This window comes from Cyclopterus lumpus, chromosome 23, assembly GCF_009769545.1.
Source record: "Cyclopterus lumpus isolate fCycLum1 chromosome 23, fCycLum1.pri, whole genome shotgun sequence".
Lineage (NCBI taxonomy): Eukaryota > Metazoa > Chordata > Actinopteri > Perciformes > Cyclopteridae > Cyclopterus > Cyclopterus lumpus.
In genome coordinates, this window is record NC_046988.1 from 4,453,967 (window position 1) to 4,575,966 (window position 122,000).

Genomic DNA, 122,000 nt, shown 5'->3' on the forward strand with positions numbered 1-122,000 from the left:
CCTAAAAACAATTGTGTGCATCGGTGAAGATTATCTTGCTGAACAAAACTCGTTCCCCGCATTAGTTTTCTCCAGTCGGTGGTCATTTTATTGGCCTCTGTGTCGACAGACACTAAACTACAGCGCCAAAAAACATGGCCTTCTCGTGTCGGTCCCATCTATGATCTGAGCACTTCGACTCTACTCCAGGACTTAGTCTGGACCGATTGCTTTGGTCCGCACCCACGATTACGATTAATGCGCTCACAACTGCCCGGAACAAACCGCATCAGGGACTGAACTGCGTCGAGTCGGATTAAAATGGACAATGTGTTGGCTTGTGAAACCGCCCTTAATGTAGTTTTAGTGAATAAAACGTCATGTTATAGTGAACATTTCAGTCAGTCGATCTAGTCCCTTTCTTTCTCCCGAGCCCTGCTGTCCACATTGTTTAATTAGGTACTGCGAGTCCTCCTCCTGACTGTGTTCAAGGTGTGCTGCCAACGTGTCGTTCTGATATGACATGCACAGCACAAAAAAACTAAAGAAGAAAAGTCAATAATATTGTGTGAGTAAAAATTAAAAGAGATTTTGGTAAAGATTTTATTTTTTAAACCACCCAACAGGGACGTCAAAGGGTCGGGACACGCCCTTGAGTAAACATCAACATCACTTCAGCGAGACTCGAAGTTAACTCATAAACTTAACTTGCTAACTTAAATTGAATAATAAATATGAACTTCTACTTCTTCTTCTTCTACGTATAAACCCAGTCGTTTTGTATTTCCAGTTGTTTTGTATTTATGTGGTGATCAATACTGTTTGCAGATTTTTGATATGTTTGATTGGGGTATTTTTAAGTAGTTAAACGTTTTTAAAATATCGCTGACTTTCTTGTGACATTCATCAGCGTATGGACCGAACTGCCCTAAACTTATAGTGTTATTAGATAGATTGTTAAAATACAATTCTGCATGTTCTTCTGACATGTATTTATTAACTGACCTTTGTTTACCAATAGAAAAGTAAAACCTCTATAGATCCTAACCAGGCACGTGTTGAAGTATCCGACAATCCAATGTGCTCATATGAGAAATGTGAACGATATTTACAAATAAAAAAAATAAATAAATAAATAAATAATAATAATAATACTTCCTCTATGATTCCGTTTTAACTCCACACTTCAATATAGACCACATGTGATTTAAATAATCCGCGTGATATAATTGGCAGCTTTTTGACCAATAGCTGCAGTGATTTATCGACACACTTTTTCCCCCAATCATCAAAAACAGAAGCAGCGACCTTGTTATGAGTGTAATTATTAGCAGTAATCCTCGTGCGCACAGCAGCGAGCGGATTCATGGCACCGTTTCCAGAATGTTCCTCTCCGCAGTTAAAGGCAGAGCTCATCACCTGGTCGCGTGTTTTCTGCGGATGCTGCAACTGTTGGTGTGATACATTCATCATGACGATGGATAACGTTTCGTTAATGCTGATCAAATCCGAACTGAATGCTGCAGCAAGCCGCTCCACCGTCATGTTTCTAGACACACTAACTCCTGTGTGTAGTTATTCAATGTGGGTCATTATCGGAACACAATGACAGTGAACAGTCATGTTTAATCTGGAATCAGGTAGAATATCGTTACGACGATAGAGATGTTTGTCCGTAGAACATAAAACATAATCGATGTGAGAAAGCACAGTGTTGTGTCACAAGTTCATCTGAGCGGATCAGTTTCCCACAGCGGCGGAGGAGCTGGGTGTAAACTACGGTCTGCGTGTTTCATTTACACACTGTATGAAGCGGAAAGTGGTCTCAAATCGACTTGACGTCAGATAACGAAGTACGACATACATATCAGACTGACAACAAGAGCGTTTTGTCAAGTATTTATTGAAGTTGGTAGTATATTGAACAGGCATCAACAGAGCCACCTACTTTGTCCTTTACTCCCGTCCTCGCTCCGTGTCTTCGGCGTATCAACCAACCACAGCCTCCCGAACAGGTCGTGCATTTTACAGCAAAGTCATCCGTGTTTAGTCTTTAACAACATACCATAAAAAGAACGTGACAGAGGCTAAACGATAGAAATGTGTATTTCCTAGATGTAGCTCCTCCCCCACACCTCACATATGACGTCAGTTTCCATAGTAACAATTATTTGAGTCTTTGATTTCTTGATGGTTCATTCTGCGACAAAAAAAGGAAATTAGCTCCTCCCCCACACGTCAGAATAGATGACGTCACAGTTACCATAGTAGCAGTTATTAGAGCCTTTGGTCTCTCTCAGTGACATCACGGAGCACACAACCAGAGTTTATAAATAGAAGTGACTTTCACCAGGCTGGTTTGAGAGGCACCAGTCTCTGCTCCCTACAGCCTCTCTGCTGCGCCCAGTAGAGAGGGTCTGGGTGGGCAGAGGTGCTCCTGCCTCTCCCCCAGAGCTATCCCAGGAGTCTGGTGTTTGTGTGTGTGTGTATATATATATATATATATATATACAGTAATTATTCCTGTGCAAATAATATATATATATATATATATATAATTGGTATGCGGGACATTTTGTCCTCAGGGAGTTTAACGCCCCTGCCATGCATAGTTTAAAACCACTGCCTTGCGGTACAGATTCTTGATATAATCAAAGGCTAAGGGAGTAAACATTGAGCCATATAGCCAGTAAAGTAAAGAACCCCTACCAATACTAGGCGTTTTAATCTGATACTCCCTGATGTTGATATTTAAGACAAAAACAAATTGGATAACCATAATATCCAATAACCTTATGAATATCTTTATAAGGATCCCTTAAATAATTACAAGATGTGCACTGAGAAGGACACTACAAAGAAAAAACAAACTTGCTCTGTTGTGGACAAACTATGTTTCTAAACATTGCAGATATTGTGTATTTCTGTACTGCATATTTTTTTTTAACTTATTGGCTGATGTTTACAGCAATAATGACACATTTCTAATCTGAATTAATTTCAGGCACTGTCTTCTTTCTGTGATATATTAATATCAGCTGGACAATTTCGTTCCTGCTAAAGATAAAATGGCTAAATCAGATAAAAAATGCTTTTGCTCTATCATGGAGCAATAGTATATTTACAAAAGAGAAAGTAAGATTGGTTCTAATTGGCTTCCTGTGGTGTTGAGTTGGAAGGTGTTTTCAAAGTTATACAGACAGAACTTCCTCGTTGAGTGTATCTAACCCTTAAAGTTAGGCAAAGCGGGTGGGGAGGGGGGCTAAAAACCAAAAAGAGAATAATTAAATAACTATGTACTACTATATATATAATTCAATCATTAAAACAACAGCGTCATGAACTCATATCTATAACATCTGTTAAATGTCCTTTTCAAAATCCAGAGGGTTTTCTGAGTTATCACTTTTAAATGTCTCACTCCTTTATCTTACATTATTGGAATTGGTTTTATGCGTTTCATCATACAATCTGGTCAATTTTAATTTGCTGCCTTCTGTGAAGCACTTTGTAACTTGGGTTTAGAAAAATACTCTAAAGATTATTATTATTTAGAATAACAGCTTAGTTGCAGTACCTTTTATTATTAATATGACTTTTTGTTAGTAACTACGTGAGAAAACATTCAGTAATTATTCCTGTGCAAATAATATTATATATATTATAATAAAAAAAGGCTGTGCTGGCCGTGCCTTTCAATGTGTGTTAATGCATGCGAGCGTGCCCCACTGGCTAGCTCATGACCCCCACTGCGGTCTAACTGATGACGTTGTCACAGAAGCGTAGCGCCCGCCCCCCGGTTCCCCTTCAAGTAAACACTGTTAGCTCTCCGCAGTAGTAACCAGAAGAGAATGGGTGAACAGGAACAATAATTATTCACGTTACATTCAGTGTCTACGAACTGTAGTACATAATATTAGGCCTAACAACTGCAGACTTTACCAAACCTTTTGTTTGGATTTCATAAGGCAGCAATGATCGTGTGCGTTTCCCTTCAGACTCCTCTGGGTAACCTTGTTGCTTTTTGGCTGGATGGTCACCAGGTCCCGGGACACCGCGGGCTTCTTGTCAGCGATAGACTTACATTTCCCTCCGTAAACGTGTATCAAGTCGGAGGATTTATGTACACGGCAACAACAAAAACTACCTACAACAGTCATAATTCATAACAGTGTTTGATGGCAACACCAACATGATGAGTCACACCGATAGGTATTTTATGTTATCATGGTTTTGTCTAACTTAAAACCAACAAACAGGATTTAGGATAGTTTAGGATAGCTCACCCTTATCAGCACTGTTGCCTTTGTTAACGCCGTTAGCGGCCGGCTTATGTGTTGCTATGTGCCGTGTGGAGACAATCCACAAGTCTCTGAATTTCACATTTGGCATTATACAGTTTCTTGATTTGTTTTAGATCACTTACATTGATTTGATCTGTTATTTTAAAAAACAATCACTTTGATCTGATTTTGCTTTTTTGTATAAGTTGCTTACTTGTGTGAACCGCTTGTTAAACTTGGGATTGAAAAGTGCTCAATAAATGAAGATACATGTTAATATTTGTACAGTTCTAGGGTAAAGGAAAGCCAACCAAATCAAATAGAGGGAAAACATCCCTGCACTGTACACAGAGGTCCAAGTCAAGCCTTCAGTCACTAGACGTAGGATCCCATGATGACTTATTCATTACATACGAATAGGACATAAGAGCCTTCTTTTCACTGACGGACTGAAACTGCAGTTACATCAACTTTGAGACATCAAGTCAATTAATCAATCTGCCGAATTAATTAGAATTTGGGTTCAACGGTAACTCCTATCTCCAGAATTCATATGGTAATTCTGTCACTTTCACACAAATGTGTAATAGGTTAAAATGATGAAGTGATGACATTTTGGACAGACGTGGATGTAAACAGCAACATGATTGGCTGGTGGAGGAATACAACCGCGAGGCGGTAACTCTAGATTCATGTAGTTTGCCCCTCTGTCCACTAGATGGCGTCACAGTTCCTGGTCTGCCTGCAGGCCTGCCAGACTTCCACTTACCAATTACTGGTGATGGGTGTCACGTTACTGTAGCTAATTTAAAATATATATTAATATTTATTTTCTATTTTCAGAAAAAATTATATTTTACAGTTTGTTGTTGCAATATTACTGGTTTGTTATTGTACTACAGGGTGCTATAACAACTGCATAGAGATGCACTGATACAAGTGACTGCTACAAGATATCAAATATCAACTCTAAAATCTAAAGATAATTCTGAAATGTGACGTTTATTGTCAATAAAGGCAACACTGCTTGAATTTTCTTGCTTTTGAAAGCAAATGGTGAAAAGTAAATGTCAATCGTCCAAACACATTTTCTGGATCTGCATTATATATTAAAGTAAATGATGTATACAGTTGTGTATCGTGTATCTCTAGCAGAGAATGTTAAGAATACCTACTGAGTCCGTACACTGTGAAAACTGATGTATGAGCAACGTCCTCAAGCAGTGCAGATGGGCAATGACATTTGGGAATATCAGACTCAGTGATGCAAAGATGAATACATTTACCATATAACACCAAAAAGGTTAAAAAGAATATAACATTAGGGTTGCGTTGCACCAACAAGGATTAATGAATCTACGATTAGTACTAATCAGAGTTTAGCCAAACTAGATATTAGGAAATACATACATTACATTACTCATGATGGCTCTGCAGAGGTCTAATTTCTCCTCCGAGAAAAACTTAGACTGCCTGTTGGCCCAATATTCCTGTTCAGCTCCACAACAGTTTCCTTGATGAACCAATAATATCTTGAATGAAAATCAGCAGCAGCATTATAAAATCTGTCCCTTAACTTTCTTCGAGGAACTTGATTATTTTTGCTCAATCCCTCTCAAAAGTTTTGGTGCAACGGAATTGAATATTATCAAGGTTTAGAGTAAAAACTAAACTGATGTTAAAAGAGAGGTTTGAATATATCTCTTTAAGCTGGTCTACATGATTGTTACATGATTTTGAAGGTACATTTACCATGCCTAGTTAATACATCAGTTATCAAAGGATGATCACATAGCCTAAATGTGATGTACAGATAGTTCAAACATACAGTAGTTTAGTATATGGGAATTTTACTTATTTTTTATATTTTTAAAAGCTCTTGAATCGGCTAGAAAATGCATCACAGTGAAGTTAACAGCGCTTTTTTCTAATTTCGCTCATGAAAAGTAGACTTTTTAGAGATATGTGGTTCTCACAAGAGCGAACTCTACAAATATGACCTTATAGAATAGGCATTGCTACAAAAACAGTATATAAGAGTTAAAATATCTAAAGCAGTAATATAATACATTACTTTGACTTGCAATGGAATATTTTCACTGTGTGGTATTAGTACTTGTACTTCACTAAAGGATCTGAATATTTCCACCACTGGTATTTACACACAAAATACTATAAAAAAAATACCTTGTTGATAATGCTGCATTCAAGTCACATTTCCGACTTGTGAATGGTGTTCATGTCAACATCCAAATTATAACAAATTATTTCTGAATATATATGTATTATATATATATATATATATATATATATAATATAGTATATATAATTATATGCTGAAATTGTCCAGCTGATATTAATATATCACAGAAAGAAGACAATGCCTGAAATTAATTCAGATTAGAAATGTGTCATTATTGCTGTAATCATCAGCCAATAAGTTTAAAAAAAATACGCAGTACAGAAATACACAATATCTGCAATGTTTAGAAACATAGTTTGTCCACAACAGAGCAAGTTTGTTTTTTCTTTGTAGTGTCCTTCTCAGTGCACATCTTGTAATTATTTAAGGGATCCTTATAAAGATATTCATAAGGATATTGGATATTATAGTTATCCAATTTTTCTTTTGTCTTAAATATCAACATCAGGGAGTATCAGATAAAAACGCCTAGTATGGTAGGGGTTCTTTACTTTACTGGCTATATGGCTCAATGTTTGCTCCCTTAGCCTTTGATTATATCAAGAATCTGTACCGCAAGGCAGTGGTTTTCAACTATGCATGGCGGGGGCGTCAAACTCCCTGAGGTAAAATGTCATACCCGCATACCAATTATATATATATATATATATATCTATATATCTCTATATATATATATATATATGTGTGTGTGTGTGTATATATATATATATATATATATATATATTATGTGTGTGTAGATATATATACACACACACACACACACACACCTCAGAGTCCCGGGATAACTCTGGGGGAGAGGCAGGAGCACCTCTGCCCACCAAGACCCTCTCTACTGGGTGCAGCAGAGAGGCTGTAGGGAGCAGAGACTGGTGCCTCTCAAACCAGCCTGGTGAAAGTCACTTCTATTTATAGCTCTGGTTGTGTTTTCCGTGATGTCACTGAGAGAGATCAAAGGCTCTAATAACTGCTACTATGGTAACTGTGACGTCATCTGTTCTGACGTGTGGGGGAGGAGCTAATTTTCTTTTTGAACTGATCAAGAAATCAAAGACTCAAATAATTGTTACTATGGAAACTGACGTCATCTGTGAGGTGTGGGGGAGGAGCTACATCTTTTTTTTTGTTTACATCCGTGAGGCAGATGTGTTGTAGGAGTGGCCTCTCAGGACCCACGTCGACTAATTAGGAAATACACATTTCTATCGTTTAGCCTCTGTCACGTTCTTTTTATGGTATGTTGTTAAAAACTAAACACGGATGACTTTGCTGTAAAATGCACGACCTGTTCGGGAGGCTGTGGTTGCTTGATACGCCGAGGACACGGAGCGAGGACGGGAGTAAAGGACAAAGTAGGTGGCTCTGTTGATGCCTGTTCAATATACTACCAACTTCAATAAATACTTGACAAAACGCTCTTGTTGTCAGTCTGATATGTATGTCGTACTTCGTTATCTGACGTCAAGTCGATTTGAGACCACTTTCCGCTTCATACAGTGTGTAAATGAAACACGCAGACCGTAGTTTACACCCAGCTCCTCCGCCGCTGTGGGAAACTGATCCGCTCAGATGAACTTGTGACACAACACTGTGCTTTCTCACATCGATTATGTTTTATGTTCTACGGACAAACATCTCTATCGTCGTAACGATATTCTACCTGATTCCAGATTAAACATGACTGTTCACTGTCATTGTGTTCCGATAATGACCCACATTGAATAACTACACACAGGAGTTAGTGTGTCTAGAAACATGACGGTGGAGCGGCTTGCTGCAGCATTCAGTTCGGATTTGATCAGCATTAACGAAACGTTATCCATCGTCATGATGAATGTATCACACCAACAGTTGCAGCATCCGCAGAAAACACGCGACCAGGTGATGAGCTCTACCTTTAACTGCGGAGAGGAACATTCTGGAAACAGTGCCATGAATCCGCTCGCTGCTGTGCGCACGAGGATTACTGCTAATAATTACACTCATAACAAGGTCGCTGCTTCTGTTTTTGATGATTGGGGGAAAAAGTGTGTCGATAAATCACTGTAGCTATTGGTCAAAAAGCTGCCAATTATATCACGCGGATTATTTAAATCACATGTGGTCTATATTGAAGTGTGGAGTTAAAACGGAATCATAGAGGAAGTATTATTATTATTATTTATTTTTTATTTATTTATTTTTCTTTGTAAATATCGTTCACATTTCTCATATGAGCACATTGGATTGTCGGATACTTCAACACGTGCCTGGTTAGGATCTATAGAGGTTTTACTTTTCTATTGGTAAACAAAGGTCAGTTAATCAATACATGTCAGAAGAACATGCAGAATTGTATTTGAACAATCTATCTAATAACACTATAAGTTTAGGGCAGTTCGGTCCATACGCTGATGAATGTCACAAGAAAGTCTGCGATATTTAAAAAACTACTTAAAAATACCCCAATCAAACGTATCAAAAGTCTGCAAACAGTATTGATCACCACATAAATACAAAACAACTGGAAATACAAAACGACTGGGTTTATACGAAACTAAAACTGATCATATATTCAAAGTTTCATGAGCTGCATCACCACTGAGGCCACATCCAGCATACAGGCCAAATCATATCAGGGTTTATGAAAAGCAAAATGTCCCACAAACGACAGTTCATCTGAATGGTATCATCATGGTTAGAACATTTGGTAGAGGTGTTCACTCCAGAATGAAAAGTGTTTTTGCAGATACTGTTAGATACAATTAAAATCAACATATATTTAAGTGCATATTTTTATTTGCTGCATTTTGAAGTCAGTATTACGTTTTATCAAAGGATCTTGATATGCCCATATCATAATGTTTATTCAACAGCTAGCAGTGGTTTTAGACGGGAGGTTTTTAGGGCTGGGTATTGCGCCAAAATTCAAACTAACCATATTACAGGTGGTATCGAAACTTGTTTCCTATTTGGTACCATATCCCTTTTATTCCCATATCTATACAGGACGGAGCTCTCGACCTGCTGAGGGAACTAAAGAACATCAAGATGTCTCTGGAGACCCTGCAGGTAATTAACTCCGCCCCTCTGCCGTGTCACTGCCACCGCCAGGTGCACGTAAAGCCACGAAACAACTGACGCAAGATTAATTATTGCCGCACAAGTCTGTTTAAGTAAGTACGGTATGGACATCCACCACGGCCGGCCCATCAGAATCGCTCTGTGAAGTAGAAGTTCATATTTATTATTCAATTTAAGTTAGCAAGTTAAGTTTATGAGTTAACTTCGAGTCTCGCTGAAGTGATGTTGATGTTTACTCAAGGGCGTGGCCCGACCCTTTGACGTCCCTGTTGGGTGAGGTCACAGGAAGCATCCTTCTGACCACAAGCAGTGAAACATCCTCTTGTTAGTCTGGTATTAAGTTGACTTTAAGTAGACCCATCGCTATTCCTTCACAAATGTAAACATGTACCAAACATGAGTGTGTGTGAAACTTCTGTTCACAGTTCTTCTGTTCACGGAATCATCCAACGTTCACTTGATCAGTCAGAAAAGCAGTTATTTCTACTTTCACTCGACGACATGGCTGAAAAAACCTTCAAACGGGGGAGTTTTTCTACTTGGACCCTCCCCTTGACAACTTGTTGGAAGAACATGTGAGATTTGTACACTTTGTAGACCACTCTGTTCAATGTATTTCAACAGAGAGACTTTCTGAACCTCCAAAATACACGACCGTTATGCTAACATTGCTAATATATTTTAGCATTAGTGTATATTGATCCACTAGGACTGACTTTTGACTGTTGTGGCCACATTTAACAGGTTTGTCTCAACCAAAGCTGCTTTCTGTGTCGGTTTTATAGAACAGCATTATCCAGCATTAGTAAATAATGAGAAATACTAATAAAACATATCGTTGGTTTGTATTAAATATAACTTCCAGGTGATACAGATCACACATGCTGCAGGCGTGACAATATATGTAACGTTAATCCTTATTGTTTGAACGTTTTCATAATTCACACGTTACCAACAATCGTGTAATGTTTTTCATTTTTGACAATTTCGCTATTTTACACAAAAAGACATTCATAAATGTGTCCCAAACATAACGACGAGCAGCAGAATGAAACAACCGCAAAAATATTTTTTTTTATAGAAAAGCGCCGATATGTTTCCGACTTTTAGTCAATCTGAAAGACGGCTTTAAATTGACTATTTTTTTTAATGTAGTATAGTGTGAAATTCACTATGTAAAAAGTATCTGATTGGTACTCTGTGTAAACTGTAATAAAGCTTCCAGACTGATAATAATAGTAATTCTCATGTTTGTTGTTTGTTTTTACCCTAAGATACCCAGAAGGTGTTATCTACTTCCCCCCCCCCCCCCCCCCCCCCCCCCCCCCCCATGAGAGCGGGAGAGGAAGTCTGCCACGACCATCTGCGTCGACCGCCCACCGGATGGCCAGGCACTCCTTCTCTACTGTGCTGTACCTGGCCTCTCTCTCTGACAGCTTCCGGCTGATGTACACGACCGGGCGGTCAACCCCCTCTACCTGCTGGGACAAAACGGCCCCCAGCCCTCTGTTCGACGCATCAGTCTGCAGAGTAAAAAGGAGAGAAAAGTTAGGTGTGTGAAGGAGTGGTTCCCCACAGAGAGCCTGTTTTACCTTCTCAAACGTCAACCGGCACTGCGCCGTCCACTGGACCGAATCTGAGGCACCTTTCCGGTTCAAGTCAGTCAAGGGGCTGGTCAGTTCTGCAAAATTCGGAATGAACCGCCTGTAATAACCCGCCAGCCCCCAAAACTGCCTCACCTCTTTTTTCCTCTTGGGCGGCGGGCAGGCGGCGATGGCAGCCGTCTTGTCCACCTGAGGGCGCACCTGCCCGGCGCCCAAGTGGTACCCCAGATACCGTACCTCCCTCCGTCCAACTGCACACTTCCCCGGGTTGGCAGTCAGCCCCGCCTGCCTCAGGGACTCCAGCACCGCGCCCACCCGCTGCATATGCTCCGCCCAGGTTGTGCTGTGGATGATCACATCATCCAAGTAGGCGGCAGCATATGCAGCCTGCGGACGAAGCACCCGGTCCATGAGGCGTTGAAAGGTGGCTGGGGCCCCGAACAACCCAAAAGGAAGCGTTGTGAATTGGTACAAACCAAACAGAGTGGAGAAGGCCATTTTTTCCTTGGACTCTAGCGACAGAGGAATCTGCCAGTAGCCCTTGGTTAAATCCAGGGTCTTAAAGAAACGCGCAGTGCCCAGTCGGTCCAGGAGTTCGTCGACCCGGGGCATTGGGTAAGCATCGAACTGTGACACATCGTTCACCCTGCGATAGTCCACACAGAACCGAATAGAACCATCCTTCTTGACCACAAGAACAATGGGGCTACACCAGGCACTGTGTGACTCTTCTATTACCCCCATCTCCAGCATAGCAGCCAATTCCCTCTGAACCACTTTTCTCTTGTGTTCAGGTAACCTGTAGGGCCGTAACTGCACCGTCACGCCCGGAGGAGTCTCAATCTGGTGCATGATGAGATTTGTGCGTCCTGGCAGGAGAGAAAACACGTCAGAAAACCGCTCTTGCAACTGGGCAATGTCTGTTCTCTGGGTCCCGGAGAGATTTGTCTTCACAAAGGAGCGAGGCCGGATTGGTGGATTTTGGGACCTCAGGCCCCAGCTCCTCTCTCAGATACCGCGGACACCAGAGAAACAGACTCCGCCTCCCTCCACGCTTTCAGAAGGTTGAGGTGATAAATCTGTGTAGCTCCACCCCTGTCAGAACGCACCACCTCATAGTCGACATCCCCTACTCGCCGTGTGACCACAAAGGGCCCTTGCCACTTGGCGAGGAGTTTAGAGCTGGAAGAAGGAAGCAATACAAGTACCTTCTCTCCCGGTGTGAATTGTCTCAGCCTGGCCCCTCTGTCGTACAGGCGTTGTTGATGCTCTTGGGCCTGGAGCAAATTCTCACTTGACATCCTACCCAGCGTGTGGAGCTTTGCTCGCAGGTCCAGGACGTACTGGATCTCGTTTTTGCTGGTGTTCGGCCCCTACTCCCAGTTTTCCTTAAACTACAGGTCCCACCGAGATTTGAACTCGGATCGCTGGATTCAAAGTCCAGAGTGCTGGGGAATGTTTGAGGATACACTGAGCACCTATCTCCTCTTCTCTCTCTCCTTATGGATGAATTTACATCTCTCCATTGCACCTTATTAACTCTGCTTCCTCCCCGGAGTCGTTGTGACTTCACGTCTCATAGGGTCCATTGGACATGGAGGTGTCTGATGCCTGGTGAGCGGGCCTCCCACCTTGGCCCTGCTGATGCCCCGCCCCCCCTCCTCTCTACCTCCTTCTGTTTCATGGATTGGAGTTCCATTCATACATTGTCATATTCATGTAATGTGTTTATGTAACTTTGTAAATGCTGTTCATTCTGTACACATGACATCTATTGCTTCTGTCCATCCGGGGAGAGGGATCCTCCTCTGTTGCTCTCCTGAAGGTTTCTTCCCTTTTTTCCCTGTCAAAGGTTATTTTTGGGGAGTTTTTCCTGATTCGATGTGAGGTCCTGGGACAGGGATGTCGTTTGTGTACAGATTGTAAAGCCCTCTGAGGCAAATTTGTAATTTGTGATATTGGGCTATACAAAATAAACTGAATTGAATTGAATTAACCATTACACCATGGCACCTTTTATGAAATTTGAGCGTTCATAGTAAAACCACAGTTTTAAATTGGGTGCCTGTTTTCTGCGTCACACTCCTCTCTCTGTTCTTCTTCTGACAAACCGAAATGAAGTCCAGACAAAATCAAAACAATATAAAATCATATCATATTTTGTAATCTCTGTTATCAGGATATTTACTTGAACCACATGGAGGGAGGGAGAGATTTGTTTACAAACATTTTTGTGTACCAGCATCTCACAATACATGTTTTTAGACTATTTTACATGCCACACAAAGTGGATAATGTCCTGTAACCACAAGGTAGCCGGTTCGATTCCCTTTACTTTGATTAGTTTTGCGTCTTGTTGTTTTATGTATTTTCCAGAATAGAACATAGTTTGTTTGATATGTACATGATGAAGCAGTCTAGTATGTCAATCTTTGTTTTCATTGGGTTTTCCTGAAACTAACAGCCAACCCAATCCAATTGGTGAGAATATCGAATTAAACTACAGGTCCCACCGAGATTTGAACTCGGATCGCTGGATTCAAAGTCCAGAGTGCTAACCATTACACCATGGCACCGTTTATGAATTTTGACCTTTTATAGTAAAACCAAAGTTTTAAATTGGGCGCCTGTTTTCTGCGTCACACTCCTCTCTCTGTTCTTCTTCTGACAAACCGAAATGAAGTCCAGACAGATCAAAACAATATAATACAATACAATATAAAATCATATCATATTTTGTAATCTCTGTTATTAGGATATTTACTTGAACCACATGGAGGGAGGGAGAGATTTGTTTACAAACATTTTTGTGTACCAGCATCTCACAATACATGTTATTAGACTATTTTACATGCCACACAAAGTGGATAATGTCCTGTAACCACAAGGTAGCCGGTTCGATTCCCGCACTCCCCATAGTTTGCAGTATTTACTTTGCTGTGATTAGTTTTGCGTCTTGTTGTTTTATGTATTTTCCAGAATAGAACATAGTTTGTTTGATATGTACATGATGAAGCAGTCTAGCAGCTTAATATGTCAATCTTTGTTTTCATTGGGTTTTCCTGAAACTAACAGCCAACCCAATGAAAAAACAGCCAATCAAATCCAATTGGTGAGAATATCAAATTAAAATACAGGTCCCACCGAGATTTGAACTCGGATCGCTGGATTCAGAGTCCAGAGTGCTAACCATTACACCATGGCACCGTATGTTGAAAACTGACACCTTAAAGTGAAACCAAATGTTTTAATGTGGGCGCTTGTTTTCTGCGTCACACTCCTCTCTCTGTTCTTCTTCTGACAAACCGAAAAGAAGTCCAGACAAAATCAAAACAATATAATATAATACAATATAGAATCATGTCATATTTTGTAATCTCTTTTATTAGGATACTTACTTGAACCACAGGGAGAGAGGGAGAGATTTTTTTACAAACATTTTTGTGGACCAACGTCTCACAATAATGTTTTGACAAAGCGACATTTAGCTGGCCACGGTTAGTGTAACTAACGTAGCTTACGTTAGCTGAATCTGACTTTAACTCGCATTTCTTTATGGCCTGATAATCAATATTTTACCCCAAGTTATCAATAAAATAATAAATTGCTCTTTGTGTACAAACACATTTCTGAATTGTAATGAGGTAAATCCTGACAATTAGAGAGGAATATATGTATTTTAACATTTATAATTGTATTGTGTATTCCTACTTTATTCATACATGACTCATTTTCGTCGGTAGCAATGGTAACAGTTTCCTACTTTAGAGATAACAGACTGCTTTACTTCTGTCTTCAGCTGTGAAAAGATTTGATGTCAGAAGTGGGATTCGAACCCACGCCTCCAGGGGAGACTGCGACCTGAACGCAGCGCCTTAGACCGCTCGGCCATCCTGACTACACTGATCCTGTTCATAACACTTTTTGGAATAATCGATATTTACCACAAGAGGCCATTGTTTGCTCACCAGAACCAAACCTAAGAAAGTATTTCTGTTTCTTTTGCTGTGATCAGTTTTGCGTCTTGTTGTTTTATGTATTTTCAACTCACTCATACATATTGCACTGTAATTTAGCCTTAACCTTTCATGCTTGATAGTATATAATATATAATAAAATACAATATAATAATATAATATAATATAATACACTATAATATTTGTCTTCTATGTTATTTCGGACAGTTCATTTGAGTGTTACATAGAAATGTCATTGTGTTTTGCTTTTTTTGTCCCATAATCTGCCTTGAGACAGCAGTGTCCTATTGCTGTTGTTGTTGTTGTTGTTGTTGTTGTTGTTGTAGAATTCCAACAACACATTTATGTTAAATAATGCACTGTAAATAAGCCTTAAGCTTTATTGCTTGATAATATAATATGTTGTTTTCTGTTACTTACTTCAGCCACAGGGGGAGAGAGAGAGAGAGAGCGAGAGAGAGAGAGAGAGAGAGAGAGAGAGAGAGAGTTTGAGAGTAAGAGTGAAGCTGTTGATTTTTCACCAGAGACTCTAGATATCAATTAGACTAGACTGTTATGGAGAAGGGAAACACCACTAATTCCTCAGTGAATTAAAGCTTTACAAATCTAAAATAAATAAATGATTGGAACGAATATTATTCAAAATAAATAGATAAATAAAAATACAAGCAGAAGCAGACAGATCATCCCAATATCATGTATTTAGTGTTTCATTTACTTTTGAATTGCTACAATCTAACAGCAGAACCTGTTCAGTGTCTACAACATGCTAATTCACAAACTTAGAACAGATGTTAAGCTGTTTGATGTCATGTTGGGTTTTATAAATGTACTTTTCACATTTACGATACAAGGACAAGTTCACATTATTATTTTTTGGGCTAGAACCGCATGGATATTCTCACATGTAAATAAGGTTTTGTCTAATAAGTCCTGCAGTGAAGGGAACCGTTTTAAAGTCATTAACGTTCAGGTTTTAATTGGTCCCATTATGTCATGACGAATGCTCCTTTTCCCCCTCTTTTTGTTCAGTTGGGCTGCCGAGGCCCCGATCAGTTCTTCAAATGCTTGTTACCAACTTGAGGAACCGCCCACTGAGTGGCACCAATACTGACTTCATGGAGAACACCGTCCTCAGCCTGTAGCACAGCCTGTCACAGGTTACAAGGACTTCCCTTTGATTGCATTCAGAGCTCCTCTCCTCCGAACATGCTGACACTGGTTCTTCCAGACAGGGCGGAGCTCGGGGCCCTGAGGGCCGACCCCGGGAACTGTGTCTGGGACATGGAGCTGGACGGCAGCGTCGCCACCAGAGTCATCTCCACTGTCTGAGAGCACCGAGTTGACCGACCGCTGGAGAGTGACCGACTACGGTGCTGATGGACGCGTTCTCATGTCGGCCCACTGTCAGTTCATCAAAAGGTCGGCGAGCTATGCAAAGACTCCGAGACCCGAGAAGAGGGAGGACACCGAGGAGGAGGAGGAGGAGGAGGAGGAGGAGGAGGACGTCAGCAGCAAGTCTCCACCAAAGAAACGCTTGAGACTGTGATGGACATTTGTCCTGCTCCAGCTCTCGGTCGGCCCCTTGTGGATTAAACCTCGGGATGGATTATTTTGACCCCTGAGGTCTCCCATTGTATAGCGCCTTGCAACGGGGCCCTTGAGGACATGCCCCGTATAAATAATATGGTTGACTGAGGGAGTAACATTGTACATATGTTTGCGTCCTGCACCTTTCTTTATGTCTTGGTGCTGGCCTGTGTGCCCGGCATTAACTACGTGGGAGTTGGGAACTCTAAATGCCACCCTGGGCCATAAGGTTTACCCCACCTGCCCAGTGTGTGTTGGGACAGACACCTGTCCTCCTGCAGCTGGAACATCGTTAGCTGTTCAAATGGATCTTTTTAAGTACTGCTGAATCGGACTCATCACTATAGCATCACAAGTTTAAGACTTCAGTTGGAGATATGAGAAGACGAGAGTCAGAGCCAACCACACTGCTGATCCACCAAAGACAGGCAGGTCGACGAGGAACAACATGGCTGATAGAAGAAGCATCAGAGGACCAGAACAAACAAGACCGACGCCAGAGAAGACATTCACCCCACCAGCGCTTCTCTCTCTGCTAACCGGAGCAGCAGCTGTGGACAGAAAAGAGAACAGGAAGAGTTAACCAAACCAATGGAATTAGACTTTGACAGACCATCTGTAGTGTTCATGGGGAAGTAGCGACGTCTTAATACAAGTGTCTGCAGCATCTGTTATCACCCTCATCTGCAATGTGTCTTTCAGAGAGAGAAGAGGAGTCCAGACGAGACGAGGAGACGAGACGAGGAGACGAGGAGACGAGACAAGGAGACGAGACGGCATACTCACTGTGAACCCTGTCACTCAGGAAAGAGAAGAACACATTTTGATCCATCTCATCATGTCCAGGTGGATTGTTCCAAAGAGGAGACATGGGGGCAAGGAGCCAGCATGCTTTGGGAAACCCCCCCCCTTCACAAAAGGTAAACAAATATTTATTTAATTATCTCGATTTTCAAATACAGATTTCTTTTGGTTGCTGTTTAATAACAATACCTCTCCTTTTCTGCCATTTGTCTTTTACAGAGACGCAAGGAAGACGATGAGACAAGCAGAGAGGACAAAGCACGATGCAGAACAGAACCATCAGACAGATTTGTCATATTCATACATCCTACTGGTTACGGGTTAAACAACACAATGTAACATTTAAATAATTCAAGTAGAATATAATTTTGTATTTTACAATAGCCATATAATTACTTTCTTTTATTTTTTAATGCTTTTAGAAATGACGTTTAAACATCAGCATACTATGAACTCACAGTAAATATATGTTCTCACATTCACTGTTTGTCCTAAACTAAGGCTTCCACGTCATTCGGGTAGGTCAATCCTTCAATAAATAAAATAATTAATTAATTGTGAAATAAATACAATAGTAAATAAAGGTATTAATGAATAACATTATAAGTAAATGCTGAAATACAAGAATAAGTCCACAAATAATAAAAGTTGATAATTAAACAGGACATAAATAAATATTGCAATTTTTTTTTCTAAATCTTCATTCACTTAGATTCATGTATACATTTCTGAATAATAATTGTAATGAGGTCAATTCTGACGCTTAGAGAGGAATATATGTATTTCAACATTTATAATTATATTCTGTATTTATACTTTATTCGTACATTACATATTCATTTCATCTGTCACATTGGACTCGACCAATCACGCTCTCCATGTCTCACAGGTACACGTCCTATATCACGCCGCCACATGACATCAGACATCCAGGTGTCAGGCTCAGCACCAGCACCTCTTGGTTCTGCTCCACAGGTCGTGGTCTGGACTCCGCGCGGACTTCTCTACGCCCCGTTCTAAATGTGTCAATGGTGAATTTTTTGTAATTCATGTTTTGTATGAATTATTTTGTATGTGTTGCATCTCCAAATGAACTCTGGTTCTCCTTTCAGTTCGCTAAATCACGCTTGAAGCAGCGCCTTGGACCGCTCGGCCCTCCTGCCTATATAAATCATTACGTCATCTGAAGACAGCATGTGAGACTTCTTACTTACATTAGTCCTCGTTGGTAAATTAAATACTTTATATTGGTGCTGCTCTTGACACCGCTCGCACTAGCAGGTGTTTACCACCAGGTGGCATTATTTGCTCGCCGGTTCCGAATTTAAAAAAGTATTTCAGTTTCTTCTTACGTGATTAGTTTCGGGTCTTGTTGTTGTTGTTGTTGTGTATTTCCAGAATATAATTTCAATTGGTAGCTCACAAAAACACAGAAGACCTGCTAGAAACTGAGCGTCTATGCTGCCAGGAACAGTCATCCCTCACAGCACTACTGGAAACAGCCCAGAGCAACTATCTTGCAAAGCTGGAGATGCAGGACAAAGACCACAAGAACCTCATGACTCCCCTTAAGAACAATTGTAAAGATCAGCTGGAGAGTGAACATTTTCTATGGCAGCAGGAGAAAGCTCACAGGCAGTCAGAAGTGAGATTTGACCCACGCACTTATACAAATAAACACTTAGTAACTTGATACAGGTTGAGGTGATTATATGTGCATGACTACTAATACTAATAATAATAATCAAATGGGATACGGTGACGGTAAGGTAACTTTTGACCTACCTGACTCAGTATTAGCGAGAATATAAAATTTATAATTCAGGTCCCACCGAGATTTGAACTCGGATCGCTGGATTCAGAGTCCAGAGTGCTAACCATTACACCATGGCACCTCATGTCGAAATGTGGTCATAACAATGCGTACTAATATTCGCTTTAACAGACCAGACACCTTATCGTGAAGGGAAACGTTTTAATGTGTTCTCAGCGCGTCCTCGTGCACCTGGATTTGCAAACAGAAACGCCCGGCCCGCTCCTTATGCAACTGAAGACAGACTCCACAGGCAAGAAGAAAGCAGCTTCAGACTGATTATAATCAGGTCAGAGCGGAAAGCGAGCACCGGTCGAGTAAGCAGAGGTGCAGAGACAGAGACTGTTGCACAATGTAGATGTGTCCATTCTATTCCACTGCGGCTATATAGTGCTTATTTACGATACCACCAACGGTCAAAATTCAGAAAATCACCAAATCAAAGTCCAGGAGCCGGATTACTGACAGACAGCTCACAGACTGTCTGTCTGTGTTTATGAGCCCAACGACAAGCTCAGTCACATGACTTATGATGGCATTGTGATGGGACACAGAACTTACATTAGTTGCACTGACTGAGAATTTTGTCAGTGTTGTGTTGTAACTTCAGTTGATAAATACAACATTAGTATTGGTAGTTCATCCAGCCTGCTCATTGCAAATGTGTTTTTTCTTCTTCATATTGTGTGCGGTTCCTTTTTATGTTGCACTGAAGTTATGTCATTTAGTGTGTTCTTGGTGACATCAATTTGAAAGCTGGACCAAAGTGGTTCATTAAATTACAATTAGGGATAACAGACTGCTTTATTTCTTCAGCTGTGAACATATTTACATGTCGGAAGTGGGATTGGAAACCACGCCTCCAGGGGAGCCTGCGACTACCTGGATCAGGCGAGGCCAGCAAAAATCCATTGTCAGCGGCCAATCGCTGTGCTCGCTCAACAAGGATTTGGGCAAATGGCGCTGCGGCGTCACATTGGACTCGGCCAATCGTGACTGCGCAGCGCAACATTGGACAATTAATTTTTGTCTTCAAAAAGTTTTGATGTCAGAAGTGGGATTCGAACCCACGCCTCCAGGGGAGACTGCGACCTGAACGCAGCGCCTTAGACCGCTCGGCCATCCTGACTATACGGATACGGATTTACATAACACGTTTAGGTGTCATAGATACAGATACAGTTTATTTTGCTGTGATTAGTTTCGTGTCTTGTTGTTTTGTGTATTTACAGAATATAATGTCAACAACTCACTCATGTTACATAATGCACTGTAAAGTCTTAAGCTTGAATAATATAATATGTTGTTATCTCTGTTACTTACTTCAACCACACAGAGAGAGAGAGAGAGAGAGAGAGCGAGCGAGAGAGAGAGAGAGAGAGAGAGAGAGAGAGAGAGACAGACAGAGAGAGAGAAAGAAAGAGAGACTGTGTGAACAACAGCAGCTCCGCTCAGGCAGCAGACGGCGGCCCGCACCTCCGGTCCTTTCTGCCGTTATTCCCCCCGCCTTCATTTCCATTCTTCCTCTTCCTGTTCGGGCTCACTCCTTTCCTTTCCGTAGCCGGCGCGGAGAAATGTCTGCCAGACCGGGATTCTACCAGCAGGAGCTGAACAAGACTGTGTGGGAGGTTCCGGAGCGGTACCAGAACCTGACGCCGGTGGGCTCCGGAGCCTACGGCTCGGTGTGGTGAGTGTGTGCAGGTCGGGCGGAGGGGCGAGGCTGTTCAGCCACAACATTGACCGTACATCGGGCGTTTGCATCAGCATAGCGATGCGTAACGTCGGTTCTATGGGGATTATACTGTGTGTGTGTATATATATATATATATATATACACGTATTATATATATATTTATATATATATATTAAAAATATATATATATATATACGTATTTATATATATATATATATATATATATATATATATATATATATATATATATATATATATATATATATGGAGGATATGAAGCAGCTTATGGGAACTGATTGTTTATTTTATTTTATTGTTAATTGTTGTTATTACCAGCGTATTATTATTATTATTATTATTATCATCCCATTTTCTTTGTTGCTTCGTGATCAACATTATAGAAAAATATAAAATAATATTATTATTTCTGTGTTTCAGTATGCAAATGAACATGACTTCTTTATGTGAAGCCTTCTGCTGTCAGCCATATATTAAGACACACACACACACCTCTGAATATGAGCCTGCAGAGGCTGCTGTCCTGGGACTCTAAAGATGTATGCCACATCTGGAAAGGGAAGACCCGGGCCCAGCTGCTCTCAGTGCATCATGCATTCATCACCATGGTTTCACACATATCAAACACATGTCTCCTCTTTGCGTGACACCGTGCGTGGATGCAGACATTTCCACTCTTGCAACATGCAACGGCTTCAATTCTGTATCAGCTAGTGGGATCGCGTTGCCATGGCGATGTGTCATGGTGATAACCTCCTCCGACAGTCAATACTAATTAAGCTATAATAGCAGGCAGATGGGTTACCTGTAAGGAAATGTGGAGAGAGTGGGATAATCACATTTTTAAAAACGATGAGTTTGTCAGTGAGCGGTAACCAAAGTGGTCTGAAACTCTTTAAGGGAGAAGTGATCGAGACAGCCAAACATTTTATAAGATGCTTCGTGTCGATGTAAAACGAAGAATCCTTCTTCTCCTGTCAGCTGCGCAGTAAATTCTTTTGACGACACCCCTGACTCAATATGCCCAACTGAGCCTTTCCAGGCGATCAGAGAGGGGAAAAGAAATGTGGGCCAGCTTTGCTACGCTTGTATGAAGTCCAAATCCTGTGGTGCTTTGAACCAGCAGGATGAGACACGAGATTTAATGCCGGCGAGTCCAAATTTCTCCAGATGGAGCATGGAGATGTTTAGCAGACACTCGGTCATAGTTTGTGAAGTTTAAATGTGTCCTTTTGTGTGTGTGTGTGTGTGGGGGGAGTGGGGCTTCCTCTGTGTCGGCGAAGAGACATTGCGGACTGACTCTTAAAATGTGAGATGAATTCACATTATTCTCACTTTGGCAGGACAGGATTGCTCCGCTTCCCCTTCAAATCACAAACACCACAGCGAGGGCATGAAGCGTGGAGGCTGGCCTGCTGTATCCTCAGAAAGGAGCTTTTATCCTCGCAGCTGACTTCCTGTCTAGTCAGATGTCAATTAAGACACTTTCTGCCCGCTGGGGCCCCACTTTACGATTCAGGCTCCCAAGGGAGGGTTTTGTGGGTAAACATCTTGCCGATATTGCAGCTTCAAAGCTCAAAATAGCACATAAGTCAAATCTAAAAAAGAAAAGGTAGGCAGCGCGATGACGACTTTGCTTTCAGCTATTTCACTCGCCCCTCGGGATGATTATTTGCCCCTGGGCATTTTCGGAAAAATCAACTGCCACGGTTGAGGTTTGATTCCCATTTACGGCTTCCATGAAGGCGCGTGCAGTGTCATCAAAGCCTCCGTTCAGTGGTGTGCTGTGTCCCGCCACACAGGAAGTGATGTGTTTTCTCTGTCTGGTGTCTTTGGAATCGCCAGAAGACCTTGAAGCTGTAGACGCAGCCTGACAGGTGTTTCTCTCCTCCCGTAGTAGGCCGTCACACACACACACACACACACACACACACACACACACACACACACAAAGGGCATTCCTCCACACCCACACCCATTGTCAAGAACCTTCCTCAAGCGGCCGAGGGATGGGGGTTCACAACGCGACATATGTAGGCATGTGGCGTTATGGGGGGGGGTTAGGGTCGTCCCACAGTCTACTACCCCTTGAGACGCACAGTAAACCGACTCTCATAATTTATCGCACGGTGAACCCTCTTGAGACCGCGGGCCTGAGGCCAAGGATCTGAGACGGGGAACCCGAAAGACGTAGAGTTTAGAACGAGGGCAGCGCAGCCGGTGCGAGGGAGTATATTAGGGAGTAAGGTTTTAGAGTTGCTAAGCGCAGACCCAAGGGAGAGAGGAGTCGGAAATACAAAGCCAGTTTAATAATTTAACACGCAGTGCCTCTGGAATTTTGATAAGTCATGAGACAAAAAGTTTGGAGTACTGAGCGCTGTGATATCCCCAGCCTAATCCAGACTGATTGTCTTCTCAGCTCTCCGCCTCCAAACCCTAATCCCATCCCAAATATTCTCTTTTCCGCTTCTGGACACGAAAAGTGGGCCACCAATTTTGGACCGGTCGAGACCAAGGCTGCTTTCATCTCATGTCACCATATGTAACATCTGTTCAGCAAACCAAAACATTGGCATCTCATTTGGACAGCTGTGAATAAAACATGACTGCTTCATTTTGTCCAGACAAAACTGCTGTCTGTGCTTGTCATATTGTCGCAGAGAACTGGATCAGGGTTTCCATTAAATCCACAGATTGATGCTGGCTATAATGATGAGGTTTATATATGTGATGGGGGGGGGGGGGGGGGGGGGCGGTGTATACTTGGCAGCATATAGGACTTAAAGATATTGTTTCACCCATTTTGGAAATTACGATCATTTGTTTTCTTGCAGAGAGATCGATGAACAGATTGATACCAATCTCATGTCTGTCCATTCAGTAAACCCACAAATTGTCATTTTTTAATTTCTTTTTTGTATGAATTAAACGCACAATATATAATGTGTGAGCTTTAGAAGTGCTGAATGTGGACTTTTGGACTCTTCTTTTGGACTGAGCAATGCTACCTGCGCCCCAATTTCCAGTCTTCATGCTAAGATAAGCTAACGGCTGCTGGCCCGTAGCTTAATATTAAGCATCCAGACATGTGAGATGTATCTCGTCTTGGCTCCTGGATGAATGGGTAATGCATGCAACAAACCCTGTGGACAATAATTTATAGAATAAATTATGATTTCCTCTCGGTACTTACCAGATTCAACACCCTCCCCCCATTCAGATAGATGCAACCATGTACTCTTGATTTAATCAGAACAAATCACATGAACTGCTAAGACCAGAACATGTACATGAAAACCGTTAAACAATGTACTTGAATCACCTCACATTGGATATTAGCTGCCACTTTCCCCTCTTGAAACTGTCAGTGCGTTAAGAGCTCGGATATCATTTTTTATATCGATTTCACTCATCTTCTTTTGTCTTTTTAAAAAAAAGACAAAAGAAGATGAGTGAAATCGATGCCTCGGCTGAGCCGCGTGCGCTGGCAGCAGTGCAGTCAGACCCATGTACGGATGATGGCAGGGAGGAAGGTATGTGCGAGGCACAGAGGCCTGGTTCATGTCAGAGAAGGAGGAAACTGGCTGCCGTCCCGGCTTTAGCCCGACGGTGACATACGGACCGGCAGCAGGCGATTGCAAAAGACACATGGATGCAAGAGTGTTGTTTACTCGTGCATGTGGGCATTGTAGGTCACCGTGAAATGATGCTGCGATATTTACAGGGAGTGCAGGAGACACGCATCATTTGGTGGCCACTGTCTAACGAAGACCACATCCTGTTCCCGCTGTGAACTGAGGTTCTTTTTCTTTAGGAATAAAAGAGTTTCTGGCTTCTTTTTCTCGTAGCACTGTCACTGGGCCATTGCTGAAAAGTCAGAAATCGCAACTGCAATAGATTAAAAGTGATGTGCAACAAGACGGGGTGGGTTTTAAGGAAGCAGTTGTTGCTTACAGGTTGTTTTTTTCCACACCAACAAAAAAAAGTGTCACTGTCTCAACGGTCCGGCCTCAACTAAAACTGACAGCTGAATACTACATGTCAAGCATTTAACTGCAGATCTTTCTGACAAAAAGCTGTCAAACAAGGTAGTCGAGGGTTTTGGGAAACTTAAGTTTAGGATGATCGTTTGGGTTTTGGTCTCTCCAAAAGCACAACTTACTGCTGAGAAATACCTGAAGCCCTCACACATTCAGATGGACTTGAAGTGAAAGGAGGAGGTTGTTTTCCTTTGTGATCAAAGTGATCAAAGATAACATAAACTATTGGTATATTCCAAATAATAGAGTTTATACCCACGCATTGCGTCAGTGCTACATACAAATGTTCTTTTCAATGTCTTCTCAGTCCACTTTCCAGTCAGCGTTTCACTTCTTGCTCTATTTCTGCAGTGTTGCGCAGTATTTCACAATTATCGCCCCTGTTTCCTTCCTGTTTGTCTGTCTGACGGGTTTCTCTGCCGGCTGTGTTATTATTCTACTGAGAGTGTTGAAAAGGCGTTGGCACCACAAAGGCAGCGGCATCAGAAGCAGCAACGGGGCTGAGCGCTCGATGTGTGGAAAGACATTTACATTTCAAAAGAGCCAGATGAAATAAAACCACCGCACTTTTACAATATCTGACATCCGCATCCCTCTTGTTTCCACCACATCCTCTTTCACCTAATCCCTCTCTTTCTGCATTCACCGTTCGGTCTGTCTCATTCCCTCAATCTTTTATCACTGACATATAGCATCAGCTGATTCCAGGTTTGAAGAAAAGTCTGGTATTTTGGGAATAATAGGGAATAAAGACTGGAGACCGAGAGGAAAACAACTATGTCCAAAAGAAGCAAAATCACTATTCTAATTAACATATTATATCTCATTTGTTTAGTTCCTGTGTGAAAACAGCAAATTGACAATGTGCAGGACTTAGCCTAGCTCCTTTCTTAATTAAAGGTACAAAATCTAAGGAGGAAGACAGCAAGAAATTAGCCCTTAACTTCATATATTTACCATACCGTGGTGTCAAACCTAATATCTAACTCTTCCTTTCTCCCTGTTTTCTCTCGCCAGCTCGGCGTATGACGTCGTCTCGCGGCAGAAGGTGGCGGTGAAGAAGCTGTCCAGGCCTTTTCAGTCCCTGATCCACAGCCGCCGCTCATACCGGGAACTCAGGCTGCTCAAGCACATGAAACACGAGAATGTCAGTCGCTGCTCCTCGTGAAAATACCCGGAGACGGGCAGTTGCTCTGCATGTTTCCCCTCTGTTATTGATCAGCTTTCTCTCTGTCTCCGCAGGTAATAGGACTGCTGGATGTCTTCACGCCTGCTGCAGCATTAGAGGACTTCAATGAACTGTAAATCATGTTTACTGCAAGCCATACACAGTTGTACACCTTTCACCAACAGAAATGCAATTATTTCCGTTATAAGAGGGCAGGTCGGCGTTGGTGGAGGCCATCCCGGGGGATTATAGGCTTGCGGAGATGTCTTGCGGTTGCCATGGCAGCATCACTGTGTTCTCCTCCCAAGCCCCCATTCACTCATGCGCTCTTCTCGTTTCCAGCTACCTGGTGACTAACCTGATGGGCGCAGACCTCAACAACATCGTTAAATTTCAGAGGCTGTCAGACGAGCATGTGCAGTTCCTAATTTACCAGCTTCTGCGCGGCCTCAAGGTAATTTGCAGCATCATGAGGCACCTGATGTGTGCCAGACGTGCATGGAACGCTAGTTAGCATGCAGATAGTGCGCCAGGGATTCCTGACCTTTAGTCTGATGAACCACACAAGAAGAGGTACCCCTCTATAGGCTTTACTCGTCATGTTCCAATTAACTCATTTCAAACTGGATGCTTTTTTGCACTATTGATTATATAAAAGTAAAAAATATTTTTTTAAAATTAAACTGCCAATAGATATATGCATAGGAAGTCAGAATTGGTAGGTAACGGGACAAGAGTTTTGTATGAAAGGCGTTCTGATTTCCGCATTATGTATTGGCCGAAAAGGCAATCTCGTAACCCATCATCTATCGTCCATTTTTTAGCTTTGTATTGGTTCAAAATGAGGTGTAAACTGGCTACTTATGATTCAGTCTGGCCTCTCAACGCCAGTCTCAAGTCGCTAATCGGACTGTAAGCGATGGGCTGTGCACGTAAGAGGAATTCCTGGTCCGGATATTTGTAAACACGAAATGTAACCTCAGAAAAGTTGTCTGTTGTCCCCAGAGGCTAAACGCTCGTCAGACCGATAGCCAATGGGTTGCGAGATTGATGTTTATGTTGCTATCGTCAAGTTTGCAATCTGTCTACTAATTTGGAAACTATTTAACCATTACTTTGAGCTAACTATTTGAACAATGATCCATTACTTTGAGCTAACCCTCTAGACGTCTTTGCTCCCTTGCTTACTAGTTTTCAAATGCTCTCAATCACAACAATGTCCATGTGTCACAGGCTCTATATGATTTTTATCCATATTTGTTGAGCTTCAATTTCTCCATGTATCCCATGGCAGCTCTGTGGCACACCATGCTTAAAGTTAATGCAGCCTGTCAGCAGCCTTTCTGACACAATGTGGACACCACAGTCTATGTTGCACCAACACTTTCTATATTTATATTGAGTTTGACGTTCTGTTATTCTTTGTGGATTCTGTCCAAAGCTTGCATGTTCACACTGAATCAATCCAGCAGCCGGCAGGGCCTTCATGGTTACTATGGGAGAGACAAAAGCAGTCTCCCTTTAGGCTAATATTGTGAACTGCACTGTTGACCCCTGTCTCTCTTTATGTCCTCTTTCTCCTCCCCCATCCTCCTGCTCCACGAACAGTACATCCATTCAGCAGGATTGATTCACAGAGTGAGTGCCTTCTCTTTGCCCTTCTTGTCCTTTTTGACCATCAAGTTTAAAAAAAGAAAAAACAGCATTTGCCAGGTTAAAAGAAAAGAAGAAACATACAGCTTTCCCCTTGTATCCCCCCCAACGTAGCCGTGCGGTTCAGCCTGATATTTTGGTCTTTTTTGAGGGAAACTGTGATCTGCCCTAGATATTCAGTGACACAGGTTTGGCAACAATGTTTGGCAGCACAGAATACGTGTGAATGTGTTGCACCATACATTTAAGTTGATAAAGAATAGTGTATCCATTAATAAGTTATTAATGATACACAACTGTGTTTGAATTGTAAATCCAAAAGTGAGTTTGTGACATTCAAACTTTAAAAAGTGTGTCTTTCATGGTTCTTGGTTGGTAAAGTTGGGTGCAATGACCCAAATAGAAAAGTCACTCACATACATGACTCAAAACACATTAAGAATACTATTTTCATTTAATTAATTAATCGCTGTATTTTTGTTTGGTCTTCTTCTGGTGCACTCATTTTACCTACATGTGTAAATGTAGTTAAAATGGACAAAAATGGATTCCAAACAGAAGCTGAGTAGTTTATGCTGATTCTGTATTAATAGCGATCCGTCTCTCTGCAGACACATCCATCATTTTAATCATGTTTCTGTCCATTTGTCTGCTCTACTATCTTTCCCAGGACCTCAAGCCAAGTAATGTGGCAGTAAATGAGGACTGCGAGCTGAGGGTAAGACTGAAACCTTCGAATCCTTCACCCCAACCTATGAACTCTGTCAGTTAAAAAAATGGCCTTCCTGTCCTGCAGATCCTTGACTTTGGATTGGCCAGACAGACAGACGACGAGATGACAGGGTACGTGGCGACTCGCTGGTATCGAGCGCCGGAGATCATGCTGAACTGGATGCACTACAATCAGAATGGTAAAATGCCACCAAGCTATAGACATTTAATATGCTTTTTATTATTAAACACAAACTCAATTAAATGATTAAACCTCTGGTGTTTCTGTTGCAGTGGATATTTGGTCAGTGGGATGCATTATGGGAGAGCTGCTGAAGGGAAAAGTCCTTTTTCCCGGCACCGACTGTATCCTTTATCAACATGGCGAAAGACCCACGGCAATTTGCAACTTGTTTCCCCTCTTAGCATCAACCTCCCATTACCTCTTTAATGCCCTGTGGACGTGGACCTCTGGTGGATTTGCATTACAATCCCGGGCCTTTCTGAAGGGGAGGTGTGTCAACAGAGAGAAGTGGGGAATGAATGGGAGCGATCACAAAAGGCTGAATTATCTAGGTTGTTGTATTCTGTGTCTGAGAGCAGAGCTAAAACACATTTGATTTACTGATCTTTGTGGGAGACGCTGACTAGAAAAGAACTCTCAGCGGAGCTCAGCAAGTAGAGTTTCTGCGTTTTCCTCCGAGACAAAGATAATACGACGGGTCGCGTCCTGACAGCCCTTAACTCCTCCTGCACTAGATATAGACCAGCTGAAGAGAATCATGGAGGTGGTTGGGACTCCGACACCCGACCTGTTGAAGAAGATCTGCTCTGAACACGTGAGAGAAGGAAGAAGGAATAGAGGGGTGGTTGGGAAAAATAAATCTGTTGTAATATTGCTTCCACCGACGCAGGCAACCTGCTCTGATTGATCCATTGGTCACTCCATTGACAAGACGGTTGATTGAGTAGTCAATATGTGTGAGTGTTGGGATGATAGATCACTAACAAATCATCCACATTGTCACAAGAGTTGGAACGCTGGTCTCTATTTGCAGGCACAGAAGTACATCCAATCTCTTCCCTTCATGCCCCAGCAGGACCTGGAGAAGATCTTCAGAGGAGCAAATCCACTGGGTGAGTGATGCACCCCAGATTGGGTTATCAACTTCTTAAATTCAATTGAATGGCTCCAAGAGGCTCAAGTTGTTCTCTGCATATTGCAAATGAGTAATTCAGTTATACGGGTTTGGCTTCAACCTCTCTGTCTGTTTCTGTCTCTGCTAGCTGTCGATCTACTGAAGCGTATGCTGGTTCTGGACTGTGATGGGAGGATCTCGGCCAGCGAGGCTCTGTCCCACCCTTACTTCTCACAGTACCACGATCCAGACGACGAGCCAGAGGCCCTGCCTTACGACCAAACGCTGGAGAGTAAAGACCGAACTCTAGAAGAATGGAAAGGTGAAACGCGCATGAGTGGAAAGTTACACGCCATCCCTACCACGTCCAAAATTGACGCTAGAGCGGGATCTAAAGCGTCATAGTTGGAGGCTTAGTGGCCCAAACCAAGCGTCTTGGGAGTGATAGTGTGTTTCCTTGTTTCCAGCTGATAATTGGGATTTTAAAATGTACAGATATGATCTGGTTCTGTATTTATTCAAATCTAGTGCACTCACTTTGTTCGCGTTAACAATTTTAGAAGGGCAGTTTTTGATTAGCAGAAATGGAAGTTTCACAAATCGACGCCACAGATCCAAAGTGAGCTTTGAGCCGCAGAGCTTTTGATGTGTATGAATGTGTACTCCACCACCAAAGTAATATTTGAGATATTTAAAGATACCATCTTCTTACATCATGAATATGATTACATTTCATTTCAGCAGGGAGTTTTTCCGGTTTGTGAAATGGCTCAGAGCTGATGTGAGTCATGCTATGCATCCTTATTTTGAGTTTATTGGTATACAGGCCAGTATTCCAAGCTGAACAAGCACGACGATAAGGCCCCAAATCAAAGCTTACACCAGAGGACTCTTGGTTTATATATGAAAGTATCCTGTGTTGTGACACTGAAACTGTAAGGAAGTGTCTTTTTCCACCTTCAGCGGGTTTAAAGTATTCATCACCACCAATTTAAACATTGTAAACAGTACTCCTAACATGTTTTCTTGCGCTTTATGTCTCTCTCATGTGTGTGCTTAGAGTTGGTATTTGAAGAGGTGACCTGCGTCAAAGCATCCGGCAGCAAGACCGATAGCCTTCAGGCGGAGCAGTAAGCCTCTTTCAGCTCTGCCTCAACCCTCACCCTGTATAAGGACCAAGTACTCAATGATTGGGAGAATGAAGAAAACTCTGCATTCCCTCTGCTCAGCGTGACTGTGTTTGATTGCCTGTCATGGGTGTATTTGAGCAGCGGGGCAGAACTGTGTCCCTGGGATCAGATGCACACATTGCAACTCACAGGAAGAATTTTTAAATCCGATACAAGGAGCTTTCCAGTCCAGAAAGTTGTTTCCTCTTATGTTTCCGCTCAGTGACGATAAAATGAGGAACCATTCGACGTCAGGGATCGCAGAGGGCGTGATGATTCATACGGGGAAGCAACTTCCCGGAACTGAACTGTGTTTACAGACTCATAGAAAGGTACCGAAGGAAGAAAAAAATAAAAACAAAAAAAAGCACACTAGGATTTCCAAAGCAACGACATTTTGTCCCTCATTATGACAAATGCCGTAAGCAGTCAGTGCATTCATATATGGAATTCATGTTTAAAGGCTTGCGGCGATGCCACGTCATGTCACAAGAGCAGCTTAGCATTCAGCTTGCATACTACTGCATGATTTTTGTGCATTTTATTATTGCAAAAAATATTACTGGTATTGTATTATATAACAATTAAGACTGCTTATTGCATATGACAAACTGCTATAAAAGCAGCCTGAGGGTCAGAGAGAGGCATTACTAGGAAATGTGACCAACCTTTAATCTGTTCTATCTTTATAATTCAAGTGGAGTTCAAAAACAATTATACAAAAGCAAATGAGAGTCATCCTCTTCTGCTTACGGAGTAGTAAACACCAACTGTGCTATTAATTATCATGGTAATTAATACATGCCAAAACTGGAGCAGCATGACTGTGTTGCAGGTCTGTGTTTACAGTGCGACCTCGCTTGTCATATATAGTTTCAGCCGATGGCTGATATCATGTCACCTGTTGGCTTTGGCAGCGCCCCATCATGTTTCCATCATTCTCTGTTGTGTCTTTTAAAGCCCCGGGTTGTGTTTACAATAATACAAGTTTACAGGCATTTTGTAAGCTGTTAGAAACCGTGGTGGATAATATTACCACCCAGCTCCATGGAAGTACTGACTGGTCAAACACTCCCATGAAACCTAATTTCCTCATCTTCTTTTTTGTTTTCATGTTGCTTGAATGTTAATAATGAAAATGATGTGTGTACATTTATTAGTGACCATAGTATAAAAGCACTGGGGATGTTCTTTACCTCACTTGTGGGTATTTCAGTAACACTGAACTCCATAGCTTATTGCAACATGTGGCCACCCTTACATGTAATATGTGTATAAGCTGCATGAGCTCAATGCATAGTCAAATTATCACAAGGAATGGCTGGCTTCTTCACCAACATCGTGTCACTCATCTTACAGCAGACTGGAGTTTTAGTTCGACAAACGTTTTGCTGAGGGAGGAATACTCTGCTTGTATTAACCCACACTGTGCAGAGCCAACAGGTTTTCCAGCTTAATGCTGGAGGTCAGGGAACATGTGAAGAGGACAAAGAGGTCAACGATGATGTTATACAATCTAGAAGTAAATACAAATATATAAAAAATACGGTGCGTTTATTGCATCTAGAGTTATTAGATAACTATCTGAGCATTTTAAACTTTAAGTAAAATGAAGAGTTCATTAATTGATGCTGGTTAACATTTTGGGAGATAAACACGGACTGTATGTATTAGGAGCTAAAAGGCTCATAATTCAGGACCACAAATAAATACAGTTTATATCTAACTGCTGCAAATGCATCATCACACTTAATCTGTATCGGCCTACTATCTGGATACAAGTTGGATAGTAGGTGTACAGCAGGTAGATGTTTTCTAGAACCTGACCCTCTATTGCCAAGTAGCATCACTAGTAGCTCTTTAGGTTAGCTAAAGAGCTACTAGCTATCTTTGATTGTAACCTGGGCTAGCTAAAGTACTAACATACATTAGTATAACTACTGTATGGCGTATAAGCTACACATGGTTGGCAATGAATCCCATCTGAGGTTTTATTTCACTGCAGATATGAGATGAACAAAGGAATAGGAAGAAACCCTAGCTAACCAGTCTAGCTAGCTTTGTTAGCCAGTGAGGTTATAAGGTTAAACGGTGGTTCTATGGCTTGTCCCACTCTAGTCTAACCACACCAATGAGATTATGTCTACTTAAAAGAAACATTAGTACAAGTAAAATATAATTTTTGAAGAACACAAGAAATGAAACCCACTCCGAGCTATTTCTTTGCCCCTGTAATGGTTCTCACTGGAGTGCTACATGTAGCCTTTTGTGCAAGTCGTTGATTACACTGGATGCAACATGTTGGAATTTACAGTCCAAGTGTCTCAAACCTGTCTGTCTCAGTCATGTCACTGTATTAGAGCTCTGAATGTTAAAGTGGCATGTGCTTATGTGGATGTTGTATATGGGTTGGATTTGAATAGCAAACTGCAAATTGAATGTATACGTGTACCGTATGTATGTGTGTCTTTTGAATACATGGTGGCATGTGATTCAAGGGTAGCCATGAGTTTTAAATCACTAAACTGAATGTCAACTTGTCAGTTTTCAAACGATTCAGAGAATTTTCTCATTCATTATCAACGGACATGACTTGGCAAGTCTTCAACAGAATAAACACCATCAGTTCTGATAACTCTGTTTGTCAGTACATTTCTTATCTGATACATTCTCTGCAACATTCAGTCTTTTTGATATACAACTTGGACAAAAGTTATGTGACACCCTCGTGCACATAGGCTTACTTTTGGGATGGGAATGATTATTTAGCCTATTTTCCATTGTTCCAATATAAGGAAATTGTGTCAAGTGTGAATTGCGTGTTTCCACCTTTACATATACAGTTGGTTGTTCACGTAATAGTATAGTATATTATGGTATGGTAGTATAACACAGTAGTATAGTAAAACACAGTATACTATACAGAAAAGAATGGAAAAATATAGCCTATACAATAGTCCAGTCAGTATGGTATAGCATAATACAATAGTATAGTACAGCATTGTATAATGTCGAATAGAATAGTATACAATAGTAATTGTAATAGAATAGTATGAAGCGTAGTATCATAGCGTAGCATTTAGACTAGAATAGTATAGTAAAGTGTAATATATAAGTGAAATATAATATAGTAGTATAGTACCGTATAGTATAGTAACATTGTGATGACACCAAAGGAAATCAATCAATCAATTTAAACCGATTATTAAGTAACGTGGACACATTTCTAATGGAATTCTATGATGATCATGAATGCAAAGTTACAGGCTAGTTTGCCAACTTGCATGCACGTCATTATATTACAGGAGTAATATAGGGTAGGCCTATAAATGGACCTTAGGGTGGGCAGATGTTCAGTGGCTTCCCCCATCTGAGGTTTTATTTCACTGCAGATATGAGATGAACAAAGGAATAGGAAGAAACCCTAGCTAACCAGTCTAGCTAGCTTTGTTAGCCAGTGAGGTTATAAGGTTAAACGGTGGTTCTATGGCTAGTCCCACTCTAGTCTAACCACACCAATGAGATTATGTCTACTTAAAAGAAACATTAGTACAAGTAAAATATAATTTTTGAAGAACACAAGAAATGAAACCCACTCCGAGCTATTTCTTTGCCCCTGTAATGGTTCTCACTGGAGTGCTACATGTAGCCTTTTGTGCAAGTCGTTGATTACACTGGATGCAACATGTTGGAATTTACAGTCCAAGTGTCTCAAACCTGTCTGTCTCAGTCATGTCACTGTATTAGAGCTCTGAATGTTAAAGTGGCATGTGCTTATGTGGATGTTGTATATGGGTTGGATTTGAATAGCAAACTGCAAATTGAATGTATACGTGTACCGTATGTATGTGTGTCTTTTGAATACATGGTGGCATGTGATTCAAGGGTAGCCATGAGTTTTAAATCACTAAACTGAATGTCAACTTGTCAGTTTTCAAACGATTCAGAGAATTTTCTCATTCATTATCAACGGACATGACTTGGCAAGTCTTCAACAGAATAAACACCATCAGTTCTGATAACTCTGTTTGTCAGTACATTTCTTATCTGATACATTCTCTGCAACATTCAGTCTTTTTGATATACAACTTGGACAAAAGTTATGTGACACCCTCGTGCACATAGGCTTACTTTTGGGATGGGAATGATTATTTAGCCTATTTTCCATTGTTCCAATATAAGGAAATTGTGTCAAGTGTGAATTGCGTGTTTCCACCTTTACATATACAGTTGGTTGTTCACATAATAGTAGAGTATATTATGGTATGGTAGTATAACACAGTAGTATAGTAAAACACAGTATACTATACAGAAAAGAATGGAAAAATATAGCCTATACAATAGTCCAGTCAGTATGGTATAGCATAATACAATAGTATAGTACAGCATTGTATAATGTCGAATAGAATAGTATACAATAGTAATTGTAATAGAATAGTATGAAGCGTAGTATCATAGCGTAGCATTTAGTCTAGAATAGTATAGTAAAGTGTAATATAGAAGTGAAATATAATATAGTAGTATAGTACCGTATAGTATAGTAACATTGTGATGACACCAAAGGAAATCAATCAATCAATTTAAACCGATTATTAAGCAACGTGGACACATTTCTAATGGCATTCTATGATGATCATTAATGCAAAGTTACAGGCTAGTTTGCCAACTTGCATGCACGTCATTATATTACAGGAGTAATATAGGGTAGGCCTATAAATGGACCTTAGGGTGGGCAGATGTTCAGTGGCTTCCCCCCCCCACCCCCCCCCCCCCCCCCCCACCCACCCACCCACACACACACACACACACACATTGTAGACACACCCATATACTGCCATGGAGCCATGACTAACAATGCGTGTGCTTGTGTGTGTGTGTGTGTGTGTGTGTGTGTGTGTGTGTGTGTGTGTGTGTGTGTGTGTGTGTGTGTGCGTGTGTGTGTGTGTGTGTGCGTGTGTGTGTGCGTGTGTGTGCGTGCGTGTGCGTGTGTGTGTGTGTGTGTGTGTGTGTGTGTTGGGGGTGGATACCCCTCAAAGCGCTCAAGTGGTCGCTGGATTATCTGGAGGAATTTGCGCCGCACCAAAGCTCTCCTCTGCCGGACGGACAGCGCGTCTTTGGGCGCTTTGAAATAAACAAAACAAAGTTGTCAGTTGGTTCCCATGAGCGGACCCACATCCTGACCTCAGCCTCGACTAGTCCGTACGGTATGGCTGTGCGGTCCAGGACGGGATACTACCAACAGGAGGTAAACAGAACCGCGTGGGAGGTTCCGGAGAGGTACCGGGACCTGAAGCAGGTCGGAACCGGAGCCTACGGGACGGTGTGGTAAGTGAAACATCGGCTTTACAGATCAGCGAAGTCTTGGTGGAATTGCGATGGCAGCTGATTGACCATAGGATTTGTGGCATGTCGGACTGTTCAATGAATTGACCCAAAACACCTCCTTTTGTAATTTTGTATTTGCATGCAGCACTGAGGTATACTGCAGTGGCTCTGTCGAAGTATTAAGTCTAGTAGTATATTAAGTATTGCACATAAATAAACCACAATAAACTGACCCTCTTCTCAATGCACGAGAGACAAACAATGCACCTAAAGTAATACAAAAAGTACCATGTTAGATCATTTAATGAGCTACCCTTACCTCTTTTTATTCCAGTGGCTTTTACTTCTACCTGAGTAATCTATTACTATTACTATTCTTGCAGCAGCAGTACTGCTGGTGTGGGCTATGTTGGTCATCAGTATCACCACACAGCTGGCTCTGCAGGGCCTCTCTGTGCATTGTGTTGTATGGCAAAGGGTCAACAAAGAGAACCCCCCCATGCTCATTGTTGGGACAAGTCAAAGAGCCCGAGTTAAGGGTTTATAGAACCACTACATTGTCTTCAGTCTCAAACAGTCAGCAGACAATGTTTCTTGTCATCGCAAAAAAGAAGGCACAGGTGTAATTAATATCCTTAATGGGGCACTGTTCCATTTAGATACTATTAATTACACTTGGTAGATTTCCTTATAGACATGTTCAAACGCCTACCGTGATGGAATTTGGACACAATTAAGTTTCCGGAGGTGAAATTGAACCTGCACAGGCTGTCTTTTGAATGACTAGTGGTACATGTGTACGTGTCTGTTTCAGTTCAGCATGGGACCGCCGGATGGGGACGCAGGTGGCCATCAAGAAACTCCATCGGCCCTTCCAGTCTAAACTTTTTGCCAAAAGGGCGTACAGGGAGTTGCGACTCCTCAAACACATGAAGCACGAAAACGTAAGAGGGACACGTATTTTAAAGTGGCACAATGCGTCTTCTGTGTTGATGTTTTTTTTGTAAACAAGGGGAATAGGACTCCAGCATGAAGCGTACCTCTTTGCTTTCATTTCTCCTGATTAGGTAATTGGGCTGATGGATGTTTTCACCGCTGAGATCGCGTTGGACCGCTTGCGTGACTTGTAAGTTCCCGAGTGCTGCCGAGTATAAAACGGGTTGCTCTTCCCCGGGAGTGATCCGACTCCTCCTCTCTCGTCCCTGCAGTTACCTGGTGATGCCGTTCATGGGCACTGACCTCGGCAAGCTGATGAAGCTGGAGAGATTATCCGAGGACAGGGTGCAGTTCCTCGTCTATCAGATGCTGAAGGGACTGAAGGTGAAAGAATATGTGTTAAACGTGGTGACCACGTCTCCTCCAAGGGAGGCTCGTTGAGCCCAAGTTGCTGATCTGTGTCTCCTCTCTCCTCAGTACATCCACTCTGCAGGGATCATCCACAGGGTGCGTGACCTTTGACCTTTCAGACGATGAGTTTTGGGGGTGGGGGTGTTGCTCTTTTTCACAATCGATCCCATTCATCCCGATTCCCACACAGGGAGCTTTGCTCTGTGCGCTTATTTCCACGTCTTTGTAAACCTAAGCCAGAGCGGTGCGCTGTCTTGTTTCGTTTTATATTGATGATTTCATTAAAAAACATTTATGGATGAATTTCCTGACATATTTAGTGACCTTATGTCTCTAGGTGTTAACGTATTACAGATTCTGCATTCTGATGACTTCTATAACTCACTGTATACCTGTTCTCTTGATCTTCTTCTCCAGGACCTTAAACCTGGAAATTTAGCCATCAACCCGGACTGTGAGCTAAAGGTACTTTAGCTTAACATCAAGCCGTTTTAATGTGAACATCCCATACACGTTCACATTTCAAAGCAACTTGTCCCTCCCACTTCCTGCTTCAGATTCTTGACTTTGGCCTGGCGAGGCAGGCCGACGCGGAAATGACCGGCTACGTCGTGACGCGCTGGTACCGAGCGCCCGAGGTTATCCTCAACTGGATGCACTACACACAAACTGGTAAACCCTCGTCACGTTTTGTGTCATCGGGGGTGGAGGAAAAGGCAAAGAGAAAGCTGACGTTTTTCTCTCTCCTTGCAGTGGATATTTGGTCGGCAGGTTGTATCATGGCAGAGATGGTGCTGGGGAAGCCGCTGTTCAAAGGGAGCGATCGTATCCTTGACTGTCGTCATTAAATCATCTAATTACCTATTTTCCTGTTTTCACTGTCTGCACATGTTTACACTAACGCCTTATGAATGGGAAAGAAAGCTCATGTTTGAAAGGTAAAAACCCATTGAACAAGATGATTCTTGACCACAGCGACTGCCAGACCTGGACCAGCTCCGAGAAATCATGAAGATTACAGGAACCCCAGCGGCTGACTTTGTTGTGAAGCTACACAGCCAAGACGTAAGTCGTACCTCGGGGTTGGAATTACACAATAAACATACACTGGATGCACTCGCTGGCCGTAAAAAGTTGAAAGCTGGTAGTTTGTAGTTTACTCACTCAAGCCTCAGAGATAACCTTTGGCTATGAAATGGTCAATATAACGACAATAAGTATCAGAACAAAATCTTCATACACGACTTCTCTCTAAAAGTCCCATGGCCCAGCAACCTTTGTCATCCTTCCATTCACTTCCTCTCTCGACAGGCCAAAAACTACATCAGAAGTCTGCCAAAGGTGCCAAAAAAAGACTTGCACTCCCTTTTCTCCAAAGCTAGCTCAAATGGTAAGTACAGCTCTGTGCTCTCTCAGCTCAGCCAGGTGTCGGGTGGCACTAAACCCAGTCGTGCTGACCTTGACATGTATGTGTGGAACGCAGCGGTGTGCGTCCTGGAAAAGATGCTGCTCCTGGACCCGGAGCGGAGGGTGAGCGCCTCGGAGACGCTCGACCTGCCTTTCTTCAGCGAGTACGGAGAGGCTGAGGAGGAGAGTGAGGCGCTGCCTTATGATCAGACCATGGACAACACAGACCTGCCGCTGGACCAGTGGAAACGTAAGTGAGGGGGGAGGGGCAGTTCCCCTCAGCTGTACGGAGCACTTTTTAAGTGCGCTGTTTTGTGTTTTTTAAGGCCTGCATTGTCTACAATGTTTTAGTTCACTCTCACCAACCTTACTTTTTGTGAACATGTTCTGATACACCCAGTGAACTTTACCTCCACCAATCAGCAGAGTGGATATTTCCCTCAGGGAGTCGGTGAACGGGGCTGAAAGGAGAGTGAATATTGGACTTGCATTCATCAGGTCACCTGAAACGCTCAGGTTTAAAGCTCTCCTCTCCTTTAAGAGACACTTTGTGTGTTCAGTGGTGTGACAGTGCCGGCTGTTTGCCAGTGGAGGTCACTGCAGATCTTAGATGGGACCGGATGCTTCTTTTAACACGTAACGATACACAGAAGGGGTCATTTACTATATACATACAACTAAAAGAAAAAAACTATTTCCATAAGTGTTGAACTCGGATGTGAAAGTAGGACAAAGACGTGATTTATAATGGCTGATTTGTAATCCTCTCTTTTGTGTTTGTGCAGGTCACACTTTCACAGAGATACTGACCTTCAGGCCGCCCAGGGACTCCAAAGAGACATCACTTTAGGACCAGACACACATACATACACACATCGTGCTCACGTACACACACCTGCACCCCCCAAAAATATATATTTTCTTGTTGACTTTGACTGTGTTCGTGTCGGAGTAATAGATGCGATTAGTTTGTTAAAGTTCCAATAAATGCGATATGCTCAGTTGTTAAGAGTGTGTTTGTGTGTGGGATTATTTATCCATCAACCATAGACAACATGTTCAAATTCATAACGCTACTTCTCTTTAAAGTCAGTCCATCCAGTATGTGGCAGGGCTGTTGTCTGTTTGCATTTTGATAACTTATTCAGATAATAGACACATTTCGTGAACAAAGGGCGAGGCCACACATTGTTCCTGGAACAAGGTGAAGGCTGTGAACACAGAAGCCTATAAGGTTGTCACACACACCATTAACCACTGCAGGTAGCATGGGAGGCTGTTTGAAATAGCCAATGAAAACTGCGTCAACAAAAATGACTAATTCCCACATTTTATTTTCGGTGTAGCCGAGTTAAGATGATACATTTTGTTGTACATAATGTGTTTTCCAAATAAGAAATCACCGATTTGTCTGGGACAGGTTCCCTTTTACAGTGATCAGACCTGTATCGTATCCTTATTTGGGTCAGTCTCCTCGCCATTAAGCCATCCCACAATCTCCAAAACACTCCCTTGAGACAGAAGCCTGAAGACGAGAGGAGTGCAGCCCTGTTACCCCACTGTCTTATCTGGAAAACTGACCCAAGATCCTCCAGTAAATATATATAAATTGGTTTATTTGTTGTTGAGGAAAATCTGCTAAATTTCACAGTCTATGGAAATTAACAAAGCCATCAGCTCCCTGATAAGAGCGGTTTGCCTGCTGATGTTGACTGACTGAGTGCTGGCTGTCCATTTCCTGGTGGCTGTACTTTTTTTTTTTTACAGGGGACAATGGATAATAGGCCTACCGTCGTATCAAAGAAATACGGAGGACACTCAATTCAACTCAAAAGACTTATGTTGCTGCTGTTTCTGGCAGGTAATTAAAATATTTTCCTTCTAACTAAAATACCAGTGGAAGAGTTGATTTTTAGTTGTGATAATATGGTCATTGGCTCAGTGTAAGTGCTGATTTTAATGGCTGTTGGGAAAACATTTTTACTGTGTTTTTATTGGGGAATACTCTTTAATTTGTGTATAATACCTTTTATAAATGTAATGGATCATGGATTACAGTAAATCAGGTAGGCTACTTTACTCAAGTTTTCCATTGTGTTGCTTTGTTGCTTTATGCATCTGGTCCTCGACATTTCAGAAGTAAATATTATACTTTCTACTCCATTTTCCTATATTCGAAAGCTACTAGTTACTAGTTATTTCAAAGATGAAGATTAAAAAAATCTGCTTTTAAAAAGTTTACAATGTATTGTTGTAGATTAAACTACAAAACACTATTTAAAGTAGTCACAATTAATAATAATAATATAATACACACACATTTTTTCGGTATAATAGGTGCTATTAGTTGAGATACTTTAAGCTCAAAATATTTTAGTCCTTTCCCTTTTTTTAAAATGGTACTTTAACACACACGCCCATGTTTTATATACAAGCCTCATGCTAGCACAAATAAAAAAAGAAGAGTTGTAAAGTTAGCAAACTATCAAAGCCTGAGTTATGTCAGCTAAGTAAGCAAACGTTAGCGAACATTAGCCAAACGATGCTACTGGTCAGAGCATGTCGAGGTGTAGCAGCAAAATGCTGGAACGTAATAAACTGAGGGTGCGTTTTATGGCTTTTAAATGTAACATTTCATTTCAAACACAAATTCGTTGTTATTTCTTCTTTGAAAAGTTACGCAGATGAGCTTAATTAATTGGTGCGATACTTCTTCCACTGCCACTTTTTTGTTAATTCAAAGGTCCACCAATGGATGAGCTTTTGCCCGAGCCTGTTGACATGCAAGCCGATTAGCTAATTACTTCTTGCGCAGCCCTTTTATGACGTTGTGTTCTCGTTAGCTTAAAATCAAGCATCAAAGTTCATTCTCGACCTTCGCAAACAGCAGCTTGATAAAACAATCCCAACTCAAGGTCCATTTAGTAGCTTTCAGAAGCTTCCAAAGCCGACAACGGACAATAAAAGTTGCCACTAATGATTTAGATAACAGTGAATATGTTTCCATTGACCGCGTAGGCCTTCAGCCGGCACTGTGTACAGACGGAGAGGAACCTGAACTACATGACGACATTGAGAGTGAGTGATTTTACATTCAAACAAACAATACAACCTATATCTAACATGCTATCTGTATCAATTCTAACCTCCAGACACACAAATAAATAAAATCCCTACGATATATGATTACTGTAAAGAAACGTGAATCCCGTCTCTAGGTTATAGGGGTAATTGTGACTGTCGCCTATTTCAGAGGGAGAGGAAATCAACTGTACAATCGTTGGTCCGCATTACGTGACTGTGGGTGTGCCGAGCAGCGTTGCATGTGACACCGACTGCCAAGAATGCACCTTTTCTCTGTCTCTGGATGGACAGAGTGCCCAGGGGCAAGGAAACGTGTTGGCCTTCACCGTCAACAGCTGGATGGAGGCCCTCACAGTGACGTGTACAGTTGCCAGGGGCGATACCGGGCCGACCACCACGACAACAAAGCGACTGCAAGTGTTGGGTAAGTGATACCTGATTTCTTTATTTTTCAAAGAGATTTCGTTAGTTGGCGTATGTATAATTGGACGACGGCGTATTCACAACTTCTGCGCTTTGTGAACGCCTTTGCTTTCCCATGACTCATGTGTTTGTCTTGCGCACCTCAGCGGGACCCGCCAATGTTTCCATCGCAGGCCCCGATTTGATGGATCCATCTGTGAGCCACACCTACAGTTGCCACTCTTACTGTCGGCCATCTTGCACCTACTCCTGGAAGATAGCTAAAGGCCCGTGGATAAGTGGTCAGGGGAATGTTATTTCTATCACTCCTCAGGAGGCGGACAACTCCAAAATTCTCCTCTGCAAAGCCATCAACAGCGTGTCCGGGCTGTTTGTCGCCGCCACTCGAAACATCGCTGTGATATGTAAGAGAACGAGTTTCACTACCAACAGGGCTGAAAGAGAACACCTTTCCAGTAAAAGTATTTCATGAATAAACAGAGAGTATATTACACATGCAGCTTTTAAACCAGGTATTAGCTATTTATGACCTCTCCTCTCTATCTTTCTTTCAGCCGGTCCATCACAGGTTCAGATCCAAGGCCCCGACGTGATCGAAATAGCGGAAAAGTACAAGTTTGTGTGCACCGCCGAATGCCTGCCCTCGTGTCGCTACGTGTCGTCTGTGAACAGTCAGACTGTGAGGGGCAACGTGATCGACATTACTGTGGATCACCCGCTGAAATCGCTCACTCTCAAGTGCGAGGCTCAGAACACGGCTTCGAAGAGGACCGCCACGGCCTTAAAGACGGTGCAAATAGCACGTGGGTTCAACAGGCTTCCTCTTACGTCCTCTCACTGCCGTAAACGCCGACTTGACCGTTGCTCTTCTTGTGCCCAGGGTCAGATCGGAGCCCGTCCACTCGTCCTGAAGAGGCCTCAGCTGTGCTGCTGCTGGCCGCCATCATGTCTGCTGCCTTCTCACTGTGACAGGTGAGTCTTGTTGTTGTTTTGCCTTTTGAATGTTACTCCTAATTTAATAATAATCGTTTTATTTCACAATATTTTGTATAATTATTTGAGCTTTCATGGCATTTACAGACCTGTTGTCCCCACCGTCATAAAAACAATTCCTCTCTTTCTCTCTCCGTCGTTGTCCGTCAGATCGTCCTCGCTGTAAATGAATTGGTGAAGAAGAAGGGCTTTCCAACTGTGGTCCACTATTGACTCGAGGACCGGTAGTTTCATTCTTCTCCATTGGCGACAAGTTGACAGGAGGTCGAACCCTGTTTGCACGTTCTCGTGAGAGGCGTTGATAAGCACTTCAATATCCAAGTGTAGACATGTAATGAATTTGTTGACTTTGTAAGATTCTTGCACATCGATACAATCGAAATGTTGATGTCTATAAATGAATAAAATGCACCGATGACTTGAACCACATTACAGAGACCTTTTCTTCAGTAACCACATATGTACAATTTGGGGCATCACGCACAAGTTAAGATTAACACAAACATCACAAAATCTGTTTTTATATCGGAGTAATCTCTCACTTTATATCAGGGTAAATACTGATTCCATTTTCTGGATCAACTTATCTAATCAGTATTCTGTCACGACTCGCTATAAACCAGAGGGCTAAACAATCGGATTTAGGGATGGCTACTAACTTCTGCTGGTAATAGCCAGCTACCTCCGCCTGCATCTTACAAATAAAAAAAGTTTTGCTCAAATGTCAAACCAATTCCAACTAAGTCCAGTCAACACAGGAGCCATCTTGGAGACTTTGACTGACTCGCTCACCCTGGGGCAAGCTACCTCTGAACATGTATCAATTTCTACAGGTGACCCTTTAATGTGGCCGACAATTCATCTTTATTCAACTTTTTAGGAAGTTCAACACTGTAGTGGTCCGCTAATTTCAAGAGCTGATCTTTTTTGTAAGAATGAGAGAGAGCGAGAGAGAGAGAGAGAGAGAGAGAGAGAGAGAGAGAGAGAGAGACTCCTGGAAGTGACGTCTGTGATGCCTTCTTGGAGGCTCCAATCAGACGGGCTGGGATGAGCAGGTGAATGTCCCGGCTCCTCCCACCAGGAAGTCATCTTAGAGTAGGAACAAAACAAGCACAAGATTCCCTACTACTGTACCATAAATAATGTCTAAAGAGTGAGTTGTGGCCGTAGTGACGATATATAAAAAACATTTTTTCGCAAGATCCTCAAGCTGCTCTCCCCTCTGGCGATGACATCACAGCTCTAGCCTTCCCCCACACACTCATTGAAAACTCTCAAACAACCTGAAAAACACAAAACTAAAACGGGGACAGTTAAATAAGTATAAAAGCTATCAAAAAAAGCTGAATTATGAAGTTATAGCTGATGATTTTGTCAACATTTTAAAGGTAAAATGGTGCCTTTAGCTAGAAAGTATGCTGACAGTGTACGCTTTTAAAGTTGAAAAAGTTTAAGCGGATTAGAAGATTTACTCCATTGGATCCCATTCATTTTTTATTCCATAAAAAAATTTAAATTGCCAAGAGTTAGATATCTGTCCGCTAAATATGAAGCTGGAAGTTTACAAAATCTTTATTTTGATATGTGTCGGATTATATCTAGTCTGGGTGTAGAGATTTCCTAAATATAGTTCAACACACAACCCCCCAATTAATCTACACCGTGTCATTTTGACACTTTACACTGAGCCTTTACGCAGCTAACTCTTGGCAAGGAAATGTTTCTGAAAAAGGACAAATTATTGCTTCAAGACTTGCTTGCATAGGAAAATTACTGCCTGAACATTGAGGTTCAAATTTGAGATAAGACTTAACATCACTTCTTAATTATTTTGAATTATATACTAGAAATGAGATCCGATACAAAAGATGTGTAACAGCTGTGAAAAGTGATGTGTCTGTCATACACAGAGTTGTAGATTTGTTGTAATATTCAGCAGTGAGCTGAATGATGTCTTGCTTAAATTGAGGTTTTACAGTCGGCGCAGTCCTCCTTTATAAGAAATTAAACTCCTCTCTGGTCTACTGCGAGTCAGCTGCTCACTTTAAAGTGGGCGGTCCCAGCGGCCAAGCGCATATCAGACACATGTTGCAGTGATCAGAAGTTGAATTTCCTCATTTATCACTGGAATATTTCACTTGGCTTCCAGTCTCACCGTACCCCATACTTCCTTCCCCTGAGGGAGGTTTCTGAGAATCCTAAAAAGGTTCTACCACCATTTCTCGAAGAGGATTCTATCTTTCGGGAGGCCGAAGTCCATGAGTGTTTTTGAAAGTGCTTCTATCATGGGCCGGGGCCCACACAGGAAACACAAAGTCCTCTGCGGATCCACATGAGCCTGCAACTCCTCTTCTGTGATTCTCCCGCCTGTGGAGACACAAGGGAAGTCAATCAATCTTTCAAGACTCACTTCTTTGTCTCTGCATGCAAAGAAAAGTGTAGGTGTGTGCGTGCACGGGCATGACTTATGGTTGATAAATGGCTGGAGGTGCAGGTCGACATCTGTGCTCTGTTGCGTGACGTGGAGGTCACAGGATAACTTGTCAGGGAACTCCCCACATGCCTTGATGATGGAGCTCTGGGAACACAGACGGTTGGTAGTTTAGGTCCTTACACACCCGCCCATATATTCCAGTCATACATGTGGACACTGTTGCGTGTGCAGGTCGCAGAGATATCCAGGAGTTACAAAAATCAGTGTCCTAAACTTCCTGTGAAGATACCTTGAAGAGCAGTTCCTGGGTGTTCTTGGCGCTGTAGCAGAGGTGAGCAGAGCCGATCTTGTAGTCCCGCCCACCAGAGGCCTGGTTGAGATGCAGCAGACTGGCTGTGTGCAACAGGGTTGAGTACGAGGGGTTGATCCCGACGCCGCCGGCCACCAGCAGCAAATCTACGGAGGGGTCAGAGGGCGCCGGGTTGAAGTCAAAGTCCCCGCCCACTGTACACTGAGAGGAGAGATAGCAGCGGACTTTATTGGGTAATTTAGACACATTTCTCTTTGCTCAGTAGCTGAAATACACCTTTTGACATAAATTCCGTAGAAGGAATACAGTATCCCTTTAAGTACATCGGAGATGAGCTTCAGGAAACAAACACTTTGAGGTCAGCGGTGTTACGGGTGAAAAGCAATTTCACAAGTTGTGCAGAGATGCTCTTTTGAAAAAAGAAAAAAGAAAGAAAAAGCAGATAAATAAACCGTCATCTGCTCTTTTACACATGTGAGCACACACAAACACACACTGTGAATGCTGGCATTCTTAATCTGCTGCGATTGTAAATGTAATTATAAAAGTCTTAACTGAGCCAACACAGAGTGATACAAGGTATTGTTCCTGTTTCTGGAAACATTGGAACAAGTGTTTGTATGTTTTTTAACCACAAGTGACTTTTTAACTGCAGTAATAGTACCTGTGTCCTTGTATTGTATTTTATATATTTAGGTTCCTCTACTTCGTCGTAGAGGAACCTATTGTTTTTCTAGGAATTATTATTTTCTATAAGGAATGTTGCCCTTTTGGGGGCATTATCATATCCCAAAAGTTGTTAAGATTGACATGCATATCAGGACTGGTGAAAAACACAACATTTTGGCAAACTCGCATTTGGATATACCGGAATGTCTCTATAGCGCCCCCTTGAGGCAGAAAGCCCACGCTTTTTGCTAACAAGGACTGATTGACTTGAAATTTGGTACACATCTCCACTTGGACCTGCTCTACAAAAAAGTCAATGGTGGCCATAAAATGCGCCTACTTAGATTTTCCGCCATTTTGAATTTTGTAAAAAACACGTTTCCATTGTCTCCTAAACGCTGGGTCCGATTCTTACGGAACTTGCTGTGGTTGATTATTGGTTCAATGTCATCAAATGTTATCAAAAGCTTGTCATTGCGTTCAGAGGATATGGGCCAATGAACTTCTAAGGGGTGTGGCCTAATATTTAAAGACACATAACTTCCAAATCACTTGGCCTATCTTCACCAAATTGCTAGCATATGTCCACATTGAATCCCTTAACGTTCCCTAATTTCTTCATAATATTCGAACATTAGGGGGCGCTGCAGTCAATCACTCAATATCGCCATTTTTAGCCTTTTTACATGTTTTTTCAAATTTTTGGGAGTTGTAAAACAGCAAACTCCTCCTAGAGATTAAACCCGATTCATTCCAAAATCGGGCTATGTGTTCTAGAGACCTTAGCCATGAAAAGTTATAAAAGGATTTAAAAAATATAAAACTATGTGCGTAGGTCGCAACGGCAAACAACACCATTCGCCATGAAAATGGAAATTGTTATAACTCGGCCATACATTATGTAATCTGCTCCATATTTCTCATGTCATGACATACTGACCCTGAAGACATCGATATGATAATTTTGCATTCTAGTCATAGCGCCACCTAGTGGCAACATTAAGTTACATGTTTTCTACTTTTATACCCTTCTCCTCACAGATTAATCAGATCCCTCTCAAAATGTGTCAGAATAGACTTAAGACCTCGATAATGGTTCACCTTGAAGATTGTATGGATTCGTTGAAGGGCGGCGAAGTTTGATCCTTTGCCGTGACCGAATAAACCAATGTAACATGCTCAAAATGTAACTTAACTTAGCACACACATTTAAAGTCAAATACGTAGTTACCTGATACGATTGTAATGCTTCAGAATGACAATATGGCTCGATAGCGCCCCCTACAAATATTAATTTAAGCAGCCCCAGCGCTACGTTTCACCTACATTTATGAAACTTGGTAGGCATATGTAAAACATGTAAACTGAAAAGAAAGTCTCCTGGGACTATGCTCTAAATGGTACCGGAAGTCAAACATTTTGATTTTTGTGTGATTTTTGTTTTAAAAATGTTCCATGCTTTAGTCCAGTGGTTCTCAACCTTTTTTCAGTGATGTACCCCCTGTGAAAAATGTTTTCAGCCAAGTACCCCCAAACCAAAGCAAATCATTTTTGGTTAAGAAGTAATACACAGCGCTGTGCCATCAGTGTCTGATTTATTGAACTATAGAAACTGAATATTGCATTGTTGCATTGAACTGAGTGCTTTTGCACTTACATTTTAGTGAGAAACGTGTGCTTGTGCTTCACTGATGATCTTTGTCAGTCTTGGTGACAGGGAGGCGACTGCTGTGATCAAGCTCTTCTCCAGGCACAGTCTGTTTCTTTGCTTCGCTTTGATCACAGTTGCAGAGAAGGAGGCCTCACGTAGATATGTGGAGGCAAACGGTAGTCGCTGCTCCAAAGCTTTCTGTCCCAGGTCAGGGTGGTCCTGCTTCACACACACCCCAAACTGTGTGAGTTGTTGCTGATAAGTGACAGGAGATCTGACGCTGTGTAGAGGCTTCAAACTGCAAATGACCAGATGGTCTTGATGGTGTGGATCCAGCCTGGGCTCCACCTGCAGGTTGGATGGTGATGGAATACTTCTGGGTGACGTCAACATTTTTAACCAGATAAGGTGCATTTAATTTACATGGAAATGTGTGCGTGTTGAAATGTAATCTAAATGGAAGGTCAGATCAAAACCTCAATGCACTATATGTGCACATTTCCATGTAATCTCATGTGAGCAAACAGCAGTGACAGTTTAAAGACTCGCCCAGGGTTCATATCGATCCACTGACACTTAGTAGTGGTTCACACTGGTGTGCACTCATTAGTGCTTTGATTAAACAAAGATGTTTTGTAAATCATCTGAGATTTCATTTCTACGGTTGGATTTACACTTGCGTCAATGCTTTTGTTGAGGTCATGGTAGCAGGGAAGGTAAAGGGACGCCGGCAGGAAATGAAATAGAAATAAAATCCAACTTTTTTTATTGGGGAACGGTTTCCCCTTGGGAGGCACAATTTAAAATGTTGCCTCAAATAGCTTTGAAAATTGTAATTAATTCAACTATCGCTGTCATGTATATATTTGGGTGAAACTCGTCATCTCCTGAGTTAAACAATTTCAGTTAACCCTCCTGTTATGTTGCCGGTCAAATTGACCGTTTTCAAAGTTTGAGAATCTAGGAACAATATTTGTACGTACTTTTTGTGTATAAAACTTCTTCTGTTTACCTTATTTAGTGTAATCAATGTCAAATGCAAATAAAATGTAGGAGAAAATACATGTTATGGTAGACTAATGCAATTTATATCTAGATTTTTCCAATCTAACCTCTATGTGACCCTGAACAAGAATAAACAGCTATAGTGAAATGATTGTGTGTGCTTGTGTCAGGACTCAGCCAGCCGGACTCCCTCCTCAGCCCGTTCACACAGTGACACCCGGTACCTCAGAGCACGCTGCCAGGGAGCTACGGGCTTGGAGGCGGGGACAAGCCAGGTGAGCTCCAACTCACACCTGAAGCCACTCAGCTCGTCCCACGGCTGCAGCTCGTCAGCTCGTTGTATTCGGGGGGATAAAGATCAGGACTGTCTGTGTTGATGTTGCGAGTTCGTGCCATGATGTCCGTGGACTTTCCTCCTTGTGTCGTCACTGAACTTTCCCTCGTGTCTTTGCTGACTTTTTTGTGTGGAGTATTTTCTTGGATTTTTTGGGGTTCGATCACCCGTGGACTAAGGGGACACTTTGAGTTTTTTTGTGTTTCTTTTCTAAGTGACTTGTTGTGCTCAATAAACTACGCCGTGTGTTCGGCTAGAACTAAACCTTGCTGTTGTCGTGCGCTTGGGGTCAGAGACAAACCATAACAGTACGAACTCGCCATGACGACCCCAGCCGACACAGAGAGTGGATTGTCCAGCTCTGTTCAGGTTGCCCTTAGTAGGCAGCTGCATCTGACCAACACCCACTCTCACCAGCTGGAGGCGGCCTCCATTGCCGTGCAGAACCTCCAAGCCCAGGTCCAGCCGCTCCACGCTTCTGTGGAGATCCTGACTCGTCAGCAGGCGGCATCGGCAGACCAACAAGCCGAGATCCTGCTACAGCTGCGGGCGTTGACGATGGCCCTCACCACCCAGCCGCTGAACCAGCCTGTGAACCCGCCCCCTGTGTATCCCTCTCCGGTTAACCCTGCGGTTTCCAACCCAGTACCACGGGAGCCTAGCCTCTCCAGCCCCCGACCGTTCGAGGGTGATTTTGAGACTTGTGCCACCTTCATCATGCAGTGTGAGTTGGTTTTCGCTCACCAGCCTAGCAGGTTCACCTCTGACACCGCTCGAGTCGCGTATGTGATTAACCTGCTCGCCGGCCGGGCAGCCCAGTGGGCTACCGCTTCCTGGGCCATGGGTGCCAGCTTCTGTCTCTCCTATAGGGAGTTTGTGGCAGAGCTACGTAAGGTGTTCCATCATCCAGCCAGTGGTCAGGACCCCGGTGCCCGGTTGAGCAGTATCCAACAGGGTGGTGGCAGAGTGGCGGACTACTCGGTGGAGTTCAGGTTGGCCGCTGCGGAGAGTGGGTGGAACGATCCTGCGCTTCGGGTCACCTTCCGGAGGGGGCTCAGCGAGGCGGTGAGAGACCAGCTAGCCACACGGGAGGAGTCCTCTTCCCTTGATGACCTCATCAACCTCGCCATCCGCATCGATGGACGCCTCTGTGAGAGGAGGCGGGAGCGAGTCCTTCCCACCCCCCACAGACCCAGCACACAGGAGAGGACCCTCGCCGTAGCTCAACCTACTCCCCCTACTCCCGTCCTGCCCTCATCACAGACGACGACTGGCGAGGAACCCATGCAGCTGGGACGCATGCGCCTTAGCCCAACCGAACGGGAGGCCCGATTCAGGGCAGGCCTGTGTCTCTACTGTGGCCAGAAGGGACATCGCATCAGCGGCTGCCCCACCCGGCCAAAAGATTAGGCTCACCAGGACCTCGGGAGATCCTAGTGAGTCACCTTTCCTGTTCCCGTAGTCCTGCACCACCGAGCCGGCGGATTAGCGTCACCCTGGCCTGGGCGGATCAGAGGATTACAGTGGGGGCCCTCCTCGATTCTGGGGCGGATGAGTGTTTCCTGGACTCGGAGTTCGCTGCCCAGGCTAACATCCCGCTAGAAGCACTGGAGGAGCCCGTAGAGGCCTTTGCACTGGACAACCGCCATCTGGCCCGCATCACCCAGAGCACCCGTCCCATCTCCCTCACTGTGGCGGGAAACCATGTGGAGAACCGCAAGTTCTACCTGATCCAGTCCCCACTGGCCCCTGTGATCCTAGGGCACCCCTGGTTTGTACAGCATGAGCCACACATTGCCTGGTCCTCTGGGATGATACTGGAATGGAGTTCCTCCTGCCACGCCCAGTGTCTACAGGCAGCCCCCAGCCCGTTACCCCGACCAATCCCCAGTGTCCCTCCCCCGGACGTTTCCTCTATTCCTCCGGAGTACCACGATCTGGGAGAGGTTTTCAGCAAGACCCGGGCTCAGTCGCTCCCTCCACATAGGCCGTACGACTGTGCAATTGACCTCCGCCCTGGGGCTTCCCTTCCCAGCAGTCGGCTGTACAGCCTGTCTATTCCGGAGAAGGCTTCGATGGACGAGTACATATCGGAGTCAGTGGCAGCAGGGCTCATTCGGCCGTCGTCCTCCCCGGTGGCAGCGGGCTTCTTCTTCGTGAAGAAGAAGGATGGGGGCCTCCGACCCTGTATTGACTATCGCCAACTGAACGACATAACGGTCAAGAACAAGTACCCCCTCCCCCTCATGAGTTCCACCCTTGAGCCCCTCACCCAGGCTACCATCTTCACCAAGCTGGATCTCCGGAGTGCCTACCACCTGGTTCGAATCAGGAAGGGGGACGAGTGGAAGACCGCCTTCAAGACACCCCGAGGTCACTACGAGTACCGGGTAATGGCGTTCGGCCTTACCAACGCCCCGGCGGTATTCCAGGCGCTCATGAACGACGTGCTCCGCGACATGCTGGACGAGTTTGTGGTCGTTTACCTCGACGACATCCTGGTCTTCTCCAGGACCCTCGAGGATCATGTCCAGCACGTCCGCCGGGTGCTCAAGCGTCTCCTCCTTAACCGGCTCTTCGTCAAGGCTGAGAAGTGCCGATTCCACTCAACCTCTGTCGACTACTTGGGCTTCGTTGTGGAGAAGGGTCAGACTCGGGCCGACCCCCGCAAGATCCAGGCTGTGGTGGACTGGCCGAACCCCACGTCGCGAAAGGAGTTGCAGAGCTTCCTCGGGTTTGCCAACTTCTACCGGAGGTTCATCCGGAACTACAGTGTCGTGGCGGAACCTCTCACCAGGCTGACCTCTCCCTCCCAGCCGTTCATCTGGTCCCCAGCTACCGATGCCGCGTTTCTGGCTCTCAAGAGGAGGTTCACCAGCGCCCCAGTTCTACTCCATCCCGACCCTAAGAGGCAGTTCATTGTGGAGGTGGATGCCTCGGACACCGGCTTGGGGGCGGTTCTTTCCCAACGAGCCGTGGCGGATCAGAAGGTTCATCCCTGTGCGTTCTTCTCTCGCCGGTTCCTTCCTGCTGAGGAGAACTACGACATCGGGAACCGGGAGTTGCTGGCAGTGGTAGCTGCTCTGGGGGAGTGGCGCCATTGGCTGGAGGGGGCTGAGCAGCCGTTCACCATCTGGACGGATCATAAGAACTTGACTTTCATCCGGGCGACCAAGCGTCTCAATGGTCGACAGGCTCGGTGGGCCGGCTTCCTCAGTCGGTTCGATTTTTCTCTGACCTATCGTCCCGGTTCCCGCAACATTAAGGCGGATGCCCTGTCCCGACTACACCAAGGGAGGAGCCTGACTGCTGAGGAGTCAGTTCCCATCATCCCCAAGGGCAAGGTGGTTGGCATGGTGGCCTGGGGCATCGAGACAGTCGTGAGACAGGCGTTGCGCTCCCATCCTGCTCCGAGTGGCGTGCCCCCACGCCGTCTGTTCGTTCCGGAGTCGGTCAGGTCCCGGGTGCTTCAGTGGGGACATGCTAGCCAGTTTGCCTGCCATCCTGGCGTCCACCGCACCTTCACCTTTCTGGCTCGCCGTTTCTGGTGGCCTACTATGAGGAACGAGGTAAAGGACTTTGTACTGGCCTGCCCCGTTTGTGCCCGCAGCAAGGCCTCTCACCGGGCTCCCGCAGGGCTACTGCAGCCCCTTCCAGTTCCTAGCCGTCCCTGGTCCCACGTGGCATTGGACTTTGTGTCTGGACTTCCGCCCTCCCAGGGGAAGACGGTGATACTAACGGTAGTGGACCGTTTCAGTAAAGGGGTGCACCTGGTGGCCCTCCCTAAACTCCCTTCGGCGTTGGAGACGGCGGACCTCCTGACGAGCCACGTGTTCCGGCTTCAGGGTCTCCCCCAGGACGTCGTCTCGGACAGAGGACCCCAGTTCATCTCCCAGGTATGGCGAGCATTTTACAAGGGGTTGGGCGCCTCTGTCAGTCTTTCCTCTGGTTATCACCCACAGACAAACGGACAGACTGAGAGGATGAACCAGAGCGTGGAGTCTGCGCTCCGTTGTGTGGCAGCCAGGAGACCATCCTCCTGGAGTCGGTTCCTCCCCTGGGTCGAGTACGCCATCAACTCCCTGGTCAGCTCCGCCACCGGCCTCTCCCCCTTCGAGGCGTCTCTGGGTTACCAGCCGCCGCTCTTTCCTGCTCAGCAGTCGGAAGTGGCAGTTCCCTCCGTGCAGACCCATCTGAACAGGTGTCGTCGTATCTGGGAGGTCACCAGAGCCGCCTTACTCCGAGCGGCTGAACGTGGCAGCCGAGGAGCCAACCGTCGCCGGAACCCAGCGCCCGCATACCAACTGGGGCAGAAGGTTTGGCTGTCCTCCAAGGATCTTCCCCTGCAGTCAACCGCTAAGAAGCTGGATCCCCGGTTCGTTGGACCCTTTGAGATCACAAGGGTGCTCAGTCCTGCAGCGGTGAGGCTGAGACTTCCAACCTCCATGAGGATCCATCCAGTGTTCCATGTGTCGCGAATTAAACCTGTCTCCCACAGTCCCCTGATGCCTCCTGCCCCAGTTCCACCTCCCCCTAAGATCGTAGATGGGCACCCTCAGTGGAAGGTTCGCCGACTGATGGATGTTCGCCGACGAGGACGTGGGTACCAGTTTCTGGTGGACTGGGTGGGCTATGGTCCGGAGGAACGAAGCTGGGTGTCCCGCCAGCTCATCATGGACCCAGGACTGTTGACTGACTTTTATCAGGCCCATCCCGAGAAGCCTGGCAAGTCGCCAGGTGGCTCCCGTAGAGGGGGGGGTATTGTCAGGACTCAGCCAGCCGGACTCCCTCCTCAGCCCGTTCACACAGTGACACCCGGTACCTCAGAGCGCGCTGCCAGGGAGCTACGGGCTTGGAGGCGGGGACAAGCCAGGTGAGCTCCAACTCACACCTGAAGCCACTCAGCTCGTCCCACGGCTGCAGCTCGTCAGCTCGTTGTATTCGGGGGGATAAAGATCAGGACTGTCTGTGTTGACGTTGCGAGTTCGTGCCATGATGTCCGTGGACTTTCCTCCTTGTGTCGTCACTGAACTTTCCCTCGTGTCTTTGCTGACTTTTTTGTGTGGAGTATTTTCTTGGATTTTTTGGGGTTCGATCACCCGTGGACTAAGGGGACACTTTGAGTTTTTTTGTGTTTCTTTTCTAAGTGACTTGTTGTGCTCAATAAACTACGCCGTGTGTTCGGCTAGAACTAAACCTTGCTGTTGTCGTGCGCTTGGGGTCAGAGACAAACCATAACAGCTTGCGTAATAACGTTTTGGAGTTTTAATTACACAAAGCTAATCTCATTTTCCTTCACGATACATTCCCATTTGTCTTGCCAAACAATATGCACAATATGCTTAATAAACAATTTATATCTAGATTTTTCCAATGTACCTAAAAAATAGTTTGAACATGTGTTTTTCATTAAAACGAGTCAGTTATCCTGATTGAACTCTGATCTATGGAGGGGTGAATAACTAAAAACTGATAGAATTGTTAGTATTGGTGTTGGTTTATTAGGATTTTATTTTATTTATTACAACTTTTGGATGATTCAACATTCACCGGGTCACATTGACCCAGGAACATCATTGCTGTACCTAAGAAACAAACTTAAGTTTTTTTTTTTTTTTTAAATGAAGCAACGTCAAGATTTCTTTTACAAACATTAACAGAAGTAAAAAAAAAAAAAAAAAAAAAGATCAGACCTGGCAGGCAGCTAGAGTTGTATTCATGGTGCTGTGATTAATTGAGTTTAGAGTTTTTATATCCACAACCGCAGACCGATATGAAAAAGCGACAGAGCCCCATGGTCTGGCCCGAGTGAAGCGTGCGAGCGACAAAAGAAACCGCAAACCACTGAAGCCAAAACCTGCACGCACGCCCTCTTCAGAGAATAGAGCCAGCTGATAACCCGAATGCTGCCCTCCTTTGCCAGGAACATTAAAGTATTTTATGGTCTGTCTTTTGTAATTAGCAGTGTGATAACAGTGGGCAAGGCCTCCCCCCCCCCCATGCTTTATAAGAGTGTGGATGGTTTTTAAGAGCATGAATAGTTGTTTGGACTTTCTGCAGCAGCATGGATCGTGGCGGAACCTCTCACCAGGCTGACCTCTCCCTCCCAGCCGTTCATCTGGTCCCCAGCTACCGATGCCGCGTTTCTGGCTCTCAAGAGGAGGTTCACCAGCGCCCCAGTTCTACTCCATCCCGACCCTAAGAGGCAGTTCATTGTGGAGGTGGATGCCTCGGACACCGGCTTGGGGGCGGTTCTTTCCCAACGAGCCGTGGCGGATCAGAAGGTTCATCCCTGTGCGTTCTTCTCTCGCCGGTTCCTTCCTGCTGAGGAGAACTACGACATCGGGAACCGGGAGTTGCTGGCAGTGGTAGCTGCTCTGGGGGAGTGGCGCCATTGGCTGGAGGGGGCTGAGCAGCCGTTCACCATCTGGACGGATCATAAGAACTTGACTTTCATCCGGGCGACCAAGCGTCTCAATGGTCGACAGGCTCGGTGGGCCGGCTTCCTCAGTCGGTTCGATTTTTCTCTGACCTATCGTCCCGGTTCCCGCAACATTAAGGCGGATGCCCTGTCCCGACTACACCAAGGGAGGAGCCTGACTGCTGAGGAGTCAGTTCCCATCATCCCCAAGGGCAAGGTGGTTGGCATGGTGGCCTGGGGCATCGAGACAGTCGTGAGACAGGCGTTGCGCTCCCATCCTGCTCCGAGTGGCGTGCCCCCACGCCGTCTGTTCGTTCCGGAGTCGGTCAGGTCCCGGGTGCTTCAGTGGGGACATGCTAGCCAGTTTGCCTGCCATCCTGGCGTCCACCGCACCTTCACCTTTCTGGCTCGCCGTTTCTGGTGGCCTACTATGAGGAACGAGGTAAAGGACTTTGTACTGGCCTGCCCCGTTTGTGCCCGCAGCAAGGCCTCTCACCGGGCTCCCGCAGGGCTACTGCAGCCCCTTCCAGTTCCTAGCCGTCCCTGGTCCCACGTGGCATTGGACTTTGTGTCTGGACTTCCGCCCTCCCAGGGGAAGACGGTGATACTAACGGTAGTGGACCGTTTCAGTAAAGGGGTGCACCTGGTGGCCCTCCCTAAACTCCCTTCGGCGTTGGAGACGGCGGACCTCCTGACGAGCCACGTGTTCCGGCTTCAGGGTCTCCCCCAGGACGTCGTCTCGGACAGAGGACCCCAGTTCATCTCCCAGGTATGGCGAGCATTTTACAAGGGGTTGGGCGCCTCTGTCAGTCTTTCCTCTGGTTATCACCCACAGACAAACGGACAGACTGAGAGGATGAACCAGAGCGTGGAGTCTGCGCTCCGTTGTGTGGCAGCCAGGAGACCATCCTCCTGGAGTCGGTTCCTCCCCTGGGTCGAGTACGCCATCAACTCCCTGGTCAGCTCCGCCACCGGCCTCTCCCCCTTCGAGGCGTCTCTGGGTTACCAGCCGCCGCTCTTTCCTGCTCAGCAGTCGGAAGTGGCAGTTCCCTCCGTGCAGACCCATCTGAACAGGTGTCGTCGTATCTGGGAGGTCACCAGAGCCGCCTTACTCCGAGCGGCTGAACGTGGCAGCCGAGGAGCCAACCGTCGCCGGAACCCAGCGCCCGCATACCAACTGGGGCAGAAGGTTTGGCTGTCCTCCAAGGATCTTCCCCTGCAGTCAACCGCTAAGAAGCTGGATCCCCGGTTCGTTGGACCCTTTGAGATCACAAGGGTGCTCAGTCCTGCAGCGGTGAGGCTGAGACTTCCAACCTCCATGAGGATCCATCCAGTGTTCCATGTGTCGCGAATTAAACCTGTCTCCCACAGTCCCCTGATGCCTCCTGCCCCAGTTCCACCTCCCCCTAAGATCGTAGATGGGCACCCTCAGTGGAAGGTTCGCCGACTGATGGATGTTCGCCGACGAGGACGTGGGTACCAGTTTCTGGTGGACTGGGTGGGCTATGGTCCGGAGGAACGAAGCTGGGTGTCCCGCCAGCTCATCATGGACCCAGGACTGTTGACTGACTTTTATCAGGCCCATCCCGAGAAGCCTGGCAAGTCGCCAGGTGGCTCCCGTAGAGGGGGGGGTATTGTCAGGACTCAGCCAGCCGGACTCCCTCCTCAGCCCGTTCACACAGTGACACCCGGTACCTCAGAGCGCGCTGCCAGGGAGCTACGGGCTTGGAGGCGGGGACAAGCCAGGTGAGCTCCAACTCACACCTGAAGCCACTCAGCTCGTCCCACGGCTGCAGCTCGTCAGCTCGTTGTATTCGGGGGGATAAAGATCAGGACTGTCTGTGTTGACGTTGCGAGTTCGTGCCATGATGTCCGTGGACTTTCCTCCTTGTGTCGTCACTGAACTTTCCCTCGTGTCTTTGCTGACTTTTTTGTGTGGAGTATTTTCTTGGATTTTTTGGGGTTCGATCACCCGTGGACTAAGGGGACACTTTGAGTTTTTTTGTGTTTCTTTTCTAAGTGACTTGTTGTGCTCAATAAACTACGCCGTGTGTTCGGCTAGAACTAAACCTTGCTGTTGTCGTGCGCTTGGGGTCAGAGACAAACCATAACAGCTTGCGTAATAACGTTTTGGAGTTTTAATTACACAAAGCTAATCTCATTTTCCTTCACGATACATTCCCATTTGTCTTGCCAAACAATATGCACAATATGCTTAATAAACAATTTATATCTAGATTTTTCCAATGTACCTAAAAAATAGTTTGAACATGTGTTTTTCATTAAAACGAGTCAGTTATCCTGATTGAACTCTGATCTATGGAGGGGTGAATAACTAAAAACTGATAGAATTGTTAGTATTGGTGTTGGTTTATTAGGATTTTATTTTATTTATTACAACTTTTGGATGATTCAACATTCACCGGGTCACATTGACCCAGGAACATCATTGCTGTACCTAAGAAACAAACTTAAGTTTTTTTTTTTTTTTAAATGAAGCAACGTCAAGATTTCTTTTACAAACATTAACAGAAGTCAAAAAAAAAAAAAAAAAAAGATCAGACCTGGCAGGCAGCTAGAGTTGTATTCATGGTGCTGTGATTAATTGAGTTTAGAGTTTTTATATCCACAACCGCAGACCGATATGAAAAAGCGACAGAGCCCCATGGTCTGGCCCGAGTGAAGCGTGCGAGCGACAAAAGAAACCGCAAACCACTGAAGCCAAAACCTGCACGCACGCCCTCTTCAGAGAATAGAGCCAGCTGATAACCCGAATGCTGCCCTCCTTTGCCAGGAACATTAAAGTATTTTATGGTCTGTCTTTTGTAATTAGCAGTGTGATAACAGTGGGCAAGGCCTCCCCCCCCCCCATGCTTTATAAGAGTGTGGATGGTTTTTAAGAGCATGAATAGTTGTTTGGACTTTCTGCAGCAGCATGGATCCTCACGCTGCCGGTCTGCTGCTGCTCACGTGTCTGGCAGGTAAGCATTTCAGAAGAATTAGTTAAATGCTAATGGAAAAATTCTGCAGTGTTAACTATTAATGTCAATGCATTCTCTTTTCCCACAACCAAGGTTTTTCTACCAGTGAAACTGGAGAGGGTGGAGCCAAGGAGGTATCCCCATGTAAGATCCGTTTTGAATTCACTCCATCATCAAATGTTTTTTAAATGCATCAAGACAATCGTCACAGAGAGGATTAATTTCCCTTGAATAGTGTAAAAAAAAAGTGTGCGTGTCTCGTGTGTCCTCTTGCAGACGGGCCGGTCATTTTGAAGATCGATGGGGACAGTGTGGTGACCGTGGAAATCCTGTATTCTTTCCTGTGCACGGCCCAGTGCAACCCGAAGTGCACGTACACCTGGACAAGCGGTAACATGACCACTCAGGGGCCCGAGCTGAACCTGAAGCTCCAGCACAGGATGCCAACAGAGACCCTGACCTGCTCAGCGTACAACCCGAAAACAGGGGAGTCAGCATCTGTGCAAAAGACGCTGCAAGTGGCGGGTATGATGAGTGAAGACTGAATGTCAAACGCACGAGTTCCCTCAGCTTCGCACTTCCATCAATCAAATCTATCTCCAAACTTTCCAGATGGGCCATCGAAACTACGGATCATCGGTCCAACCTACCTGACTGCAGGAGTTACATCCAACTTCAGCTGCTTTGGCAGCTGCTACCCGTCCTGCGACTACACGTGGACCGTCACTTGGGACGGGGAGCTGCTCCACACTCAACATGGGGAAACCCTCTCTTTAAGTCCATACAGCAGCACCGTCGTCTCCGAGACGCTGTCGTGTGAGGCCAAGAACACCATCTCCCATCTCTACGTCTCGACGGCTCTGTCGGTGCCGGTGGCAAGTATGTGAGAGCAGTTCACGGGAATCAACCCCACTGGTTCTATTGCGCGGTGAAAGAGTGCGATTCTGTTTACTATTTCTGTAACTGGCTGACTATATTACACTGCGATTTACTTTTGTGATTAGCTTCTGGTCGCCTCTGATTACAACGGATTGTATTTCTGTTTTAATTCCTCTTTGATTTCACGATGCAATGCAATGAGCCCCAAACATTCAAACATCCTTGTTCTCCTTCTTGAGGTATATCTGGCATCAGCATCCAAGGTGACAGTACAGTGACGATGGGACTGACGTATTCATTCATATGCATTGTTGAATGCGTCCCGTCCTGCAAATTTGCGTGGAAGTACATGGGCAGGACTTACGTTGGTGACCAAATCGAGATCCCCATCCTGTATGAGGGGGAGACGAGAAGGTTTTCCAGTCAATTTCAGGTCACGCTTATGGACTACATGAACTCTGAGCCGCTGACCTGTGTGGCAACAAACTCTAAATCAGACGTTAATCTCACCTCCACGATGGACCTGACTGTCATTAGTGAGTAGGCGGCATTGCTCCCACGTTAATGTTTAAAAATGGTATTAAGTAATCAAATCATATCTTTCATCTTCATCGTCCCTCCGCAGACCTCATCTCGGTGCGTGCCCTCCCCCAGGCCGTGCCAGTGGCAGGCAAGGCTTTCTCCCTGCAGTGTGTCGGCTCTCAGAACGGAGCCTCCATCACATGGCTGAAGAACAAACAGCCATTGCTGGCCTCTGGACGAGTGCATTTCACCCCGGACAACGTCACGGTGATCTTCGGTCCTCTCCTGCAGGCAGATGATGGTTCATACCAATGTGTGGTGACAGAGGTGGGGGGGCGACCCATCCAGTCTGTCGACTACATAATGCAAGTCAACTGTAAGTACGCGCCTACGCTATGCTTTAACATGGTCATTGTTAAGGATGGTCCATGTATACGTCCAACGCCAAGTTCAACTATTGACCTCCCAAGAAAGGTCAACTCCACATCCACGTCTGGCATTGCCTGGCAACCCACCAAACTCTGATGCACATCCTTCTCAGTGTTCAGAATGTGGTGGCAACTAGTAACAATATGAAAATGCCCATCCCACAATTACATTAAATCAACGCATGCAATAAATAAAACGTCTTAAAGTAATTTTTTTCTTCCATTGGTAAAACATGATAAAGTGCTGCCGGAGACCTTTCTATTTGTCCCCGGCCACTGTGATATACGGTCACTTGATCTCTAATATTCTCTCTTCGCAAAGTTGAAGTAAGAAGTGATTCCACCTCGAAAAGATTGCTGGACTTCGAGGAGGTTTACGCGGCTCTTCTCTTACAGACGGACCGACGAGTGTGTTCATCACCGGACCCGAGGCTCTGGAAATCGGGGTCACGGCGCGCTTCTTTTGCTCAGCGGAGTGCTCTCCTTCCTGCAGCTTCAAGTGGACCATGTACGGGCAGACGATGGCGGGGAGCGGCCTCGACATCACCGTGAACCGCCACGTGGCCAAAGAGTCCATCAGCTGCCAGGCCGAGAACACGTTCACCGGGAAGACGGCGACGGTCAACGAGACGCTCGCCGTCTCAGGTAGGCCGCCGCTGGAGGTTCGAGAGGATTTAGACCACGTTTAAAAGCCGTTATGTCACTCTGATTTATGTTCTTTTCCCCTGTAGATCCTCACTGGTGCGGATGTTGAAACTCTGGAAGAACTGCACTCATTCGTCCACTTTACATCCCCCTGATGTGCTAAAGGCTCGGCACACAACGGAGATCAAAATTGTCGTTTGCTAATCTTCTTATTAATGACCAGTACTGTAGCATTGTGTACTCTGACTGATGGACTGGAGACATTATTAGGGCGTTCCACCTACCGGCTCTAACCTCTATGTGAACCTGAACAAGAATAAACAGCTATAGTGAAATGATTGTGTGTGCTTGCGTAATAACGTTTGGGAGTTTAATTACACAAAGCTAATCTCATTTTCCTTCACGATACATTCCCATTTGTCTTGCCAAACAATATGCACAATATACTTAATAAACAATGTACTTTTTCTGACAACCCAGTGCCGATCCATCTCCCATGTGACATATCTGAGATTACGCAATACTGATTTCAAAGCCACTTTTAACCGACGCAGCGATTTACAACAACAGCCCACACACACACACACACATTACAAAATACACCTTTAATTGTTGTTGAGCTTCTGCAAAGAGACTTCTAGTCGACAGTCAAACAGAGCCGGACCAATCCAGACTTGCGCTGCATTCAGAAAAGTATTGGGAAGTTGGAAATTCCCACTTCGTGTCCAGGGAACATCCCTTTTCTTTCAGGTTTGCATGCTGATACATTTATGAAAACAGTTGTGAAATAAATGGTTGAACATCGACAGATTATTTCAAGTATAATGACAGTTTTTGAATTATGGAACAGGATTCTACACCGGAGATCTCTGCCTTTAACAATTTTATAATGCACAAAAGGTCAAAACTAAGATCAACAATTTGTGAATTTCTGACTAAGACTAGATCAAATAAGTTTTCTGAAGACAGGAAGTCGATAACATCGTATTTCGACAGGGCCGTAACACAGCAGTGCAACTGAATGAAAGTTCACGCTAAGTTTATTCAGTAGTAGAATACACCTACATTGTTCCTTCGGCTTTGAAAATAATGGAGTACTGCAGGTTTAAAAAGACTATCGCGCTCTCGGCGTCACACGCCGTACTTCTTCTGCAAGGCCGCGACTGACGATCCCTCCGGCGCCGCTTGGTGAAGGAAGTCAAACAGTTCCTTAAGCACTGGGGGAGAGAAAAGTAGCACAGCATGTTATCAACAGGGCTGAGTGTGTGTGTGTGTGTGTGTGTGTGTGTGTGGAGAGACTCCCACCTTTCTTCTCCGAGGACGACAGGAACATGACAGCCATGTCGAAGCGCCTCACACTCGCCAGGCTCCTGAGGACCCCCAGCGTGACGGCCGGGGCTTCGTTCCTGCACGAGACCGGCGTTAAAGCACAGGAACAACACGACCGGGCCAGAACGCCACTTCTTTTAAAACTCACTTGATATAGAAACCATGCAGTGTCCCCAGGAGCTGATTGAGAACGTCCGGTTCGAGGGAGTTGCGGAAGATGTTTGCGAACGCCTCGGGTTTGATTTGCTGCAAGACGAGAACAAAAACAAGGGTGGGGTGACTTAACTTTACGCAGGATGATCTTGACATTCAGGCTGCGTGGAGCACCAAGTGTGACATAGATATTGTATTTTGTAATAATCTAAAGTCTCTCAGAATTAAAACGTAATAGATATAGCTTTTCCATCAAATTTGAGATTTCAGTTTAAAGACGATATAAAAGGAGACTTACATCTGTGCAAATAAGAAGAAAAATGCATCATGAAAATTATCAATAAACAGACACACACACACGCACACACACTTTGATTACACAAACACTCAGCTCACCCTCAGATATCTGTAAATCACTTCGGGCTGGTGTCCGACCTTGCGGAGGTCGGCCTCCAGCTGGAAGCTGTTGGCGGGTGGGGGGGGCAGCTCCGCTACTGTGGAGGAGGGGCTCGCTGGCGGTTCAGCCGGGGAAGCGATTTCCCTCTGCGCTGGCTGTTTGGTCAGCCTGCTCGCAGGGACTCTGGGGAACAGAGGCAAAACATGCGTTTACAGGGTGGGAGTAATCGATACCACAAATTACTGCAACATTTAAGGGCTTTACAGACAGAAATTAAATATCACGACATCGGAGAGAGAGAGAGAGAGAGAGAGAGAGAGGCCACGCACTGGTTAGATGTGTGCGAGGGGACTTCTGCCATCTCCTCAATCTTGATCATCTTGGCGCTCGGTGACGTCGACAGCGGAGAGGATTCATCCTCGGCCTCCCGCGGAGCCTCCTGGATGAAGAACTTGGACCCACCGGACTCCACCTCAGACGCGGTCACCTCGCCGCTCACTTCCTCGATATCGATCCTCCTCAGGGGTTTCTGAAGAGCAGCGGATGTTCAGAATCAGTCAAACCATACCAGATGAAGATACCACAAAAAGTGGTACGACATCCAGATGGTCACCCTACATGCCACCTGCTGGACAAATAATGCTACTGCATGTAGGAACAAACTGCTACTGACAATTTGTACGTCATAAATGCATTTTCTTTTCACAAGTACAACATATAGGAAGGCAAAAGTCTCTGTCAGGTTATTTTCAATAACAATTAAATACAGATGGGAACCACAACTGTGATAACTTCAAAAGTCCAACTTTCTGTCATTCAATAAATTGATTCATCTAATAAAGGGTCCTTTCTAAAAATGAAAATACAGCACATTATTATGCCTCCATGTTAAACCTTTTCACCTGTAATGCCATCAGATCCAACCAGTGTTTTTAGCACCAGGCGTCCACTAATCTCTGCCTTCACTGCCTTCGGTGTAAAACAGAACGGATTTGCATCAAAAAGGGGGAAACAACTCACTGTTGACCGCAGATGTGTTGGTTTGTCTACCGGCTGAACGGCTCTCCTCTGTGTGCCGTCTGGTGTCTGGAGAAGGCCGCTAGGTGCCACGTTCTGACACAACAGAATGACATCAAGAAAACAGAAGTGAAGTCTGTGTAAGATCAAACCTAATAATGAAGTCAGACTTTGGTATTTAAGCATTTATTCTTCTCTTCTTATAACATGAGGGACTTAAAAAAAGGGCAATGAACATACAATCTGGAGTTTCTGGAGCTCATTCAGGGCCTGCTTGTTCCCTGGTTCCAGTTTTAACACCTCTTGAAAATCTGTAACACACAGACAATAAGTTTATATGCAGCTAAACAGTCAACACCAGGTATAAAATGATCCTTGTTCATATTATTTTAGTGCAATTTGCTGGCAAATCACTTTTTGGTCTTCCAAACTAAAAGCAGTTGCTGCTGTTTGCCTTTGGAGGACAGTGTTGTTCTATTCAGCACCTTGTTTGGCCTCCTCCAGTTTCCCTAAAGCCACTCTGGCGGTGGCACGGCGGGCGAAAGCCTTGGAGTAAGTGCTGTCCAGAGTAATGGCTTTGGTGCAGTCCTCCTCTGCGTCCTCATACCTGCAGCCAACAGAGAAAAAGAAAACAATGGGAAGTTTGATCTTCTTTTTCCAGATGCCTTTTTACGCTGATAAACTAAACTATGCAGGAGAAATAAAAGACAGGGCCTACTTCTCCAGCTTGAGGAAGGCCATGGCTCTGTTGGCGGGCAGCAGGACGTTCATGCTGTCCGCCTCCATGCCTCTGCTGTAGCACTCGACAGCCGCTTCATACTTCCCCTCTTTGAAATAGGCGTTCCCCTGAAAAGGCACATTTGGAAAACTAAAAAAGAGAACCATTTCCAAATAAACACTCAGAAAGTCAACAAGGAATTTCAGGATCCGAACATTTCCTTTTGGGCTAAACAGTTCTACAACTATATCTTTAGCTCATATTATCCGGCTGGTTCTCACATTTTGAGACAATAACAGCAAACTCCTTTGCATATTCTCAAATATCGCCCAAGTAGGCCGACATGCAGGTTTCTTAACCTTCTTAAGCTAGGAAAGCAAAAGATGGCAAACACTAAACCACAGCTTACTCTGTCTTTTTGTACAGCCGCCTCCTGTCGTCTCTGCTGCTCCTCCACCAGTCTCTGCTGCTCAGGGTTCGCTGTGGGAGCCTCCTGTGGCTGTGTGGCTCCACTTGGGGCGGCCGGTGCTCGATGACCGATAGTCTGAAACCAGCCGGGCAAAGAGAGGAATTAAAAGAGGAGACGACTTAGGAAAAGAGGCTAAATCCCGCCCAAACCTTTCCCACTCACCTCTGTGATTTTTCCCACTTCGTTCTGTGCCTCCACATTCCCGGGGTCAAGCTTGAGAACCGTCTCATAATCTATTCGGAAACAGATTTGTGTCGTTATCTCAGTGTGCTCAAGTGGAATGGACGATCAAACCCTGTTGGACCGTTTGTCACCTTCTAATGCAGATTCGTATTTCTTCAGCGCAAACCGTGCCGCTCCTCTCCGTGCATACGCTTTAAAGTAGTTGCTGTCCAGAGCTATTGCCAAGTTGCAGTCAGACTCTGCCACAGCATACCTACAAAGGAAAAAGTTGTCAACAATTTACAGGCAAACAAAACCTTTTTTTTTTTTTTTAAACACACATGCTCCTTAATGTTATTACACCTATTTAAAAGTTAAATACTGAAACCATCTTTTATAGTGTAAAACAGCAGCCTTTGAACCCTATGCCGTTTACTTTTTGAGTCTGAAGAAGGAGGTGGCTCGGTTTGTGGGAAGCACAGGGTTGTAAGGGTCTGCAGACATCCCTCTGGTGTAACACTCCACAGCATCGTCGTACTTCTCCTCTTTGAAAAACACGTTGCCCTAAAAAATTAAATATAAATCGGCTCAAGGAAAGGGTGACTTTTTCTTCCCTTTAGTTTGTTAGTACTTCTCATACCTTTTTTCTCTCAGAAAGAGCCGTCTCTTGATCAGCTGGCGCTTCCTCAGAGTTCGACTCATTTGACTCTGCAGGACTTTCCTCCTTATCCATCTCCGACAGAGCTTTGTCCTGCGACCACAGAAGCAGACATCTTTAGTCAACCATGACTTCACAGATTATGTTCAGTGTATTTTTGTTGTTGAACGAATGCATCATCTACCACATCAAACTTGTCCCATGATTTATAGTCGTATGCTTTTATCCTTGATGCTTCTTTGGCCTCCTCCGCCGTTGAGTCGTCGCTGCCCGTAGGCTCCTTCTTCTTCTTCTTCTTCTTCCTTTCCCTCATCTTTGTTTTGTAGTCTTTGTTGCGCACAGGGGGGAGATTCTTCTACAACAGAGAGACTACACGCTACTGACACCGGAAGACAGTCCAGGACATCTCCTACTCCTGAGACGTATAACAACAAGGACAAACCTGGGCCTCCTGAGGTACTCCCGTCCTCAGCTCCGCATCCTTCTTCTTGATATCCGTCTCCCAGCTCTCCATGTCCGCCATGAAGCTGTGCAGATCCTCCGCATTGTGCCGCAGCTGAAGCTGTAACTCAATGGCTTTGTTTACACCGGACATGTTTTCCCCTGTGAAACAGACATTTGTTGTGGAGAAATTGTAGTATTGAAGTCAGTGTTGCATCCAAGAGTAGCTAAAGCACGAGCGCCACGCCGTCGTGCTATTGCGCAGCTGGCAGCTAGCTAGCTACCTAACAAAATACCAAATAATTGGAGCAAATAAAGAAAATGTAAGATACTTTGTAGCTACTTGAGCATTGTAAAATACCTGGCACTTGTTTTTCCGGCTGAAAATTACAGGTACAATGTAGCTGAAGTTATTTTGGCTCAAAGCTACAACTAACTGTGTCGTTATTCATTGCTCTCTGTTTAGGTTCGGAGCCATGACAGCCGAGTCCCAGCAGCCTATGCGCTGCTGGGACTCGGCTGGGCGTAACCAAAGATCGTCTATGTTACCATCATACCACCGATAACATACTACAAGAACATTTAACGTAGTAAATTTATAAAAGTCAGCTAATTAAAGAAAGAACACAAGACACACAGGTGTCGATTACATTCGTGGACAATGGACGGTGACATGTTTGTGGTTTTACCATATTATTAACTGGTCCAGACCTCGGTTTGGAATTATCCCCCTCAACTGTTGCGTGGCTCGCTTTCGACTTTGGTCCACTTATTGTTTTAAGAGTTGACGACTTCCCTACACGCTCTGAATAGATGATCTATACCTATCGCTCTAGCTCTAAAAAATGCTTTGGTGTCAACTTTATTTTTTAATTTCAATGCATTTATAATACATTAAAGTTAATTATATTTCCTGACTTTTTATTGTATAGAAAAAATACAAATAAACATTACAAGGAAAATACCGTTGACCTTTTGGGACCACGTGATCCACACAACAGCGATGACCTCTCTCGTCGGCTAGCTAGTGGTAGCTAAACACATGCTAACACTTCCAGGTTGTTGACAGCGTTTCGCACAATGGAGCAGCCTAAACAAGAGGAGGAATATGGATACGATTTATTCCCGGGGAGAAACACGGGCCAACACAAGGGGAGGTCGTTCACGGAGAGCCTGCTCACTTTCAACCACAAGTGTCAGGTCATGTTGCAGTTAGCGACGGAAACTAGTGAGTGTTCGAGTGAGCTTGTTGGCCCCTCTTGAGGGAATGTGATGTCAGCGGTGAACAGCCGATAACTTGTCTGATTAAGAGGCTTCAAATGTGGTTTTAAATACCCGTGAAATGTGAACGTTATGACCACGCTGTCAGGGTAGCAGCATGGAGAGTGGAGCTCATGCAGCCAGCACTGGTCTCTGTCAATGGATGCTTGATACATTCAGCTCCAACTGTTTTCTGTTCTTCTCTTAGGTCCATACGCCAAACTCCTCCTCAGTGCCATGAAAAGTTCAGGATGGTGTGTATGATTTAAAAAATAAAATAAGGGTGTTTATCTTCCACTGTAATGCTTATAGTCCTGTAAAAATCCTGGGAATTATAGTTAAACATATAGTTTTACAAATGATACTACTGCTATTACGATCTACTTAATAATAATAATCAACATGTAGTATTTTTTTTAAAGTAATATAAATAATTATCATAATGATAATAATAATAAGGATTTATCTCATTAAGTTGAACGAGCCCTTCCATCGTTTGTGTTTAGAGCATCTAATACATGCATGTAAATACTAATTCATATTGGCTAATTCTGGGTACTTTATAACTGTAACTTGTTACACAAAGGGAAACGGATTAAGATGACTTCTTTCTCCTCAATGCAGCAAAGTGTTCAAAGAACGTCATTTCTCCTGTGAAGATTGTGACGGGACAGTCAGCGGCGGCTTTGACGCGGATTCTTCTCAAGTAAGAAAGAGATCTCGGCATCAGTAAAGATCCAGCCAGGTCTGATGGCGTCAAAAGGATCGTGACTGCTCATCAGTAATGAGCTTTGCGTTTGTTTGTTTTGCAGATTGTATTGTGCCAGAACAACATCCACCAGCAGTCCCACATGAACCGAGTGGTGACTCATGAGCTTATTCATGCCTTTGACCACTGTCGCGCCCACGTGGACTGGTTCAACAACTTAAAACATCTGGCTTGTTCTGAGGTGAGAGCCAATAGGCATAATGTTTATGTATATGTATATGCAGTGTACACACTTTGGTTACTGTATGATTCCGTTGTATCAGTGTCTCACAATCGTTGGCGTTGTGTTACCGTTGTCACCAATGAACTAGTCAGAATGCGTACTGTAGCCAATCCATGACATCAAAATGTACCCGAAGTCAAAGCTCATGTTACAGTAAGCAACTTATTATGCTAATAAATAGTACATTATGTAATGCACATTTTCATAAGCGGGTAGTACCGGTAGTTTTCTAAAACAGCAGGGCACTAGTTTTTACAAAAGGTTACTTAAAATGGAGTAAACACTACATTTGTTTGGGACTATTTCCAGCAGCGGATTGATACACATTTGGTGCTCTAGTGTATATTTACAGCATCTGCGGACATAAACTTAAAAGATCCTTTGAAATCACGTGGAGGGTTGGGAGGTTGTGCTAATTGTCATTCATCCACATCTCTTTTTCTCCTCCAACTCCATTGTTACACTGTTTTGTTGTGAGTTAGAAAATAACATTTCAGTAAAGAATAAAGAAGACTTTTTTTTTTTTCAAAGCCTTTTTTGCCTCATTTCAGATTCGGGCGGCTAACCTAAGTGGAGACTGCTCCTTTCAGACTGAATTCTCCAGGTTCAACTTTGGCTTAAAGCAGCATCAGCAGGTACCGGCACTGGGATAAATGTGACTTCTACTGGCAGGTGTCAGGGCTGTGTCTGTAATCTAACGCTGGGATCATGTTTTTTCCTCGGACAGGCGTGCGTCAGAGGCCGTGCCCTTCGCTCCATCCTCGCTGTGAGGAAAATTAACCGAGAGGAGGCCGAGAAAATAGTGGACGAGGTCTTCGACACGTGTTTCAACGACCACGCGCCGTTTGGACGAATCCCGCACGACAAGAAGGACGCTGGGTTTGCCGGCAGAGATTACGAGAACAGAGGTCGATATTATGCCAACCTTTAGTGTCGACATCTTCTCTATAACTCCCAAGGCTGCTGTGACTGGCATCGTCAGGGCCCTGGTCAGAATAGAAGCCCCAACTTAATGACTGTCAAAGACGATCAAATCCCTTCAGAAGGGATATCCAGATAATGATTTGTCCTTGGAACAGTAAAGCAAAATGAGTTACACCACATTTCATATACTAATTCTGTATAAAGGGATTGTAAGGAGTGATTTTGCTTTGGAAGTGGATTATTAGATGAGGTCCCAGTGACTTATTTGCCATTTATTTTTATTTGACCATTGGGTGCTTTTAAAGAAATACAGGATTTGTTTTTTGTCCATCGATATTGGGTGTGAAAGTCTTTTGCTGGCAAATGAGGATGTATTTCTCTGTCTGCTCTTCATCTTGTTGCCACATTGACCTCCACTCATTTCTTGTAAATACAGCTGACTGTGCTTAAATTAAACCGGAACAATTTGTGCTTGAATTAAAGTTTGATTCCTCTAGAAAGAGTTGTTTGTGAGGACGAGAGGGGATGTTAAGCTCGACGCTGCTGCAAAATGTTTGATTTTGTGACTTGCCAATGAAGCAGTATGCGCATTGCCGATTATATCACCTTTTATGTCTAATCCCAAGAGAGAATTCTTCAAATTAACATGCGAGGCAAGTAATTTAAGTAAAGAGAGAAAAGTTCTTCCACAACAACACGGTCAACTTTGTTCACACCCGCGCCGCAACTGTAAAATGTCACCGCTGACATCTTTATTAGGCATTAGCATTTAAAGAATCTCGTATCCCTCCATAGAGATTAATGAGGGAAAAAGTTATAAGGGAATTAGCCTCATAATCTCCCTCCATTCCTCCTCCTCCTCCTTCTCCTCCTCTCCCTATCTCAAAGACAACAGCCTCTGCATCATAATCACAAAGACACTTGGTGTGTCTGCTTTTGGAGTGTTATATGCCACTTATCTCAACATTCTCCTCTAAGAAAATGCGAGATGAGCGTGGGCTCGAAGGACAAGGCGAGTGGGTGGGATGACGAGCAAAAAAGATTAAGATTACGGTTAATTTTAGAAGCTTAACAGAGAAAATTATGAAAACAGCCTCGAGGCAGTGGGATTAATGTGAGACAAACACAAGAAAACTAAAAGAGGGAATGATATTGGGATTTGTGCAGTCATACACTCAAGTAGGCTAAATAAAGAAATCATACAAAACAAAAGAATAACTGCTGGAATTACCAAATGCCAGCTACTAAACACATTTGATACAATTAGATTGTGGATTTTGTAATTGTCTTATTTCATGTTCGGGCCAGGATTTGAGGAATCCAGAGGTTTGCAGTCCAAGCCCTCACATCGAACTCACATTTAAATCTCACAAATATTTTCAACTTACAATTACTGGAAGCAAAGCAGGGCCGGTGTGTAGGATTTGGCAACATCTGGTGAAGAGGTTGAAGATTGCAACCAACCGAAACTTCTCCCTTATGCCAAGCTTGTAGGAGAACTACAGTTCAATCAGGGAGAGACCAGTTAGATAAAGAAAGGATGCATGTTTATTGTTAACAGATGATATGAAATGATGAAGTCTCAGCGTCTTTGGCGCTTGGACTCTAAGGGGAGATTTGTAATTGAGGGCCAACTGCCCCGATCAGCAATGAGGTAGACCCCCCCCCCGTGGAGTCCGGACCTGGTGCTGATGAGCTGATGGAATGATGAGTTGATGAAGCTGATGGATCCGTGGAGACTGGGCGGAGATGGGGAGGTGGAGGGGTGCGTAACAGCAGCTTGAAAGAACTGAAGGTGGAGAGACAGTCATATTTAAACGAGACAGCAGCAAGATGATTGGCTAGCCGTGTCATTGTTTCCGTGTGCTTATTGGATAGAGGGGATCAGCTGATCTGCGCAGCTGGTGTCATGATTGACGGCGCAGAACAATGACAGCAAGTAAACAATGAGTGAGCATGCTGAGGAATGATTGGCAGACATATGAGGAATAAATGGCGGGCTGAGGGGTAAGGTCTTCCTGTTTGAACTTGCGCTAGAGCTCCATTAGTCAACAATACGCAGTGTTTGGTTTCAACCTTCTGGGCTACTGTAGAACATGGCGGCTGGCTTGATGAAGAGGACCCATTCCGTATGTAGACGTAAATATAACAATTATTATTTTCAGGTGAGTATACATGCAAGAACAACATACTTAATATTACATTCCATTTCCGCCAAAAGATCCCCGTAAATGCTATGCGCTGTAGCTTTAAAATAACTGCGATGTAAATGTTATCCCTTACCCAAGTTGCTTAATTGCCCATTTTTACTACAGAGGATGCCACCTGATAGCTAAACTGATATTATGCTACTCTCTTTGCTTCACAATATAGTAAAGTAGGCTTCAATTTGGGAGACAAAATTAAGTGCAACGAAGCATAAACACATATGATCAAATGTTAGCAAAAAGTTACCTATTAGCATACGCCAACATTAGCATACACCAACATTAGCATACACCACTATTAGCATACACCAACATTAGCATATGCCAACATTAGCATACACCACTATTAGCATACGCCAACATTAGCATATGCCAACATTAGCATACACCACTATTAGCATATGCCAACATTAGCAGACCTCAACATTAGCATACACCAACATTAGCAGAACTCAACATTAGCATACCCCAACAGTAGCATACAACTTACAATCATGTTACATTCATACACCGTAGACAGAGCTACAGGGAACAATTCAGGGTTAAGTGTCTTGCTCAAGGACACATCGAAAGACGGACCTGCTAACCATTGACCCACAGTCGCATATACCAACATTAGCATACACCAACATTAGCGTTCATTGGAAGGCATGTTTCAAGCCATATAATAGCTCTATTTTGTTCTCCACCATCTGTCTTTAGCTGTAATTAGTACAGATGTAAACATTTGACATTAGCAAAGTCCCAGCTGGTGTATTGTGGTCATATTAGTGTTACAGTTTCCTCCTTCATGACTGCAGTACCGTCTCCGTCCTCTGGATGGCAGTTGGTGCCACTAATCCTCATCCTCATCAGGACCTTCAATCCAAACAAGAAAGAGTGGTTACTGTTTTATTGATACATATAATTGAATCCATTTCCAGGTGAATGTTGGGCCTTTTATGAGCGCAGTAATGAAGTTGCCGCTGCGAAGAGTGACGACTTTCATTATTACATCTATTCAAGCAGGCGGCACCCACTGTGATCTAATTAGGATGCTGCAGCAACACTGAATTCCCTTCACTCATCTGCTGTAGGACAACACATTAACCCCGAGAGCACTAATGAACTCATCTTATTAATTAGAATAATGCCAGATTTAGTTGTAGCGCGGAGAGGCAATAGAGTGCGAGGACACCCACTTGCCTTTGTGAAGTTTTAAGGTGTCTGCTCTTCACGGGGGTAGAGTTGATAATGAGAGGCCGCTGAATTATTTAGCTGTACAGAGAGATCGGCATTTCTGGCCCTACTTTATTTATCAGGAAGGCCATGAATGTTTCTGCACCAGGCATGTTTTCTGAATTACATGAAAAGTAAGTGATGAGCTTCGGGGAAAAGACACACACACACACACACACACGCCATCCATCCTTTGGCTAAAGTGGTCATTTTTCTGTCCCAAATGCGGCTCTCTGGGGAAACACTTGAACAAAGGAAATATATTGAGTCCAGTCGCCCGTTCTTTAGCCCGAGGAGAGCAATCTTATTCAGCTGATTGAGGACAAGAGTGCGTATCTGCTGTCAACCTGGTTTTATCAGCCGACGGCATCATCAAACACAGGTACATATTCAGAATGAGGAGAAGAAGAACACGAAAAAGAACAAAATTAAGGAGACAATACTTGTCATAGACATACAGTAATGTATATAAATATCCATCCAACTGGGTGTACTGGATGTATTTACACCTTGCCTTGCACATTGGGTCATTGAAGAGGGCACTTTATGAAATGTGAAATAATATCCTAATTTACATTATAAGAGAATGAATATTCCTAGTTATACTTAAAAACATATTTATTTTTCTGCCACAGATGACTATTGAGTCTTTCCATAACTGCCTACAGATTGCATATATTGTACACAATACAGTGCATGTGATAGTTTGGAATGCGATATATAATTAATTATGTCGAAGAAAAAGTTGAAATCATTATAATTCACAGCACAAATCCTCTGGAGGCGAACCTTCCAACCTGACAATTAACTTCCCCAGCAGGGAAGCCCTGTTTGAGAGGGGGGGGGCATCAATTAATTATGTGTGCGAGTTGAGGATTAATTAAGGAGCTGTTTAAAGTTGGCTGAGATCATCTTTGTAATAGTCCAATTTTGTGTAATTTAAACAGCTTTTTGGACATCTATGACCTGTAAAGTGTGGTTGGTTGACCGCAAATCACTTTAAAAAATAGAAGAAAGAAAAAAAGTTATTCTTTTCTTGTCCTAAGGCGGGGGAAAAGTTATTATTTTGCAACCTACCAGTAAGCCTCAGAGTTAGTGATATGGCATGAGGGACAGAATAATGTCATAAACACGACTAGGCTGGAGTCCAAACACCTGCAAAAACAGAACGGCGATTAATATTATATATTAATTTTTATATTCACATCAGCTGTGACGCCCTGTTTGGCATGATCTATAATACTGTCTGGGACACTTATTGGAACTCCTTAATTTCTCAGGTTCAAAGTTAATGTATTGTCATTCTACAACACGCAGTCGTCGTGTTCTCAGTCATTTAAAGTCAAACAGGAAACGGTGAGTTAGTTAGTCGAGTGCCCTTTTCCCACGTTGTCTTAATAACAACAGTAAGTCGAGGGATTTGACTGAATGACGTTTATTAGGAATGAAAGGACAGGAGATTATATCAGGAAATCCCCCCTGAGACACACACACACATCTACACACACACACACACACACACACATCATCTTGATACTGCTAAACATCCTGTGTAAGAGTTGAGTGCAGGTTTTGCTGGTCAATCAAACACCAGAAAACACATAAATGTTCATAAAGTCTCTGAAACACATGTCGGCCAATCAGGTGAGGTCAATGTGAATGTTGTATAATACGGTTACACTCTTATATGTTAGTTTTCTCCTCTATTTCTGGAAACTTCTACATGTCATTTTCTCATTTTCCAGCCCAGATGAGAAGGGTTCAAGTAAATGTTGCCTGGCAGACGGGTTACCTTTCACTGCAGATATGTAGATGACTTCTACAACAGTAATTAACGCATGCTGGCATTTGAATCTCCATTTTGCTAATGATATGCATGGTATTAATTAGGCCTAAGTGATTCACATAACAACCGCTGGACAATGTCCTGGGGTAAAAACAGGGCTGATTTTCTTTTTATTAACTCTCCCTGAAGGTGCGGCCTCATTAATAAAACAGCCAGCTCTGCTGACCTTGACAAGTCATTTAGAAGTACAATTTAATAAAACTCTGCAGACTGAATTGAAAGCTGAGGGATATGTCGAGAAGGACACAACAGAAAAAACGGTCACAAACACAAGTAAACTGGGAAGCAAGGAGAAGAGAACGAATAGAAACGGACAGAGGCGTAGCGACAAGGTTAAAAATAAATGAAACAATATGATGGAGAAGAAAAGAATAAAGTGCAGCGAGCTTTGGGAGATTGTGGAACAAGACAACCCTGAAGAGGATGACAAATAGAGAGCAGAGCACGACATTGAGTTAATGTCACCAATCCCGTATTAATGTTTTGGAGTGAATCTGTGGCTAATAAACCTTGACTAACTTTAGTTTCTCCCACAAGTGATTAGCAGTCCCTGCTGGCACACGCAGTTTAAGATGAAAACTACTTAAATATACAAACTGCCCCTGGATCGCTTAAACCTGCATTAGCTGATCTCTTAGCACAGTGGTACTCAAATGGGGGTACGTGAGATTAAAAAAATATATGTTTTAAATGGGCATCCATTCAAAAATCCTTTAAGAATAGTTATTTCATCAATATTTAATAACATATAAGTGTAAGTTCATAAACTGAATATTCTATATTCTATATTAAAGTAGACACCGCTGGCTGTGTATTACATCTTTTTTTCAGCCAAAAATGCTTTGCGCTGGTTTGGGGTACATCACTGAAAAAAGGTTGAGAACCACTGCCGTAGCCACTTGGCACAACACATGTAAACACAGCGTTGATGGGACACGCGTTAGCTTGAATACCTGTTTACTCATCCAGCAGCCATGCAGCAACATTAGCATTCATGCCGCCACTTGACAAATGCATTCTTGCTCCCTTTAGCTTTGTTTTGGTCTCTGAAGGCAAACCTTTGTCTTTTAAGCTGCTACTTGCTGCACAATCACCGGCGAGTTGCTAACGTTTGGTCTGTTTGTTTGCTGCGACAGGAAATAAGGTCGATGAGAACTGTGACACTGAACCGAAACAGCAACGTTGTGGGCCGCAACGCCAAAACAATGAGCTGAAAGATGCTAAAATGTTCCGTAGCGGTGAGTGGAATCTGTGGGTTTAAATATTTATTAGTGAAGCTTTAAGAAAAAGGCTTTAACACGGTTCCGAGATGGATCTGATCCAAAACTGTAACCAGTTACGTTCCGCCCACACAACCAAGAATGAACGTGTTTAATAGCCCAAGGGGTCAGAGAAGTGGCGTGGACATTGTGCTAGAGTGCTGCAAGCTTTGAGAAGACCGAAATCTCTTCTGCCTTTCAATTCCTTATCGTTCAAAACTCCAAGGGCATCGCAGGATCACCTCGTCCTCCTCGCTCCGCCCCATTTGCGAGCTCCGTCCGGCCTTTTCTCCGAGCCGAGCGGGGCGGCCCGGTGGGACTTCCAATTCATTGAAGGGCGGAGCGGGAGAATTGCCCGAGGTGTCGACTCCCCTCTCCGGTGAGCCCATTTGCTCTGATCTCTCGTCCCGTCTCCTGCGTCGCGAGTCCAGATAACTGTCCTCCAATCTGGCGGCTTTGTCACGGTTGAGTTCTGTCAGCGGCGGAGCAGCTGAACCTGAACGCACAACCGGAGGGATTGACCTGTGCGAGGGGAGGATTGATGCCGTATTCTCCTGACATTTGCCTTTCTCTGACAGGAATTGGGACAGCAGAGTGGGAAATAGCCCAGTAGAGTAGAAATAGCCCAACTGTTACTGGAAGGATTTGATTCCTTAAACTGCCAGGGTGTCCTTCAACAACACAGACGTGAAGACTCGACAACAATTACACCTACGTTCCATTGTCTTTGGTCAAAACCAGTCTGTTGGCATTTAGTTGAGTGCATTTTTGGTCCCGTCCAGGAATAAGCAGACCAAGTTATAAACAAAGGTCACATGACGCAGACACATGGTTGATTAGACAGGTTCTGGCCAATGTTGATCAAGCCACACTTGATTCATGGTACCAAGCAAGTGTTTGAGTGCTGGGAGAAGCCAGAATGTTCCCAAACTAATGTCCCAGTGTTGCCATTGATCATCAGAGCAGAACTTTAACAATCTAAATGAGAATGCATCTCGAAGTCTCGCAGCAATCTGTCTAATTATCTTCACCACCGAGTTAACCTGCGTCGGCTCTAGCTCAGCACGGGGTTCATTATTCGGCAGGGTGAGGACGGCTCTGACCCCGTCTCATCGTTGCACATCACAGTCATTAGCGAGGCGAGGCAGGATCAGTCGCTATCCAGCTTTTAACATTGCGCCCGGCACTATTGATCAGCCACGGGCTCGGTGGGACTTTTTGCTGCCTGAGCCGGCAGGTAATTAAAGAGTAAACTCAGAGAAAACACACAGAGAATATAACCTGAACGCACTCTCGTTATCTCACTTAGTCAAGTAGGAGAAAACATTGATCCTCTGGTGAACTTTGGTGACTTTGGAGACTTAAAAAAGAGAGTTGTTTGCTATATTACAAAAGCAGTCAGACTCTTTTCAGATCTTCCAATTCACCAATGCAAAAATATATGTGCACGCTTGTGTATGATAATCTGCTGCAGACCAACAAAAAGTGTTTCTGCTGTGAATTTCTTCAGGTTATTGCAACCTCAAACATTTAATATTCTATGACAAGGAACTGAACATGGCTAAATGGACATCTGCATGTCTGTCAAAATATATCTTTCCATTTGTAAATTGTCCTGGGTATAAATGCCACACTTTGGTGAAACTCTCAGGTTCATCTCCCCGAATCCAAACTGGATGTGGATATGGAACCACTAGAGGTCGCTCTGATGCTGCTTCCTGTTTCACACAAGGAAGCCCTATGGGTAAAACGTCCCATTACACTGGCCCCCATTACACTTATTAACCTAAAAAAGAAACCTCAGGAATTGTATCATAATGTGAACACAAATGAAACCCTATGTTAATACACACTTGTGTGAACGAGTGAATACAGACACACGGCATATCGGAGGTGTGACAGGACAGTCGAATCAATGCTGTGTTTTCTTTTTAAAGCCTCCATTAAGTCAATAAAGTGCACGCTTTTAAGACTGAATTGAAGTCAGAAACAAGACGAAACATTACTCACTCAAACTTTTTATTCTAAATGTAAGTTTAAGTGGCTCATCCCACAGTTCATTAGTTAAGAAAACAGTCTGATTGGGTTTGACCCACAGGCCACGGCAACCTTTTTTAAGTTGCCTCCACAGGCAGTAAATCTTCTGTCTGCATGATTCAAGACTTTGTTGCTAATAAACGTGTGCACGGACCGTACCACGAAGCACATCTCACTTTTATCTGAAACCCCGCCTCCCAATCCCCCCCCCCCCCCCCCTCCCCCCCAGGGTATAAAAAAAACCACACATCTCCAGAAACCACTTCTGATGGAAAACACAGCTGTTTGCAAGTTTGCTCGCTGAGAGAGCATGGAAACGGCTTGTAAGGCATGCTCCGACAGTACTGTAGGCCTCCTGGCAGACGTACACAAGGGCACAGAGCTGTGGTTTCACGTGGTTCAACATGCTGCATGAGTCACTGACCAGAAACATGTCCCATGCAGCATGGTGAGGCTCAGTGGTGGGTGAGGGCCCAAAGACAATAAGCCAGGGGCCTGCATAATAACATATGCGCATGATGCCCGGCATGTCAAATCCATGTGAATGCCAGGAGAAGCCCTTTAACAAAGTCATAAGGGATGAACACTCAGAAAGCGAAAGTTTAAGTGACAAGGAGCAGATACGGATCGTTACCAAGCCCCGAAACAGAGGTGGAAAAAAGAGCTTTTCTCTTATATAATCTTAAAAAAAACATATTTTTTCGGACCAAAATAATTTGTATGTATTTGTATTTATGTAATTGAGCCGTTAGAGCCCCAACAAAAAAAAGAAGAGCTGCTCTATATTTCTATCCTAACAATAGATGAAAATACCATATATTTAGTAAAGGGGTATGTGGACACAATATAATTTATATAGACGTACAGTTATTTTCGGTGACAATGCTCTACAAACCCACTGCACACTATATCTGCGCAGCAGCAAACAGCAGACAGGCAAAGTTAGTGACTAGCTGGTGAGTATAGTTGAGCGTTTAGCAGCTAAAGAGACAGATATTCCCCCCAGGCGTTGGTGGAGACCAAAAACAGAGCTAAAAGTGAGTGGATTTACATTCATAAAGTGGCCACAGACAAGACTTAAACAGGCCATTTCCAGTAATAGCAGTGCAGAAACAACCACAATGTTAGTGGTTGAAAACAATTTTATTGTCTTCAAGTTTCAGAATGCAGAACTCCCCGAAAAGCAAAATTACATTTTTGGGCTTTTATTTGTGGTGTTGAAGAAAAACGTGTTTTCATGCGATTTCAGCGCCCATTATTCAGACTCGCTGCAGGGAAGAGAGTTATAACATTGTCCTCAGGAGAGGGTGTTTTGTCATTTCATTAAAAACAACGAGAGCCGGTCGCTTTTTTTCTCTCAAAATTAAGAGTTTTTAATATCTCACTCTTCCTCTTGTAGGCAGTTTTGTGGGTGTCAAGACGGTCGCTGCAGCCATGGCGAGGCGATTGAAATCAGGTGTTGCTGTATGATTGATGCAGTGTGCGCCACATATGTGCTGCTTTCACACTGGTAATTACAGCACTTTCAAAAGATGTGGAATTCGCCTTTTGATGTATATTCGCCTGCGAGGACTTTTAAGAACTCAACGGAGGACCATCTGGGACCGAAAAGAAAGTCCATGGGGGAAGAAAAAAAGTTGCGTTGTCTGAAAATGGCATGCAGCAAGTTCTTTGCAGACCGTGGATGAGACTGCATTACGCATTAGTTACCAGTTTGCACACACCAAAGCAATCATTGAAGATCAATGTGTACAACAGTAGAATGAAATAGACCAAAATGCAATGCAAGCACAAGACCGCTGCTCTGAGTGAGGAGGCGTGACAATAACTTTTATTGGTTCCTTCAAAACTTGCTCGCCTGTCATCATTCCTCCCACTTGGGAAAATACTGAGAGCAATAAGCCCAGACATGTTCTCTGGAGGGGTAGTTGAAAGGCATTGTGGGAAATGTAGGAACTGTCTAACCAAAGTGGAAGTAGACAATGCATTTTGAGGACAATAAAATTACACTTGATGACGGATTTCTTTTTAACCACGTTCCAAAGTAAGCTTCTTGACCAAGGAGCAGTTCTTTCTTTCTAATACTTCGCTAATGAGACCAGTTCAATGAAACATCATTTAGCATATTAAATAAATAAACGCATTCATACTTCACACCTCACAACCTCTCATCAGCAAACTAATTTGCTTCAATCCTGCGAGTCCTTGTCATGAAACCGCAGAGCAATCTCCGACGTAAAGCAACATCTGGCTGGTTTTAAGAGTCATGGACAGTTAGCCGCAGGTGGTGGGGGGCGGGGGTTCATGTGGGTTATATGGGCCGTGGAAGTTTAAAAGGGTCAATACATTCAGATACAACACAACTGTGGCTCATGTGGAGAGCGGGGGGAGGGGAATGGCAGAATTTTAGGATTCTGCCATTCTCTGCATTCTTTCCAAAAAAAAGCTCTTTATTGATTCTGTAATAGTACTGCAATACAGTACAAATATTACGGTATATTATCAGACGTTTACTTGTAGAAGGGAGGAGGTTCAAGCAATATGCAACTAGTTTCACAGGAGCACAACATCTGTCAGACCTCCTTGTTTCCGTGCTTAAAAATGTGACTTTGTTGATCACAGTTTGGAGAGTGGAACAGTTCGATGGAGAGAGGGTAAAGTCCTGTTTGAGGCCTGCATGGTGGAAATGATTATGTTCATGATGGAAAGTAATGCTCGGCAGCAATTTGTCCACCTGCACCTCTTAACAGCGGGCTTGGTAACAATTACTGGTCCAGGAAAGAAAACATTACAGAGTCATTACAATAATGATAGTAATTCAGGCCAGGATAGACGTAGCCTCTCCAGGCCTTCTCCCCTCTTTCTCTTTCTCTCCCTCTTATCCTTTCCCACCCATACCTTGACTTTCAATCAGTCTTTTTTTATACAAATGTCTTATTTCGCCCTCCTTTGAAATGTGTCTCTTTTATACTTTGCAAACGTATTGGACAATCCTTTTCATTGGGCGCTTTGCTGTGATTGGAGTTTATAACCCCATACATCACAAATATTATCCTGGTGACACACTTTAATGTAGGAATATCATAAAGGCTCAAAAGTGTACACATTTTTAAATGAAGCGGGGCAGTTAAAACATCCAGCTATTTTCAGCAAAACAAGAGCGACATGTGAATGTCCCCGTGCACTGACCGAGGGGGGAGAGAGGGGGTCATAGATGACAAGGGGGGCATCCCCCCCCCCCCTGCCTGCCTTTCTGGCAGAGCGTATAACAGTCTTATTTATGTTTCACAAACTGAACTGGCGGTGCCAAGGCATTATCCACGATGCTGATGCAGTCGCCAATGCTGCCATCCAGTCTGGAAAACATTTGAAAATCTTTGTTATGAAGAGAGCGTAAAGATGTCCGTCCTGGCGCTGGGGGAAAAGATGGCTCTCCGTTTTCCATCTGGCGCTCGCTGAGTCAGTGTGGGAGGATGTGTGTACGTTTTCAGCACAACAGAGCCGATGATAAAATAGCTTATGAAAAAAGAGAAATGGCTGCATTCACTCTTCTGGGTGGGCCCGCGAGCACATGACATGTTAAAGCCTGCGAGGGATTATTTTTGTATTTCTCAGCACTTTTTTGTTTAGCAGAGTGAGGCTGATCTACAGAGCCATTAAATATCAGTCATGCTCTGCTTTGATATGAAGTTTTATTATTTCATGCAGTTATTTAAACCGGTTTCAATCAAATTAACTTAAAACAGTGTAACAAATCCCAGAGTTCAACACCTGCACGATTGCCTTGGTGTTACTATTATTCTGTCGTTGTGTCTTGTTTTTAGGCTTGTCTTTATGCTGTTTTGTGGATACAAAAGAAAGGTTTTTGCGATCTAAATGCACCATTCCGTTGACTCTGTATGCAATCGCGGTGCCTGTAACGTTCACCTTGTGTTCTCTGTCGCAGTCACACACAGTGAACCCTTAACCAGTCTCTGATTGGCTGACACCAGCAGCCGGTCACACCAGAGAGTGACACAGCTAACTGATGGCTAACCGTTAAAATGCTAGCTAGCTGGGTAGACGCGGATGTTCTCCGAGCTAGCTAGCTAGTAAAGCTGCGTCCCTAACGGTACGATACGCACACAAAGTTTATTCCACAGAGGTATTTGAACCATCGACTCCCCTCTAATTGTCCTCAAACCATTATAGTTTATAGTCTATCATACATTGACCACGATAGACAAAATAATTGAGCCTTTTAATGATGATATTTCATCATTGTGATTTCAGAGGCTTTACCGCTCTGACAAGAATAAAACTCTGGCAATAGAACTCTTGTAATGCACCAAATATCATCCATCAGCTACCTCAAACCAACAATATCGGTACAGCTTTCAAAAGCAAATATTCTTATTATTTTCTTATTTATGGCTGCTTTGAGTTTCAAAGCAAATCAGCCAAACTATCCATCTAAACTGCAGTCTCTGATCAGGGGAAAGTGGGAAATCCCCCCCCCCTCGCCGAGCTGCTCCTATGCCGCCTACTGATGTCGTAATTTCTCACTGAAACCTTAACCAAACAATAAATATTCGACAGCTCAGTTGCTCTAAAAAGCAGCGCCTGTTTGCACAACACGGCCTGCCAGAACACGCTCGCAGGGTTCACTGTGTGACGGTATTCGGCGGCTGTCAGGCACCGGGTTGGAAATGGAGAAGCGTTTGGACCTCTTTTTACTGACAGAGAAGCAAAATCTGTCTTTCTTGTGGCTGTACACACAAAAGGCCTTTTTGTTTGTACATGACTGTTTTCAAATTTGTCTGAATGTGTTGTTTGAGTTGAAATGCCCCAAATGCTGGTTCCACATGAGGGAGAAAAAAAAGCCAAGACTGAATTGATCTCATGTGGAGGGGCCGGCCATGCTGTACTCATTAATGACTGGCACACATGAAGAGAGTATGAGTTAATTGCTATGATTCCAGCCAACATATAAACATTGGCGGCCCAAACATTCATTCCCTGAGAAGCAATCGAAAAAATCCAATTGAGATGTCTGCTAATAATCAGTCCAAGGTGAAACCTTTGTTTGGAAGTGTTACTTCCCTTCGTGAGACTCGGCACAGCAGGTTTCACAAACACCATTTGGCGGCTCTAGGTCTCAACAAATAGTGGCTATAGGTTAACTTATGAAAACACTCACACCCTGTTATCAGATTAGATCTACAAAGAGCTCTCAGCATCAACAAAAGGTGGGAGATATTTCTTCTTTTTAAAGAAAGAGGCTCGTTTGACTCTGTGTCACGTTAGTCTTTCTCTTCTCCGTCCCCCCGCCCACCCCCCCCATCCGTCCTCATTCCGTCCTTTGCTTTCATTTGTTCGAGCTGTCGACAGCAGTCTCGGACTGAAATTATAAACCTTTAGTGTTTGTTTGCTCGTTGTCAGCGCAAGGCTTTTCCCATCATTCCTAGGGACTGCATCGCTCACGCCTTTTGAAAAGTTTGGTGGACTCCAAAAATACTTTTTTTTTGAAACACCACAATCCCATCCTCTTTATACCCCATGAATGAGAAACTACATTTTCACATTAAGTGTTCAAATAATACGTCAGGTCTTGATCCGATGTGAGGTCCTGGGACAGGGATGTCGTATGTGTACAGATTGTAAAGCCCTCTGAGGCAAATTTGTAATTTGTGATATTGGGCTATACAAAATAAACTGAATTGAATTGAATTGAATAATAAAAAACTGTAAATGCACTTTAATTGTCCAGCAAAGACATCTGACTTTGCATCTGATTTTATGTTTGAGAAAATGTTTTAAAGGTTTCATTTCTACCCAGTTTGACATTTAAAAAATGGTAACGTTAGAAAGCTAAAAAAAACATTTGCTAATTGGGATTTCTAATTTTGCAATATTGGTGTTTAAAAAAGACATCAGAGGTGTTAAAAAGCCGGGTTTGTGTGTGTTTGTGTGCTGTGTGTGTGCGTAGGGGGGGTCTCTTGGCTCATGGTCTGGGGTCAAGCACACACTCAGTGTGTTTGACCCAGGAGTGTCTGAAGGGTTGATTTTTCAGGTCAAAGGTCATGTAGAGACTGATGACTGATGTCTACTAGCCTTATTTAGACTAGTCTTTAAACTCATCTGGCAGTTGTGAAAGGCACCTTTTTGAATTTGTGTGTGCATCATAATGTACTCATTTTCATACTTTTTATTCACTTACATCTTCCTGATATATTTTACTTTGCCAGTGACATTTATAGGCCACTCAGTCTCTGTTTGCTCTTCAGTTTTTCTCCACAAGGATCAATACCGTTTTGTGCAATCATTTATATCCAGCTTTCACCAGCTGCTGCCAGAAGTGTGTAATGCCTACTGATAGAGAGAAAGAGAGATAGAGCGCCACGCATTCTCCACCAGAGACGCCATATGCAACCAAGGGCTGAAACGCTAACAACATGCCTGTAAAAACGTCAGATTTCACAGGATTATTTTAGCACCCTTTGTCCTCCAGAGGTGCAGCTGATGACTAAAAGGTGGATGGAACAAGTTAGCAAGTTCTTAACAAGCTAATGTTAGCAAGCCGTTCGCAAGCTAATGTTAGCAAACTAATGTTAGCTGGGGCACTTCCAAATATAATACAGCACAGCTTTCTGATTTATCCACATTCCACTGTCACACAATTTACATACAAATGACAATAGACAAAAAAACTATTTTTGTTGTTTGGGGTTTGACACCGTTTGACACCGTGTTAGTAGTGCATCCCACCACACAGTAGCTTTTAGGTATTTTTCTGTTGTTGGCTAGCAGACTAAAGTGATACAATACAAAGTCAATGGAGAGCCATAGATTGGGTGGACTTAAATCTGCTCTATCTTTATTACGAAGAATTGTCTTTGTCAGGATCTGGAGTTTTTGTGTCTCGTTTCAAGTTTTATTTTGAAGTCCCCGTCTCTCGTGTCCTCTGTTTCGCTTGTGTTAGTCCTGTCGGTTTTTGGTGATTCCTCAATTTAAATAATTTCACTAGTTAAAGTGAAGAATAAAGTTTATTTTCAAAGTTGTCGGCGTTTGGGTTCTGTCTATTGGTTGTTCACAAGCAACAACACGCACCCTTACTTGGTTCATGAAGTATACGCAGAAGTTTTACTGCCCTACTTGGTCCGGTATGACCAATTGTATTGTGGCTAATATGAACTAAAGTTAGCAGGATTTATACATATATATATATATATATATATATATATATATATATATATATATATATATATATATATATATATATATATATATTGGGAACGTAAAGTTGGAAGTTTCCTGTAGCCAGAGAACATGACAGCCAACAGCATGAACAGCATCTTAAACACGTTAAAGAATGTCAAACCGGAACAGGAAACTCACACTTAATGAATAGAGCAAGAGCCCACATGCAAATAGCATGATGTCGATTTGAGTCCCAGTGCAGGTTTTGGACTGCATTTAGGAATGCAATGAGGCAGTAGCAACAGATAGTGTTGACAGGATGAGCGGAAACCACCTGGAGTTTACACCAAACTCGCAAGGTCACCTTTCCTCATTTTTCTCCCCCTGTGGCTCGTAAAAACCATCCCTTTGAGGTCAACCCTCCACCAGCCTGGACTCATCCAGAGCGTTGAAGTAAAGACAGACAACAATGTTCTCCTTATTGGCAATTTGTTTGGGATTACTTCTGAGGTGTTTGACACTGAAACCATAGGCGGGTTTGCTAAATGTAGCTTATGTGCTGCTACTTAGTGTGCATTCCTGAAAATACATATTTGAGAGATAATAAGCTGTAAATGTAAAACAAAATCAAAGTGTCCCAGGTGCAGGGAAACATCTTAGCCTCTGGCAGTATTGTTGTCAGCGTCTATGCTCATAAATCATAAATCTATGCTCATAAATCTCTAACTCTCATCACCTAACACCTAACACCTACCCATCAAAATAAACATTGTAAAATACCCAAAATCTCAAAAGCTGCCTGGAAAAGCAGTATGAATCCGACTTTGTCAGACATAATGTAGCCCAGGGAAAAGACAACAACCTAGACAACAACAAAGACTATTAAAGCTGCACCAATATTCGTTTTATACTAACAATGGATCAAAACGAGTGTCGCACCCACAGAATGTTGAACCCACAAAGAATTAGCACCCAAATGTGCAGTTCCTTTCCTGTCGACAGAGGGTTTTATTGTCTTTCAGCTCATTGTTTTCGTTTTGAAACCCTCAAATTGATTGTTTTGATTCTGTTTCCACGCTTTTTTTCTCCGCTGTTTTTAGTGGGAAAAACTCTAATAAGCCCACTCACTAGCTTGTTAACATGGTTAACATAGCATCATACCTTACAACAGCTACCGGATTGATTGGATCTTCCCATCTTTCAAAAGAAAGCAAGCGAATACGTTTGTCACACCCACAAAGTGCTTGGACTTTAGTTTTAATGTGTTTTGGCCTTCAACGAGGCCAAACTGCCACCGTCTTTTCTATAGATTTGTAATGTCATCGCAGCATCCATCCCTCAAATCAGTCTCTACAGGCTGATATAACCTGCGGAAAAGAGAAAATTGGACTTCAACTGTCCAGCTCAACTCTTCTTAATTGGCTTTCCCTCCTCTCAGCATCGGTGTAAAACCTTTGAAAGTACAAGGCTGAAGATTTGAGATTTGAAAGTGCCTACAGACAGCATCTTTCTCCTATGCCTCACAGACTGTGATTCACAGCCCGGTCTCAGGCTCAGCCATTATGGTTGTGTCTTTTACAGGCTGGGGGGGTGTCGGTTATTGCCGACCACAGACACACAAGCAGCCTGACTGATTTAGCTCTTTAGATTTGTGTGGAATTAGTCACAGTGGAGGGCTGGTTGAGACAGCAGGGAGTTTAAGACATTGTTGGGAAAGAGAAAGCCTGGAGTGGGCGGGCCTTTTTTCTTTCTGGTTTTTACGACCCCTCAGGTTTCCACCTGTGCTGACATGGCTGAGACTTTACAATAGTCCTGAGAGAGTTACAAGCAGCCGGGTAGAAATTCCAGGCTTTTTTCTTTTTTTCTTTCTCTTTTACTCCTTTTCTTTTTTCTCCTCTCTTTTACTGGAAGGGTGGGGTGGGGGCCCCCGTTATTGTGGAACATTTGTCACGAAGCCAGTTGCAGAGGCAGGGCCAACCGGTGATTTATGGCAACATCTGCAAGATGCAAAGCCATTGTATATGCTTTTAAGCATACAAAGAGCCCTGGCTGGATTGAAGATTGAAAAGAGATGTTCTGATGGGGTCTGATGGGGTTTTATGGAGTCCGTGCTGGGATTCACACTGATGGAAAATTGTGTGAACATATTATATGACCGTGGGATTTCTGCAGCTCCGTGTTACCGAGCTGAAGTGGGCTTCAGCTGGTGTCTGCGCCCGGCGAATGCTGTTACTGTGATTCGATATGGCCAAAAGATTCACCAAGCTTGAAAATAATCTGGGAATGATCAAAATGTTTTGTCACATAGGAGGGAAAGCTAAAAGGATCCGCCAGGGGGAGAGGGAAAACCACCCGGGAAAGCAACACAACACAAATCTTGTTGGATTTGTCTGTCAACAGTTTGAATGTCGGACCCAAAGTGAGTGTGACCTCACATACCGAAAGCTGGGGTCACCTCATTTTTAAAATGTGTATATTTTAGCACTGACAAAGCATATCTAATGTATAGAAACAAGCCCAGTGGTCGTAAAAGTCAGACACCCATCCTCCAGCTGATTTCCGGAGCTTTGTGACAGAGGAATAATAATGTCTGCAAGCCGCCTTCAGCTATTTAATATAATAAACATCTGTCTGCATGTCACCACATCTGGCAATATTCAAGGCAAATTAGCTACAAAATCCAGAGTGTCTGGCAATGAGATAAGACCGTGCGTGGCATGCTAAATTAATTTTCCCTGGGGTCCCTGGGGCGCAGAGAGCAGAGAAGGCCTGAGGAGCTGACCCTGGATCAGTGTTTGACTGCTGACATGAACACTCCATGTAGATTGGACGCTGATCTGAGACCAGGGAGTAGTGGATTCCCTCAGCCGTCTGCCAGTCATTGGTGGTCTGGGAGGAATTGTCAACTTCCTGTCTCATTTCTCTGGACGCGGAATCAAAGAAGGGAAATTATTCTGCAATCTGGCCGGTGTTTTCTTTTCCCCTCCTGACTGGAAATGTGAAGTTTGTCGCTTGTTTTGCAGACTCGGCAGTATCCCCAGCGCCTTTTTAAAAAGTGGAAACGCCTCAGTCGCTCGTTAGGCCACAAATTGTTTTTTGGACTTTCCCGAAGTAGCAAATGAACCATTCTGAGGGGAATTACATCCACCCGCTTAATTGTAACATGCAGAATTTAGTTACGTGTCAAATCTTGCCCACAAAAAAAGGGAATTGTGTATTGTTGAGGAGAACGTTTGAATCCACCCCTCCAGCTGTTAAACTCTGAAGAAACTTTCTTCCCACAGTTGCAATTAAGTGACCTTGAGCAAGGCAGTTCAAGGAAAAGTCCCCCTCAGATCCTCTTACATGGTTCACAATGACCACCGCAACACAATCCACAAGTCATTTTGTAATAAACATAGCACTTTATCTGTTTTCCCTCAACCTGCCGGGCCTACTTCTGCTTGAGCCAGAGAATGCTCCTTGATGTCTATTGGAAACTCCTGTAAACATGTGTGAGTTTGTATTTTGCACCTGAAAAAGGTAAACGGGTCGAGCAAGTAGCAGCGAAAGAGACAAATACTCCCCTCAGGAGTCGGTGGAGACCAAAAACAGAGCCAAAAGGAGAGTGAATTAAAAACTTCAAATGAATGCTGCGTTGATCCATGTCTGCTTGATCGAGTGCTGGTAAAAACTTTCAAACTGGACTTCCTGGATCCTATTTCATGTCACACTGGCACCTGAGGCACCGTATCACCAACAAAGCCCCTCACGTTGTTTTATATCCTCCCTGTTTAGCTAATTATCAACAGGAACAAGAAACGCAACAGGGATCGCAAACAATGTGTTTCGTAGCGATTCAATATTTTGGCATCTATCAGCACACTGTGCCGAAGTCAGAACGCACTGAGTTCATCGTGTATCACTCCCCCGGCCTCACTTATCCATCCAGGGGGATTCGTGTTGTTAGACATGGTTCCTGCTCTAAACCAGACTTCACACTGCGATAACGTTATTAGGCAGAAGTGGACTGATCCTTGAATGTTGCCGTAGCAGCAGCAGCAGCAGCAGCTGTTTCCCAGGTGTTTGAATATGTGTGTGGCTCCACCATCTTAATCGCAGCCTCCTCAAAGAACTGGCAAGACTTCCAACAAACCTCCTCATTCCTTTGCAGTGGGGTAAAGGCCTAGAAACCGACGCAGCGTAGCCAACAACCAGGTGTACTTAAACATTAGTCAGCCAGAAGGACGGGGGAGGAAGAACTCGTCCTGCGAAAGCAAATCTCATCGTCAGCATTTCCAAACACAAACGGATAGGATTACAACAAAAAGTCAATTTGACTACTTTTTTCTCTCCAGTTGTCTTCACGCTGCAGGACGGAAACAACCGTCCTTGAATAGGCGATCTGACTAAATCCCGTCCTAACTGCTGCCGTTTTGGTAAATAAACTCCACTGTGGCAGACGGAGAACCGCAAGACGCTTTCCAAGTGCAAGTTTCAACAGCGAGGCCCAGAGCACAAACACACCTTTCCCCCCCCCCCCACACGAGTTGGAGAGGAGAGGCCTGAAACAACAAACCGCCGGGCGAGAAAGGGGAGGGGGGAGGGGGGGGGCATCATCATCTGGCAAACCGTTTGAGCTAAGCGACATTGTGCTGTCTCTGTTCTAACAACGAGCAGTTTGTGGGTTTAACATGAATGAATTTCAATTTGTATTTAATTATGAGCATCACTATTAATAGAGTCATTATTATTCACAGAGGCGGGGAATCAGAGCTGGCTGCAGGAGTAATAGCTTCAGCGCACACGTGGGCATGGTATTATGAAAATCCTGAGCACATATTCAAATATTGCCACTGCACCTATTACTGCTACGAGTACTCTTAATACTGATCTCTCAGCTACTACGACCATTACTACTTCTGGTAGAAGAAGCAGAAGTGGTCCAAGTTGTATCAGTCCTGGCAGAATCAACAGTGGAGAGCAATTAGTAATGCACATAATATTAATAATGATAGTGGTAGAGCTAGTAGTAATATTAACAACATGTATTGTGTGTAAGCAGTATTTATGTTGTGTGTTATCTGTGTTTTAGTGCAGAACTGCTATAACAAATGTTGTTATAATGGTATTTATTAGTACCAGTATTAGTAATAGAAGTACCGGTGAGGGAGGGGGGAGGGACATATGGTTGAGATCATGGTCAGGATATCATTATGGATATTTTCCAGTATTTATTTAAGTTCCAACATGGCAAACGCATGCAAAATCCCAGCTTGCTTTGAATCATTAGTTCAGTAAATCAACAGTAAATCCGTTTGCAAGTCATTTCCCGGCCCCACATGGAACCAGATTTCGATTCCAAACAGTTAAACGTCCTCTCTGTCTCACTTTCTTAGTGGGGGGGCTGACTGATGACAGACCCGGGGCGTCCTTGGGCGGTCTGCGGTGCTGCTCTAGAAGGCCAGCGTTCAAGACCCACCAGCAGCAGCACCGCGTGCTCCAAATCTCAAACCTCCTGCATCATGAAGACAGTAACATCATTGAAGACTCGGAGCTCTGAGGTGAATGCAGCAGCACACATTAAGGTGTTTTCTTTTATTGTTTACATATGTGCAAAACATTGCTTCATTCAAAGCTGGAATAACAGAATTCGCAGGGCTGCAAAATACTTGTACACAAATGGTAAGCAAAAATAATGGAATCTGTTTATATACAATTTACAAAATATAATAAACTTTATATAAAAAAACTGTATATATTCATCTATATTATTTAGCTGAAGCCGTGTCCTTGACGAACAGCTGCTAATATGCTCCTTTTGACTTTCCTCTAGGAACATCAAATTGTCCGTTACATTCACTCGTTGCACATTTCAGGAGTCCTTTATTGCAAAAGTGTCCATTCAGTGAGGTAGAAGTTATTCTTTTTTTTTTTTGGTCGTCCTCTTCACGAAAAGCAAGTGTCACTGAGCTAAGTGCTCGTTCTGCGCTGGGTGAAGGGATCTGTCCTGCTGCTGTCAAACGGCTGCTCATAAACGCTGTTGCTCTGCTCCGACGCCGAGTCCTTGGCGAGACTGTGCTCCTCCGGGTCGGAATTGGCATCCGGAGCCGTGTAGGGATTCTCGTGCAGAGTCATCCCGTTATGCGTCACCAACGGCGGTGGGAAGCCCGGGTAAAGGTCCTTGCTAGGCCTCCACGGAGCCTTCCCAAATGTTCCTGAGCGAAAACGGGGGCAATGAGAAGTCAGACCAACGTACAGAGGACATCCGGAAAGGTTTTGTACAAACGATCGACTTCAGACGTACCCATGAAGGTGTTGGAGGGGGAAAGGCACTCGTGAGGCTTCCCGTAGTCGTTAGCTTCAACCTCCTCCGCAGATGGCCGGCGGTCACTCTGCTGTGGAGAGGGGCCGTGGTGGAGACTGGCGTTGGGGAGCTGCATCAGCACAGAGGAGGAGCAGAGGTCAAAATGCTCAGACAGGAAGTAGTCCCTCATTTTAGAGTTGGTCAGGCTGCCGCTGTAGGACTCAATGCAGACGGGCTTTTGGTCGATGGAACAGCCTAAAAGGAAAACAAATATATAAATGATCAGTACTTCCAATATTATGATGTTGTATAATGTTCTAGATCAATAACAGTCTAAGAGACTAACATTTTCTATTTAACGGAAGCATCACACAGACCTGTGAAGACTTCTGTCGGGTCAGTGGAGTACAAGTTCTCTTGGCGAAGCAGTGAGCCGATGGGACCTTGGTAATGGCAGAGCAGAGGATCGATGGCCGCCTCCATGTCGGTTTCACTTCCTGTATCAAGCTGATAGAAACCTGTACAGGTTGAAGGAACACAACCATGTAAGAAAAACGTCTGCAGAGGGATTCCATTTTAGGACAAAGAATAAAAGGGCAGGTGTTTTACCGTTCATGTCTTTAGGCTGCAGGTAGAAGCCGCTGATTGCCGAAGCCATGTACTGATGGCTGCTGCCGCTCTCTGATGGGATGTAGCCGTCCTGTCGGTCGGCGAGCGTTCCCTGGGAGGACAGGTAGCTGGGGATGTCGGTCGGCAGGTTGGTCTCATCTGGGAGCGCGAGTACATCAAGTTATGTCACACACTTCCATTTTTGTCAACAGATGTCCTCGATCAAACGGAGGTTAACCTCCCAACAACCACTATGCACCGACCTGTGTTGGTGACGCTGCAGTCCTCATTGCGTCGCCGCGTGTGGTAGATGATGACCACCCACACCAGCGACGTGCCCACCACGCAGCACACCACGGCTATGATGACGATTCCCACCGTGGTCCACCCATCGCCGTCCGATCCCGCGCCGCTCACCATGCCGACTCCCACGCCGCCCTGCACCCCGGAGTCGCAGTTGGGATTTGGGATGACCGCCAGCAGAACGTTGCCCCTCTCCGTGCCCAGCGCGTTGGACATCTCGCAGGTGTACTTCCCCGCGTCCGCCTCTGCAGCGTCGACGATGATGAGGAGCTGGTTGGCGGCTGCGAAGAAGTGGCGCTCGGTCACTACCAGGGGGCTGTCGTCTTTGGTCCAGTTCAGCCTCGGGTGAGGGCTGCCGCCAGCTATGCACTGGAGGACGGCGGTTTCGCCCTTGGCCACCGTGCGATCCATGAGGGGCCGCAAGAAGGAAGGTGTTTCTAAAAGAGGAGGACCAAAGCAATAGAATAGAACAGTTAAGTGTGACAAGGAACCAAAAATATCACACTGATTCACGAACGTAGTCTATTTGTCCTTCACACAAGCCCGTCAACTTAAAATGAAAGCTCTGAACAAAGAGTTCCTTTGCTCTCAGAGTGCCGTTCCTCACCTAGCACAGTGAGCGTCGCGTTTGCAGAAATGGCTCCGGCTGTGTTCTGAGCCGTGCAGCTATAAACGCCGATGTCCTCGGTCTTCACGTCCACGATGAAAAACACGTCGTCCTCCGGCATGACGTGCATACGGCGTTCGCGGGCGGCAGGGAAGTCGGTGCCTCCGTCTTTCTGCCAGGCGATCTGAGGGGAAGGGTGACCAACGGCGGCACATTCCAGCCTGGCTGTTGCTCCAGCTCGGATACTCAGGTCCATCGGCATCTTGGTGAAGGAAGGCATCACTGGAAATGAGATAACGACAGGACATTGGAATCGTTTAGGAATTTGAGAGGCGTTTTATGAACCTTCTAGATAAAGACACATTCCAACCGATTGGCTTCTCCCACCCCAAACTTACTGTTGACCGTGAGTCTGGCCTTGGTGGAATAGGACGATCCAAAGTGGTTGGAGATGACGCACTGGTACTTCCCCTCGCTGGAGAACTCCACATTACGTAGCTCCAGGGTGGTTGTATACTCCGTCACCTCCGTCTCGCCTGCCGTGCCTCCCTGCAACCGCAAGTGGGCCTGGTTGTGGATCTCCGCGTCGTTCAGGACCTCATTGTCTTTCTTCCAGGCAAAGGTCATGGGCGAGTCGCTGGAGCTGGCCGCCGAGCAGACGAACGTCACGTTGGTACCCTTGAGCGCCGACTGGGTCTCCGGCTGTACGGTGATTTGAGGCTTTGGGAAGTCATCTGGGATAACAACAAAAGAGAGAGTTTGAAATGTCTGTGTAAAACGATCTATGTGTTCAGGTCTTGAAATGGCCATTCAGCAAATTTCTGGTGCATTTTGGTTTTATTGGCACATGTGAAAGGGGAAAAACTGAACTGAAATATTTCCTCAGTATATCTCTGTGATGGTAATGAGGAAAGCTGAAAACTTAACCTAGTACATTTCCATAATGTTCTCTCCTCGAGGCTCATTAGCTTGACCAGGAGTCAGGGAGGAAAATACTGAACAATCTGGGTCAGCTTGTAAATGGAAAACCTGTGAGTGTGTGTGTGTGTGTGTGTGTGTGTGTGTGTGTGTGTGTGTGTGTGTGTGTGTGTGTGTGTGTGTGTGTGTGTGTGTGTGTGTGTGTGTGTGTGTAAAGGTGTTACACCAAGTGAATGCATCACTTACCACACACAAACTCCTCCTGGCTGACGGCGAACATGCTCCTGCCCTTCAGCATCTGCGGGTGGGCGCAGCTGGCGTTGACGCAGGGCATGAAGGTTTGTTCTGCCACCCAGACGGGAAGCCACTTCAGCTGGCAGTCGCACAAGAGGCTGGAGGTGTTCAGACGCCTGCCAGGAGAGAAGATACCGCAAAAAAACAACAACTTAATTCACAAGTAAATAATATCACTTGGTTGGTTTTCAGTGATTTTGGTCGCGAGTGGAATCTCCAGAGGAAGGGGAAAACAGTGCAACATCAAGTCGCAATAATCTTGGGGAAATAAAGAATACCAGACACTACCCTTTAGCGGAGGGAGACAAAGGAACCTGTGAAGCCGTTAATAACACTGAAGCAAGCGCTGCTTGGTGCGGCCTTTCCCAGCAGACCATAATGACTTTCACCTGGCCCACATAAACCCAAAGAGACTATCTAAAGCTGCCCTTAGACAGGGTCATACTTACAGCTCCTGCAGGTTCTTCATCTGAGAGAAGGCATTCGCCTGGATGGACATGATGGCGTTGTTGCTCAAATCTCTGAAGAGAGACAAGAAAAAATAAATTAGGACGGGCAACATCCTCACGGAGAGATGGCAGCTTTTTCTGCCAACAACAGCCGTGTAGAGGGAAGGCTACAACAACTTCAATCGAGAGGAAAAAAAGGTCTGTGCTCCAGAACAATAAAACTCTGGGCAGCAGTTTGCTGTGTTAATCAAGAGAGGCCCAACTCTGGGCTGCTTTGAGCTCTTGCAGCGGCTGGGAAAAAACTCTAATGAGAATCAAATGCAGCTGTTGTGTGTGTGCACACACACACACACACACACGCACACACACACACACAGAGTTCTCTCCACTTGCCTTGGTGATCGATATAGTCTGGCACACATGTAAAGATACTAATGGTAGAGCTTTTTTCTTCTTCTTGATTCCACATCAAAGCGGGGGAATGGGAGAAGACAGTTTGGGTGTACGGCTCTAACAAACAGCCTCTGTGTGATTCACCCTGCTTAGTTTACGGCTCGGACTTATGGAAACAATCAGTGAAACACAAGGCCGACTCACAGGTGCTGCAGCGCGTCCAGGCCAGAGAAAGACTTCTTGGTCACCGAGCGGATCTGGTTCCCCTGCAGAAATCTGGGAAAACGACAAGATTCTCATCAATTTTTAACTTTTGCTCGCTGGCCTTGTTTTGTTCATGTTCCATAAAGTCAGCCAGACCAGGGTGAAACATCACGTTAACGTCGACAATGAACTCACAGTTTTTTCAGCTTGTCCAGGGCAGAGAAAGGGCCATTCATGTCTTCAATGGTCCAGGAGATTTCATTATTTTGGAGATCCCTTTCCCGAAGAAACAAAGACATACCACCTCGTAAAAAAATCCACGCCCAGAAAACAACTGCACTTGCGATGTTAATAAAACTTTATACGGCTTTACATTTCGTTTGAGGGAGAAAACGTTTAAGGCTTTAAAAGCGGCTCCATGCCCCTTACGGGAAGTTCCTGCCTGGCCTTTGCGGCGCTTTTAAAAGTCTGCAATGGCTTTTCTGCATTGTATAGAAAAGGGTTACAAGGAAATGCTGCAATATAACATGTGTGCTGCATTTTAAACTTCATTTGAGGGGATAAATATACTCTGCATGCAATTCAAATATGTAGGAGATGTGTTGCAACAGATTCTCCATTAAAAACATAATGAATCTGCGATATTTTACATTTCTGTGAAAAAGAGGGATTGTTTTTGTGAAATCTCCCTGACTTTTTATGAACTCTAATTAAATTCGATATAAGTGTTAACTAACTGGAGTTTTACACACCACTAAAATAAAACACACTTTATTAAATAGAGACTAGCTATTATTTTATTATTTACACCCAGCCAGGTTTTTGAAGCTAACTGTGAAAACTAACAAAGCTAACGATAGCTCTGTTTAGAGTAAAGAGTAGACCTTTGAAATAAGGAAAAACATAAATCATAAAATATTATGTCATTCATGATAGCTATACTATCATCATCAACTAACGTTTTATATTAACGACAAAAAAATCCTCCATAAATTCATTGTTGGTGTTCATGCCTCAAAAAACGAGCTAGCTAACGTACTTTTAGCTAGTGGGTTCAGTTAGCCAACAGCCACATCTGGCAGCGTTAAAATTAATTAAAAATTAATCTCTTTGTAAGAACCACTTTGTGTGGTGCTAACAGTTTCAATTTAGTGTTACGTAAATCTCTGCTGAGATTAGATATATCGTACGTTTTTACTAAGTTTAAATTTGCTGGCGCAACCAGAAAACAGAAATTAGCCTCTCCACTTTTTACTTTAATGGAATTCTTAGCGGCTCTCCAAGAAAAGCTCTTGCTCGTTGAATGATCCCAACGATTAACGTTAATGTTGCATGAAACATCTTCTGCTATCAAACAACAAAGTTGTGACGGCTGAAAAAATATGGACAGATTATATAACTGCTATAAAAGTACACCAAACAACTCAATACACAGCATTTGAGTGCTAAATCCCTAAAAGCCAAGACTTGCCCAGAGAAATTGCCCCTTTGATCCCTCAGCTGCTCTAATGTTTTCAAACTGCTATTTTCCTCCTCGACATGCCTGGTTATGGCTGATTGAGATTGAGGAAGGGTGTGTGCGTGTGTGTGTGTGTGTGTGTGTGTGTGTGTTTGTGTGAGGGGGGTGTTTATGGGAGGGGCTGGTGGATTTGAAGCCCTGAAGCTATCCGTGTCCACCTAGCTGCACACCTGCCCTACGGTGACCTCAGCAGTGAAGCTTACATTTGGTTCCAGTTAAAAAATCCTAACCAGGGGAAATGTTACTGAGCCTCTCTGTGGGAAAGGGGGGATGGGTGTATGTGGGCGTGGGAGTGGGGGTTAGGAGGAGGAAGGGGAGACGTTGGGAAAGAGGGGAGAGGAGGGTTGTTGAGGTCGGGGCTGTGCCTCTGAGGTTGTTGTTTTCTGTGTGTGGAGAGACCTCAACACGGTAATCTATTTCACATCCCCAAAACACATCAGGCAGGATATTTCCACTCAGGCAGCGGATTGATGGTGGAGGTGGCTTTAAAGAGGGTGAGGGAGGGACTTGTACTAGTTTAAAACCGACTCCATTCAGTATATTTGATTTCCCATTGAAAAGACGAGGAGCATCAGTCACACACGAAGAGGACAGAAACACTGGGAAACCCTTTTTGCAGCCTTTTGTCTGAAACTTTTGAATTCAACTTACAGCTTCTGCAAGTTGGAGAGGCCGCGAAAAGCCCCGTCTGCAATGAAGCTCACGCGGTTGTTTCCGATGTGGAGCTCGTCCAGCACGCTGAGGCCTACGAAGCTGGATTCCTCCAGTCTGGACAGATGGTTGAAGGAGAGGTCGCTGAAGGACAGAAAAAAAACATGAAAAAAATGAAACTATTGGATTGCGACTTATTTCGTATGAGTTTGAAGAGATCAACAAAACAGAACTTGTGAAACAAATGTGTTTTCTTTCGAGTAAACTTAGATGAGAACAAATCAGATAGCTGGGCATGTCCCAGCCAACAGGCGGCTTGTTTACTCTCAGCTTTGTGTGATAAGAGTGAGCGAAACAGGGGGGGGGGGGACAACCTATCTGTGAACACTCCAGACACTGAACTGACCGCTGCTGTAAACAAGAGCCACAACAAAGGAAATTCAATCTGCTTCCAGGAATGTGTGTTGATGAGGGGGTAAATCACTGAAGTTTGTGGGTAACGTAGTGTTTGACGTGGAGAGAGACTGCAACTAATAATGCAATTTCCAATAAGACGAAGAAGTGGGACTTCCGGAGACCGATATGTTGGTTTAAGTGACGGCAGAAAAGAGAAGAGGCAAAGGGGTGTGGAACATGTTGGCACTCACTGGCAGAGCATAAGAGGCGCTGCTTTGTCTGTGTGTGTGTGTGTGTGTGTGTGTGTGTGTGTGTGGGGGGGGGGGGGGTTAGGGTCTGTCGGCAACAAGAGGAACTGGAGTGTGAGGAAGTTCAGGCGGGGGTGCCAGAGGGGAGGAGAGGGCGACACAGAGAAGTGTTGGGAGTTCAGAGTGTGAATGGAAAGTGAGGAGGGAATAGCGAGGGGGGGGGGCGGGGGGTGCAAAGGGAGGGGGAAAATAAAATAGGGTGGACTCACAGCTCGCTGAGTTTCTGGCAGAACTCCCAGGCGTCAGGTCGGATCCTGCTGATGGCGTTGTGGCCGAGGTGGAGCTGCTGCAGAGTCAGCAGGCCGTACAGCCAGCCCTTACTCACCTCCGTCAGGTTGTTGTAGTCCAGCTGCCTGCAGGCCCCCACACACACACACACACACACACGTTCACACAATGAGACCGTGCACTACATTTGGAGGAACAGAACACGATGCACATCGCGTGCAAAGTTGCTTACAGGACTTCCATGTTGCTGAGGCCCCAGAAGGCTCCGTCCATCAGGCGGCTGAGGCCGTTTCTCTGCATCTTCAAGGAGCGAAGGGCGTGCAGGCCGTGGAACGTCAGGCCCTCCACCCGGCGGACGCGGTTCCTGCTCAGCTCCCTGAAACACACACGCGGAGGAGTAAAGCGCACAGAATGTATATAGCCATGTCCTCAACTTAGCAAGTGACACTAGTGTGGAGTCGGGCCAAAGGTCAGAAAAGGTTTGGGAAAGAGTCATTTTCTTTAGAATGTCTGGAAAGGCGTCGATATCAGACGCGTCACGAACCGACAGGATTAGGAAAGAATCTCTCTAAAAGAACAAAAGACAGCGAAGCTTACAGGTGCTGCAGGTTGGGCAGCTGGAACATCTTAGCCGGGATGGCGGAGAGGCGGTTGCGGTTGAGCCGGAGGACCTGCAGGCTGCTGGAGAGGTTGGTGAAGCAGCCCGTCTCCAGTGCGGAGATACGGTTGTTGTTGAGGAACCTGAGAGAGGACGATTGAGTCAAGAGACGCAATAAAAACCACAGAAACATGCGGAGCATTGTGGGCCTTGTCCCATTCAGACCACGACTCGATGTCCATCAGGCACTCACAGGTTCTTGAGAGGCAGCGTGGGGAAGGAGCTGGCCTTTATCTCCACGATGTTGTTGTTGCTGAGGTCGAGCGTTTCCAGAGCGAGGAAGGGCCGGAGCTGATCCACGGAGATCCTGTTGATCCTGTTGTTTGCTCTGAAAATACAGACACCGTCGCTCCAATAAAAGGACACAAATACTGTGTTGGACTAGTGGCGCACACCAGTTTCATGTTTCCAGATATGCAAACAGTCAATTCCCTCATGTAGCGTGTGGTATTCGCCCCCCCCCCCCCAAAAAAGGAAAACTCTCACGCGCTTGTAGTTGTTACTTACCACCCAGCGTGAAGCGCTGTCGCACCTTTCTTTTGTTTTTTTGCTGACGTTTCATGCATATTTCCAGGATGCCGACAAATTGCTCGCTATGATCAATGTTGCAGCTTTTCAAACCAAGTCCAAACAACCTTTTGGTTTAGTGATGTGTGATTTTGTTTATAAGGTAATTTACCAACAAGGTATTTTAAAAAGTAACCTGCCAATTACTTGGCTGATGAATACCATTCCCTCAGTGAAAGCATGCCTCGGCAGAGGCCAGCAATTTCCTGAGCTGCACGCCTCCTAAATTGCAGTGCAGGGACTGCTTAGTTCTAAACAGAGCCTGTACAGTGCCCTCTGTGTATGAGACTCGGCAGTAGAGAGAGAGAGAGAGAGTGAGGGGTGGGGGGGGGGGGAAGGAATTCCCTCCAATGCACCAGACTACAGGCCTCGTTTTCAGTATTCATTGCGATGGTTACACCCCCCCCTACACCTTACTGACCAGAGAGCTGTTAGTTTTTCTGAGTCCGTTTTCCAGCAGCCCCTCGGAGAAAAAACACCACGGACAGTTGCCTCCTAATGCAGGTTTAATTTGGGTTGTGGCGTTTATATTAATATTTAATTATCGGGAGCTGTCAATCAATCTACAGGATTTATCGATAGACTACTGGTCACCTATTTCGATAATTGATGAGTTGTTTCAGGCAAACATACAGAATATTACCGATGTATTCCATATATATATATATATGCAAATCAGGTGGGGAGGGGCGGGGGGGGGCAGACCTGCAGAAGTCCTCTGCCGTGCCCTTTGGGTTTTGCGGCCTTGTCCCCATCGTGCCACCTGCCCCTGACAACATCTCCCTAGCGCTCTGTACACCAAACTAAATCTATTGAGAGTTTCCGGTGCGCGGTGACAGTGAAATACAGATCATTGTCTACAATTTTAAATTAAAAACAGCACAGGCCGCTGCTTTGTTTGGAGATTTGCGGAGGGGCCTTCCACGGAGCGCGGCCCCCAGGTCCCAGACAAAAGCGCCGCACACCACCTGTATCTCGGTTTTCATGTTCCCCTGACTGGTCGCTGAGAGAGAGAAGGCCGCCTGGTGGGAAAGAACCGGTCTTTCCAGTTCTCTCTCTCTCTCTCAGAGGGGTGGGGGGACTAGAATAGCCACGGAGAGAGAGAGAGAGGGCTGCTGCACACTTCCTGTCTGCGAGTTTAACATATGTATCAGAAAAAACGTATTATTCCATAATCCTATGAGCTCGCTATAGCTATTTTGCAGTACTCTCCTGCAGTCAACCGTGAACTCTGTGTGACTGCATGACCAGGCAATTACAAACTCCCCCCCCCCCCCTAAATCAATGCACACTCCTCCGTACACAAACAAGCCCGACGTGGTACACTTCAGTGATACACAGACGCACACACTTCCAATGTGTGTGCGTCCACTTTGCTATCAGATAATGTGATTATGGTGCCATTACAACTGGGGTAGTAGGGCTTTGCTGCAGTTAGTGGAAGTCAATAGAGGGCGGGCCATGTGTCAATAACAGCCCAGGGCATTACAAGTATTGATGGAATACGCACTCATTACTAAACTGAGGCGAGCAAAATCAATGATGTTGTGCTGCCGTGATTACATCTACACAAAAGGCTTCCTATGCATGATACATAGTCAGTGTGTGGATAACTAACTGCACACGTTTCCAGACTTTCCAGACCTCATTAGACCTCGAATTACTTAAATGCGAGCGGGATAAATCCTTTTTTCTTTTTATTACACAATGTGGCTTTCACACAAGCGCCTACCTGCCAGCGCTCTTGACGAAACTAGCGTTTCTGGCCGTCACAGAGACCACTTTCACACACACACAGAGAGGTGATGTTGTCATGTAAGATTCAAGATCAGTTATTTGCGTTTCACAGCAAAGCTCCGGCCAAGGAGCAGAAACTAATGCTTTTAATTTGGGGGGGGGGCTCTTTAAATGGAAAGTCACTTTTTATAAAACCATCTGTGTGTGTGTGTTTGTGCGTGTGTGTGTGTGTGTGTGTGTGTGTGTGTGTGTGTGTGTGTGTGTGTGTGTGTGTGTGTGTGTGTGTGGTATTTGCTATTGGAAAAGGAACAGAGTTTTGAGAAGCCATCCGATGACTCCCTCTCTGCAGTGGCGCCTGTAATGAAAGCCAGGGCTGCGATCGCTGTTGAGACACCATATTAAATTCTGCACATACATCTCGCTCAGAAGGCCGATCCTGCTGACGTGCCGGCTCCCAGGCGGAGCGGAGAGAGCCGGCACGGGACTAACATGCGAACTGAAGGGGACCTTCAACCAAAGTGATGGGGGAGCTCTGAAATTCCTGATGTATCAAGCGTGTTTCTGAAGTGCATAAACTGCACGCTGTGCAAGTTCTACATTTACGATTTTCAACAAGTGTCTTTTCTTTGCTGCTAAGCTCGATTTACTGTCGTGCTTCTGCTCCGTCGATTAAACGGAAGTTTCCGTCATCATCTGGGACCGGTGAAATTGTGAAATGCATTCTTTTTTAAAAGACTAATAATCTAAAATAAGCAACAGATTTATGAAAATAGGAATTAGTTGCAGCCCTTGCTGAATCCCCATTGCATATATATATATATATATATATATATATATATATATATATATATATATATATTTGCAACTCTCATCCTCAGTAAGGCTCCCATTTCCGTGGACATACCAGGAGGTTCACCTAATCAGACCTGGAATCTCCGGGTCATTTGTTGAACCCCCCTGAACACAGGCCGAGGGATTTAGCGGTGACGGGGTTTACCCCCGCCATAAATTCCTGGGAAATTGTTCAATTAATTAAGATGATCACGACTCAATTACTACCAGCTGCTGGGTTATTGCCGTTTGTTTTTACTCGAAGCTGCGAGGTCAAAGGAGCCGGCGAGAGCTGCCGCGATGTCTGACTGGCTGTTTGAATAAGTGGTATTCGATACCCCGAGGTCTTTTTTTCTTCTCCCCTCTTTACTACCCTCCCAGCTTGGAGAAAATTAAGCAGGGGGAGAACTTTTGGGGGAAAATAAATAAATAAAACTCACACTGCGCCACCTAATCTGAAGGAAGAGGGCAGCGGCCAAACACACTCCGTGCGAGTGAGAGAGCAAGTGTGAATTTTAATTTCTTCTTGTGTGTGTTTCGCTTCCTCATATTGCTTGGACTGATATGAAATAAAGTATGCTCCCGACTCCCCGAACCGACCGCAGTTTAATAGATTCACAATGGGGTGCCTTTTCTGAGGTTTTTTGAGAGATACTGATGTTTAAAATCAAAAAGGCTAAATAATTGTGTATTTCATTGTGATCCTTTAACACAAAAAAGACAGCGTAAGCATAACTTAAAATGTATAATTATGAATGTCAGTCACATCTTTTCTTTGTATCAATGGACCATTAGCTAATCTGAAGGGATATCATGATAACCAGTTGCTTACTAGCTTGCTATTAGCTAGAATGGCTATTTAAAACTCAGGAAGGGGACTAAATCATCATTAGTGTTGATGACGCAAACTATTGGTATTGCTAATTTGATCTACTACTTGTATTTCTGGTAAAAAAAACACTCTTATTTAGTACACTCTTTGGCCTTATTTGGTCTGGTATGACCAGTAGCCAATGGGGGCTAATGTAAGCTAACGCTAGCAAGGTCCAGGTGGATATTTCTGTTTGACTGACATTACTGAGACACTTTGGTGACTACTTGTGCTTAATTGTGTTTAATATTTACCACGATGACCAGATTATCAACTGTGGTCACAGTGAATGTGGTTTAACAAATGGTACAAGTTTAGTTCATCAGATACAACAAACGACTAATTTCACCAATTAATGTAAAGACTTCCAAGAGGAGTATACATATAAGACATCTTATTTTAACGGAAGGAAAATCTTGCGAGAAATAAGTGACTGCGTTCGATATTATTCTGGAACTCAACGGACTGCGTTTACTACAACAAACAGTATATATGTATCTGGAGCTTGTTAAGGCAGAGCTAACATGGATGACATGACTTCGAGTGAGCCAAACTGAACAACAAAATCAAATAAAAATACTTTTTTTAAATTATGGTTTGGACAAAGTCTGTTTTTTGTTTTTTTAGAAGTGAATCTGTGCAGGAGCTCAGCAAATGTAATCCAGAGTTGCTCAGGGGAACTTGGACAGCATAACAAAGCAGCAGATGAACCGGTGACCTCTTTATAACTATTACGGTAACAATGCGGCCATTCACACACCAGGTGACATTTGTTCCCTGGGCCACGGTAACAAATCCATAATTAAATTTATAATAAAATCAGAGTAACTTCATACAGTAGGGAAACACTTGGATAGAATATACACAAAACAACCCTCAAATAACGCAGTCAAATATGACATGTAAGGTGCACAGAGCCTTTCCCCAAACAAAAGGAACCACCGCGCTCTTTGTCCTGAGCTGAAACCTACAGCTGGAAGTGAAACTCCGGAGCTAAACGTGCAAACTAATTGTCTGACGGCCCTGCGAGCGTCGTGTTGGGGCTTGATGAGGTATACGCCTCATCAAGCCGGGAGACGGACACATTCTTCTAAAATAAGTTCACGTCAGTGGGTTTTTGGAGAGACACGCCACAGAAAGCAAATAAAATTGTTGAGGTTTCACACACTAATATCTGTGGTTCCTGCAAAAAGCACGTATTGCACAACAAAATACTGAGGCGTCTTCTGGTTAGAGTCTGAGCATGAAGAAATCTGACAAGGCAAAACATTTTTTTACCATGAATAATCTTACAGTATCAGACACGCTTGGTTACCATTTCTGCTGCATATTAACACCAAAAACTGGGATTCATTCTTCTTCATAGCGATGGACCAAGAGATCGTAAGATTTTCAGGAACCTCGTGGATGCCAAGTTTATATGAAAAAAGGGCCACACAGAAACCTGTGATCCATCTGCACAAAAACCACCAAATATGGATTTTCACATGACGGATTTGACTTTTCTCCAGCGTCACGTCACTGGCCCTTGAGTTAAAAATACACCAGCAGCAGCCACCAAACAAAACATTTCCATTTCTGTTGATGGCATTTGTCTTCGCCCACGTGACCTGTCTGGGGCTGGCTGCCATGTCTCAGACTGCCCCGTCTGGGAACCGGATCAGCCAAAAGGGTTTGCCCTCCAAAGGGGAAAGAAGGAGGGGGGGGGACCACTTCCCAGCTCACTACTTTAACCAGCAATGACAACTCTGGATTATACTTCAGACCAGGCTGAAAAGGGAGAGGCCTTCATAGACATTTTCAAAAAGGTTTTACTTACAGAATGAGCGTCGTGATGTTGGAAGCATACGGGCCCAAATCGGGTATCGCATCCAGTTCATTGTGGTTCAGCTTTCTGTACACATTGAGGGAAAAGAGACAGTTTGCAAAATGCAGGACAGGGATGGAGGCTGGTGGGAAAGTCCTGTGTTAATTCTAGAGCGTGCCGATGAACACAAGGCAGACTTACATTTCACTGAGATGTTGTAGTTTGGAAAACAAAGTGCCGTCAAGCATCTGCAATTTGTTATGGCTCAGGTCCCTGTGAAGGGAAAAAGAAAACGAGGCAAAAATTAAGGGTAAAGTATACACCGGGGACTGTGTTTCTGCTACAGTCTTCCATTTGGGCCTACATAGCAAACATAATTACATAAAAATGATCTGTGCTATTGTGCTGGGAGCAGCATCAAAGAAGTCACTTTAATTCAAACGGATTGCGATTAAATGAAACAGAATGGTCAGAAAAAGTAAGCAAGAATAGGATTTATTGCTGACGTCCTGTAAACAAACAGAAAAAATAGTTTCAGCAACTGACAACTATTTCCTCTTTTTAAACAGATTTCTAACAAAGTAGTTAAACTGGTTCCAAATGAGCTTCATTAATCTGTTTCTAAGATTTGGTGTCAATGAATTCATACTAAAGACAAATCACTTCAGGATAAACTACTGAACGAGCACCAGACTGATTGAAGTCACTTTCTTGCAAATGAAAAAGGTCCAAAACAAACTTTTCCTGTCTTCCTTCTAGGGAAAAGGGAGAACTTTCTTGGATGCCAAAACAAAAGTTTGCTTCATTTCCAAGCCTCTGCTGAGAAGCAGAGCCAAAACAGACAAGCTGATAAGTTATTGTGCGGCGAGATTCTCTCTGTGCTGAAAGGAGGCCGAAACCTGGTGAGGGAAGTTGATAAAAACAAAAAAAAAAGTAAAATGTTGCTGGAGTTGAGGTTTCTGCACTGGCCGAGGCTTGGACCCGATCTCTTCTCTGGTGTCTGGACTTCAAACCAAATCTAAGAGATTTAAAACATGTGTTTCCATTGATGGATGGTTTAGTTTTGTCTATTTCACACATTTTTGAGCATTTTGTCTGAAGAAAGGTTCAGGACCTCAAACGTCCAGCAATGTGCGCTTAGTCGGGGTTTATAGCAGAACGCCGCTCCATCAATATTTGAGCTCCTGGTCTACGTCTCGATTTTGTATGAACTCTCTTTTGGATCAGATCCTGGCTCAAACTCGACGGAGCCTGGTCTTGGACTGAAGAAGTCTTGGCCGCGCAGCTCACCGGGGGGAGGGGGGGGGGCGGCTGAGACTCTTGTTTTCAGTTTTGCTGTCTGTTTTGAAAAGCAGCCTAAAAAGCAGCTCAAGGAGTCTGGCAAGCAGAGCCTCGTGCACCATAAAGTGGTGGAGCTATTGACGCTGCCGCGCACGATCAACGCTGCGGTGCCAGACACTTTTTTTTTTTTTACACCCCCTCAAACTCTACCCCCACGCTCCTCCTTCTCCTCACCTCCCTCATCTGGAATCCATCAAGGAGCTCTGGGAGGAGGGGAAGAACCTATCAACTGCTAATGTATTCACAATGTCGAGAAAAGCGAGAGGGACGCCTTTCATATGTCTGAAACACCCGTCGAATTTTCTGGGGCCTGTTTTTGTCCTTTGGTGGAAAGTTATATAAACCACTCAACTAGAGTTTTACTCCCCCCCGTCCTCCTGCTTTTCTTTCCGAGCATGGAGCTGTGTGTTGTTGTTTTTGTTGCTGTAGTTCCAGCGCTGGGGGCCATATGGGAAAGGTGTCCTATCATACTCCCTAGATAAACCCTAAGTAGCTCCGACACTTCCACTTCCCTCACAAAGCAGGCTCTGAGCGGAGCAAGATAACAGTGCTGCGTACAGGCTTCAGTCTGTATCTGCTGCTGGTCGCGTGAAAAGGCGCCGCACAGCTTTCTTATCACAGACTGAAAAGTGAATAAATGAGCTACTCTTTGGGGTTACTAGAGCTGTCAGTAACGTTTTAGAGTACGATTATGGGACATAAATGTCTCTTTGTGGGCGAAGGCAGAGACAGAACGTTCACGTTAGCCAAAACTTTGAATGCCAAAGAGCAAACGTTAGCAAAAAAATATAACAGAGTTGGTGGTTTTCATTTCGTTCCCATTAACGACTATGACATTTGTGAACGGTCCGTATGATAAACTGTAGCTTGCTAGCTTATAGCTATTAGTTAAAATAGCTAGTTAAAACAAGTAGGTAGTTGGCAACCAAAGTTAAGCATGAGCAAACTACTGGGATTAATAATGTTAGCTCACGCTACGTAACGTTAGCTAAAACACCTCCAGAGGTGGGATGTCTTTTATTCAAAAGTAAGAAGTGTCCCCATTTCGTGTCATTCTATGAATTTTAGAGCTCTCCATCCATTACTAAATTAAATGGTGTACTGTTTTGCCTTTAGTACACATATTGTTTAATGACACAGGATTGCTTGGTAGCTCCAACCCAGGAAGGTTAGCTAACGTGGCGCTATATCTACCTCCTAACTTCTCAAACCATAAAAAGTGAGGCAACATAAAAATGGCCAATTTCCCCCCCAACAACCTCCCACATACTCATGACTTCGTCCCACTTCTTCTCGTCTTCTCCTTCCCCCCCCTTTCTTTCTGCCAGTTTGTTTCAAACTAATCCTACACGCTCCTCCTTAAATCAGTATCACGGCTGGCTCTGGAGTTGCTAATTCAGCAGAAATAATGGGGTGCTGGAAAACAAAGGGTTTAAGGGGTTTAAGATGTGCTGGAGAGCCACTCGTAAATTAGCATGCTGGAGTGAAAAGATTTTTTCCCATGTGGAACTTCTTTTTTTTCTTCTTCTTCTTCTTCATTTTCTTTGGAAGGCTGGCCGTGGTTATGAGGCTCAGGCTGGGTCTGTTTTCTCTGGCAATGTCAAGTTTCCAAAGCAGCACATTTGAGAAAGAGAAAAACTAAATTCTGCAGCACGGCTTCGACAAGGCACAGAATCAAGAGCTCCCACAGCCGAACACAGTACGATAAAAAAAAATCAAGTAGTGCAGCTTAACGCGGGGGCAATAAAAATCGAGTATGCATAATTATCCATAAAGAGGAAACACAGTAAGGAACATGCCATTAAAGTTGTGTTTGGTGTTTCTGCTTCAACAGGCCGAGCTCAGCCTCATCTCATCTCATGGAGCCAGAAGGCAAACAGGAGAGTAATGGAGACATTACTTTAGGAAGCAGTCCAAGGCTGCACACAGACTGCATCTGATTTATGGCTTAGAGGCCCTCGAGGTGTGTGAGGCTGGAAGCTGAAGACTGAACCAACGCCAATCATTGCCAATGCAAATGTAACCACACTGTCAGACCATTATAAACATTATGGATGCCTTTCAGTCTCAGTTGTATTTACTGCATGGGTGACAGCTGACAAATACCAGCCAAATCGTGTTGTAATTACTACAAGAAAACAACAATAAAGAAAAAAAGCTGTTATAGTAGCACCATTACGACTACCTATCCTAAAGTGATACATGAGAAGGCCTGACGTTCAAAGCATTACCCGCAGGCACTGGGGAGATTTATTCACAAGTGTTTACACTTTAATGGGGAGGTTTGCAGGCCCTGACAAAAGCACATTGATGTGTAAAAAAGGCTGCTTGGGCTTCCCTGTTGGCCTCGAGGATACAGACACGCTGCTGCAGGGACCACTGTGATAAATAAAGCCACACACACACACACACACACACACACACACACACACACACACACACACACACACACACACACACACACACACACACACACACACACACACACACACACACACACACACACACACACACACACACACACACACACACACACACACACACACACACACACACACACACACACACACACACACACACACACACACACACACACACACACACACACACACACACACACACACTTCAGATGAGCAAGAAAAGCTGTGCAGAAAGTGAACAGACTACTTCAGCTCTACAGTCAAATCTTTTCTTTTTGTCCCACAGCACTACTTTCTGTTTACGACCCATTCCCCGTGTTGTACCACTGTACAGGAATGTAGATCATCCCATCGGTGCGGAAGGACAAGAGATGAGCAATGTGTTCCACCAAGTGCAGAGGTGTGAACATATCTCCCAAGTAAAGAACCAATAAATAGAAAGCACACATTATACATCACAGTAGGGTCCTTTAACTGGACTCACAGTTGCACCGTCCACTCCGGGAGCTCTTCTGGCATTTGGCCCCTTCTCAGCCGACTGCAGTCCAAGAGCTCCCCGATGCACACGCATGGAGGGGGACACGTCCTTGCGTCCGCAGCAGATCCGCACTGGAGCCTCAGAACCAGGAGGAAAAGCACGGCAAACCTCACCAAACGGCGAGCCTGCGCCGGGGAACACATTTCTCTTTCTCCCCCCCTCCTCCCTCCTCTCGGCCACACGAGAGAACACCCCTCTTCGAGTTTTCTCTTTCGATGAAGCGCGACCAATCCAACAACACAAAGTGAGAAACCACCAAGAACAAATCCCCCCAAAAAAAGATCTGGTGCGTGAGATCCGCACAGTCGGTCCTTATATCCAACTCCTCGTGGTTCGCAGGCTCGTAGATGTGGGACGTGAAAGAAAGGCGCTCTTCTGAAACTTGCCCATTCCGGTGGAGAAACTTTTTTTGTGTGCGGTGCGCCTCGCTGCTGCTGTCGGGGCAACTTGTGCAGCGCAGGATCCCCACAGCGCGCAGCATGAGCACACACCAGAGGTATGCGGGGGGAGGGACCGCAGGGGCGCCTGGGACATGTAGTCCCTCCGCGCTGCCGCCACTGAATCCTGCAGGGTTGCACCAGGCAGGACAATACAAAGAATGAATTATATATATATATATATATATATATATATATATATATATATATATATATATATATATATATATATTAAAATAAAATGTATATATATATATGTGTATATATATATATTAAAATAAAATGTATATATATATATACATATGTATATATATATATATATATATATATATATATATATATATATATATATATATATATATATATATATGGGGGGGTTCAGACCCAGTGTTTGTTCGGTTTTCCTCTTTCCAGTGTGAATTTACAGGCAGGCCTATGTAATTCAATCCAACACTGCTATTACTCATGTCGCAGATTCATATTTTTGGATATTTAATATTAGTACGCTATATTTCAATGGGAAATGTTGTATTTGTATTTACGTGCTATTTAGCCGACTGCTGAAGTTACAATGTTCTGTCCAGATTGAGAGTTTTACATTAAACCCATGCATGTGCTCATCCATATTGCTGTTTTCAGGGGAAATACAAAGATGTTAAAAGAAAATCATCCTATTTTAGTTCCTAACGGATTCAAAGTCCCCTTTAAAATTGTGAGGTGTAAGCTGTTGCTATTGCAGAAACATAGGCGTATGACCTACAAGCTCCTCAACACAATGTTTATTCACAATCAGCTCCACTTTCACCAGCTACAGCAGCATACATTTGCCAATATCTCCAGACATTTTAATTCAATTTTAGAATGTTCATAGATTTTAATTCCAACCCCTTTTAATACTGATATTTATGTAACATTTGTAATGCAGGACTTTACTTGCAATTAGGGCTACAACTAACACATTTATTTTTTTTAATAAATGGTTGGGTCAATGAAGTGTCTGATGATAGTGAACGTTGCCATTAGGATTTCCAAGTGCTGAAACTCACACATTTAAATTGCATGTTTTGTCTGAAAAACTCTGAAACATTCAGTCTATTATCATAGAGACACTTAGGAGCTGGAACCAGGGCACATTTTGCATTTTGGCTTGTTTTCTTTTGTATTGATCGATCAAAAGATTAAACCTATAGATCGACAGATCATTTCGACTCTGTCAAAGGAGTATTTCCCACCGAAGTCTTGTTAGTTTAGTTAGTAACACCAGTAAAGGATCTTCCATCACTGCTCTTGTTTGTTGTTGCAAACAACAATCCACTGCCTGGTGCATTTTTTATTTAAAACCCAACAGTAACAGTTGGTTTGTCTATTTCTGAAAAGAGATGTGTTTTTTAAAACATAGTTTTTATTAACATTTCATAATAAATAATAGATTAAAGGCGTACAAACAATCTTTTCCTCACGCCAGGAATTAGTGTGCACATAAATCATGAATAGTGTTAATTAGACAGAAGGCCAAATCCCCCCCCCACCCCAAAAAAAATCATTCACCTTAAAGGCAAAGTCACTAACAGAGGCTTTAATGGATATTCCACACTTGAAAGCCAATTGATATTTTCTCATTTGCAATTTAAAAGGGGTGTGCTCTTTTTCATTTCCACATTAAAAGGCCCTTCATGGGATATTCATGCCCCGACAGATGTGCCAGCCCCTCCCCACCCCTCCCCAGGCAAAGTGTTCAACAATTTCCTGTTGACCTAGGTCAGACTTTCACTGTCCGCTGGCACTTCCTCTTCTCAGTGAAGACACAAGCTCATTAATCTGTTGACACACAGATGAAAGTCAGTCTGAACTTGTTGCTAAATAAGAAATATATGACGAAAAAGTCACTTTGTATATTTATATTCACAAGATAAGACGCAGAGAGAAAACAAGTTGCTCATCTGATATGTTCACCTCTGTATTCATTCAAATGTGGGTGTCTGTATCTCTCTCAGCAAGTGGGCCGATATGTTGAGGTGTGCAGTGAGATAACATTTTAAAACATTTAGGGAAACAATAATCTACATTTTGGTTGCTCCAGGTATTTGTAAATCCACTAAAGCTGAAGTAAGTTCTTTGACCCAGCTAAAGCTAGTTGCTACTACGCAGCCTGATGCAAATTGGTTGCTACTATCCGCAGCACTGGCCAAGAGGTCACAAGCTAACGTAGCCTTAAAAATATCTGATTTTGGTGGCTATAGTTTACTGCCAATACTTTTTTAAAAGTGGGTGACTTCATCACGTAGCACAGGCAACATGAAGACCTTGTATCAGCGTTAATATTCATACAATTTAGAGTGAGTGGAGTAAAAGCGTCTGATGGCACTAACACGTTATTTGGTCATTTAGGCTAACGTAATTAGCATGTTTGTGATTCGAGGTATATTGTGTTGTTTTTGTGAAATGTGAATTTAAAAACTCCCCAGTGAACATCCTTATTGAACAGCATTTAAACAAGTATCATGTCAGAGGTGTCGACTTTATCAAATTACTGTTCTATTAACTATACTAGCAAGCTAAGTTGTGTTTGTTAGTTTGGCTGCTACGCCAGTCACACATGGAGTGTAAACATTTAGTAACAACGTATCTCTGAGTCAGAACTAACGTTACTTTCTGCGGGGCAATTCAAAATGTGCTCCTATTATTCCTAAATCTTATACTTATGAGTTTGAATTTACAAAACATATATATTGTTAGTTTGTACTCTTTCAAAGTACCAGGGTTCCATTTAATGAGACTTTTCCTTTACTCAACTACATCTAACAACTTTGGTAAAAAATATATTTTGCAAAATCTCTGTGGCCCTTTGCAGTTTACTTTTTACATTTCTCATAGGCCAACATTTAGCTGTGAACACTTCCACACATGGTGGGTTGTTTGCTGTGTTTTCCACTCTGATCACCATGAACTAATTGCGTTGACAATAAACATCTATTTAATGCACCATCCATCAGTACCAGACATCACTTTGAGTAAATACACGTCAGGAGACTGAATTGATTTGGTGTGAGGCTGTTTTTTTGCTCTTACATTGCAGCGGATTGGTGATAAGCTATTCTATTGTTCTTTTTTTTTACTTTGTCTTGTTAATGGTTTATTGCCTCTGTAACAGCTGCTCAATGGTGTGAGACTCATTCTCTGGTCAGGTAGCCAGCTCATTTGTGTATTTAAAAAAAAAAAAGGACAAATGGGGCAACTACAAAAAGAAAGACCCCACATATTGTTGAGAGATAAGATGTCGCATACACAAATTATTCTTGGTATCATATTCTAACATTAAATAATAACAACCGTTTTATTTAACATTGTTGATGCCTGTTCCGGCAGCTATTAAGTGGTTTCCAATGGCAAAACACAGCATGCTAGATTTTCCTGCTGCTCCATTTGTTTCTCTCCTCAGTCATTTTCTAATTAAAAAGTTTTCAATAAATTGGATTGTGCCAGAAGGAGCTGGGCTGTTGAACAGAATATCGATTCCATACTTATGAGATAGAACGTGCACGTCATGATGATTTAACGTGATCCTCCTGAAAAGAAATAAAAACTTCCACTTTCTGCCGTTATGGTCTGTTACATAGTTAATATGAACTTATTAGTGCGAGGAGCCGTTTAATTTAATTTGAACAAATGATTCAATTTAACAAAAGAACCACGTGGCGTGATTCCAATTGGCTCATCTACAATAAACTGGCAGAAACATAATGAAATCAAATGAATAACTAACCATAGAGAAAATGTCCCACTAGACTCAGCTGATCAACACCACCGATACTACTCTGCTATTCCTAGTGTTCTTTTTCTGCGCCACAGTGTGGGGACTTCTCAGTGGGGGAAAAGCAAACAAAAACACCAACTTAGCAGGAATGAGGCAGGAATGGCATGTCGTAGTGATTGATTAGATCCCTGCAGACTCCTGCAGGACTTTGGGAGAGCACAGGGGGGGTCGCACCGTCCCAACAGGCCCACTCATCGATGGGCTGATTGCTTCCTCATGGCCTCCTCTGCCGAGGCCTCACGCTGGAAACCAACTCAGACAGCAACAAGCTTGACAAGTTGTTTAATGTAGAGTCCGAGGAGAAAAGAAAAGCCCACTCCTTCTTGAAGTGAGTGGCAAAGAAATCGAACAGTTTGAGATCATTTTTCTGTCTCGAGTCAACTTCTTTATTACTTTTCTTTTTTTCCCTTTCAAAAGTTTTTGAACAACCTGAAAAGTCTGCCGAGCACCGAAAGGGCCTTTCACATCGGGGCCCTCGCAGGCTGGGCTCCTAGAATGGTCCCCACCACCGACTGATCCCATCATGGCCTCTCTCTGTACAACGTATACAGTGTGCAGCCGCCGAGCCTCAGCTCTCACATTCCTGTCTCGGTGAAATCATATTTTCTAGCCGCAGCTGATTTGTTTGGTCACAGCGGCGCCTGCATGATAGATGTTTTTCTGGCTGCGAAACACCTCCCGTGCCCCTCACTGCCCCCCCTCCCCTCCGCCCCCACCCTCAGACAGTACGGAGGATAGTTAGAGGTATGTGGAGCTGTGAGTTGTTCCGTCAGACGAGCAGCGCCAGCACCTCTGCAGCCTGTGTGAAGCACGTATACAGATGTTGGCAGTGAGCCCGCCGAGCCGCTAATGCTGCGCCTGGCTGGCCGCCAGACATTATACTTAGAATAGTAACGGTGCTGAAAAATGCCTACCCATCATGCCTCGCTCCAGGTATATCGCTCTCTGCCAGGAACAACATACAGTAGAGGAGCAGAGTGGCATGGAAGGTATGTCTGTGTGTGCATATGTGTTTTCTATGGATATTGCTCATATTTAAAGGTGGAATAGCGGGGAGTAGAAGCCATTTCATGCAGCACATTAAAACTAGGACAGTTTTTCAATTTTGAGACAGTTCATAAATGGTAAATGTGACATTAAATTGTGACTTCTGCTATATGGTCCGTTGATTAAGCTGAGATGGCTCTTTTCTTTGTCGGTTGCTCCAATCAATATATTTATATTAAAAATGGTCGAAATTAATATGTACAACATGAAAGGGTCCAAATCCGCAAAATATTATCACCCGATTGTGGTTCCTCTCAGCTTTATGGAGCGTTTTAGCATCTTTAAGCTCATTGTTTTGGTTTTAGGCACCACAACGTTACTATTTTAGTTGAGTCTCACAGCTCTCATCAAGCCCTTTTTTACAGCTTCCTGCCTAGCTCCAAACAACGGAAAGACAAAGTGAGCAACTAGCTAGTGAACATAGTGGAACATGTTGCAAAACAGAGGCAACATTTAAGTGATTGGACTTACATGACCGGAAACACGACTCCAAAGGAATGCTATCGGTGCACCGTCTCTGCTGAATGTATAAATAAGCAACTTTTTGCAAACACAGTGTGTTGTGTTGTGTTTAGTGGCCAAATAAAATCTATTCATGAAGCTCAGTTCTTAGTCATTTGGTTAATGAGACTGCTTTAGGATTTCGGAGGTGGCCATTTCCTTTGTCAGCAAGTTTGAGAGCAGCAACACTGGTCCCTCTTCTGGTTGTAAAAGAACTGTTGCATCATTTTCTATTATTGTAACAATCTGCTGTGTCTCTGCTTTTTCCCCTTTTTGACTGTTGAACTTCTACCAAGCTCCGTGAGTTTAACGGGATGGAGGTCTGGCTATTTATTCAAAACAAACCAGAAACATGGGGTAATAATAAGTAATGGGGTCATTACTTTAAGTACATGTGCATCATCTCTAAGGAGGAGAGGATCTTTGGGCCGTGCAGCGTTGAGGCTCATTCCAGGTGTCGAGCCACATTGGAGTCCTCGCTGCCCAACACAGGGGCACTTAAACGTCAGAACAGTGTATGTGTTGTCGGGGCGAAGCCTGTGTGAGGTTGATTTTGACGGGTGGCTGAGAGGCTCCAAAGTGGCCCGTGTTAACGTCTGTGTTGTGTGGCCGCCACCAATTACAAGTCCAAGGGCCCGAAACAAAATGTCTGCTGTGTGAACCGGTCAGTGGGGATAAATGAGGCAGTGTGTGGCGCTCGGTTGGGATGCCGGCCTCTCATAACTAATGGGAAGACTGACTTTGGCATGTGTGGTGGGCCAGACTGATGGCCATACGATGTGTCAACATGTGTCCCTTTCACTATAATCCCCCCCCCAAACAAAAAAACACACAAACACACACAGCCTGGAAACCACTTTATTTGGAGCAGTTTCCTGATCCTGAACTTGACAATCTTGCTCTCGCCATTTCACTCCTAATACGGAAATCATTACTGATACCAATATCAGTTATCTAAATGTGGAAAAACAACAGCAAACCCAGCACATTCACATTCAGATTCAAGGTCAGTGTATATAGGACAATTGGCCTGATGTTGGTATTGATTGTAATTATCCTCCACCCTGAGGTGAAATTGCACCTCATTTGTAACACAGTTTTCCTGTATTTGTTACACTGGCGTGCTTTTTATCCAATAACCAGCCGTCTGCACGAAGACTCGCTGACCGAAATGCAGACAAGTCAGTTCAATATCCAATTTAACTTCCCCATCGGCCTTTTGCACCCCCCCCAACTGACATTTACTTCGAGACATACTCTGGTGCTCGACTTAATTAGTGCGTGTTTCACATGTTGACACACATGGATAGAGACACTAATCAGGGCATGCATGGTGCAAGCTTTTTTTGACTAATGCTAAGGCTGTATATATTATCCGGCCTGAGTCCTTCCATGATCCACTTCAGCAGATCCTCTAGATGAAGAGGACACCCCCTTTGTGTCCTTGGAACCTTCGTTTTTTTTCTATTTCCGCCTATTATATCTCAGGCATTTCTGCTCTATTAGCGTCACAATTATCCAACTGCTGAGGACACAATCTCTTTAGAGAGACTTTTTAATCAGACTCTCGTGTGCGTCTCCTCTCTCCGGACTGTGGCGGTGTTCTGGCGAACAAGGCAGTCGTCACACCAGACCTCCTTCCTGCCGAGAGCCTTCAACCTCCGCCCCATGCCCCCCCACCTTCACTTAACCCACCTCCCATGCCCCTCCTGCCGGGAAGAACCAGCGGTGGGTCCACGGCAGTGATAAAGAAAGCCCAGCTGTTCAAACAGTGGGGGCGGTTAGAGGAATGCATATTTACCATATTTTGTTTGTAGAAATCTAATTTTATGGACATTAACACACCACCAAATAAAATATCTCAAGGCTTTTATGCGTAAAAAGACGGCACATAATATACTTGATAAATATTGATATGATCTTTAATTAAACAAGCTAATTGAAGCCGAACTGCAGTGAAGAAGGAAGGTTTGAATTAAAATGAGGTTTGGTTTCATAGATATTGCATAAGAAAGACGCTGCAGTGTCCCTTATTCTGCTAAGGGGGCGGAACAAAATGCATCTCTACCTCTGAGGGACGGAATTAAATTCATCATGAGTGAACACAAAGTTAAATAAATCAAACATGAATGCAGGTTTGTCTGGAAAGAATCTCCATCGTATGAGTTATTCAAGGAGAGGCCAATGTTTGGTCCACGTGGTGGGTACACAAGGGAAACTGAGGGTCACACTATTCATCCCCGTAACTTGTTCATCAACAGCCTCGGGGAAAAAAAAATGAGACGAATCCTCAACACACCATCCAAAATGTCGGATCCTCCTCACCTGCTGGCCAGGGCTGGAAAAAGATCCGGGGGAACAGAAGTCCTCTTTGGTGTGACAGCACTATGGTACTCGGGCATGCGAGGGGGTCGTTGCATTAGCATTTCAAAAGGACGCTTGCACATAGCCGTCAGCTCAGTGATGGTTTAAGAGGGCTCATTGTTTAAAACAATGTGCGGTTAATAGGTGACTCATTTTGAATAGACCAGAGGAAGTGAACACATATGATGGGAGATAACGGGGAGAAAGCCCGCAAGGGACAAATGTGTTTTCGGTTAGAGCGTCACTTGACTGCTTGTTGTTTCAGGGAGGTCACTTTTACTCACGCTTTTGAACGTCTAACGGAACACCTACAGCAAACCACTTATATCCACTAAAAGATATCTCGTGAATAGATATGTAGGACTCCTGAAAAGGATGAATAAAAACAAACAAGACAAAGAGTATTAGTCCAACTGCCAGGGCAGGCCCAATCAGCCTGATTATGTATGACGTGTGCTCAGCATTGAGGTAATCAGGAGAGGGAGGGGGAGGGGGGGATAGCATCTCACAGCACCCCAGGGACTCTGATGACTCAACCTAGCTATAGCCCCTCACCCAACTTTTCTCCTCCACAAACCTCCCGCGGCTTGTCTATTGAAGGCCCGCCCTCCTCCTCCATCCTGACCTATTGCTTGACCACTTGGACGAAGCGCGACACGCCCCCGGCTTGAGCTTTTTGTGTCAGGAGCTGCAGGAGATACCTGCTCCAGGACCTGAAAGAAAGCTGTTGTTTAGGGGAGGGCATGTATCTTTCTTTGACATTTTGTTTCATTCCCTGTAATGCTAAAAAAAAACATGTAAGCAGTGTGAAGGCAACAAGAGAATGTTTTTCTATACCTTCAGTTTGGTCTTCTCCTGACAGGAGACTCAAGACCAATCACTGACCTTCATACAGTCTTTGCATATTGCTGCATCAAGCCTATACATCGCTTCAAAATGACTGCATGTTTTTCCCCCAATGTACCTGCCAATATTAGTTTCCGCAGCAAGAACGTATAGGAACACTCTGTTTCATCAGTAAAAGGCAACAGTGAACCGCGAGTCTCAACTCTTTTGTCTCGCTTGGAGTAATTGACGGCCTTTATGAAAAGTGGACTAAATAAAACAGAAGTTCGTGGCAGCACATGGATGTGAGAAGCAGCATGTGACAGGTGTCTATAGGAGGGTGTCTATGGATACAGCTGTAGGATGTCTCCTCTCCCTGTCACCCCCACGCCAGAGGGAGGTGTGGAGGTGAGAATGCAGCCCCCCCCCCCCCCGCAGCCCTTCTGGCCCAAGCTGCCGGGGTCTTCGCCGGCTCGGTGGAAACAAGCTGTCAGGAGAGGTAAACACCGAGGTGTGGAGAGAGCCTCTTCCTTCAGTGCTCTCATCAGTCACACGGGTTTAAATACAGCCTTAAATCAGGAACACAGGCTGTAAACTTAAACACCAGCCGGCACAGGGGAGGAGTTACGACGTGAGAGGTGATGTGAGGATTTGAGAGCAAGGCCCTGCTCTTCTCACCAGTGTGTGAGGGCGATGTCTGGTGCATAGTGACCTCTAGAGGCATAGAGGCAGTGGAGAGGGATTCGTTCCCCTATCTGATCTGACACAGAGCTCCAAAGCCCCTCTTTGCTTGGTGTAAATCTCCTCATTTGATTTATCTGCATTCCTGTCATCATGGTGAGAGGGAGTGTGCTGGAGAAATGCTTCATTGGTTTTCATCGTCACCTCGACTTACAGTCGACAGATGTTTCTCACCAGAATAAATAATTACTAATATTCCCATTCGTCCCACGTTCTTATAGAAATGAAAAGACCGTTTTCCCTCACCTATGTTTCGGTTTTGTTCAGGGTTGGTTTTCTTTTGAATCTCTTTCTTTTTATTTTTCTCGATGATAAATTCGCTGGTGTGTGCAAGTGCAATTGCGATTTGCGATTTGTCCTCGCTGAAGGTTTCGCATCAAAGTGTCAATAATCAATAAGCTACAAATCACAAAAAAATAACAACAATAAAAATGAAGGAGTCCAACTGAAATTCACTGCAGGAGAAGCGCACCGGTTTCCACCAACCAAAGTGTTGTAGCTCTAAAAGTTCATAAATATACAAGGACAAATATATGAGGATTCAATGTTTATCAAATGTTTATCAAATATCCCAAAAAAGCCAATATATTCAATGCATCTTTCCAGGCACTCATTCTTTTAGTTTCGTGTCACACATCGTGCGTCCTTGAACAAGCTCATCCACACAACGAGAACGTGTAAAAATAGATCTGCCTAGGGTTCCGCAGGGTGCACTTACAGTAAATGTCCTGCATGAATATTAATGGCAGGCTGCTGTGGTGTTTCATTGGATTCAAACAAAGCGCTGCTGCCTGCTCAACATTTGTATTTAGTCGTGTGACGTTCTGTCCAGTCTCTACTGTGGGTCTTACATGGTCGCCTTGAATTAAATATGATTTGTTTCAGTCGCTTTGAGTCTCTTTTTCACATGACACCAGCAGACATTTTCCTCAATCCCCAGTTGGATTTACCCAAAATCCTGTGGAATTTAGTTTGAGTTCAAATAGTCAGAGCCGGTACTGCAGAAAAACACAACACCACTTTACCAGTTTCTCATAAGATGAGACCGGTATTTAGAAGTAGCTTTAATCTTTAAATGATTCATTTATGCACGATGAGAAAGGCGTCGCTTTATGAGACTAAGTGGAAAAGTCTTCTGGCCTCATAAAGTAATGAATTCAAGGGCAACCTCATTGTCACCCTTTGGATTCATTCCCCACACCGCCCCCTGCTGGTGGGACATATGTCCACCAGTGGCTCCTCATCAGTGTGCTGTCCTTGTCTCATGACTTTGAGTTGGAGTGGAGCTTGACAACTTGATGAATGAACAATATATATATATATATATATATATATATATATATATATATATATATATATGTGTACATATATTTACACATATTTATATGTATATACATATATATGTGTATATATATATACAAACATATATATATATGTGTATATATACATACATATATATATATAAACATACACATATATACATATTGTTCATACATGGAAAGTTGTATGCATATATTATATATATATATATATATATATATAGTATATCGGAATGTGCTGAGACACAGTAGTGAGCCAGTGTGCTCGTTACTGTAAGTCACGACACCTGTGTGACAACTGTGTCTGCATTTTAGTCGTCAGTAACTTCTCTGCACCATTTATGTTTATTTAAGTGAAACACATGAATATTAATCTGCACTATATCAACAGAACCACATCCTGAGGAGCCCGAGGGGACAGAGAGAGCTGATCCGCCACAGATGGTCGTCAGGTTATAGCCGCGTGTCAGCAAGCTGCTGTCAAATTGTTTGGATATTTCATAAACACAATAGATGTGGCATCAAAATCAGAGGAGACATTGTCAAATTGTGTAACAGTTGTATGGTTAACACAAACGTTCATAAAACAACAGCAGTGTTTGGATTCTGATTTTATTTTGTACATTTATCTCACGGATCATGTTCACCCCAGATTCCTCTGAGTCTCATCTATCCTCGGTGAGACAATAGAAACACATTTCTCTCAGCGTCCCCTGCGAGCAGCACCTTTCCCTCAACAGCGCACGCTGGTCTGGGGTTTCTGTTTGGCCTTGGGGAGCGCCATGCTTCAATAATCTGACCTCCACTGTTTGTGTTTTTAACCACGAGCCGAGAGCTTTTTGTTGACAGTTTCAAACTGTGGGGCATCGTGGGAATTCCTACCGGCAGCAGCGCGTGGTTCTATTGATATGAACGCGCTATGTGGCACTCGTGGCTATGTTTGGTAATGCAGAAACTGGACATATGTATTGACAGAAGCCAATATTAGA

At 44.1% G+C, this 122,000-nt stretch overlaps 7 protein-coding genes and 5 non-coding genes across 16 annotated transcripts; 4 read left to right on the forward strand and 8 right to left on the reverse strand.

The window, feature by feature from the left end:
* Positions 1-13,633: 13,633 nt before the first annotated feature.
* trnaq-uug lies at positions 13,634-13,705 on the reverse strand. The gene has a single exon. It is a non-coding gene; the product is annotated as a tRNA-Gln (tRNA).
* A 559-nt stretch (positions 13,706-14,264) lies between these two features.
* trnaq-cug lies at positions 14,265-14,336 on the reverse strand. The gene has a single exon. It is a non-coding gene; the product is annotated as a tRNA-Gln (tRNA).
* A 608-nt stretch (positions 14,337-14,944) lies between these two features.
* trnal-cag lies at positions 14,945-15,027 on the reverse strand. Its single transcript has one exon. It is a non-coding gene; the product is annotated as a tRNA-Leu (tRNA).
* Positions 15,028-17,398: 2,371 nt separating this feature from the next.
* On the forward strand, positions 17,399-33,539 carry LOC117726208 (mitogen-activated protein kinase 11-like). 2 transcript variants are annotated; one of them, XM_034526345.1, is made up of 15 exons: positions 17,399-17,616; positions 17,720-18,531; positions 18,613-18,696; positions 20,130-21,000; positions 26,082-26,211; positions 26,307-26,365; positions 26,575-26,686; positions 27,841-27,870; positions 28,556-28,603; positions 28,682-28,796; positions 28,891-28,962; positions 29,356-29,435; positions 29,655-29,733; positions 29,884-30,057; positions 30,796-33,539. In XM_034526345.1, the coding sequence occupies exons 4-15, from the start codon at positions 20,552-20,554 to the stop codon at positions 30,867-30,869; spliced, it is 1,422 nt and encodes a 473-aa protein (XP_034382236.1). In that variant the 5' UTR covers positions 17,399-17,616; positions 17,720-18,531; positions 18,613-18,696; positions 20,130-20,551; the 3' UTR covers positions 30,870-33,539. The 2 variants fall into 2 exon arrangements, with proteins under 2 accessions (XP_034382236.1, XP_034382235.1); XM_034526344.1 differs by lacking the exons at positions 17,399-17,616; positions 17,720-18,531; positions 18,613-18,696 and having other exon boundaries at positions 20,322-21,000; positions 29,884-33,539.
* Positions 19,324-19,395, reverse strand: trnaq-cug. Its single transcript has one exon. It is a non-coding gene; the product is annotated as a tRNA-Gln (tRNA).
* trnal-cag lies at positions 20,360-20,442 on the reverse strand. Its single transcript has one exon. It is a non-coding gene; the product is annotated as a tRNA-Leu (tRNA).
* Positions 33,540-35,756: 2,217 nt separating the features above from the next.
* mapk12b (mitogen-activated protein kinase 12b) lies at positions 35,757-39,992 on the forward strand. 2 transcript variants are annotated; one of them, XM_034526493.1, is made up of 12 exons: positions 35,757-36,229; positions 37,044-37,173; positions 37,297-37,355; positions 37,438-37,549; positions 37,643-37,672; positions 37,994-38,041; positions 38,134-38,248; positions 38,330-38,401; positions 38,562-38,641; positions 38,888-38,966; positions 39,060-39,233; positions 39,769-39,992. In XM_034526493.1, the coding sequence occupies exons 1-12, from the start codon at positions 36,111-36,113 to the stop codon at positions 39,831-39,833; spliced, it is 1,083 nt and encodes a 360-aa protein (XP_034382384.1). In that variant the 5' UTR covers positions 35,757-36,110; the 3' UTR covers positions 39,834-39,992. The 2 variants fall into 2 exon arrangements, with proteins under 2 accessions (XP_034382384.1, XP_034382382.1); XM_034526491.1 differs by having other exon boundaries at positions 35,831-36,229; positions 38,134-38,401.
* A 107-nt stretch (positions 39,993-40,099) lies between these two features.
* On the forward strand, positions 40,100-43,912 carry LOC117726296. Of its 2 annotated transcripts, XM_034526495.1 has the most exons (8): positions 40,100-40,577; positions 40,751-40,844; positions 42,002-42,061; positions 42,237-42,491; positions 42,637-42,894; positions 43,045-43,293; positions 43,371-43,462; positions 43,634-43,912. In XM_034526495.1, exons 2-7 carry the CDS (start codon positions 40,757-40,759, stop codon positions 43,457-43,459), a joined length of 999 nt encoding a protein of 332 aa, XP_034382386.1. In that variant the 5' UTR covers positions 40,100-40,577; positions 40,751-40,756; the 3' UTR covers positions 43,460-43,462; positions 43,634-43,912. The 2 variants fall into 2 exon arrangements, with proteins under 2 accessions (XP_034382386.1, XP_034382385.1); XM_034526494.1 differs by having other exon boundaries at positions 40,100-40,844.
* Positions 43,913-45,692: 1,780 nt separating this feature from the next.
* LOC117726502 (oxidoreductase NAD-binding domain-containing protein 1-like) lies at positions 45,693-48,940 on the reverse strand. The gene is made up of 4 exons (XM_034526819.1): positions 48,575-48,940; positions 46,207-46,428; positions 45,953-46,061; positions 45,693-45,850 (listed from the first exon to the last, which is right to left on the reverse strand). The coding sequence occupies exons 1-4, from the start codon at positions 48,938-48,940 to the stop codon at positions 45,693-45,695; spliced, it is 855 nt and encodes a 284-aa protein (XP_034382710.1).
* A 13,408-nt stretch (positions 48,941-62,348) lies between these two features.
* Positions 62,349-67,598, reverse strand: rpap3 (RNA polymerase II associated protein 3). 2 transcript variants are annotated; one of them, XM_034526745.1, is made up of 17 exons: positions 67,468-67,598; positions 67,108-67,268; positions 66,850-67,020; positions 66,648-66,758; positions 66,444-66,571; positions 66,160-66,281; positions 66,008-66,078; positions 65,786-65,920; positions 65,377-65,504; positions 65,144-65,265; positions 64,899-64,969; positions 64,662-64,754; positions 63,971-64,170; positions 63,641-63,824; positions 63,240-63,337; positions 63,068-63,168; positions 62,349-62,979 (listed from the first exon to the last, which is right to left on the reverse strand). In XM_034526745.1, the coding sequence occupies exons 2-17, from the start codon at positions 67,258-67,260 to the stop codon at positions 62,894-62,896; spliced, it is 1,974 nt and encodes a 657-aa protein (XP_034382636.1). In that variant the 5' UTR covers positions 67,261-67,268; positions 67,468-67,598; the 3' UTR covers positions 62,349-62,893. The 2 variants fall into 2 exon arrangements, with proteins under 2 accessions (XP_034382636.1, XP_034382637.1); XM_034526746.1 differs by lacking the exons at positions 67,108-67,268; positions 67,468-67,598 and having other exon boundaries at positions 66,444-66,573; positions 66,649-66,758; positions 66,850-66,967.
* Positions 67,599-67,996: 398 nt separating this feature from the next.
* atp23 (ATP23 metallopeptidase and ATP synthase assembly factor homolog) lies at positions 67,997-70,782 on the forward strand. The gene is made up of 6 exons (XM_034526217.1): positions 67,997-68,334; positions 68,575-68,620; positions 68,991-69,072; positions 69,179-69,316; positions 69,910-69,993; positions 70,086-70,782. The coding sequence occupies exons 1-6, from the start codon at positions 68,187-68,189 to the stop codon at positions 70,287-70,289; spliced, it is 702 nt and encodes a 233-aa protein (XP_034382108.1). The 5' UTR covers positions 67,997-68,186; the 3' UTR covers positions 70,290-70,782.
* Positions 70,783-91,603: 20,821 nt separating this feature from the next.
* Positions 91,604-110,417, reverse strand: lrig3 (leucine-rich repeats and immunoglobulin-like domains 3). The gene is made up of 19 exons (XM_034526761.1): positions 109,910-110,417; positions 105,866-105,937; positions 105,677-105,751; positions 100,045-100,179; positions 99,791-99,934; positions 99,426-99,569; positions 99,175-99,318; positions 98,262-98,405; positions 96,287-96,367; positions 96,092-96,163; positions 95,495-95,566; positions 94,998-95,161; positions 94,232-94,567; positions 93,834-94,115; positions 93,187-93,663; positions 92,924-93,082; positions 92,692-92,832; positions 92,315-92,569; positions 91,604-92,225 (listed from the first exon to the last, which is right to left on the reverse strand). Exons 1-19 carry the CDS (start codon positions 110,104-110,106, stop codon positions 91,981-91,983), a joined length of 3,339 nt encoding a protein of 1,112 aa, XP_034382652.1. The 5' UTR covers positions 110,107-110,417; the 3' UTR covers positions 91,604-91,980.
* Between the last annotated feature and the right edge of the window lie 11,583 nt (positions 110,418-122,000).

What these genes read in the sequence shown, in the direction of transcription:
- LOC117726296 (XM_034526494.1), top strand. Translation starts at nt 40,757, where the DNA reads ATGGATAATAGGCCTACCGTCGTATCAAAGAAATACGGAGGACACTCA. An exon ending in AAAGCGACTGCAAGTGTTGG is followed by an intron (nt 42,492 to 42,636) that starts GTAAGTGATACC and finishes TGCGCACCTCAG; the next exon opens with CGGGACCCGCCAATGTTTCC. An exon ending in TCGAAACATCGCTGTGATAT is followed by an intron (nt 42,895 to 43,044) that starts GTAAGAGAACGA and finishes TCTTTCTTTCAG; the next exon opens with CCGGTCCATCACAGGTTCAG.
- lrig3 (XM_034526761.1), bottom strand. Translation starts at nt 110,106, where the DNA reads ATGTGTTCCCCGGCGCAGGCTCGCCGTTTGGTGAGGTTTGCCGTGCTT. An exon ending in CTCAGCAACATGGAAGTCCT is followed by an intron (nt 99,319 to 99,425) that starts GTAAGCAACTTT and finishes GGGGGCCTGCAG; the next exon opens with GCAGCTGGACTACAACAACC. An exon ending in CGCGACGCTCACTGTGCTAG is followed by an intron (nt 93,664 to 93,833) that starts GTGAGGAACGGC and finishes CTCCTCTTTTAG; the next exon opens with AAACACCTTCCTTCTTGCGG.
- LOC117726208 (XM_034526344.1), top strand. Translation starts at nt 20,552, where the DNA reads ATGTCAACAACTCACTCATGTTACATAATGCACTGTAAAGTCTTAAGC. An exon ending in CAGCAGGATTGATTCACAGA is followed by an intron (nt 27,871 to 28,555) that starts GTGAGTGCCTTC and finishes TATCTTTCCCAG; the next exon opens with GACCTCAAGCCAAGTAATGT. An exon ending in AGAAGATCTGCTCTGAACAC is followed by an intron (nt 29,436 to 29,654) that starts GTGAGAGAAGGA and finishes CTCTATTTGCAG; the next exon opens with GCACAGAAGTACATCCAATC.
- atp23 (XM_034526217.1), top strand. Translation starts at nt 68,187, where the DNA reads ATGGAGCAGCCTAAACAAGAGGAGGAATATGGATACGATTTATTCCCG. An exon ending in GCAGTTAGCGACGGAAACTA is followed by an intron (nt 68,335 to 68,574) that starts GTGAGTGTTCGA and finishes TTCTTCTCTTAG; the next exon opens with GTCCATACGCCAAACTCCTC. An exon ending in TTGACGCGGATTCTTCTCAA is followed by an intron (nt 69,073 to 69,178) that starts GTAAGAAAGAGA and finishes TTTGTTTTGCAG; the next exon opens with ATTGTATTGTGCCAGAACAA.
- rpap3 (XM_034526745.1), bottom strand. Translation starts at nt 67,260, where the DNA reads ATGTCCGGTGTAAACAAAGCCATTGAGTTACAGCTTCAGCTGCGGCAC. An exon ending in GCCTTCCTCAAGCTGGAGAA is followed by an intron (nt 65,266 to 65,376) that starts GTAGGCCCTGTC and finishes TGTTGGCTGCAG; the next exon opens with GTATGAGGACGCAGAGGAGG. An exon ending in AGCTCCAGAAACTCCAGATT is followed by an intron (nt 64,755 to 64,898) that starts GTATGTTCATTG and finishes CTGTTGTGTCAG; the next exon opens with AACGTGGCACCTAGCGGCCT.
- LOC117726502 (XM_034526819.1), bottom strand. Translation starts at nt 48,940, where the DNA reads ATGTTGACGTCACCCAGAAGTATTCCATCACCATCCAACCTGCAGGTG. An exon ending in CCCAGGAACTGCTCTTCAAG is followed by an intron (nt 46,062 to 46,206) that starts GTATCTTCACAG and finishes CTGTGTTCCCAG; the next exon opens with AGCTCCATCATCAAGGCATG. An exon ending in CCTCCAGCCATTTATCAACC is followed by an intron (nt 45,851 to 45,952) that starts ATAAGTCATGCC and finishes GTGTCTCCACAG; the next exon opens with GCGGGAGAATCACAGAAGAG.
- mapk12b (XM_034526491.1), top strand. Translation starts at nt 36,111, where the DNA reads ATGGCTGTGCGGTCCAGGACGGGATACTACCAACAGGAGGTAAACAGA. An exon ending in TGAAGCTACACAGCCAAGAC is followed by an intron (nt 38,642 to 38,887) that starts GTAAGTCGTACC and finishes CTCTCTCGACAG; the next exon opens with GCCAAAAACTACATCAGAAG. An exon ending in GCCGCTGGACCAGTGGAAAC is followed by an intron (nt 39,234 to 39,768) that starts GTAAGTGAGGGG and finishes GTGTTTGTGCAG; the next exon opens with GTCACACTTTCACAGAGATA.